The following is a 122,966-nucleotide window of genomic DNA, read 5'->3' on the forward strand; positions in this document are numbered from 1 at the left end:
CCCGTATCATATCAGAGCCCATGTATCTAGATACATATCGAATCATCTTGAAAGGGAAAGAAGCACATCCCTATTGTATTTATGTATATGTGGTGAAGTTGTGCTGTTGAGTTTGTGATGTAAGACAAATTTCCTGAAAGGGACATACAATAAAGAATTAAGAAATAATTTGAAGATGTATGATGCTGATCAAGCCTACATTGTCCCTGAATACTGATCTAAGGTCAGTTTAGTATTTTTACCTTTAAATGGTTAATGGGACAGGTTTATGGGTAATTGATTCTAGATCTGCACTTGGTGGTTATTCTACTGCCTCTCAGTCTATGTAATGGAACAGAACAGTGCATCCAAACATCAGGAAATAAATCTATTCATAAATACAGATGTAACATGCACATACCTTTGAGTGACATTCATTGGTCCATGCCCGCTTTCTCAAAATGCTATTCACCCTCGCTTTAAGAGTAACATCCTTATTGGATTTTTTTTTTAACATTTCCTTGTCCTTCGTCTTCTGTTTACGGATGGCCTTTGATTCAGGCCCAAACGTTTCCATAGCAAGAGCATCTTTTTTTGCCAGCAATCTGTTCCTCTATGATCTCCAGCTCCATCCTCTTACAAAGGAACTCCAGGTCCTCCCCACTGAGCTCCACAGGATCTCCATCAACGTCCCCGTCTGTGTCTGTGGAGAAGGGAGCACTGCTACCCCTCAATGAGCCTTTGATCCCGTCTCTGGATGATGGGTCCATGATGTAGCTCATAGCAGAGGATGCACCATACTCCTCCCCAACTTCTCTAGTCCTCCTCATGCTACAGTATTCACTGGAGGGCTCTCGGGGCATAGCCTGGCCATTGTCTCTCTTAAGGCCATTGTCCCATTGCCCTGAGCTCGGTTCTCCATACTCCCTCCTCTGACTGCATGTCTCTGGTTCTCCATACTCCATCCGCTGACTGCATCTCTCTGGTTCTCCATACTCCCTCTGGTGACTGCATGTCTCTGGTTCTCTATACTCCCTCTGGTGACTGCATGTCTCTGGTTCTCCATACTCCATCCGCTGACTGCATCTCTCTGGTTCTCCATACTCCCTCTGGTGACTGCATGTCTCTGGTTCTCTATACTCCCTCCGCTGACTGCATCTCTCTGGTACTCCATACTCCCTCTGCTGACTGCATCTCTCTGGTTCTCTATACTCCCTCTGCTGACTGCATCTCTCTGGTTCTCTATACTCCCTCCGCTGACTGCATCTCTCTGGTACTCCATACTCCCTCTGCTGACTGCATGTCTCTGGTTCTCTATACTATACCCTCTGGTGACTGTGCTTCTCTGGATCCATTGGGTACATTCTGCCAAGGTGCCTGAGCTGGGCTGATACTCCAGGTTCACTGCAGAGAATAAAGAGGTGCTAAACTGTACTGTGTGTCTGGGTGACAACTATAACATTAACGTTAAGTATGTGATGAATATAAACATGTCTGTCGTTGATGATATATTTGATGTTCTTTGCCCAGATATGCATGTTCAAGGCAAGACATAAGGACTCAAACTAATTAACAGGCTTCTAACAAACGAGTTCCAATATATAGGTAGTTGCATTTGCCTTATATAATGCTAACCCGCTTGTAAGATATTGTTCTGAATGTCAGCTGAAATGTGTTGGTTAGTTATGTAATTTTCAGTGCAGGCCCGCATATAGCTTGCTAGCTAAATAGTGTAAATGTAAGCATGCCATGTAGGAGAATATCGACAAATGTATAAAATAGCCCAATCGAAATAGTCACGTTGCCACTTAAAAGGTGCAAGCATTGCTTGTAATGATTGTTTACCTCTAGTCTGCCCCTTCTCCTGCGCTAATGCTACCCTCGCGCAGGCCTGTGTGTGTTCGCTGTCTCATTCTGGATCTGTTCAAACAACTTGCATGCACACAATCAGTCTGAAAAATCTGAGTGCTTTGACTTGAAATAAAACAAACTCGTTTCCAGGACCCTACTTCTAGTTAAATTATTTCAGTTTCATAAGATCAAAAATCCAATACTGCCATCAATAGGGCAGAATGCGAAAGTGCATGGAATTTTCTAATACAAAACCAATGGAAGTTGTCCCTGAAAAGGAATGTGAAGCTCAATGGGTTGAAGTTAATTTGAAATATTATACACTACACACTTACAATAGACAGAATATTTTATTCAAATCCTTATTTACAAAGTGAAAGATGATCTATAGAAATAGGAGGACTGACTGCACTGGGGAATGAAACAAGGGCAGTTCTTACTTTTAGCTATCAGGCATGATAACTTACAAACATAATGCCATCAATAGTCTTTTCATCGCATTGATACACATGCACTATGCCTAGGGCCAGGAATTTTTCCTGACCACATGACCAGACCAAGTAAACTCCACGCGCTTATTTGGTTTAGAACAGGCAAATTGTCTCTGGCAGCCAAATACTCCATCTAAATTGCAGTACGGTTCTATAAACATAAAGCCATCTACTTTCATATGCAAAATATACACTTACTCTACTGTTATTTAAGCAATAAGGCCCGAGGAGTTGTGGTATATGGCCAATATACCACGCCTAAGGACTGTTCTTAAGCACAACGCAACACGGAGTGCCTGGACACAGCCCTTAGCCGTGGCATAATGGCCATACATCAAACCCCAGAGGAGACTTATTGCTATTATAAACTGGTTACCAATGTAATTAGAGCAGTAAAACTAAATGTTTAGTCATACCCACGGAATATGGTCTGATATACCATGGCTTTCAGCCAATCAGAATTCAAGCCTCAAACCACCCAGTTTATAAAACTGTTTTTTACAGTTGCAGCCGACAGTATTTTTCAGTGACAACGAGTTTGTGGCGTCCATCTTTCGTTTACACACAGGGTTTTGGAGATGCAGATCGGTAATTAGCACAGGTAGTCGACTCCGTCTTCTGTCCGTTTCCCGTAAACAAGCACTGTAACATGGAAATATGGCCGTGTGGGAACCCTAACCCAATAAATGTGCATTTTTGTCCTGCTGATATGAAAGATAGTTCCTTATGTTCCAAAATCGGACCGCAAGCGATGCGTGTTAACGTTTAGTGCAAGGGTCGGGGCTCTTAATTAAACTCCCCCGGCCAGAAGATATTATCATCAATAGGCGCTAAAGGAACTTAGCATATATGAATGTGCTAGACCCTACCCATACCCCACCCACAATACCAATAAATTACACTGAAAATAACTTCAATGCGAAGCATTTAAGGATAAGGCTAAACTTGAACAAATCCTTTGTTAGCGTCATTACAAATCTATAAATGGTTGATAGGTAAGAATGTAAGCCAACTGATGTCCATAGGGTCTGGATGGGTCAGCAGCAGGTTCTATTCTAGTGGGAGATGAGCTCATGATACCAAGTGAAGATCTGCAGAATAGAGAAATAGTTGAGATGAATGACTTGCTATAGAATACAATCATGTTCTCTTGAAACAGATGTATTTCTGGTGCTTTTACTTACAACAGCTAGCCATCCTTTGAGGCTATGTTAGGCGTGGCCATCTTCAGGTTGAACTCTTCAAGCTGAGGAACATTTAAGAAATTCAATGTCATTAAAAGGCTTTTTGCCGTAACAAGGACAAAATGTGGTTGAATGGTGAACACTAAGTTATAGGTAGACAAAAGGTCAACATACCCAGGTTTTCACTAAGATGAGGTTAATTCAGATAACCAAGGGAGAACTTCACTTCCATACCAAAGACATTACAATGCAATACAAATGTAAAAAAAAAAAAAAAACACCAACCTTATTGTTCCTCCATCAATTCTCATGCCACTTGTTGTTTCTCCCCTTGTCTCCTTCTCAGCCTCTGGTTCAGAGAGGAAGCCAGGGCCCGTTATAGCCGCTTTCTCCACAGGGTCTGCTAGCAGTTTCTCGCCATCTATAATTGCGTCGTCCTCTCCTTCTCGGTCTTTCTCAGCCTTTGTTTCCAAAAGGACCTGAGGGCCCTTTACAGACACTTTCGCCACATGATCTGAAAGCAGTTTCTCCTCTTCTAACATAGAACCAGAAAGAGATGAAGAAACTTTGTTGGGCCCTGGTTGAGAGGGAAGCCCAGAGTCATTTGTAGCCACTTGAGGAACCCCTTTCTCTGTTGTGTCTGCAAGCAATTCCTCCCCTTCTGTCATTCCTCCCTCCCCTTCAATCTTGGGTGCTGGTTCAGAAATGGCCTCAGTGCCTTCAGCAGCTGCTTTTGCCTTTGACAGTTTCCCCCTTGTCAAATAGGTTCTGTGTACTCTTATGAATATCCCTGGGTAGTATATACCTCCTTTTTCCTCTAGTGTTTTCTTTTTTTTCTTTTTCTTGGGCCATGGTTCAGAGGGGTTCCCAGAGTCCTTTGCAGCCTCTAGAAGAGGCACTTCCTCCTTAGTGTCTACCAATGGTCTCTTCCCTTTGTACTGGAAAGCCTTTTTCCTCCTCTTTGCAAAATGCTTCTTCTTCCCTTTTATCTTGTACTGATGCCTCTTTAGACGTCTCATTAGAATCCTCATGAAGATACCTGGATACAACTTTTTTTTCTTGGGGCCGATTTCAGAGGGGGCCGCAGAGTCCATTGCAGTCACCTGAGGAGCCACTTTCTCTGCAGCATCAGCATGTAGTTTCTCGCCTTCTGGTTCTTTCTTAGGCCCTGTTTCAGATGGTGCCTCCAAATTATTTGCAGCTTCCTGAGGGACCACTTCTTCAGCAGTGTCAGCATGTAGTTTCTCGCCTTCTGGTTCTTTCTTAGACCCTGTTTCAGATTGTGCCTCCAAATTATTTGCAGCTTCCTGAGGGACCACTTCTTCAGAGGGGGCCGCAGAGTCCATTGCAGTCACCTGAGGAGCCACTTTCTCTGCAGCATCAGCATGTAGTTTCTCGCCTTCTGGTTCTTTCTTAGGCCCAGTTTCAGATGCTGCCTCCAAATTCTTTGCAGCTTCCTGAGGGATCACTTCTCCAGCAGTGTCAGCATGTAGTTTCTCCCCATCTATCATTGCTTCTCCTTCTTGGTCTTTCTTGAGCTCCGGTTCAAAGGGGAAGTGAGGGGCCACTTTCCCTGCTGCTTCTGCAAGCAATCGCTTTCTTTTGCGCTGGTGAGCCTTATTCCTCCTCTTCGCAAGCCGTTTCATATTATACTGAAACTTCTTTAGATGACTGTGATAACTCTTCATGAATATACCTGTGAAGAATATATTGTTTCTCCCCTTTGCTTTAATCTTGGACCCTGGTTCAGAAGGGGACTTCTTTGTCGCCATCTGAGTGGTCAATACCGCGGGGGACTTCTTTGTCACCATCTGACAGGACACTTTCACTAGGGCTCTTTCATGCTTCTGTGTCTTTTTCTTGCGGTTGCTAGCGGGTTGGATGTATCTGCATCTCTTACGGAAGACTGCTTGAGTGCTGGCAGGCTGGGTGTATGCGTATGTCTGGTTAAAGGCTGTGGTGCCATTAGAGTAATATGGGGGGAAGTTGGTGTACGGTGAATACCCAGGGGGGTTACGTTGGAGGGGCTTGTTACTAGGCAGCATGGCACCAGCAGGCATGATTCCAGGAAGCATGGTACCAGGAGGCATGGTACCAGGGGGATAACCCCACCCTGGAGGGAAGGCAATGGGGTAGGGGCTGCTGTGGTATGCCATATACTGAGAGAATTGGTTGGTGGAGTAGGTAGCCATCATAGATGTATGAGGATGAGAACCAGGGAATATAGGGTCCTTTGAGTATGAGTAGAGCCCAATGGAGCTTTCCCTGGGCTCATCCCCATACCTATCCCTCTCAGATCTTTCTCTGTCACAGTCTCTAGTACTAGAGTGGCTGTTCCAGTCACTCTCGCTGTCCCAGTCTCTGGCCCTAGAACGTTTGTCTCCGTCTCTGGTCCTTTGCAGCCACCTGCCTATATCCTTGTCTAGATCTCGGTTTCTGTCTCTCGATCTGTATCTGTCCTGGTCTCTCACTCCGTCCCGGTCTTTCTCTCGGCCTCCGTCCCTGCCTTTCTCTGGGTCTCTGTCCCTGTCTCTCTCAGATCTGTATCTGCCCCCGTCTCTCCTAGATCTGTCCCGGTCTCTCTCTCGGCCTCCGTCCCAGTCCTTCTCTGGGTCTCCGTCCCCGTCTTTATCTCTGTTCCTTTCTGATCTGTTCGTTTCTCTGACTACCGGTATGTCCTTGTCTCGCTCTCTGGTACTAGAGTGTCTGTGCCCGTCTCCCTTTCGGTTTCTCTCAGATCTGTCCCTTTCTCTGACTCTGTCATTGTCTCTGGTACTAGAGCATCTTTGCCTGTATCTCCCTCTCGTAGGACTGTCCCCTTCTCTGGCTCTGTCCCTTTTCAAGTCTCCCATCTTCCCATACAGCCTATCATTGGTCCTGTCTGTCAGCCGACCCAACTCCTCAACCCCCAAGTCCAGCCCAACGATCTCCAGCAGGGTCTGCATCCGCTCGTACCGCTGCTCATCCTCAAGCCTCACCACCTTCTCCTCAACTGGAGAAGACTTGGATCTACTGCTGGAGTCAACATGACCCTCGAGCAGAGTCGGCCAAACTTGTGGTAGCTCCTCGCCCACAATGAGTAGCTCATTTTCGTCGTTGACGATCTTTGAGAGCTTGTTGATGTCCACACCTTCATTGAGGACATTGAGGAAGCGCTGGAAGCCTGTGGCTGCTATGTCTTTCTCCTGTGTCCTGAGTGAGTGAACTGGCCTCTGAATGGCTGGATTATGTTGTTTATCATTAGGGAATACCTAACAGGAAACATATGAGGAAATATCAATGAATATCTATCCACTTCAGCTATAAACAAACTAATGCTGGGTGATTAACCAAAATTTTGCGTATGTTCAATTATTTGAATACCATTTCGTTCAGTTTTTTTCTGTGAGCTCAATGCGGACATCGCACAGTTTCTCTCAAGATAAATCAGATCCAGACTGAACTGTGCGATGTAGTAGGGAATTGTAGTTTCCAACAGGCCAATATTATACATGATTAAAATGCATAAAATGATTAAAACGCATAAAATGTGATAATTAACTACAATGACCATAATCCATTGCACATCTACTTGTCCGGTCTGTTTCTTTTATGCCTGCTACTGAAGAGAGAAGAATACACAATTGCAAGGTGATATAGAGAGCAGCTGTTGCTCTGTGAGGCATCTCTGCTGAATACCAACTAGATCATGTATTTTCAGGTAGTCATAAAAGTATGCCTTATTTACTTTGAAGAACTACAAAATAGCGATTTTCTAAGACAGCATAGGCAGCAGCTCTATAGAGACGAGATGATGACTTGGAATGAAATAAAGTCACCAAATAAAACAAATTTAATATACACAAATATTTTATTAAATTAAAGTAATGTGAATAAATGATGGTTAATAAGTGATAAGCAGTAATTGGCAGTCACTACCATCATGGTACTTTTATTAATTGTTTTACTCTGTTAGAGCATTCAACCCACAATGCATTTAATGTTTAAAAAAATTAATAATTAAAGCACTAATCGCTCAGCACTAAAACAAACAAAATGTGTTTGATCCGCTTGCATTAACACTGCCCCATCAAACTTAGCTTCATTTACGTATCGCTTACAGTGGGGGAAAAAAGTATTTGATTTTGTACGTTTGCCCACTGATAAAGAAAGGATCAGCCTATAATTTTAGTGGTAGGTTTATTTGAACAGTGAGAGACAGAAAAACAACAAAAATATCCAGAAAAACGCATGTCAAAAATGTTATAAATTGATTTGCATTTTAATGAGGGAAATAAGTATTTGACCCCCTCTCAATCAGAAAGATTTCTGGCTCCCAGGTGTCTTTTATACAGGTAAAGAGCTGAGATTAGGAGCACACTCTTAAAGGGAGTGCTCCTAACCGCAGCTTGTTACCTGTAAAAAAGACCTGTCCACAGAAGCAATCAATCAATCAGACTCCAAACTCTCCACCATGGCCAAGACCAAAGAGCTCTCCAAGGATGTCAGGGACAAGATAGTTGACCTACACAAGGCTGGAATGGGCTACAAGACCATCGCCAAGCAGCTTGGTGAGGTGACAACATTTGGTGCGATTATTCGCAAATGGAAGAAACACAAAAGAACTGTCAATATCCCTCGGCCTGGTGCTCCATGAAAGATCTCACCTCGTGGGGTTGCAACGATCATGAGAACGGTGAGGAATCAGCCCAGAACTACACGGGGGGATCTTGTCAATGATCTCAAGGCAGCTGGGACCATAGTCACCAAGAAAACAATTGGTAACACACTACGCCGTGAAGGACTGAAATCCTGCAGTGCCCGCAAGGTCCGTGCCCGTCTGAAGTTTGCCAATGAACATCTGAATGATTCAGAGCACAACTGGTGAAAGTGTTGTGGTCAGATGAGACCAAAATGGAGCTCTTTGGCATCAACTCAACTCGCCGTGTTTGGAGGAAGAGGAATGCTGCCTATGACCCCAAGAACACCATCTCCACCGTCAAATATGGAGGTGGAAACATTATGCTTTGGGGGTGTTTTTTTGCTAAGGGGACAGGACAACTTCACCGCATTAAAGGGACGATGGACGGGGCCATGTACCGTCAAATCTTGGGTGAGAACATCCTTCCCTCAGCCAGGGCATTGAAAATGGGTCGTGGATGGGTATTCCATCATGACAATGACCCAAAACACACGGCCAAGGCAACAAAGGAGTGGCTCAAAAAGAAGCACATTAAGGTCCTGGAGTGGCCTAGCCAGTCTCCAGACCTTAATCCCATAGAAAATCTGTGGAGGGAGTTGAAGGTTCGAGTTGCCAAATGTCAGCCTCGAAACCTTAATGACTTGGAGAAGTTCTGCAAAGAGGAGTGGGACAAAATCCCTCCCGAGATGTGTGCAAACCTGGTGGCCAACTACAAGTAACGTCTGAACTCTGATTGCCAACAAGGGTTTTGCCACCAAGTACTAAGTCATGTTTTGCAGAGGGGTCAAATACTTATTTCCCCCATTAAAATGCAAATAATTTAATAACATTTTTGAAATGCGTTTTTCTGGATTTTTTTGTTGTTATTCTGTCTCTCACTATTCAAATAAACCTACCATTAAAATTATTGACTGATCATTTCTTTGTAAGTGGGCAAACGTACAAAATCAGCAGGGGATCAAATACTTTTCCCCCCCACTGTATGTGTGCATTTCACACTACCTTTGTGTTATCATGGGCTTGCTATGTTCATCTGATTGTCACAATGAATGTATTTGGTTGCATTTTGTCAACTGCATTTTACTCAGAATGACTCATTCAGCAATGATTGGCTTTTAGCTGGCTAGCTATGCTACATGTCCATCTCAATGACTGTTCGCATGCTAGGTAGCAATTGATGCATCAGGTGGCTGACAGGGATAACACTAATATAGCCGTGCCATTTTAGAAAAAACTATAGGCTTATAAAAACACAAATATTATGAAGCGTACAAGTAAGTAGGCACTTCATATCCTGCGTATTTGGAAAGGGAGTCAATGGGAGAAATCGATTGCATTAATCGGGGGACCATGGTTTTCTTGACTTCCTTATGATACTTTTGCCGACCTCTATATTTTGTGATGGCTACATACCTCATTGTTGGGATAGCGTCTTTGGTTCATTAAAACCTTCACTCTCAGTCTCAGAGGATGGGCCTCTTCATTTTCTAGGGGAGCTCTAATCATCAGCTCCAATGCTCGCATCTTGTTTTGTTTCTTCAGCTTGGCAGGGGTATCCTGGAGGAAAATAGAGACAATATTTTAATATGTGTAATGCAGTTGTCTCTAAATAGTGATCTAAGGTCAGTTTTATTTACCTCTTAGACTCTTAATGTATGTTTTTCTATCATTACATTTAATAACACGTAAAGTGAATGATTCATAATTAGAGACAACCTATATAACTAACTTTGAATATCTGCAGACCACTGTAATTATAACTTGTTTTAGGAGGATGAGTTTTAAAAAAATGAAGTGTTTGAAGAACATGTTCAGCCCAGGGGTCTAGCAGTATAGCCCTTACTAGAGGTCAACCGATTAATCGGAATGGCCAATTAATTAGGGCCGATTTCAAGTTTTCATAACAATCGGTAATCGGTATTTTTGGCATCCGATTTGCCTTTTTTTTTTTACACCTTTATTTAACTAGGCAAGTCAGATTAAGAACACATTCTTATTTTCAATGATGGCCTAGGAACGGGGGTTAACTGCCTTGTTCAGGGGGGATTCGTTTTTGCAACCTTCCGGTTACTAGTCCAACGCTCTAACCACCTGCCTTACATTGCACTCCACGAGAAGCCTGCATGGCAGGCTGACTACCTGTTACGTGAGGGCAGCAAGAAGCCAAGGTAAGTTGCTAGCTAGCATTAAACCTATCTTAACATAATCACTAGTTAAACTAGTATTATCATCAACCATGTGTAGTTATCATGTGTCCTGCATTGCATATAATCGATGCGGTGCCTGTTAATTTCTCATCGAATCACAGCCTACTTCGACAAACGAGTGATGATTTAACAAGTGCATTTGCGAAAAAAGCACTGTCGTTGCACCAATGTACCTAACCATAAACACCAATGCCTTTTAAAAAAAAATCAATACACAAGTATATATTTTTAAACCTGCATATTTAGTTAATATTGCCTGCTAACATGAAATTGTGTCACTGCTCTTGCGTTCATTGCACGCAGAGTCAGGGTATATGCAACAGTTTGGGCCGCCTAGCTCGTTGCGAACTAATTTGCCAGAATTTTCCGTAATTATGACATACCATTGAAGGTTGTGCAATATAACAGGAATATTTAGACTTAGGGATGCCACCCGTTAGATAAAATACGGACCGGTTCCGTATTTCAATGAAAGAAAAAACGTTTTGTTTTCGAGATGATAGTTTCCGGATTCGACCATATTAATGACCTAAGGCTCGTATTTCTGTGTGTTCATTATATTATAATTAAGTCTATGATTTGATAGAGCAGTCTGACTGAGCGATGGTAGGCACCAGCAGGCTCGTAAGCATTCATTCAAACAGCACTTTCGTGCATTTTGCCAGCAGCTCTTCGCAATGCATTGCGCTGTTTATGACTTCAAGCCTTTCAACTCCCAAGATTAGGCTGTTGTAACCGATGTGAAATGGCTAGCTAGTTAGCGGGTGCGCGCTAATAGCATTTCAAACGTCACTCGCTCTGAGACTTGGAGTAGTTGTTCCCCTTACTCTACATGGGTAACGCTGCTTTGTGGGTGGCTGTTGTCGGCTGTAATCGTATAGAGAGAAATAGTCCTATAATTCCTATAATAACTACAACCTAAAACTTCTTACCTGGGAATATTGAAGACTCATGTTAAAAGGAACCACCAGCTTTCATATGTTCCCATGTTCTGAGCAAGGCCCTTAAACGTTAGCTTTCTTACATGTCACATATTGCACTTTTACTTTCTTCTCCAACACTTTGTTTTTGCATTATTTAAACCAAATTGAACATGTTTCATTATTTATTTAAGGCTAAATTGATTTTATTGATGCATTATATTAAAGTAAAAATAGGTGTTCATTCAGTATTGTTGTAATTGTCATTATTACAAATAAAAATAAATTTAAAAAACGGCCGATTAATCGGTATCGGCTTTTTTTGGCCCTCCAATAATCGGTATTGGTGGTGAAAAAAAAAAAATCATAATCGGTCAACCTCTAGCCCTTACCCACCTTGCATCTTATTTCCCGACCCTAGATTGTGCCTGTTTGGTGACACTTTTCCCACGTCAGAGGGACTTTCCGTGGTTGGTAGACGGTTGATTCGCCGAGCAGTGCCCAGGAAATAATTCAATACAATTGATGGATGCTACCCCCCTCCCCTCCAAATCAAACATGGATTCCAATTTCTGTTATTGCTTTGCGCGCACACCTGTGTGTTTCCCACCTGTTTGGCCTAACTAATCAGCCTCTCAATACGGGCGACATGCTGCAACAGACAGGAAGTAGAAATGGAGTGTGTGCGAGCAAACATTTGAGCAAACATTGAAATCCATATTTGATTAATAGTAATTTCAGCGTGACTTAACTTGAACGCTACTCCAATGTCATGCCCCAAGACGGAACGTTAAATAAATGTACTTACACGTTATTAACTTTATACATGACGGCGAGCTTGTAGGGCTACAACGTCAACATGAACATAATGATTTATAGAATAAATTAAGGATAATTCGGCCAAAATCTAGATTTTTGCATGAACTAACTCTTTAATTCAAATTTAATTCTGCTTCCTGTGGGGTGTGACCAATTAAAATCCAATACTTTTATGGGAATTAAAGACCAATTACCAATTCAGAATTGAACCCTACCCTGATTAATAAATATTGAACTAATAGGTACATACCTTACGAGGTAGGTCCCGCACCGGTGTTCTTCTGAGCTTACTCAGAATGTCCAGCACCCTCCGTTTAAGAGGTAGGCATATGCGTGACGACTGGTCTGTGACATTACTGTATCTTTGGAATGTTGTATTGTTCACCTTCCTCTGTTTAGACATGCCCTTCGCTGTTGCGGATGCAGTCTGTGTTTCAGGCATGTCCTTAGCTCCGCGTTTAACTTTTTGCATAGCAAGAACAGCTTTCTTGCGAGCTATCTTTTCCTCTATGACCTTCAGCTCCTTCTTCTTACGAGCAAGCTCCAGGTCCTCTACACTGAGGTCCACAGTATCTCCATCTGTGTCTGGGGAGAAGGGAGCACTGCTACCCCTCAATGAGCCTTTGCCCCAGTCTCTGGATGATGGGTCCATGATGTAGCTCATAGCAGAGGAAGCGCCATACTCCTTCCCACCTTCTCTAGTCCTCCTCATGCTGGAGTAGTCACTGTAGGGCTTTCGGGGCATAGCCTGGCCATTGCCTCTCTTCTCAAGGCTATCGTCCCATTGTCCTGAGCTCGGTCCTCCGTACTCCCTCCGCCGACTGTACCTCTCCGGTTCTCCATACTCCCTCCGCTGACTGCATTTCTCTGGTTCTCCATACTCCCTCTGGTGACTGTGCTTCTCTGGATCCATTGGGTACATTCTGCCAAGGTGCCTGAGCTGGGCTGATACTCCAGGTTCACTGCAGAGAATAAAAGAGGTGATGAACTGTACTGTGTGTCTGGGTGACAACTATATAAACACTAACGTTAAGTATGTTATGAATATAAACATGTTTGCTGTTGATTATGGATGTATTGGATGTTATTTGCCCATATATGCATGTTCAAGGCAAGACATCACTAAAAAGACTTAAACTAATTAACAGGCTTCCAAACAAACAAGTTGAGTTCCAATATATACAGTTGAAGTCAGAAATGTACATACACTTAGGTTGGAGTCATTAAAACTTGTTTTTCAACCACTCCACAAATTTGTTGTTAAGAAACTATAGTTTTGGCAAGTCGGTTAGGACATCTACTTTGTGCATGACAAGTAATTTTTCCAACAATTGTTTACAGATTATTTAACTTATAATTCACTGTATCACAATTCTATTTGGTCAAAAGTTTACATACACTAAATTGACTGTGCATTTAAACAGCTTGGAAAATTCCAGAAAATTATGTCATGGCTTTATAAGCTTCTGACCAATGGATGTATTTCAAGGCCTACCTTCAAACTCAGTGCCTCTTTGCTTGACATCATGGGAAAATCAAAAGAAATCAGCCAAGACCTCAGAAAAAAATTGTAGACCTCAAGTCTGGTTCATCCTTGGGAGCAATTTCCAAACGCCTGAAGGCACCACATTCATCTATACAAACAATAGTACGCAAGTATAAACACCATGGGACCACGCAGCCGTCATACCGCTCAGGAAGGAGACGCGTTCTGTCTCCTAGAGATGAACGTACTTTGGTGCGAAAAGTGCAAATCAATCCCAGAACAACAGCAAAGGACCTTGTGAAGATGCTTGAGGAAACCAGTACAAAAGTATCTATATCCACAGTAAAACGAGTCCTATATCGACATAACCTGAAAGGCCGCTCAGCAAGGAAGAAGCCACTGCTCCAAAATCGCCAGACTACGGTTTGCAACTGCACATTGGGACAAAGTACTTTTTGGAGAAATGTCCTCTGGTCCGATGAAACAAAAATAGAACTGTTTGGCATAATCACCATCGTTATGTTTGGAGGAAAAAGGGGTATGCTTGCAAGCCGAAGAACACCATCCCAACTGTGAAGCACGGGTGTGGCAGCATCATGTTGTGGGGGTGCTTTGCTGCAGGAGGGACTGGTGCACTTCACAAAATAGATGGCATCATGAGAAAGGAAAATTATGTGGATATATTGAAGCACCATCTCAAGACAGTCAGGAAGTTAAAGCTTGGTCGCAAATGGGTCTTCCAAATGGACAATGACCCCAAGCATACTTCCAAAGTTGTGGCATAATGGCTTAAGGACAACAAAGTCAAGGTATTGGAGTGGCCATCACAAAGCTCTGACCTCAATCCTATAGAACATTTGTGGGCAGAACTGAAAAAGCGTGTACGAGCAAGGAGGCCTACAAACCTGACTCAGTTACACCAGCTGTGTCAGGAGGATGGGCTAAAATTCACCCAACTTATTGTAGGAAGCTTGTGGAAGGCTACCCGAAACGTTTGACCCAAGATAAACAATTTAAAAGCAATGCTACCAAATACTAATTGAGTGTATGTAAACTTCGGACCCACTGGGAATGTGATTAAAGAAATAAAAGCTGAAATAAATCAGTCGCTACTATTATTCTGACATTTCACATTCTTAAAATAGTGGTGATCCTAACTGACCTAAGACCGGGATTTTTTTACGAGGATTAAATGTCAGGAATTGTGAAAAACCCAGTTTAAATGTATTTGGCTAAGGCGTACGTAAAACTTCCGACCTCAACAGTAGGTAGTTGCATTTGTCTTCTATAATGTTAACTTAGCTTGCTTGTACGTTATTGTTCTGAATGTCAGCTGAAATGTGCAAGCGTTAGCCAGCTAACGTTAACTATAGCTAACTACCTAGCTAGTTTGTAATGTAATTTTCAGAGCAGGCTGGCATATACCTTGCTAGCTAACGTCTGTAAATGCAAGCATGCCAGATAGAATATCGACAAATACATTCAATTGCCACATTGAAATAGTTACATTGCACATTTTCCATAATAAGTGGTGGAAAACATTGACTATAGCTAGTGATTGTTTACCTCGAGTCTGCCCCCTTCTCCTGCGCTGATTCTACCCTCGCGCAGGTCTTGGTGTTCGCGGTCTCATTCTGGATATTGTGGTGTCAAACAATTAGCATACCAGTCTCTCTTAAAAATCTGAATGCTTTGACTTTCATATAAATTATATAGATTAGGTTACATTTGTTACAACGGCAACTGGTCAACCAACATAAACTCGTTTCCTGTCTATTGGTCTATGATTTCAGTTTCATAGGATCGACATTCCTATACTGCCACCAATAGAACGGAGTGCGAAGAGCATGGCATTTTCTAATACCGAACCAATGAATGTTATGCCTGAAAAGAAATGTGAAGCTTAATGCCTTGGTTAAATTACTTTCACATACTCCACACTTACAATATTAGACAGAATCTTTTATTCAATTAAATATATACAAAGTAAAAGTTGATCTATAGACTGAAGTGGGGAATGAAACATGGCCAGTTTTCTTGCTTTCAGCTATCAGGCATGAGAACTTACAAACATGTCATCAGTGGTCTTTTCATTGCATTGACACACATGTACTAGGCCCAGGGGTTTTTCCTGACCACACGACCAGACCAAGTAAACTCCACGCCCTTATTATTTGGTTTATAACGGGAGAGAAAATGCGTTTGCTGAGCAGATATAATAGTAAAGAAAAACCACTGGCCCTACCCATACCACATACAATACAAAACATTACACCGAAAATAGCTTCAACATGAAGCATTTAAGGATGAGGTTAAACTATAACAAATCTTTTGCTAGTGTCATTACACATCTAGCTTCTTAGGGACCACTTCTTCTACAGTGTCAGCATGTAGATTCTCCCCATCTATCATTGCTTCTCCTTCTGGATCTTGGGCTCCTCTCCAAAGGAAATCCTTTACAGCCACCTGAGGAGCCACATCTAAAATACATTTTGGATTGTTTTTATTCTCCTCAATCTGGTTGGAAAAGTAGGCTAATCGAGCAGCATTGAGGGCTTTTCGATATTGCCTTTTACTGTCTTTCCAAGCTAGTTGGAAGACTTCCAAATTGGTGGAGCGCCATTTCCGTTCCATTTGTCTGCAAATTTGCTTCAGGGCATGGTTCTTTTCTTTATACCAGGGAGCTAGTTTCTTGTGACAAATGGGGGGGTTACGTAGGACAGGCAAGACTGCTGCAGTGCTGGCAGGCTGGGTAGATGAGAGATGGAGGTTGCTAGTAGCAGGCTGGGTAGATGTGAGCTGGAGGTTGCTAGCAGGTTGGGTAGATGAGAGCTGGAGGTTGCTAGCAGGTTGGGTAGATGAGAGCTGGAGGTTGCTAGCAGGTTGGGTAGATGAGAGATGGAGGTTGCTAGTAGCAGGCTGGGTATATGAGAGATGGAGGTTGCTAGTAGCAGGCTGGGTATATGAGAGCTGGAGGTTGCTAGTAGGTTGGGTATATGAGAGCTGGAGGTTGCTAGCAGGCTGGGTAGATGAGAGATGGAGGTTGCTAGCAGGCTGGGTAGATGAGAGCTGGAGGTTGCTAGCAGACTGGGTAGATGAGAGCTGGAGGTTGCTAGCAGGCTGGGTGTATGCGTATGTCTGGTTTAAGGCTGCAGTGCCATAAGAGTAATATGGGGGGGCGCTGGGGTAGGGTGGATCCCCAGGGGGGTTAGGTAGGAGGGGCTTGTTACTAGGCAGCATGGCACCAGCTGGCATGATTCCAGGTGGCATGGTAACAGGGGGATAACCCCACCCTGGAGGGAAGGCGATGGTGTAGGGACTGCTGTGGTATGTCATATACTGAGAGTACCAGGTGGGGGAGTAGTTTGCCATCATAAATGGATGAGGATGAGAAACAGGGAATATAGGGTCCATGGAGTATGAGTAGAACTCAATGGAGCTTTCCCTGGACTCATCCCCATACCAATCCCTCTCAGATCTCGCTCTGTCCCAGTCTCTAGTACTAGAGTGGCTGTTCCAGTCACTCTCGCTGTCCCAGTCTCTGGCCCTAGAGCTTTTGTCTCTGGTCCTTTGCAGCCACCTTTCTATATCCTTGTCTATCTCTCGGTTTCTTTCTCTCTCAGATCTGTATCTGTCCCGGTCTCTCACTCTGTCCCGGGCTTTCTCTCGGCCTCCGTCCCTGCCTTTCTCTGGGTCTCTGTCAAATCTGTATCTGCCCCTGTCTCTCCCAGATCTGTCCCGGTCTCTCTCTCGGCCTCCGTCACAGTCCTTCTCTGGGTCTCTGTCCCTGTCTTTATCTCTGTTCCTTTCTGATCTGTTTGTTTCTCTGACTACCGGTATGTCCTTGTCTCGCTCTCTGGTACTAGAGTGTCTGTGCCCGTCTCCCTTTCTGTTTCTCTCAGATCTGTCCCTTTCTCTGACTCTGTCCTTGTCTCTGGTACTAGAGCATCTTTGCCTGTATCTCTCTCTCGTAGGACTGTCCCCTTCTCTGGCGCTGTCCTCTCTTTCCCGATCTCTGTGCCCATCTCTCTCTCCATCTCTTTCAGATCTCTCCATTTCTCTGACTATATCCTCCTCCCTCTCTCTGTCCTCATCTCTGGTACCAGAGTGTCGGTGCCAGTCCCTCTCAGATTTGTCCCTGTGTCTCTCTATGTCCCATACCCTGTTACTAGAGCTGCTGTATTCAACGGTTATGTTTGAGTGCTGGTTTAGAAGGGGGCTAGGGCTGGCGCTGTCTGATGGTAATGTGGAAGTGCTGAGATGTTTTAATGAGGGCTCGCTCTCCTTTTTCTCTTTTCCCTTCTCATTCTCCTTCCCTTTCAAGTCTCCCATCTTCCCATACAGCCTATCATTGGTCCTGTCTGTCAGCCGACCCAACTCCTCAACCCCCAAGTCCAGCCCAACGATCTCCAGCAGGGTCTGCATCTGCTCGTACCGCTGCTCATCCTCAAGCCTCACCACCTTCTCCTCAACTGGAGAAGACTTGGATCTACTGCTGGAGTCAACATGACCCTCGAGCAGAGTCGGCCAAACTTGTGGTAGCTCCTCGCCTACAACGAGTAGCTCATTTTCGTCGTTGACGATCTTTGAGAGCTTGTTGATGTCCACACCTTCATTGAGGACATTGAGGAAGCGCTGGAAGCCTGTGGCTGCTATGTCTTTCTCCTGTGTCCTGAGTGAGTGAACTGGCCTCTGAATGGTTGGATTATGCTGTTTATCATCAGGAACCACCTAACAGGAGACATGAGGAAATATCAATGAATATCTATCCACTTCAGCTATAAACAAACAAAAAGTGTATGATCTGCTTGCATCATCAAGACGGCCCATCAAACTTCATTTACGTATCGTTTATGTGTGCACTTCACCCTACCTTTGTGTTATCATGGGCTTGCTATTATTTTGTGCCCAATAGAAATGAATGGTAAATAATGTATTGTGTCATTTTGGAGTCACTTTTATTGTAAATAAGAATAGAAAATGTTTCTAAATACTTCTGCATTAATGTGGCTCCGACCGTGATTACAGATAATCCTGAATAAATCGTGAATAATGATGAGTGAGAAAGTTAGACGCACAAATATATCATACCCCCAAGACATGCTATCCTCTCACCATTACAATAACGGGAGGTTAGTCTTGTGGGTATGATAGTCTTGTGGGTATGATATTTGTGTATCTAACTTTTTCACTCAGAATTATTCCGGATTAATTCAGGATTATCCGTAATCACGGTAGGATCCACATGAATCTAGAAGTGTTCAGAAACATTTTCTATTCTTATTTACAATAAAAGTGACTCCAAAATGACTTTACATTATTTACCATTCATTTCTATTGGGCACAAATTAATCTGAAACACAACCAAAACAAACAGCAAATGCATCCAACAAAGTTTGATGTCGTCATTGTGTGCTATGAATATGGGACCAAATACTTCACTTTTTACTACTTTAATACACATAAGTGAATTTGTCCCAATTCTTTTAGTCCCCTAAAATGGAGACTATGATCAGAAAGTGCTGTAACTTCTAAACGGTTTACTCGATATGGATAAAAATACCCTCAAATTAAAGCGGACAGTCTGCACTTTAATCCCACAGTCATTGTTTGTTTCTAAATCCAAACCTGTGGAATAGACACAAAATAAGATAAAATGCTTCACTGTCCCAATAATTACGGAGTGCACGGTATTGGTTGCATTCTGTCAACTGCATTTTACTCATAATTACTCATTCAGCAATGATTGGCTGTTATCTGACTAGCTATGCTACAAGTCCATCTCAATGACTGTTAGCATGATAGGTAGCAATTGATGCATCTGAAAGGATAACAACATTTTCATGCAGGTGGTTGACGGAGACAACACTAATATAGCCATGACATTCTAGACAACACTGTAGGCCTATAAGAACACAAAAAAAGATTATGATGCGTACAAGTAGGTAGACACTTAATATCTAGCGTATGTGGGATGGGTGACAATCGCAGAAATCGGGGGACCATGGTTTTCTTGACTTCCTTATGATACTTTTGCCGACCTCTATGTTTTGTGATGGCTACATACCTCATTGTTGGGAGAGCGTCTTTGGTTCATTAAAACCTTCACTCTCAGTCTCAGAGGATGGGCCTCTTCATTTTCTAGGGGAGCTCTAATCTTCAGCTCCAATGCTCGCATCTTGTTTTGTTTCTTCAGCTTGGCAGGGGTATCCCGGAGGAAAAGAGACAATATTTTAATATAATATATGCCATTTAGCGGACGTTTAATCCAAAGCGATTTACAGTCATGCGTGCCTACATTTTACATATGCGTTGTCCCAGGAATCGAACCTAGTACCCTGGCGTTACAAGCGCCACGCTCTACCTACTGATCTACAAAGGACCACATACTAAAAGGACCATTTTAGTATGTGTAAGGAAGTTGCCCCTGGATAGTGATCCAAGGTCAGTTTTTATTTACCTCTTAGACTCTTAGCAGTAGAAATACCTGGTTCTTACATTAACTATTAAGTCCATGTAGTAGAAACATCAGAATCCAAAACACCAAGAAAGATCTGGTGGTCACCCTGATTGTGCGGTTTTTTAAATTCTTGCTACGCATAAGCCGTAAACAATAAAGGCGTTTTACTTTTTTCCACTACACGCCTTGATTAATTCTGGAAGTTTTTTGCACAAATGCTTTTTTGTAGTTATTTACTATTAAGCATCAACTTCTTTTTGATCTATCAGGAAATATCTATTCATGACAGGGTTGACGTCAATTCGGGATAAAAATTATATTCAAGACATTCATTGAAATTTGAATTGGTCACACCCCACAGGAAGCAGAATTTGAAATAAAGGAAGAAGAATTTAATTCAAATCAAAGAAATTCAACTGAGACATGAATATGAGTCTCAATCCATTGACAAATACTTTGCCAAAATAATTTGCCACCTCTAGCTAAAGAATACAGACACCATTTTAAAATGCTAGTTTGATTATAACTCAATGATGTCAAACAGTATTTTGTTTGTATTTTTGTCATGGAGTGTTTGATCTAATGCATTCTGAGAAATGTATGTTGTTCTATCATTACATTTAATAACACGTAAAGTGAATTGTGAATTATACTGAACAAAAATATAAACAACATGCAACAATTTCAAAGATTTCACAGAGTAACAGTTCATAAGGAAATCAGTCAATTGAAATAAATTCATTATACACTTATCTATGAATTTCACATGACTGGGAATACAGATATGCATCTGTTGGTCACAGATGCCTTTAAAAAAAGGTAGAGGCATAAATCAGATAACCAGACAGTATCTGGTATGACCACCATTTGCCTCATGCAGCGCAACACATGTCCTTTGCATAGAGTTGATAAGGGTGTTGATTGTGGCCTGTGAAATGTTGTCCCACTTGTCAACAATGGCTGTGCGAAGTTCCTGGATATTGGCGGGAAATGGAACACACTGTCTTACACGTTGATCCAGAGCATCCCAAACATGTTCAATGGGTGACATGTCTGGTGAGTATGCAGGCCATGGAAAATCTAGGACATTTTCAGCTTCCAGGAATTGTGTACAGATCCTTGCGACATGGGGCCGTGCATTTTTATGCTGAAGCAAGAGGTGATGGTGGCGGATGAATGGCACGACAATGGACCTCTGGATCTCGTCACGGTATCTCTGTGCATTCAAATTGTCATCAATAAAATGCAATTGAGTTCATTGTCCGTAGCTTATGCCTGCCCATACCATAACCCCACCGCCACCATGGAGCACTCTGTTCACAACGTTGACATCAGCAAAACGCTAGCCCACACAACATCTGTGGTTGTGAGGCCAGTTGGACATACTGCCAAATTCTCTCAAATTTGGTAGAGAAATTAAAATAAAATGATCTGGCAACAGCTCTAGTGGACATTCCTGCATTCCGAATGCCAATTGCACACTCCCTCAAAACATGAGACATCTGTGGCATTGCATTGTGTGACAAAACTCCACATTTTAGAGTGGCCTTTTATTGCGCCCAGTACAAGGTGCATCTGTGTAATGATCATGCTGTTTCATCAGCTTCTTGATATGCCACACCTGTCAGGTAGATGGATTGCCATTGGAACACAGGAGTGATGGTTGCTGATAATGGGCCTCTATACGCCTATGTAGCTATTCCATTAAAAATCAGCCGTTTCCAGCTACAATAATCATTTACAACATTAACAATGTCTACACTGTATTTCTGATCAATTTGATGTTATTTTAAATGGACAAAAAAAAATTGCTTTTCTTTCAAAAACAAGGACATTTCTAAGTGACCCCAAACTTTTGAACGGTAGTGTACACGTTTGATTTTAATACTATCTTGTGCACAGGTAATGTGAGGGATGCCGATTTAATAAGAACGGTCTTCCGGCTATGAATATATCTTCAACGTCAGACACGTGCTGCTAAAACAGGTAGTCATTTCAGTGTGACTTAACTTGAACGCCCGAAGACTGAACGTTAAATAAATTTACTTACACGTTATTAACTGTATACATGACGGCGAGCTTGTAGGGCTACAACATGTCAAACAGTATTGGTCACCATACATGATGTCAACATGAACATAATGTATGGAATAAATTATCTATTTGAATTCAATTCTACAGACAACTCAAAGTAAGGGGAATTTGACCAAAACTATCCCTTTAATTCAAATTAAATTCTGCTTCCTGTGGTGTGTGGCCAATTCAATTAAAATCCCAACATTTTATGGAAATGAAAGACCAATTAGCAACTAAATTCAGAATTGACCCCAACCCAGATTAATAAATACAGAACTAATAGGTACATACCTTACGCAGCAGGTACCGAACTGGTGTTCTTCTGAACTTACTCAGAATGTCCAGCACCCTCCGTTTAAGAGGTAGGCGTGACGACTTGTCGGTGACATGGTTGTATGTTTTGAATATTGTATTGTTTATCTTGGTCTGTTTAGAGATGCCCTTCACTGTTGTGGATACAGTCTGTTCTTTAGGCATGTCCTTAGCTCCGTGTTTAAGCTGTCGTGTAGCAAGAACAGCTTTCTTGCGAGCTATCTTTTCCTCTATGACCTCCAGCTCCTTCTTCTTACGAGCGAGTTCCAGGTCCACACTGGGCTGCACAGGGTCTCCATCAACGTCCCCATCTGTGTCTGGGGAGAAGGGAGCACTGCTACCCCTCAATGAGCCTTTGATCCCGTCTCTGGACGATGGATCCATAATGTGGCTCATAGCAGAGGAAGCACCAGACCTCTCTGGTTCCATTTGGTAAGTTATCTTCCAGCGTGCCTGAGCTGGGATGACTCTTCAGGTTCACTGCAGCATAAAATAAAAATGTAAGAAGACATTGGTGAGCTTAATGTAAGCTACATGTTGTTGTGTACTGTTGTGCTAGGTTGCCTGGCTACCCAAACTCCTTGCTCCGGCCAAACGCTATGCCCAAGGATGTTAATGCATTTATCTGCAATGGATTGGTTGCCACTAGTTACCACAGCCACAAAGTCAAAATGGGCTATATGGTAAAGATTCAAGAAAACAAAAACAAGCTGTTTGGTCTTAATTTAAGGTTAGGCATGAGATTATCAGTGTGGTTAGGGTTTGGTTTAAAGACATTTCAGAAATAGGCAGGGTTTATGACTTTGTGGTTGTGATAACTAGTGACAACCGTCTGGATCTGAGTATCTCCCCGACAATTTCTAGAACGCAATCACATTCTAACCGTTCCGATTGGTCCCAGAAGCCGATCATTTAAAATTCGTTATTGGCTTTGATACTCTGGTTAGAAATGATCCAATCGCTAATGACTGTTTTGTACAACCCTAATTTTGACATCACCACAAACAACTTCAATAATGGCAGTCACTAGCTTGGTTTCCATCCATTTGGAGACAGATTTATGCGAATATTCTAGAATATGGATAAAGAAAATATGTGCATTTTCCAACCAGTGGTGTGACAGAAATCAGTGTGTGATGATATACTGCACACAAAAAGTACCCTTTCGCTAAGTTTTCATGAACTGAATTCTATCGCATTTTCAACTCTACCGATACTTTTGGCACAAAAACTGTTGTGTAAAATAGCAAATGTGCTTACACTAGTATTGGCACATGTGCTCTAGCCCACAGCTCGCAGATAGGTTGTGCTGGTAGGCTAGTCTACATGATGAGATTATTATGGAGAAGAACGAGAATATTTTTTATTTGTCAAATTAGTCAAGCATCGATCATCATGTCACTTGTTCAACCTCTCGTATCGTTTGAGATTGCTGCGGTCATCCCCCTCTTCAAAGGGGGTGACACTCTAGACCCAAAATGCTACAGACCTATATCTATCCTACCCTGCCTTTCTAAGGTCTTCGAAAGCCAAGTTAACAAACAGATCACCGACCATTTCGAATCCCACCGTACCTTCTCCGCTGTGCAATCTGGTTTCCGAGCCGGTCACGGGTGCAACTCAGCCACGCTCAAGGTCCTAAACGATATCATAACCGCCATCGATAAGAGACAATACTGTGCAGCCGTATTCATCGACCTGGCCAAGACTTTGGACTCTGTCAATCACCACATTCTTATCGGCAGACTCAACAGCCTTGGTTTCTCAAATGACTGCCTCGCCTAGTTCACCAACTACTTCTCTGACAGAGTTCAGTGTGTCAAATCGGAGGGCCTGTTGTCCGGACCTCTGGCAGTCTCTATGGGGGTGCCACAGGATTCAATTCTCGGGCCGGCTATCTTCTCTGTATACATCAATGATGTCGCGCTTGCTGCCTGTGATTCTCTGATCCACCATTACGCAGACGACACAATTCTGTATACTTCTGGCCCTTCTTTGGACACTGTGTTAACTAACCTCCAGACGAGCTTCATTGCCATACAACTCTCCTTCCACGGCCTCCAACTGCTCTTAAATGCAAGTAAAACTAAATGCATGCTCTACAACTGATCGCTGCCCGCACCTGCCCGCCCGTCCAGCATCACTACTCTGGACGGTTCTGAGAATATGTGGACAACTACAAATACCTAGGTGTCTGGTTAGACTGTAAACTATCCTTCCAGACTCACATTAAGCATCTCCAATCCAAAATTTCGCAACAAAGCATCCTTCACTCATGCTGCCAAACATACCCTCGTAAAACTGACCATCCTACCGTTCCTCGACTTCGGCGTTATCATTTACAAAATAGCCTCCAACACTCTACTCAACAAATTGGATGCAGTCTATCACAGTGCCATCCGTTTTGTCACCAAAGCCCCATATACTACCCACCACTGCGACTTGTACGCTCTCGTTGGCTGGCCCTTGTCTTGTTTTGTACGCTTTGTACAAATAATAAAACGCAGAAGTACAGGATGTTTCTTAACATAACTCTTTATTAACTAGCTACAACTGCATGTTCGCCTATCTCCAACCACGATCAACTGGTCATGACCTAACTGTCTGGGTGGTCTTAACCAATCACCGCACAGTAGGATACGGCGGTAAAAATGCATCCAATTATAATTCGGTATGTATTCACATATGAATATTACAGCCCTCACTTCATACTCGTCGCCAAACCCATTGGCTCCAGGTCATCTACAAGTCTGTGCTAGGTAAAGCCCCGCCTCATCTCAGCTCACTGATCACCATAGCAGCACCCATCTGTAGCACGCGCTCCTGCAGGTATATTTCACTGGTCACCCCCAAAGCCAATTCCTCCTTTGGCCGCCTTTCCTTCCAGCTGCCAATGACTGGAACAAACTGCAAAAATCACTGAAGCTGGAGACTCATATCTCCCTCCCTAACTTTAAGCACCAGCTGTCAGAGCAGCTCACAGATCACTGCACCTGTACATAGCCCATCTGTAAACAGCCCATCCAACCACCTCATCACCATACTGTATTTATTATAATCTTGCTCCTTTGCACCCCAGTATCTCTACTTGCACATTCATCTTCTGCACATCTATCACTCCAGTGTTTAATTGCTACATTGTAATTACTTCGCCACCATGGCCTATTTATTGCCTTAACTCCCTTATCTTACCTCATTTGCACACAATGTATATAGACTTTTTTCTACTGTATGTTTGTTTATTCCATGTGTAACTCTTTGTTGTATGTGTCAAACTGCTTTGCTTTATCTTGGCGTGGTTGTAGTTGTAAATGAGAACTTGTTATCAACTAGCCTACCTGGTTACATAAAAGTGAAATATATATATTTTTTCATTAATAAGACCTTCAATATTTATTGGAAAGGAGCATCAAGATCACCATGCACTAGTGCTGAGCAATTAAATGTCATTTTTTTCCTGTTTTTAAACTACAATATTTTGTTTTTCAAACAACAACTAATTGACCAATGTCGGTTCAATTATTTGAATTCCATTTTGTTCTGTGAGCTCAATGAACACATAGCAGTTTCTCTAGAGATAAATCAGATCCAGTCTGAACTGTGCGATGTGGTAGGGAATTGTACTTTCCAACAGGGCCAATATTCATCATAGTTTATAGCATAAAACATGTCAATTAACTACAATGACCACAATTCATTGTGCATCTACTTGTCCGGTCTGTGTTTCTTTTACAGAAGAGGCAGAAGAATGCACCATCGCAAGGGGATATAGAGCGGCTATTGCTTTGCACCGTATCTCTAACTGAAAATACATGATCTAAATGATTGATAGTTGGTATTCACCAGTCATGCCTTATTTACTTTGAACTACAAAATAGTGATTTTGTCAGACGGCAAAGGCAGCAGCTCTATAGAGATGATGACTTGGAATGAAATAATATTAATCAAATAAAACAATGTAATATACACAACTGAAATATTTTATTAAAGTAATATGAATAAATGTTGGTTAATAACTGATAAGCAGTAATTGGCAGTCACTACGATTATTTAATTATTCTATTCAATGTTAGAGCATTCAACCCACATAATGCATAGTGAATTTAATTTAAAAATCCTCAAAACCTAAATCGAAAACCGTTATTTTTTTAATAATCAAACCGAAACCTACCTCAAAAAGCACTAATTGCTCAGCACTACCATTCACCTTCATCACACCGTGAAGTTCTTCATAACTCAGCTGTAGTCTAATAAACTGCATGGTTTCCCAAGTCATAGTGACAGGACCACACACAGTGTCATCGTGTGACTCCAACTTTAATATGATGGTCATTAGATCAATATTTGCGCATAAAGGCGTTTCCACCGCCATTTCTTGCGAAATACATTTACTGACACAAAAAGATCCCACCATGTCGAACGACCAAATTATCTTTTGGCATTTATAAAATTCTAACATCATAGCTTTATACGTACAGTGCATTTGGAAAGTATTCAGACCCCTTGACTTTTTCCACATTTTGTTACGTTACAGCCTTATTCTAAAATTGATTAAATAAAAAAATCCTCATCAATCTACACACAATATTCCATAATGACAAAGTGAAAACAGGGTTTTAGATTTTTTTGCAAATATATAAAATAATATATATATAAATAATCGACATTGAGCTCAGGTGCATCATCCTTCCATTGATCACCTCCCTGACCAAGGCGCTTCTCCCCCTATTGCTCAGTTTGGCCGGGTGGCCAGCTCTAGGAAGAGTCTTGGTGCTTCCAAACTTCTTCCATTTGAGAATGATGGAGCCTACTGTGTTCTATTCCTTCTACCTCATGGCTTGGTTTTTGCTCTGACTGTCAACTGTGGGACCTTACAAAGACAGGTGTGTGCCTTTCCAAATCATGTCCAATCAATTGAATTTACCACAAGTGGACTCCAATCAAGTTGCAGAAACATGTGAAGGATGATCATTGGAAAAGGGATGCACCTGAACTCAATTGCGAGTCCCATAGCAAAGGGTATTTGTTTTTATTTTATTTATTTTTTGTAAAAATGTATAAAAAACAGTTTTTGCTTTGTCATTATTGGGTATTGTGTGTAGATTGATGAGGACATTTTATTTAATCAATTTTAGAATAACATGCTGACCAAACCGGACACACGCGTGCACCTGCATGCGCCATCGCACGCAGGTTGATTTTGTACCCCCACACCAGACACGATCAGGACACACAGGTTGATTTTGTACCCCCACACCAGACACGATCAGGACACACAGGTTGATTTTGTACCCCCACACCAGACACGATCAGGACACACAGGTTGATTTTGTACCCCCACACCAGACACGACCAGGACACACAGGTTGATTTTGTACCCCCACACTAGACACGACCAGGACACGCAGGTTGATTTTGTACCCCCACACCAGACACGATCAGGACACGCAGGTTGATTTTGTACCCCCACACCAGACACGATCAGGACACACAGGTTGAAATATCAAAACAAACTCTGAACCAATTATATTCATTTGGGGACAAGTCAAAAAGCATTAAACATTTATGGCAGTTTAGCTAGCTAGCTTGCTGTTGCTAGCTAATTTGTCCTGGGATATAAACAGTGGGTTGTTATTTTACCTGAAATGCACAAGGTGCTCTACTCCGACAATTAATCCACAGATAAAACGGTAAACTGAATTCCTTTCTCGTCATCTCTCCTCATTCCTCATTCCTCAAGCTTCTTTTTTACTTCTTTGGACTTTATATGGTGGTTGGCAACCAAATTTACAGTGCATTACTACAACCGACTGTAGTGTGGACATCAGTTCATCTTTCAATCACTCACGTGGGTATATCCTCCTAAAAACCAATGAGGAGATGCCACGTGGGTATATCCTCCTAAAAACCAATGAGGTGATGCCACGTGGGTATATCCTCCTAAAAACCAATGAGGAGATGCCACGTGGGTATATCCTCCTAAAAACCAATGAGGAGATGCCACGTGGGTATATCCTCCTAAAAACCAATGAGGTGATGCCACGTGGGTATATCCTCCTAAAAACCAATGAGGTGATGCCACGTGGGTATATCCTCCTAAAAACCAATGAGGAGATGCCACGTGGGTATATGCTCCTAAAAACCAATGAGGAGATGCCACGTGGGTATATGCTCCTAAAAACCAATGAGGAGATGGGAGAGGCCGGACTTTGCAACACATTGAGCATCACAAATACAACCCATTTCTATTTTAGCACCTGGCCACCCAGACGCTCGCTGAGGCGCGCAAGCATTGTGGGTGCAATGATTGAATAACATGTATGTGTACATTTATTTTGCAAAGCTCGCACACGTGAGCGGTGTGGTCTGCATGTAAGGCTGTAATGTAACAAAATGTGGAAAAAGTCAAGGGGTCTGAATACTTTCCGAATGCCCGCGGCTAAGGGCTGTTATATGCACGATGCAATGCGGAGTGGCTGGATACAGCCCTTAGACGTGGTATATTGTCCATATAAAACAAACCCCAGAGGTGCCTGCCTTACTGCTATTCTAAACTGTTAAACAATGTAATTAGAAGAGTAAAAATAAATGTTTTGTCATACCCGTAGTACATGTAAGGGATAAACGCCGATGTTCTGTAAATTACCTTGGAAATAATGGACGATGCAGCGGGACGAGGTGGAGCAGAGTCCCTTTTTCCAAGGTAATGTACAGAACGGAGGCGTTTATCCAGCTTATACCACAGTTGCCAAAGAAAACAATATGAAAGCACACATTTACCGGTAAAAATACATATCTTTCGCTGATATTTTCATAAGCAAATTCATACTTTCTCATCTTTTGGTTTGCTAGAGACGCGACCCAGTCGTTCGTTCGATTAGTTTGATATTTACAGACGCGACCCACTTGTTCGTTCTTAATATTCCGTTCTTATCCCATGCTTGCTGCTAGCTAGCCAGCCAACTTGCTACTGCTACACGGTCATTACCTCTGCAGCTAGAATAACAGCAGTTTGTCCAGCTTATACCACAGTTGCCAAAGAAACAATACTAAGCACACATTTACAGGTAGAAAAAAAAAGGTTGATATTTTCATTTATATAAACAAATTCATACTTTATCATCTTTTGGACACGACCCAGTCGTTTGTTCTTTATGTTCTGTTGCCATGCTCTCTGGCAACATTCCTATCCCTTACTTGCGGCTAACACAGTCACTACCTCTGCAGGCAGAATAACAGCAAAGTAGCTGTTTTCTATTGACATTCATTTGGATACATCCATAACAATGAGCTGATAATACCCGGGAATAGATAGAAAACATCTTTCCACTAGATGTTGGAACATTGCTGCGGGGACTTGCTTCCATTCAGCCACAAGAGCATTAGTGAGGTCGGGCACTGATGTTGGGTGATTAGGCCTGGTTCGTAGTCGACGTTCCAATTCATCCCAAAGGTGTTCGATGGGGTTCAGGTCAGGGCTCTGTGCAGGCCAGTCAAGTTCTTCCACACCAATCTCAACAAACCATTTCTGTATGGACCTCACTTTGTGCACGGGGGCATTGTCACGCTGAAACAGGAAAGAGCCTTCCCTAAACTGTTACCACTAAGTTGGAAGCACAGAATCGTCTAGAATGTAACTGAACTGTATATACAGTGTAGATGTCCTGGATGGCAGGGAGCTCGGCCTCAGTGATGTACTGGACTGTCCGCACCACCCTCTTTGGCGCCATGCGATCGAGGGCAGTGCTATTTCCAAACCAGGCAAGATCTGAACACAATCAGACCACATAGCGACTTTTGTGCGTCTAGACCAGTCTTTTCAATGTGATTTCCGTATTCTGATACCGTAGCAGAAGTTGCAAGTACAATGGGGGAAAAAAGTATTTGATCCCCTGCTGATTTTGTACGTTCGCCAACTGGTAAAGAAAGGATCAGTCTATAATTTTAATGGTATGTTTATTTGAACAGTGAGATACAGAATAACAACAAAAATATCCCGAAAAACACATGTAAAAAATGTTATAAATTGATTTGCATTTTAATGAGGGAAATAAGTATTTGACCCCTTCTCAATCAGAAAGATTTCTGGCTCCCAGGTGTCTTTTACATAGGTAAAGAGCTGAGATTAGGAGCACACTCTTAAAGGGAGTGCTCCTAACCACAGCTTGTTACCTGTATAAAAGACACCTGTCCATAGAAGCAATCAATCAATCAGATTCCAAATTCTCCACCATGGCCAAGACCAAAGAGCTCTCCAAGGATGTCAGCGACAAGATTGTAGACCTACACAAGGCTGGAATGGGCTACAACATCACCAAGCAGCTTGGTGAGAAGGTGACAACATTTGGTGTGATTATTCGCAAATGGAAGAAACACAAAAGAACTGTCAATATCCCTCGGCCTGGGGCTCCATGCAAGATCTCACCTCGTGGGGTTGCAATGATCATGAGAACGGTGAGGAATCAGCCCAGAACTACACGGGAGGATCTTGTCAATGATCTCAAGGCAGCTTGAGAATACATATACATGCCTGTCTGAAGTTTGCCAATGAACATCTGAATGATTCAGAGCACAACTGGTGAAAGTGTTGTGGTCAGATGAGACCAAAATGGAGCTCTTTGGCATCAACTCAACTCGTCGTGTTCGGAGGAGGAGGAATGCTGCCTATGACCCCAAGAACACCATCTCCACCGTCAAACATGGAGGTGGAAACATTATGCTTTGGGGGTGTTTTTCTGCTAAGGGGACAGGACAACTTCACCGCATCAAAGGGACGATGGACGGGGCCATGTACCGTCAAATCTTGGGTGAGAACATCCTTCCCTCAGCCAGGGCATTGAAAATGGGTCGTGGATGGGTATTCCAGCATGACAATGACCCAAAACACACAGCCAACGCAACAAAGGAGTGGCTCAAGAAGAAGCACATTAAGGTCCTGGAGTGACCTAGCCAGTCTCCAGACCTTAATCCCATAGAAAATCTGTGGAGGAAGCTGAAGGTTCGAGTTGCCAAACGTCAGCCTCGAAACCTTAATGACTTGGAGAAGATCTGCAAAGAGGAGTGGGACAAAATCCCTCCTGAGATGTGTGCAAACCTGGTGGCCAACTACAAGAAACGTCTGACCTCTGTGATTGCCAACAAGGGTTTTGCCACCAAGTACTAAGTCATGTTTTGCAGAGGGGTCAAATACTTATTTCCCTCATTAAAATGCAAATCATTTTATAATATTTTTGACATGCGTTTTTCTGGATTTTTTTGTTGTTATTCTGTCTCTCACTGTTCAAATAAACCTACCATTAAAATTATAGACTGATCATTTCTTTGTAAGTGGGCAAACGTACAAAATAAGCAGGGGATCAAATACTTTTTTCCCCCACTGTGAGTATTAAGTGTAGACACCAGGTCGTGTCTACACTTGACACTTACATGCGACTTATGGTATCAGCAGGGGTGCAACTTCCACTGACATTCTGAAATTGCATTTTTGTCATTGCTCCCCCCAATTTTGTCATTGCTGGGATAAAAAACACAGTATCAGTGTGCTTTAGGACCATGCAGACGCCTTAGAGAGGTCAGGTAGGCTCTTTGGTGGTATCAGCCAGCTGGATTTAGGACCACGCCGACACCACAGAGCGTGCGGACAGGCTGTGTGAAGGAAAAGCTTCTGAAAAGCTGGCTTATAGGACCGTCACTGGAGAGATGAAGAGGCAGGTGCTGTGTGTTGAGCTTTTTCTTTGAGTTGTAAAAGCAAGCAGAGCAGAAACTGGCTACCCTTTATTTGACTGATGCAAGGTAACTGCTGTTTGACTTAACGGGAAAAAATAATTTATTCCCAGTGCTGAGCTAGTAGTGTAGCTAACTGACATGTAACATTAGCTAATGTTTCATCCCCTCTCGACTGAAGTTCTGTCTAAAGTGAATTAACTAGCTACAGTGGCTAGCTAGGAGTTACCACAACCAGTTCAGCTATAGCTATCTCAGCATCTGTCAGGTAGCAGTATTTAACAGCTGTTGTGTGAATGGAAATATTTTGTTTTGTCCTGTTTCAACAGAAGTAAATGAACTTGGCTAGTTTTTGCCAGTTGATGTACCATTAGAGCTAGCCAAAGGTTGTCTGATGCTAGCTAGCTCACTAACTTCAGCTATTATTTTTGCCTCAATCACACTAGATGAAGCCAGTGGCCAAACGATTGAAGACTAACATTCAGAAAAAAAAATTGACAGTGCAATGTGAGTTTATTAGAGTCAGTATAGCAATGTAACGTTATTGATCTGGCGTAACTACATGACAGCAGTTTAAATGGTCATTTCAATTATTGAACCATTGGTTCTATCCTTGGATAATAATGTATAAATGTACACAAAGGTAATTATTTGTAATGCCTCACTTTAACAGGATCAGATGGTGACCGGTGTCTCAGCAGGATCAAGAAACCAAGGAAGACCAGTCTGTGGTGCGGTAAGGTGAACTTCTATGTTATGCTCTTGTGAAGGCTGGCTGAATTCTGGCAAAGAGTGTCATTTTATCTCAGCATATCTACAGATTCTTCTTTCTCCCTGTTTTTCTTTGCTTGGAAATGTTGATACTGGAGACTGATATCAGAAGAAACTATGTAACCTAGCATTTATAGCGGCTAAGAAATGCATTGCTATTAATTGGAAGGCTGGTTATCCTCCGACAATGTCACAAAGGATGGCAGAAATGTAAAGATTAAGGGTATACTGTGCAACTTTCATAAGGTCTGGATGCCTTATATGGAATACTGTACGCATGAAAACATGCCCACGTCAGGGGAGATACCTATTTAGGCAATCCCTAGCTGCTGGGCTGCTCAGTCCTGGCCCAGGGGTCAGCCGTACTGTTGGTTGTCATTCTGACCTTGGCCTAACACACCTGAAACCAATAATAAATGTTTCACTAAGATCCTAAAGCTGAGTGGGGTGTGATGGGTTGGGGCACTGCAGGGCGTTGGACCCCTAGGGACAAGACGGGGCGATCCAGCTATATTGTGTGCAAGTAAAAAGAGCTCTACAGTACTATTAGGCCTATGATATGAATTACAGTGCCCTCAGTAATTATTGGAACAATTAAGCATTTTTTCTTATTTTGGCTCTATCCTCCAAAAGTTTGGATTTTAAATCAAACAATGACTATGAAGTTAAAGTGCAGACTGTCAGCATTAATTTGAGGTTATTTTCATCCATATCGGGTGGAATGTTTAGAAATGACAGCACTTTTTGTACATAGTCCCCCATTTTAGGGGACCGAAAGTATTGGGACAAATTCACTTGTATGTGTATTAAAGTAGTAAAAAGTGAAGTATTTGGTCCCCAAATTCAATGACAACATCAAGCTTGTGAGTCTACAATTTTGTTGGATGCATTTGCTGTTGCGTTTCAGATTATTTTGTGCCCAATAGAAATTAATGGTAAATTATGTATTATGTCTATTTGGAGTCACTTTTATTGTAAATAAGAATATCATTTGTTTCTAAAAGCTTCTACATTAATGTGGATGCTACCATGATTACGGATAATTCTAAATGAATCATGAATAATTATGAGAGAGAAAGTTAGACGCACAAATATCATACCCCCAAGACATGCTAACCTCTCACCATTACATTAACATGGGAGGTTAGATTTTTTTTGGGGGGGGGGGGGTATGATGTCTATAACTTTCTCACTCATCATTATTCACAATTCATTCAGGTTTATCCATAACCATGGTAGCATCCACACTCATGTAGAAGCGTTTGGAAACATTTATTATTATTTACAGTAAGTGACCACAAAATTATGCCAAAAGGGTCATATTAGATTGTGTAGAAATGCAGGAAATTTGTTTGATGTCCCAAAAAATTGAGGCCCCCTCCAGGTTATGTCCGCCCCTCACTTCTAAAACCAAAGTTGCGCCCCTGGCTATCAGAATATGAAGATATCACAGAGAAGACTGGTCTAGACGCACAGAAGTGGCTTTGTGCTGATTGTGTTCAGATCTTGCTGACCACGGAATGCAATGCGGACTTCTCAGTATGGGATGCAATCAGGCTAACGAAAGCGCATACAGTGGGCGACGTCATAAGCAGTACTCCCACAAGTCTCCATAAAACTTGTGTTTTGGGACCGACTGGCACTTTTTCATTATAACTTGAGGAAATTCGTTCCTAGCGTGATGAACGCGATTGCTGGCTTCAAATGTTAGCTTTTATGGCTAACTATGATCAGAATACTAAAACCGCATGAATCTGAAACGGAACCTCTTCTACTAAGCTAGGTAGCTAAAGTTAGCTTGCAGCTATGCCATTTTCAGAACATGCTGTGAGCGTGACAGAAGCATATAGCCCAATAAATGTTTATATCATAACCAAACACATTACCTTATTCTTAAAAATAATGTGCAAGCAGTAGCTATAAAACTATTGTTTACCTCCAATCTGCAACCTCACCCGCGTTCGTCTTAGGCCTTAAAGAGGGTACCATCTCATTATGTTCGCCGTGTCATTTTAGATTTTGAGACGTCAAACAAGTTCCACGCAATTGCATAAAAATGCATATATTAGCTAGTGCAAAAGCAACGATCTAGCTAGCCAAAGACAAGAAGTATTTTATTTTTCTGCTGTACCTGCGTTTGTAGATTTTTTTCACCTTCTTATGATTCAAATTCCAATACTGCCACCAACAGGACGGAGTGTGGAGCATCGTTTAGAGCATAAGCATGACTTCCATATTGAAGTTACTTTTTGAGAAAAAGAAAGAAATAAAATAACTCTTTATTTGTATATATACACAGTGAAAGAGGATCCACAGAAATGGGTTAAGAGTTTTTCCTGACCAAATGATTAGCCTAGGAAAACTCCAGGCCCTAATTAAAGCTAAAAGCCTATATAGGGAATCATTTTTGCTAGTCAGATCACGTTTTCAAGAAAAGCCCCTGACCGTACCCATGCTACTACATATAAATCCAATCTGAACATACACTGAAAAAAAATCTTCAATATGTAGCCTTAAAGGATGTGGCTCAAAGATAACAAATCCTTTGTTAGCGTCATTACAAATCTATAAATGGTTGATAGGTAAGAATGTAAGCCAACTGATGTCCATAGGGTCTGGATGGGTCAGCAGCAGGTTCTATTCTAGTGGGAGATGAGCTCATGATGCCAAGTGAAGATCTGCAGAAAAGAGGAAGAGTTGAGATGAATGACTCGCTATTATAGAAAAACAGTCATGCTTTCTTGATTTGCTAAGAGAATCACTGCATAACTGACCCAAATCAAATATTCCAGGGTCATTAACTTAAGAAACAACTCAACTTTACAAATTTCACCAAAGTGGAGTAAACACGCCAGAATACGGATTCTTTGATTAAATAAATGGAGTATTTCTACTGTTTTTACTTACAACAAACTGCCTTTGACTTTATGTTGGTGTCTGTTGAGTCGATTTCCGCTTCATCTTCAGGTTGAACTCTTCAAGCTGAGAAAGGGTATACACTCGCATGTCAATAAAAATATGACTGAATGGTGAATAATATCGTTAGTAAAAAGACACAAGCAATAATGACAAAATGAGAACAGCATAGAAGTAAGCCAAGGTCTATCATACCAATGATAATACTGTACTTCCAGAAGTAATTACACAAACCTTCTTCTTTAGTTTCCCCTTAATCACTTCTTCAGGCATTGGTTTTTTCTCCCCTTCAACATCGCTCTCTGCCTCCACTTCAGAGAGGGCCCTGGGATACTTTGCAGCCAACTGAGCGGCCACTTTTGCTGCTGCTCTTGCAATCAGTCCATCTCTCTTCCCTTGGAGATCTCGATATATTCTCCTCTTTCTCAGAACCTCTTTCCTGTATTTATTACACCTTTCTTCAAACGCCTGCCTGTTTCTCGTGACTCTTGACCGTCTCATGCGGCGTTTGCTGCCCTTGGGCACCACCGTCTTAACGTAATGCAGACAGCGGGGGGGTGACAGCTCCTTCAGTTGTTGGGCCTTGCTCAAGGAGGGGGTCAACACTTTCAGTGCTGGCGTCAGTACAGCCGTGCTTGTGAACTTGAGTTCGCTATCGGGCTGGGTAGATGTGACCTGGGGATTGCTAGCAGGCTGGATGTATGTAAGCTGGCGGGTGCTAGCGGGCTTGGTAGATGTGACCTGGGGGTTGCTAGTGGGCTGAATGTATGCAAGCTGCCGGGTCCCACCAGGCTGGATAGATTTGACCTGGGGGTTGCTAGCTGGCTGAATGTATGTAAGCTGGCGGGTGCTAGCGGGCTTGCTGTTTGGGAGTTGGAGGTTCATGAGCTGGAGCAGGTTGCCAGTGGACTTGGTGTTTAGCTGCTGGAGGGTGCCAGTGGGCTGGTTGTATGGGAGTGGGATATATGCTAACTGGTGGTTACTGGCAGGCTGAGTAGATGAGAGCTGGAGGTTTCTAGCAGCCTGTGTGTATGCGTATGTCTGGCTTAAGGCTGCTGTGCTATTAGAGTAATGTGGTGGAGCGCTGGGGTAGGGTGGATACCCAGGGGGGGGGTATGGGAAGGGAGGCATGGTACCAGGGGGCATGGTAAAAGGGGGCATAATACCAGGGGGCCTAATACCAGGGGGCCTAATACCAGGGGGCATGGTAAAAGGGGGCATAATACCAGGGGGCCTAATACCAGGGGGCATGGTACCAGGGGGCATGGTACCAGGGGGCCTAATGCCAGGGGGCCTAAAGCTAGGGGGCATAAAGCCAGGGGGCCTAAAGCTAGGGGGCATAAGGCCAGGGGGATAACCCCAACCTGGAGGGAAGGCATTGGCGTAGGGTTTGCTGGTATACAGAGAGAACTGGGTGGTGGAGAAGGTTGCCATCATAGATTCATTAGGAGGATGAGAAAAAGGATATATAGGGTCCTTGGAGTATGTGTTGAGCTCAGCAGAACTTTCCTTGGACTTGTTCCTATACCAATCCATGTCACTTTCTTCGTCCCAGTCGCCATCTCTGTCACAGTCCCTTGTACTACAGCGCCTGTCCCTGTCTCTATCCCTGTTACTAGAGCGCCTGTCCCTGTCTCTATCCCTGCTACTAGAGCGCCTGTCCCTGTCTCTATCCCTGTTACTAGAGCGCCTGTCCCTGTCTCTATCCCTGCTACTAGAGCGCCTGTCCCTGTCTCTGTCGCTGCTACTAGAGCGCCTGTCCCTGTCTCTGTCGCTGCTACTAGAGTGCCTGTTCCTGGTATTAGAGCGCCTGTCCCTGGCACTAGAGCGCCTGTCCCCGTCTCTGTCCCTGGCACTAGAGCGCCTGTCCCCGTCTCTGTCCCTGGCACTAGAGCGCCTGTCCCCGTCTCTGTCCCTGGCACTAGAGCGCCTGTCCACGTCTCTGTCCCTGGCACTAGAGCGCCTGTCGTCGTCTCTGTCCCTGGCACTAGAGCGCCTGTCGTCGTCTCTGTCCCTGGCACTAGAGCGCCTGTCCCTGTTGCTGTCCCTGGTACCAGAGTGCCTGTCCCTCTCGCTGTCCCTGGTATCAGAGTGCCTATCTCTCTCGCTGTCCCTGGTACTAGAGCGCCTGTCCCTGTTGCTGTCCCTGGTACCAGAGTGTCTGTCCCTGGTAGTGTCTTTGGTACCAGAGTGTCTGTCCCTGGTACTAGGGTGCCTGTCCCTGGGACCAGAGTGTCTGTCTCTGTCTCTGGTATTAGAACGCCTGTCCCTATCTCTCTCAGATTTGTCCCTGTCTCTCTCTCGGTCTCGCTCAGAACTGGCCCAGTCTCTCTCTCGGTCTCTTTCTCCGTTTCTCTTAGATCCGTCCCTCTCTGTGTCCTCGTCTCGTTCTCTGTCCCAGTCTCTAGTTCTAGAGTGCCTGTCTGACATCAAGGGACTCCTCTCCTGGGCTCTCTTCATCCCGTAGAGCCTCTCCTTGGTCCGGTCTGACAGTCGGCCCAACTCCTCCACCCCCAGGTCTAGCCCGATGGACTCCAGCAGGCTCTGGAGCTGGCCGTGTGGGAGATCCGGCCTCCTTTCTCCACGAATGTGTGAGTGACTGTGGTCCTGTGGCAGAGCTCTACTGTGGGGCCCCAAGCAATCCTGAGAGCTCTGAGCTGGGCCCCCCTTATACTCACTCCTGTAGGTAGTCTTGGGATGGCCCTCCTGCATAGGGGGTAACTCATTCACGTTGTTGACAATCTTTGAGAGCTTGTTGATGTCCACCCCTTTGTTGAGGACATTGAGGAAGCGCTGGAAGCCTGTGGCTCCTGTGTCCTGCTCCTGTGTCCTGAATGAGTAAATGGTGGATTCGTGTTGTTTATCCTCAGGGTCCTAACAGGAGACATGAGAGAATATCAATGGATAACCATCCACTAAGACAGCTGCTTGCTTTATACCTTAAAAAATGATGAAGGTTGACAAGATTCATACCAGTTATATGGTCAAGTGCTGCAAAGACAGACATAGGCAAAGTACAGTTGGCCCAGAACAGAGTAGCATGTCTGGCCCTTAAATGTACACGGATGTCAGTATGTCAGTCTATCCTGGCTCAAAGTAGACCATCTATTTTCTCTAGTTTAATCATCACTTTGACAGTAACACTCAAAAAAGTAATTAATATTAACGTTTTTAATTTCCATATGTAAGCTAAGTGTTTGTTTCTTGAGCTTCAGGAATGTGAACGAAAAAGTGCCTCAGGCCTTGAAGAACATTAAAAAAAAATCACTGATTGAGGGGATATCAGTGAACAAATGCCGAGGTCAAGGCTACGACAGCGCCAGTGTAATGAGTGGAGTTTACTCGTGTGTTCAAATGCGCATATCAGACCGAGAACCTAATGCTTCGAAGTTAGTTCTTTATGAATTTTAGTTTAGAAAACGATCTCTCCGCAGAAGCGACTGTTACAGGATTGTAAAAACAGCTTGATTGCCATAGCAGCATCCGGGAAACTGGTCAGAAGTGAGTTGTGCTTCAAATACAGCAGTTCTGCAACATCTTTAATTGTGCCTCTCATTCTCCTTAACTGCCGGCTTCAACACGTTACGGAAAGAAATTAACGTATAGGAAGCTCTATGGACAGGTCGTCTGGATAAATGGACAGACAATACATTTGCAGATGCAAACACAGATTATCATATTTAGCGGACAACCGTTCTTGAGGCTTGAACAAAAAAAGCGGTTTGCGATTTCGTTCATACTGGTGAACCGGTGTTTGAGTTGTGTGGTTGCAAATATGAACATTCCCTTATCTCAGGTATATCTTGGCATGTATTATTCAAGAATACGTTTACATTTTGTGCAGCGCAATGGACATAGGCCTATAATGCACCATGTCTCAGGAAAGACTGTCTGGGTTGGCAATGAAATGAAACAATCCCTAATGAAACAATCCCTAGTAAACTAGTGTTTTGAGGGTGGACTGACTATTACTTGGCATTAATAGACTGGTTTTACGCACAACTTTCTATCCAAGCTAGGAGAGAGCACGAGGACGGCTCATGTCATGCAGGTTCAGGTAGCCTAAACAGGACAGTTGTATATTATAAACAATCCATTGGTAGCTGATTAGTATGCTGTTGCGTAAAAACATTATTTTACCATCTGCAATGTTTGAATTAACAACTTTAATTACTGAACAAGTAATTACATTATTGGCACCAGTCAGCAGTCTAAAAATGGCACCATTGCGACAACATGTATAGCTTCGTGAAATGTTAGGCTTAACATGAGAAAATGACTACCAAATAGGCCTACCAATAAACATGTATCCATTAGCCAAAGCAAAGCTAGAGATGCCCTCGCAATTTCAGCACCATGGACAGCCATCAGTTTATTTTACACCGGTAGTATGACGTTTTATTTCTGCGTTCCCCAGGAAGAGTAGCTGCTGCCTTGACAACAGCTAACTGGGCGCCTAATAAAATAAAAATACTAAACGGGGGTTTGAAGCTATAGAATGTACACTGAATAATGAAACAATCCCTAGTAAACTAGTGTTTTGAGGGTGGACTGACTGTATTATTTGGCATTAACAGACTGGTATTACAACAACTTTCTATCCAAGCTAGGAGAGAGCACGAGGACGGCTCATGTCATGCAGGTTCAGGTAGCCTAAACAGGACAGTTGTATATTATTTTTAAAAATCCATTGGTAGCTGATTAGTATGCTGTTGCATAAAAACATTATTTTACAATCTGTAATGTTTGAATTTCCAACTTGAATTACATTATTGCCACCAGTCAGCAGTCTAAAAATGGCAGCATTGCGACAACATGTATAGCTTCGTGAAATGTTAGGCTTAATATGAGAAAATGACTACCAAGTAGGCCTACCAATAAACATTTATCCATTAGCCAAAGCAAAGCTATAGATGCCCTCGCAATTTCAGCACCATGGACAGCCATCAGTTTATTTTAGGGGGGGGGTCAAAACCGGTGGTATTGAAAGTACCAAACTATCTGTTCAATAAGTTAACACACAGCTCAGACACCCATACATACCCCACAAGACATGCTAGTATGCTACCAGGGTTCTCTTCACAGTCCCCAGGTCCAGAACAGAGGCTAGGAAACACAGTACTATATATAGCCATGACTACATGGAACTCTTTCCCAAAATGTAATGTAGTAGTGGAGCAATGTCAATTTGTATGTACAATTGTGGTGTAGTGGTGCGAATGTGGATTTGTATGATGCACAATGTTTTGCATGACGTGATGTTTTATTTCTGCGTTCCCCAGGAAGAGTAACTGCTGCCTTGACAACAGCTAACAGGGCGCCTAATACTAACCTTGGGTTTGTAGTAGTAGATGTAGTAAATAGTAATTGAGACAGTTAGCTATGCGTGAGTTTTGTGTGTCGGAAATACATGGAGGAAACGCATACCTACACTGTTCTCTGTTCTGTATTTCGACTGCCAGCGCATGGAACAGAAGAATCCACTTGGCAAACCACACTATTTTCCTAACTTGCAAAATGTACAATATATGCATCTTCAAAATAAAACCTGAAGTTTGGTAATTGAGCGAATTGGTAAGGAATGCTTGGATGTGGATGTGCATGCATGTGGTAGGTCAGACACAGTGTAGTTGGTTGTCATACCCGTTACATTGAATTAAACTTGTAAAAACATATTTAAAAAAATCCAGTCCACATATTTTAGAAGCAGATCAGTTTCCTAGCAACTAGCTATCTTACGTTAGATTAGCTAACGTTAGCTAATGTCATTTTCAGAGCAGGCTGGCTATGTAAACATAAGTATGCCAATGAGGAAGGTACCGGCAAATAAATTAAATCACCAAATGTAAATAGTCACATTGCCAATACTTCTGGAAATGCATGTGCAAGAACGGACAAAAATGATTATTTACTTTCTCGCTTTTCCTCCTGGTAGCATCTCGCAGGTCTTCATCATATGTTGTGTGTCGTCTCATTCTGGATTTTGAGGGTTCAAAAATGTTGATCGCCCTACCTCTGAGCTCTTTGACTTGAAAACAACATTGAAGTATTATAGTAGAAATAAAAAGGTTTATAAACTGTGGTTTCCCAGCTAGTTAGCTTTCCCAGTCATACCTCTCCAGCGGGGTTGGGAGAAAGCGGATGTTTCCGGTTTTCACGGATACAGTATTTTCAGCCTAACTTCCGTTTCCACTGAAAAACAGATGTGGGGACTACGTAAGGTCAGAGAGCAAGAGGCAAGATTTTAGGTTTTACTCCGCCCAAAATCTGGCAATGACAATAATAAGCCCAGGAAGTGAGGAAATTTTGTATTCAGGTCAATGAGAGCGTGTCGAATTTGGTCAACAAAAAATGTTATCCTTATTTGCGATGTCAGGCCTATTTGATCGAATAGAAGTACCGTAATGGCTAGGTTTATGCGAATGCACCAATATAAGTGGATGCGCGTGGCATTTCGGCAATTTAAAACAGAAATATTTTATATCAGAGTTGTGCCATAGAGATAGAGGACACATCATGGATGTAACCTGTTTTAGCATGGACATTGAAATGAGGGCTTCCACTATTTTAAAGTAGTCAACTGGGTGGGCATTCCAATGAGTTGGAAGAACTCAGACAACGAAAATTACAATTTACCGATACAAAAATAGCACAGATAGAGATGTCTTCTATCAATCTCTATGGGTGTTGTTCAAACGCGTATCTGCCCTCTCATTGGCTGAATGGTCCCACCTGATCTCGCCGCCTCAAACCTGTCTTCAATTTTTGAATTTCCATTTCCATTGTTAGAGCGGTCACTTAAAGATCTTGTCAATATAATAGACAATCTTTGGTTAGGTGACTTCTGAAGCTGTGAGCTAGGATATTTTATAGGATTGGAAGTGCAAAACTGCCACCAACATGACGGAGTTAGAATTTCCCAAACTTTAACAAAACTGTACATTTGTTGAATTCTTTACTTAACTGTACTAAATACGTCAGTACATACTGAATCACTGAATTGAATACAGCAGTGTTTGTTTTAAACTAGTGTTAATAAATACAGGACACATCAGCAGAGAGCTAATATTTTATCGGGGCAGTCAGTCAACTATTCCCCATTCACTTGTAACAATGAATAGCACATTTTACAAATGGTGTACTTACAGTAGGTGTTTTAATGTGAAACAGATCTACACATAGTCACATACATACACTACCAGTAAAGTTTGGAACACCTACTCATTCAAGGGTTTTTCTTTATTTTCCACATTGTAGAATAATAGTGAAGACATCAAAACTATGAAATAACACATTTGGAATCGTGTAGTTACCAAAAAAAGTGTTAAACAAATCAAAATATATTTTATATTTGAGATTCTTCAAAGTAGCCACCCTTTGCCTTGATGACAGCTTTGCACACTCTTGGCATTCTCTCAACCAGCTTCATGAGGTAGTCACCTGGAATGCATTTCAATTAACAGGTGTGCCTTGTTAAATGTTAATTTATAGAATTTCTTTCCTTCTTAATGCATTTAAGCCAATCAGTTGTGATGTAACAAAGTAGGGGTGGTATACAGAAGATAGCCCTATTTGGTAAAAGACCAAGTCCATATTATGGCAAGAACAGCTCAAATAAGCAAAGAGAAAATGACAGTCCATCATTACTGGTCAGTCCACCCGGAACATTTCAAGAACTTTGAAAGTTTCTTCAAGTGCAGTCGCAAAAACCATCAAGCGCTATGATGCAACTGCTCTCATGAGGACCGCCACAGGAAAGGAAGACCCACAGTTACCTCTGCTGTAGAGGATAAGTTCATTAGAGTTAATTGCACCTCAGATTGCAGCCCAAATAAATGCTTCAGAGTTCAAGTAAGACACATCTCAACATCACCTGTTCAGAGGAGACTGCGTGAATCAGGCCTTCATGGTCAAATTGCTGCAAAGAAACCGGTGGAAATCTGAGAGTCCAAATGTGAGATTTTTGGTTCCACCCACTGTGTCTTTGTGAGACACAGAGTAGGTGAACGGATGATCTCCGCATGCGTGGTTCCCACTGTGTAGCATGGAGGAGGAGGTGTGATGGTGTGGGGTGCTTTGCTAGTGACACTGTCAGTGATTTATTTAGAATTGAAGGCACACTTAACCAGCATGGCTACCACAGCACTCTGCAGCGATACGCCATCTCATCTTGTTTGCGCTTAGTAGGACTCATTTGTTTTTCAAGAACAATGACCCAACACACCTCCAGGCTGTGTAAGGGCTATTTTACCAAGAAGGAGAGTGATGGAGTGCTGCATTAGATGACCTGGCTCCACAATCACCCGACCTCAACTCAATTGAGATGGTTTGGGATGAGTTGGACCGCTGAGTGAAGGAAAAGCAGCCAACAAGGGCTCAGCATATGTGGGAACTCCTTCAAGACTGTTGGAAAAGCATTCCAGGTGAAGCTGCTTGAGAGAATGCCAGGAGTGTGCAAAGCTGTCATCAAGGCAAAGGCTGGCTACTTTGAAGAATATCAAATATATTTTGATTTGTTTAACACTTTTTTGGTTACTACATGATAACATGTGTGTTATTTCATAGTTTTGACGTCTTCACTACTATTCTACAATGTAGAAAATAGTAAAATAATAAAAACCCTTGAATGAGTAGGTGTGTCCAAACTTTTGACTGTTAATGTACACTCCTGTAGTGGTCTATCACATACTCACTAATGTGGGGCGAGCATTGCTCCCTAAAGTGATACAAATGATAATGACGCTCCAATCCCATGGAACGTTAAGACATTTATATTCTGTGTTAATGATGGATGGAATGGCATCAGGGGGTTCGTATGCGTGAGACGGGAGGGAGCCAATCTAACAGGAGCACAAGATGTAACAGTCCCAGGGCCATCTCATGCCGATCTGCAAGCACTAGCAATCTCCACATGAGGGCGCTGTAACAGAGAGAAATTGGAGGCAGCATTGGCGTAATGAGGTCACTGTACTTCTGACACACACACACACACACACACACACACACACACACACACACACACACACACACACACACACACACACACACACACACACACACACACACACACAGTTCTTACCTCCTCACTGGTAGAACTTCAGCTCCGTGTCCACACAGTCAAAGAACAGGTCCCCCAGTTCCTCATCTGCTGGTATTTCTCCACTGAGCAGGGCTGATATGTCCGTCAGACACTGGCCCTCCAACATCCTCAATGTCTCCGTCAGAGCATTCCCTGCGTCCTGAGGGACAGAAACACACACACACGCAAAAATACACACATGAATGCCCCCCCACACACAAGCACAAAAGACCTGACAAACAGCAATTTGTGAAGTTTATAGGGAATTATAAAAGTTCAAAGTCGGTGATGTACGTAACACAATATCCATCAGTCCATACCCACACTCATCAATGTAAAAAAAAAATATATATATATTTTTAAAACTACTCTATGAAAGTGTAGCCTATTACATTTGGCCGTGGCATATTCGACCCATATTTCATTCTAACCCCTTCTACACGTACCGGGTTGGTCTCCATAGTCTGCAGGGCCCCCTCATGGGCCTTGTACAGGTCGTGCCTGCGGTCCACTTGGCTCTGGAAGCGCGGCTGCTTCCTGACCGGGTCGTCTGGGCCGTACTGTGGGGAGATCACCCTCGACACTGGGGTCACAGACTCAGAGAAGATAAAAGGCTTGAAAACAGACCTGGCAGGACGGAGGACAGCCCCGTAGGAGGAGGAGGAGAGGTGGTAAGGACCAAATGAAACACACAGACACAGAGAAACTCCTATCAAGACGCAGTTTTGCCAAAGGGGGAAATGATGAAGATGAAAAAGAGCGATACAGAGATAAATGGCAAAGAGCGTATCTGAGTCTGAATCTTAAGAAGCACTTCCAGATAGCCTGAGGGGTTCCTGGGCCTGGTTCCAAACCAATCCCTTGCCACTTCTCCTACACCCTTGTTGAGTCCCTCTTGCCAATCTGAAAGAACTGGAAAGGTATCAGCAAAATAGCAACATTACCACATAGCTCTCTGGTAAGCTAAACATTTCTCACACACTTATCCAGCTCATTTAGATTAAACACAAGGAGTAGACAACAAGGGGGTTAGGGTCAGAGTGATTAGTTCGGGACCAGGCCGGTGAGGTGACGCACCTGGAGGGGTCGGGGGTGGCAGTGAGGAAGTGGATGCACGGCAGGCTGGGGTCGCGGGGCAGGATGGACACCATGCTGCCGGTTGTGCGGAACCCCCCAGAGTCCATGCAGATTCCACTGGGCTTGTCCCTCAGGATGGACATCATCACCTCGGCCGTCACAGAACCTAGGGAACCCAGAAAATGTATCGTCTAAGTAGGTTATTAGTCGTCTATTTTTATGGGAAAACTGACCGGAGAGGAAATGGCAGGAGACAGGAAATGGCAGGAGACAGGAAATTACATAGCTAGTTACATGTGACGTACTTTCTATGGTAAGAGGGGATACCAGGCCTTTATTACATGTAATAAAAATAGCTGTATAAGCAATACAGCAACCAAACCAACCATGTATAGTGTTGTTAATAGAGCCTGCTTTAACATCATTTTGGGAGTTTTTACAGTTATAAGGAGTTGAATAAGTTGAATGAGATTAGAATAGAAAGAATAGTCTCCCTCACCATCATGCTGTTGGAGGAGCTGTGTGCCCCCACTGTAGCGCTTCTTGGCCAGTTCCATCCTGGCAGGGGGGTTTTCAGACTTGAACACCTCGTTGAAGCAGAACTCTCCCTCGCCGCTCCACCAACCCTGGGCCTGGGCCACACTCCGTAGCTCTGGGTGCTCAGCCGAGATATCCGTCCCGATGGTCAGCGCATTGGAGATGTTCTTCACCCCCTCTGTGGGAAGCAAAGACAGGTGGGGGGTGCATGGTTGTATGCTGCTGGTAGAAGTTGCTCAGATATGCACAGATATACACAGCTTACCCTCCCACTATCCTAACCATCGGGGTAAAACCACAAAAATAATCTCCTGTGGGCAGATGTTGCTTGTAGACTGAAGAATCTGCAGAGACTGAATGGGATGTATGAGATAAGGAGCAGCATTAGTTCTGGTTTTGGGGGTTTCGTCACTGGTTATTTGCATGTATCATGATTGGGTGAAGGTGGTGCTAAAATTTCTTTGGTTGGTGGGGGGGGGGGGGGGGGGCTTTGGCTGAGAGATTTCTTTATGCGAGGGTGGGGACTTCATATTTCCCACTCTCAATTTCTAACACGGACTGTATGAACAAAGAAATGAATAACTCAGCTGACCAAGTTACGTGAGATTTTACTTCTTAACAGAGATTACAGCCCCAGTGATGTTAGAGCAATTTTCTCACCATGTAACTTCCTGTGCCACCCTCAGTCCCCCCCCCCCCAAAGTCCATTCACACTACAGCTCCCACGGTGTTACAACAGTTTCCTCACCTGTGACTTTCTGTGCCACCCAGAGCTTGCCGGAAGTCTCCAGGACCCAGGCCTCGTTGCGGTCCACCAGGAGGAAGGAGTTGTGGTAGCTGAAGGGCGCCGGGTCCTCCCTGCATGGCCCCCCCTGGCCGTGCTGCTCCAGCAGACCAGTGATCACACTCACCGCCCCCCAGGCACTGTCCGCACGCTCAAGCCCCAAGCTGTCAAGCAATAGAATAGAGTAGAGTAGAGTAGAGTAGAGCAGTAGAAAGGAGTAGAGTAGAATAGAGTAGAGTAGAGTAGAGTAGAGCAGTAGAAAGGAGTAGAGTAGAATAGAGTAGAGTAGAATAGAGTAGAGTAGAATAGAGTAGAGTAGAATAGAGTAGAGTAGAATAGAGTAGAGTAGAGTAGAATAGAGTAGAGCAGAGTAGAGTAGAATAGAGTAGAGTAGAATAGAGTAGAGTAGAATAGAGTAGAGCAGAGTAGAGTAGAGCAGAGTAGAATACCGGTAGAATAGAACAGTGTTTCCCAGCCCTGGTCCTCGAGTGCCCCCAACAGTACACATTTTTTTGTGGTAGCTCTTGACAAACACACCTCATTCAGCTCATTGAGGGCTTGATGATTAGTTGACAAGTTGAATCAGGTGTGCTTGTCCAGGGTTACAATAAAAATGTGTACTGTTGGTGGTACTCGAGGACCAGGGTTGGGAAACTGGAATAGAATAGATCATGAGTAGAATAGAATCAAATAGAATAGAACATTCTGTCTTATATTATTCCACGGACACCACACATACACACAGCTGCGAGGCTGGTAGCAGCATAGGGTCAGCCACAGAGCAGCATAGGGTCAGCCACAGAGCAGAAACCCCTGGAGTAGGTTAATCCTGCTGCTGCTATATCACTGCAGTCAGTGGTACAACAGGACCAACCTGCGGCTGCCATTGCTAACTGTTACAATGATTTGTTCAGCGTTACACTTCAATACGCTCCATGGTGCGTGAGCGTTCTAAAATCCTTTAAATGTTATGCTTATGACAATGTAAAGACAGCTTTATGACATAAGTGAAAACACACTTGGGCCAGATTCAATCAAAACTCCTATAGAAATGTTTCGGCAGTAGGCCTATCTTTGTTTACACGACTAGTCCCTACGCACACATGTAAGTATTAACCTGTGATGAAGGAAGTCTACCTAGTACATTTACTGTAGCCATCTGCTACTGCATAGCCCTATATTGCTTTTCTGACTACGGGCTGACTAAGTATATCTACTTTTCAACAAATTTCCCAATTACATCAATGCATTGATTATTCACACCAAACTTTGAGTGATGTGATTCTGAAGTTAGTAAATTGATTCTCAAAGGTTAGTGCTACCCTATCGTTCCTGGTCCTGGGATCCAACGTTGTCTGAAATAGCCCGGCAAGTCATTCAATCAGACCGCTCGGTCAGGAACCTGGAACCTGACCAAACAGCCAGCCAGCCCAGCCAGCTCGTCTCTCTATCTTTCGGATCGGGAGGTGATTCTGAAGTTAGGATTCCCTTGGCCCCCAAAACAACACTACTGTTTGGTATGCTGGCCTACGGTTAGCTGTGCTTACCGAACCAGGTCCATTCCTAGCAGGGCTTCCCCTGGATCGATAGCTTCGCGGGTCCACACAGCCTCGTTTCCGATGCAGACCCCCTTGTCGTTGGCCCCCATCTCAGCCCCCCACAGCCAGGAAGGCCGGCTGAGGACCACAGCATGGGTGTGTTCTGCTTGGGGGATCTGAATGTACGTGCACTGCAGGAGGTGAGATGGAGACGTACATTGTTGTTCAATTCTCTTTTGTTTTTGATTGTAACATCAAATCTACTGGCAAACCATACCAACACATACTCAGCCAATACCTTAAGCCTGTCGTATAAACCATTGATAACATAAAGGCGTGAAAATACATATATATGATAGTCTATCATTCAAACTTTAAACTTTGAGAATAGTAAATTAGAAAATGTTGATTGTGTATACCAAGGTGGGGTATTTTAGAGGTTTGATAACCCTTCTCCGTTATATTGCCCAGACTGACTGCTCACCAGTGAAAACAACTCTAATCCAATTAGTGATGTTGGTCACAGAGCAAAACACCTGTTGTGACCATTTTTAACATAACTCTGACTACAGGCCTACATACAATGTTCAGAGGGCAGATGGATTTGAGTTCTTTAACCATGCTTCATCCAGGTTTAATCTCATTGAGATCAAATCTCTTTTTCAAGAGAGCCCCGATCCAAGATGGTAGCAGGCTTGTAATTTGCAGCAGGGTCAATCTATGGGGAGAAGTGAAGCTAGGCCTAGCTTACCTCCAGCATGGTCCCAGATGGGTGACTGGTTGCAGGGTAGTAAAGAACCTCCTGGACCTCATCTCTAGGACGGTCTGAGTTCTTCCCAAAAATCACGTGATCATCTTGCGAGCCGGGGGGCAAGGACACAAAGCAGTCACACGAGAGGGGTGGCTCATGCTCTGCCATCCTGCATGAACAAGAGGTCAAACAAACACCATAAATATATTACCAGGAAATACACTGCTATCATATCGGAGGCCAGGAGTTTTTCCTGGTCAGGTCAAATGATCAGGAAAAAGTCCTAGCCTTAGTCATACATCGGTAAATTCAGGAAGACTCATAGTTATGTTGGTCAATAAATTGTAGAAGCGTTTAAGCAAACTCAATAATATACACATACTGTGTATCACTGTCACTATTCACTATCAATTAGTCATGTTTTTACAGTTTTCCCGTTTCATTTCCCACTCTGACTATTGTATATAGCCTAAGAAGCCTATAGAATGGGCACACGTGACATAAGGCATCCATAACTGTAAAGATACAGTATCTTTAGGGAAGTCTCAGGTATAATATGTTCTTCCTGTCAACTTGTGCATTGCCCATCCCCTCTCAAACAGAGCGATAAGGAGGCAGTCTTGAGCACTGCACTTCTCCGTAATCTTTACAAATCCGAATGGTCCTTGTCGTCTCCTTCTTCTTATCAACATGGCTATTTAGTAACGCTATCCTATTATAAAATTCGGAAACATTTGAACCAAAGTGATCGAAGTCTTGTGGAGACATTATATCCTAAAATGGGCTTTAGTCAAACGTTTATTTAAAATAGGGCCTATATAAACCGGTAACGTTAGCGATGTGCCCTTGTCCCTTCCCGGTTTCAGGAGATATCACGCTAAAATGCAGAAATAAACGACTGTCATTTCACTTCAATCCAAGGGTTGGCTGTCATTATAATCTGTTGAGCAATAGGGCTACTGTAGCTACTGATATGTTGCAAATTCCTACAGGAAAATTGTTACCTTTTTAATCGCAAGACCAGACGCGGTAGCAAAGAGAAGGCAGGTTGTAGTGGAGCTACTGTACCACGTGATCGTATCCAAAGGTTGTATTTAAAGGTCTAGGCTCGTTGATTACTTGCTGCAAATACAAAACAGAAAAACAAGTGTATAGCCCTTTTCAACAATTAGCCAACAAATGTTGGTGTAACAAGCACACAAATAAATTGTTCCAAATAAAGTCATTGGAAACATTTCCACATGATTCAAGAATACATCATCACAACTTTTTAGATTTGAGTCCTCTATATTCTATTATCAAATAGACAATTGAATTGCTCAAAAAGAGCATATCCATCCCATCCATGGAATGTAGGCTACACTATAATGATTAATAACCAGTATGTTTTTATTCTCAGCGCGCTAATAGCCTGGTCCCAGATCTGTTTGTGCTAACATGTAAAATCATTGGATGTGCTTGCTGAAAGCCAGAACAACTTCGACAATCCGACATACTTATTATTCTCCTTCTGTTTCCACCTGTAGCCCAAAACTGTAAAAGCAACCAACACCAAAACAACTTTAAAACGTGCAGGCTTGCTGTCTTCAGGTTGTAAGAACAATACTTTTTTATACTATACTATAAAGCTTACCTTTCACACTACAAACACTTTAGCATAAACCCCAATAACTTTTAATGGCCATAGGTTTAAATGGAGAGGACAGGTAAAAAATGGAGCCGCTACTCCTCTAGAACCGTTAAAGCTAGAATCTCCATTCAATCTTTAAGACGTGCAGATGGTCTGGAATTGTGTGCTTGTATACAGCTTTTTGATACTATGTATACTTTTTGAACATAACTGTTTGAAATTTGCATAAAAGCTCCATAGATTTAAAGCAAAATGTGGATTTGCCCCTGCTTTTGAACTGTTTCAGCTACAAACACCAACCCAAAGTTGACATGTGCAGACTGACTCAACTTAGATTGCTTTTCAGAAGATTGTTTATACCACATGTACTTTTTGAACTATAATAATTTAAAACACCAACCCAATGTGGACATGTGCGGACTGAATCAACACAGTTGGTTGCGACCATTCATACTTCATAAACTATAAAGCTTGTTATATCCCATTTCATTTTAAAGGCAGAACGCAGTGTTCAACATTCTAAACTGAAATCACTACCACAAAACTTTCAGAATGTTCAAAATAAAGACCTTTGAGAGCTTAAAAACACATAATATGGCTAATGATGCTATAGTACTCACTCTATCTTACTATACTAGCCCACTATAACCCACTATAATAACTCCAAACCAACAAACCACCCCAAAATAGGTAACTATAACTAACCCATAGCCTATGAAAATCCAATTACTACCAATACTATTCCTACCATTACTATGGCTGTTGCTACCACTACCACTATACTACTATTTCACAACCATAAATACTTCAAGACTTTCAAGTACACAAATTTACTTCAGGAAACGTCCTTTTCTAGTCAATAAAAGTTATCTTTCAAGTACGATTTGAAAACTTATGTATGAAGAACTTTCAAATTTGAGAGTAATTTGAGAGTAAACTCTCAAAAGGCTTTATGTTACTTTGTAAGATAAACAACCAATTGAAAAGCTGCCTTTCTGGATAGGTGGACGTAACCTCAGTGGCCTCAATAGGCCTCCATAGCATGTTGCTGGGTCAGGGGTTTGAACAATGAAACTTAAAGATTCTTTGGGTTTGGTCTGGTATAAAATAAAGGGTTAAACCAGGTAGGAAGTCATTTCAGGAGCAGCGACCAGCAGCACAGTTAGCAAACATGTCCACCACCAACATGAACAGGGGCAAGGTAAGCACTGGGAAAGTTTTGAAAATACATACCAACATTTTTCTAGATTGGTATACAAAAGGGCTCTAGTGCTCTAGCACCACAAACTAAAACATTCATGTTTGACTCATCCCAATATCCTGGTTGCCATTGTGACTGAATAGTAGACTATCTCACATTTCTCTCAAAATGTTTCTTTCATACAATTATTGAATTCATAATTATTCCATTTTATTTTCAGATCGTCTTCTACGAGGACAGGAAGTTCCAGGGTCGTTCCTATGAGTGCAGCAGTGACTGCAGTGACATGAGCTCTTACCTGAGCAGGTGCTACTCCTGCAGGGTTGAGAGTGGCTGTTGGATGCTGTACAACCGCAACAACTACATGGGAAACCAGTACTTCATGAGGAGGGGCGAGTACCCTGACTACATGCAGCACTTTGGAATGAGTGACTGCATCAAGTCCTGCCGCATGATCGCCATGGTAGGTCGAAAATATCTCAGCTTAAAATAGTCACATCTTGTCATTGAAGGTAAAACATATTTTAATGGTCACACTCTCATATTAAACAATGTTCTAAATAAGGATCTCGTCAATGAAAGCTGTACTTTTATCCTAACAGCACAGAGGAAACTACAGGATGAGGATCTACGAGCGAGAGAACTTCGGAGGTCTGATGCACGAGATGATGGACGACTGTGACAACATCATGGATCATTACCGCATGTCCAAATGCCAGTCCTGCAACGTGATGGATGGCCACTGGCTGATGTACGAGCAGCCCCACTTCAGAGGCAGGATGATGTACATGAGGCCTGGAGAGTACAGCAACTTCAGCATGGGCATGGGAATGGGAGCCATGGGCGGCATGAGTGGTATGAGGTTCATTAGCATGAGGCGTATCATGGACTCCTGGTACTAAATACCCGTAGCCAGTAAAGCCATTGAATAAAATAATTCACAAACCTATTAAATCTTTCCCTTTTTTTATGTGACAAAAAATGTGCCTGCTGATTTGTTGTTCACCCACCTGCATCCCTTGTCATATACACTCTCCTACATATGTATTTGGACAGTGAAGCTAAGAATGACAATTTTGAGTATTTTGGATTTGAGATTAAATGTTTCATATGATGCGACAGTACATAATGCCATCTTTTATTTGATGGTATTTTCATTTAGAGCAGGAAGATTCGCAGCAACAACAGAGTGATCAAATGAAGATATTGACGTATGTATGTATCTAGTTGTCACTCATTGTCGTGCAAAACATGCACTAGGCCTTCTATGCAAATTGTTTCAGTGCTAAAACTCTCAATGTTACATCACAGTTGGTGGTCTTGTAGCTGGACTAGACTGTCAGCCTCAGGACACTGACCCTGTCTGTGAGTTTATTTGTTTTGACAATGATACTCGATGGAAGTAGCTTGGCAATACAAAAGGCAACGATATAAACCAGCCAAACAGCATTTCTGAAATTGCTGTCAAAATGAAGTTTAGGACATTGTTATTACATTCTGTAACTAATATGTTTGGCACCAGTAAAGGGGTTGAGTCCATTCCAAGTCTACAAGTCTACAAGTCTCTTCACGCTTTGATCAATAGCTAATGGATTTCCCGTTGTTGCCTAAGCCTAATGTCGTCCACACATATGAAATGATACCTGTGAAAGTGAAGTATAAACACAAACACCTTTAACCTTGAGGTTTTTGGCTTGTGATTCCACTTGTCGTTGAACACTTGGCCATATCAGTGCTCAGCTATGCCCAGCTTTGTTTGGGTGTTGAGTGTCTAGGAAAAAGGATGTCAAAGCACTAAGGTGGTGAGAGGTGTTTCCTTGTGGCACTGTGCAGCACACTTGGAATGTATGTAGAGATGGAGGCAGCAGGCTTGGATTCTTTCAGGTAGACAGCCTGCTATCTAACTGGCTCGACTACCCCCCCCCCCCCCCCCACGTTCTTTCATCTCATGAACCATGCTGACAACCTCTGCACATCCTGTCTGTGCTAAGACACAAACACTAAACTAAAAGCCCTGAAAAGTAAACACCCACCTCTGGCACAGACAGCCACACCCAGTTAACACCGCTCAGACTGACACACACACACACACACACACACACACACACACACACACACACACACACACACACACACACACACACACACACACACACACACACACACACACACACACACACACACACACACACACACACACACACAGAAACACACATGCACACACAGTCAGACACACACTTACGCACTCACGTATACCACACACAGACTAAACAAAACAGACACACTTTATAACAAACAAACACACAGTGGGCGTACAGCCCCCCCCCAAGTCACTCTCAAAACAAACACCGGTTGATGACGTACACAGCATATTTACGTAAGTTAACATTACATCTCTATATTTAGTTGCATTATGATGAACAAAATGGTATTGTAATCTAAAATGTTGCATTTTCTGATTTAGTCCAAATGAATAAAGTGAAAGGCTTTCATTTAATTTTATTTCATCAACAAAAGGTGGGGGCCCTCCAAAATGTTTAGCTATGTAGCACAAGGCTCTTCCCTTAAAGCTGTCTATACAGGTAATTAATTTTTATATAACCTCAATTATGACCAAATTCTTATTTACAAGGGTGCTCTGGCATGTGGCGATGTCAACACACTGACACTCCTGCTAATGGGCGTGAGGGCGGCTATTTTCTCACAGACACGCAGGCACTGCGACAATGCGGCCCTATGGCCCAACCCCAGAGACTGACTACCATCCACCACCTGAACCAAGAGGCCAGCGGCCCGGGAAGATGAGGGGTGTTCTGGCACGGAAACAGCTGGTGGAGAACGGAGAGGACATTAATCTGGAGGGGAAGACAGGATGGCAGGGATGAGAGGTTGGATAATAAAGCCTGGTATTAAGAGCGAGGGGAAGAGGGCCGTGTGTGTGTGTGTGTGTGTGTGTGTGTGTGTGTGTGTGTGTGTGTGTGTGTGTGTGTGTGTGTGTGTGTGTGTGTGTGTCTGTGTGTGTGTGTGTGTGTGTGTGTGTGTGTGTGTGTCTTGTCTGTTCACACTCTTTCTGCACTGTTTATACAACCTAAGACAGGGCAAACAACTCTGACAGCATTTTCTACTAAAGTTACCTCTGATTCTCACTTTCCTCACATTCAGGAGAATAGTCATGATCTAGCTGATTTACAGCTAGAATGTTATGGCTCTGCTTCCTGGCATGATGATTATTTTATGATTCTTTCTGATTTACGCAGCTGTCACACACAGGAATATGAGATTCAAAGTCTTTATCTACAACTGAGATACTTTGGAATGGTGGAATTTGGTTAAAATAAAATGGAGCTCGCCGTACTCCGAGACCAATTCAAGTTCTGGTTTAAAAGGAACTTAAGTGGAGGAGGAGGAGGGGAAGCAGGGCGGCATCAGTCTCTCAGACAGTAATGGCGGCGCCACTGCTGTTTAACAATCAAAGATGGGAGGCGGGGGCTACTGAGGAAGTCTCTCCCCAAAAATACAGGTGTTTGGTACAATCAAAGTAGCAGCTTGCAGAAATGACTGGGTTTGAAGTTGAAAGGGGAGGCAGAGAGCGAGGGAGAGGGGGCTGCTGTGGTGAGTGAGTGTCTAGGTGTGTTTGCATGAAGAAGGGAAGAAAAAAAAACGTGACTCAGTCAGACTCAGAACCCCCGGCAGCCGGTACCTCCTCTTATGGGATTTTGAATAGTAAACAAGGATATAGGAAGTCTACTACTGTACACTTACTGTGTACTCTAGTTGACTTTTTTTTCCCTCAGAGGGGAAATGAGGCTTTACCTGGCCAATCCCTCTGGAGGCTCCAACGGTGATATTAGGCTTTAGCTGAGACACCATTGTAGTTCCCGTGGGACTCACGTAAAACATGCTTCATGGTTGGTTAGTCAATGTTAGGCTACTTACAACAGGTTAGATTTAAATTCGATTTTTTTTATCTCTATGAGACAAATCTGTACAAATAAAAGTTAAATAAGCTATAGACATAAACGAAAATAAACTAGTACACCATAGACATGAACACATCAACTATGAGTACGATTATGATAATAATTGTCTTCTTTTATCATTTGCATTTCTTTTTATTTTTTGTATCCATCTAGACGCCTCTTAATGATACCGGAGGATGAAGGCAACGGTGTAACAGAAAACTACAAAAGATAAGTTCCTTGAATTGTTTATCTCTGGATACTTCAATGAAACAGCTTTAATCCAAGGAGAATGGCCAACAATGTGACAACGACGTGATAGATGATTCATTTCATAGGGATTTGTGGGATTCTTCTGCCGCATTCGACTAGAGAGATTCAGCTATACAGAATGTGCCTCAGGAATAGAGAGCTATATAATCCTCCGAGAGTGTGAATGGATTTACATGAGTTGACACATAGGGTGGATGAGGTCTATAGTGGGTTCTTGGCACCCGGGTTATAGCTGAAGGATTTAAGGTACAAAATTATGGTGTGTCCTGTCCTGAAATGGAGTCTGTGAGACAGTGTACTGTCAGTATATACGATATACTATATATTTACAGTATATGACTAAGCATCTCCAACCAACTGCTAGAGGTTCAAATCCAGCTGTGAACAGTGTATAGGCCTACTAGTAGCTCTACGCCTGGAAGAGGGCGGACCGAATTTTAGGTAAACCACCTTTGACATCTGAACAGACTACAGTTTAAGTACAAGCCCTATCAAATGGTCTTTGATGTCAGTTTGAGGGGTTGAAGGTCAAATCCACGAACATACTCAGACAATTTAGAAACACACACAACCTTATGAAAGACGCTTAAAAGAATGCAACTACTGACAGAAAAGAGGCCAACGTGCCATCTAAACAGATTTAAAACCTTAAGAGAATTTGTAAGCCCCTTGTAATTGATCTTAAATGCACTGTAATTAAATGTTATTAAACAGTCTCTTTTGGAGTTGGAAGAATTTTATTCACAAGGAAATATGCCTGACTATTGAAAGACATTGGTAAACATCATTTAGGCATTGTGTGTGGTCCCCAATTCAGCAACTTGATCCCTCTCTGTGTACATGCGTATCCAGATTAATTTCACTAGTGAGAACGCACACAAGATCAATCCCCTATTGAAAGGAATTCTTTCTGTGTGAACTTTTCAATACAGGTTGGAAAAGATAGTAAGAAATAGAAGAAAAGCCTACATCCCTTATCACTTAGCACGTTTATAGCACGGTGCATGTAGGCTCCAGTTTTCTGTTGTAATACACAGTCAGTCTGTTTTATTGAAACACGCTACGCACATACAGTGCCTTCAGAAAGTATTCACACCCATTGACTCTCCACATTTTGTTGTGTTACAGCCTGAATTTAAAATGGATTAAATTGAGATTTTGTGTCTCACTCTGTGTGCAATAATAGTGTTTAACATGATATTTGAATGACTACCTCATCTCTGTACCCCACACATACAATTATCTGTAAGGTCCCTCAGTCGAGCAGTGAATTTCAAACACAGATTCAACCGTAAAGACCAGGGAGGTTTTCCATTGCCTCACAAAGAAGGGCACCTATTGGTAGAAAATAAAATAAATCAGACATTGAATATCCCTTTGAACATGGTGAAGTTATTCATTACACTTTTGATGGGTATTAATACACCTGGTCACTACAAAGATACAGGCATCCTTCCTAACTCAGTTGCCGGAGAGGAAGGAAACCCTCAGGGATTTCACCATGAGGCAAATGGTGAACTTTAAAAGAGTTACAGAGTTTAATGACTGTGATAGGAGAAAATTGAGGATGGATCCACAACATTGTAGTTACTCCACAATACTAACCTAATTGACAGAGTGAAAAGAAGGAAGCCTGTACAGAATAAAACTATTCCAAAACATGCATCCTGTCTGCAACAAGGCACTAAAGTAATACTGCAAAAGATGTGACAAAGTAACTTACTTTTTGTCCTTACTACAAAGTATTATGTTTGGGGAAAATCCAATGCAAGACATTACTGAGTACCACTCTCCATATTTTCAAGCATAGTGGTGGCTGCATCATGTTATGTGTATGCTTGTAATCGTTAAGGACTGGGGTGTTTTTCAGGATAAAAAAATAAATAGAATGAAGCTAAGCACAGGCAAAATCCTAGAGGAAAACCTGGTTCAATCTGCTTTCCACCAGACACTGGGAAATTAATTCACCTTTCAGCAGGACAATAACCTAAAACACAAGGCAAATCTACACTGATTACCAAGAAGATGGTAAATGTTCCTGAGTGACCGAGTTACAGTTTTGACTTAAATGTGCTACAAACTCTACGGCAAGACTTGAAAATGGCTGTACATGTTTTTCAAAGATTTTGAAAAGCATGTTTTCACTGTCATTATGGGGTATTGTGTGTAGATGGGTATGAAAAAAAACATACATTTAATGCATTTTGAATTCAGGTTGTAACACAATAAAATGTGGAATAAGTTTAGGGCTATGAATACTTTCTGAAGGCCCTGTATCATTCATGGTTATGATCAGGACTTTTTTGTTTTTACTGAAAATGTGAATCAGAGTCAATATTTCATAATTTGATACAAAACAAAATACATCTGTATCCTATTATGTTGCAGTCCAAACCGTAGACACAATGTACAGGCATCATTGATACAAACTCAGAGTTTTAAAAACTGCTGCTTCAGAGAAAGAGAAGAAGATGGCAGTAAGTAAACCACTTCCCGCCGTTCTGTCTGTGGTCTCTGTTTGTCAGTTGATTTGAAGTCACTCCACCAACATGCTGTGACAGGAAAGGAATTAACTGAGAGAGGGAAAAAATAAAAACTTTAGAAGAAGAGGCTAATAAAACAGTGAAGAGCAGTGATGTTGGATTGGATTTATTCCGTATTTTCATTGGTATGACAACAGTTAACAAGTGTTTCCTCTCATTTGGCAAAAGTAAGAGGACCAGCTATGTATTTGGGCACCACTGAGCTTTGATAAGGCACCTACACTGCCTGTAACATGCAGAAGATGAAAGGATATGATACTGTTTTGTAAATTGTGCTCTCTTGACGATTGAGAATTAAACTGCTACTGAAGGTTATATAAACAGGTTACAGTAGATTAAGTATGCATAACAATTAAGAGATACAATCTGTGCTATAGAGACCTGTTGCCAGTAGTTTACATAGAATGACATAGGAGCCTACATGGTGACCAGACCAGTGACAATAATGACCATTGCAATGGTACCAGATGCCACTGTGTCACCATGGGGTCAAGAAGATGGGTGACATGTATTGGTGAACTCAGCTTTGATGTTTTTTAATGATTCCTAGTTTATTCAGTTATAAATGATTTATTCTTTTTAACACACAATCTAATAAACAAGTAGGCTACTGTATTGTAAGTGACTAGCTACTAGTAATGCATTAGTGCATTGCGACATAATTCATTATGGAATTGCTTTGAATAAAGTTTTTCTGAGAGTAAGTTGCAGTGGGCAAACATTAGAGCCATTTGAAATACAAGTATCATACACTGAGACAACCCCAAATGATGTAACAAGAGTGTTCAAAGAGTTGTCAACTTTCTAATGGGTCCGAATGTTGTAACGTAAGAGATCCATGCCCATGTACCATCTTCCAAGGAAAGACACACACCGAAAGAGGGCGGAGCCTGCGAAGAGAAAAAGATACATAGCCTATTATAAACTTTGCCACCATTGAGTATGCTTACCTGTACGTGGAAGCGTTGTCTTGTCTCACCTGAACTGCTCGAGATGGAGGGGACTTTATGATATACGAGGATATCTATTTCTTTATTCGAGTTTTTTTATTTTTATCAAAGGCTTTTACTTGACTTCTGCCAAGGTGAATTATTTATTTTCATACCAGTCAATATAATAGGCTACAAAAAGCTATTCCTACATCGCGTCGGGAATAGAACTACGGGCACCATTGGATAAACAGGTAGCTATATATGTTTCAATATAAACGTTTTTGTTTCATAAGCGTTGCATTGTTTACCAACGAGGTAACCGTGCGCATTTTATTTATTGTGTAGTGGAACAATATCAAAGTGACGGGTATTGCATTGCATTGCATGAACAATGAAACAGAGGACTGTACCTGGAATAACTAGAACCACTTGAAATAAAGAAATATGGGAAATATTTAAGTATTTGTTTTTAAGAAAAAGTATGAAAAAAATATTGGAAATATCTTAGTATAAGTATTTATTATCTTCAATTTATATTTTAATTTAGATTTGGAAAGACCTATTTAAATTCATAATTTGTAATGAAAGTCATGAAGTCATGAATATATATATATATATATATTTATATATATTATTGTAGGCCTAGTTCAAATTCCTTCCCCACTTATGGAAAGGATTGGGTTTGAGTGACAGGTTGTGCATTTGAGACCATATTTGAAAATAGTATAATTTGTACAATTTGCATCAAAATAAAGTAGAATAAAGTAGAAATTTGAATAAATCTCCTTTCCAGTTTGAGTTAATATTTAGGGGAATGTTTCCTGGTCACAGATGAATCATAAAGCAGGAGGTAAAGAGGCCCTAAAAGGTTGTTGAATGTCTCATGTTTTTATGTGTTTTCACCATCCCAAAGACCTTGATTTAGAAATTGGTTATCGCACACAGGGGTATTCATTATGATTGAGGGAAACAATTAGCACCAGTAATCTGTATGTCTTCCAATGTTGAAAAGCACACTGAGAATAATGGTGAACCATCATCACCATCAAAACCAACAATCAAAATAAACAAAAAAGCATTTTAGGTACTTTTTTTATAATCATTTATTATTTTACAATGAATGGTATTCCAGTCATTAGAATATATTATAGTGAATCTTTTACCAATTTGTATAGGGGAGTAGCCTATCTTGCACTCTCTCATACAATATATTCCAATGCTGTAGTAGACTACAAAACTACAGTATGAATGTTATGGTGACTGAAATGCATAACGAGGTGACTTTTAGTTGACGAAAATAAAACAACATTACATCATGCCTCATATAGACCTGCGTAGGCCTGATTCTCTTCAACCCAGATTGATCCAAGACATTCAGGACCTTGATAATGTATGTGTAATCAACAGGGGCAGGGAACAACCCATTCAGTGAAAGGGAATGATATAATCATAGGTGATTTTAAGTACAAAAACAAGAAACAAGAAATCACAAATGTCAGAACTAATCCAGTTGACAACCCAAATAACACTGTATTAGAAATCCAAATGCAATCTATGCGTATATACACCAAAAACAATATGTACAGTGGTAGATCGAGAATCCAGTACATGTAACAGAATGCAATGTACAGTAGTAGATACAGTGCCTTCAGAAAGTATTCACACCCCTTGACTTTTTCCACATTATTGTTATGTTACAGCCTACATTTAAAATGTATTCAATTTAGATTTTGTGTCACTGACCTATACACAATACCCCATAATGTCAAAGTGGAAAAATGAAAAGCTGAAATATCTTGAGTCAATAAGTATATTATGGCAAGCCTAAATAAGTTCAGGGGTAAAAATGTGCTTAACAAGTCACATAATAACTTGCATGGACTCACTCTGTGTGCAATAATAGTGTTTAACATGATTTTTGAATGACTACCTCGTCTCTGTACCCCACATACAATTATCTTTAAGGTCCCTCAGTCGAGCAGTGAATTTCTAACACAGATTCAACCACAAAGACCAGGGAGGTTTTCCAACGCCTCGCAAAGAAGGGCACCTATTGGTAGATGGGTAAAAATAAAAACGCAGATACTGAATATCTCTTTGAGCATGGTGAAGTTATTACTTACACTTTGGATGGTGTGTCAATATACCCAGTCACTACAAAGATACTGTCGTCCTTTGCAGTTGCTGGAGAGGAAGGAAACCGCTCAGGGATTTCACCAGTCCAATGGTGACTTTAAAACAGTTACAGAGTTTAATGGCTGTGATAGGAAAAACATTTGGATGTATCAACAACATTGTAGTTACTCCACAATACTAACCTAAATTACAGAATAAAAATATTCCAAAACATGCATCCTGTTTGCAATAAAGCACTAAAGTAAAACTGCAAGAAATGTGGCCAAAAAACTTTACGTCCTGATTATAAAGCGTTATGTTTGGGGCAAATCCAACACAACACATCACTGAGTACCACTCTTCATATTTTCAAGCAAGGTGGTGGCTGCATCATGTTATGGGTATGCTTGTCATTGGCAAGGACTAGAGAGTTTTTAGGATAAAAATAAACAGACTAGAGCTAAGCACAGACAAAATCCTTGAGGAAAACCTGGTTTAGTGTGCTTTCCACCAGACACTGGGAGACAAATTCACCTTTCAGCAAGACAATAACCTAAAACACATGGCCAAATATACTTACCAAGATGACATTGAATGTTCCTGAGTAGGCTAGTTACAGTTTTGACTTAAATTGGCTTGAAAATCTATGGCAAGACTTGAAAATGTCTGTCTAGCAATGATTAACAACCAACTTGACAGAGCTTGAAGAATTTCAAAAATAATAATGTGCCAATATCGTACAATCCAGGTGTGCAAAGCTCTTAGATACTTACCCAGAAATATTCACAGCTGTAATCGCTGCCAAAGGTGACTCTAACATGTATTGACTCAGGGGTGTGAATATTTACACTACCGTTCAAAAGTTTGGAGTCACTTAGAAATGTCCTTGTTTTTGAAAGAAAAGCATATTTTTGTCCATTAAAATAACATGAAATTGATCAGAAATAGAGTGTAGACATTGATAATGTTGTAAATGACTATTGTAGCTGGAAACGGTTGATTTTTAATGAAATATCTACATAGGCGTACAGAGGCCCATTATCAGCAACCATCACTCCTGTGTTCCAATGGCACGTTGTGTTAGCTAATCTAAGTTTATCATTTATGTTAGCACAGCTGAAAACTGTTGTCCTGATTAAAGAAGCAATAAAACTGGCCTTCTTTAGACTAGCTGAGTATCTGGAGCATCAGTAGTTGTGGGTTCGATTACAGGCTCAAAATGGCCTGTAATCTTCTGAAACTCGTCAGTCTATTCTTGTTCTGAGAAATGAAGGCTATTCCAAGCGAGAAATTGCCAAGAAGCTGAAGATCTCATACAACACTGTGTACTACTCCCTTCACAGAACAGCGCAAACTGGCTCTAACAAGAATATAAAGAGAAGTGGGAGGCCCCGGTGCACAGCTGAGCAAGAGGACAAGTATATTAGAGTGTCTAGTTTGAGAAACAGAAGCCTCACAAGTCCTCAACTGGCAGCTTTATTAAGTAGTACCCGCAAAACACCAGTCTCAACATCAACAGTGAAGAGGCGACTCCGGGATGCTGGCCTTCTAGGCAGAGTTGCTAAAAAAAGCCATATCTCAGACTGGCCAATGAAAAGAAAAGATTAAGATGAGCAAAAGAACACAGACACTGGACAGAGGAACTCTGCCTAGAAGACCAGCATCCCGGAGTCGCCTCTTCACTGTTGACGTTGAGACTGGTGTTTTGTGGGAACTATTTAATGAAGCTGCCAGTTTCCAGCTACAATAGTCAATTACAACATTAACAATGTCTACACTGTATTTCTGATCAATTTGATGTTATTTTAATCCACAAAAAAATTGCTTTTCTTTCAAAAACAGGGAAATTTCTAAGTGACCCCAAACTTTTGAACAGTAGAGTATGTAAATGAGATAGTTATGTATTTCATTTTCAATACATTTTCAATAGATTCTGTATTGTATGTAGATGGGTGAGAAAAAACATATATTTAATCAATTTTGAAGGCTGTAACAAAATGTGAAATAAGTAAAGGGGTGTGAAAACTTTCTGAAGGCACTGTATATTACAATGAGCTATATGAAGAATACAGTATATGAATACACAGAGTAAACAAAAGTATAAAATAAACGGTCCAGTGTTTAATGTCTCTATATACATGGGACAGCAGCGTTGGCTGTGTGTGTGTGTGAGTGTGTGTTTGTACTATGTGCATGTGTTTGTGAGTCTATTTGTGAGACAGGAGTCTGTGTGTGTATGAGGTGTGTGTGTGCGTGTAAGCTCGTGTGTGTGTGTTTTGTGTGAGTGAGTCTATCTTTGTCTCTTACTACAGAAGATGTCTCGATGGCTGCTGAACAGTCTGATGGCCTGGAGATAGAAGCTGTTTTTCACTCTTTCTGTCCCAGCTTTGATGCACCTGTACTGTCTCTGTCTGCTGGTTGCAGAGTGAACAGACCGTGACTCGTGTGCCCCGGTGATGTGTTGTGCTGACCGCACCACCGTCTAGAGAGCGATTTGGTTGAGGGCGGTGCAGTTGCCGTACTAAGCGGTGATGCAGCCTGACAGAATGCTCTCAATGGTGCATCTGTAAAAGTTTGTGAGGGTCTTAGGGGCCATGTTGATTTTTTTCAGCCGTCTGAGGTTGTCTAGACGCTGTTGCGCCTTCTTCACCACGGTGTCGGTGTGGTGGGACCATTTCAGGTCCTCAGTGATGTGCAAGCCAAGGAATTTGAAGGTTTTGACTGGGAGAGGGTCACGATCAACTCCTTTGTTTTTTTTACATTGAAGGAGAGGCTTTTTTCCTGGCACCACTCTGCCAGGCTCTTACCTTCTCCCTGTAGACTGTCTAGGCAGGTTTCCATTGACCCAGGTTTATTTGACAAAAGGAATGTTGAATAAATCATTGCGACATGTGTAATGGAAACGGCAGTAATAAGCACATTTTTCTAATGATCGACAACATTTTTATCCATTCGACGGGTCGATATTTATTTTGTCTAACTTTCTTTATTGTGACAAATGATGATGGAAACTATGTTTTTCAAATAAATGATGATTGACAAACAACTGTTTATTATCATCACTTAACATAAAGCTCTTCAACCACTTCCTGTTATTCGAAGTAGGGGTGCTGAGGGTGCTGCAGCACCCCTTTGATAAATAGAAATTGAATACAAATAAAACATTTTATAAGTCACAAAATGGTATTACTCCTGTGTGAACTAGAGCTTTACTACTCCTGTATGAGCGAACAAAATAAATACTCCTCAGTACAAGGTACATAGCTACTTGTGAGTTTGAGTAGACTACTGATCAATCAGTGTATGGTAGGCCTACACAATAATCGCTATACTAGCCTTACTTGTGTAAGCTCAACCTTGAAGATCAATTTAGGGCTTATTGTCAAACAGCTAAATACTTACCTCAAACATAGGTGTTTAAGAAGGATACCCTAATTTGTTATTAAGTGTAAAAGGAATTTGGGGGCCAAACCTACCAGAGCACTTGACTTTCTAAATGACATTTAAATGTCAAAGTTGACAGGCCTCAGAGGACCCTAAGTCTCACGGTTTTCACAATGGCTATGGAGTTTTCCCATTCAATCATAGAAATGTGAAGGTGTATTACAAGTTTATTTCGTAGTCTAATACAATGAGACAGGAGGTGTCATATCACTTATGTACTCTATGTCCAACTGTCAACACATGGGTTGTGCTCCTCTGTGTAGACCTGTCTCGATATGAGTCATGATGATTTATTGACACGCCAGTTGAGACACTTCCTCTACTCCATCTTCACATTTTGATTGAGTATTTGAATTGGAATTTCATGTCTGTGCAAGAGTGTTTACAAATATGCTCAAATTTGGACACATAATGCGTAACATTTACAACATTTGATGTAAAACCACAGGAACATACAACAAATCAAGGTTGTTGCATTTGTCCGTGATACTAGTGGACAAACGACTGTCAGACGGTCACTATCCTACAGGGATCTTAGTCTTCTATAACGTCTTGGACCCGGTGACGTTATATCACATATCAGACTAAACTACAAGAGTTTCTCAACTCAAACACCATTCAAACACAAACATAGATATTTAGAAGTAGGCGTACAGATACTTCATACTGTACTGACAATTCTAAATGGCTGTGTTTGATAGAAATACATTTAGGATGGTAAAAAGAAAAGTATGGAGAATCCACAAGCTCCGGTCCAGTATCAGTTTTTATTCATTGGTGTGACAGCTAAGACTGGGAATCTTATTCTGCTATTAAACTGTATCTGTACTTTTCCCTTTACTGTCTGAATCAGAACGATAACCAACATGGAATAACCCCAAAGTCAGTTCGTCATCTACCGTGATGCGTTCCTCCCCTGGAGCATCTTCTCCTCTCTGGCAGACTAGTAAACCAGGGGAGGGTGGGTGGGGGGCTGTGCTGGGTCTTGGTAGGGCAGAGCCTCCTCTGTCTCTGGCAGACTAGTAAACCGGGGACTTTGTTAGGTCTTGGTCGGGCAGGTTTTACGATGCACCCCTGTCGTCCTGCACCTCCCTCCTCCCCGGCTCCCCACCCCCAGGGGCCCCATGCCAGCTGTTACTCTCAGGATACTCTTGAGTGTTCCAGCCAGCCACTTTTGTGAATGGAGGAGGATCGGCCACTTTCTTACTTGTTTACAGGGCTATTATATCAGAGAGCGAACGAGAGGAGGGGGAAGAGAGAGAGAAAGAGGGGGACGCTTCACGCCACGGTGCATCTGACTCGCATTCCCCCAAAATTACAGAGCATCGGCGGAGCTCTGGCTCCGGGGCGACATGAAATAAATCAGCTTGACCTTTAACACCAGACCTCTAATTCTGGAATTCCAAACTAATCGCTTTACGATTTCATTCCAACTCAAGAGCATCTCCTCTCTAGTGTCTGAAGAGGGCCATGGGAAGACCAGTTCTAAGCATAGCTCGTAATCCTGTTGGTCTTCAAGGTCTTGTTTGTTGTCTCAGCAAATTGAAAATCAATTGAAGGGATCAGCGGTTGAGTTGGGCCCGTGCTCATGGGTAGGGAGTACCCACACCCCAAATGTTCTATTGCTTGAGTACCAGTACCTAACTTGTACTGATACCTTTTCCATTCCCTTTCAAGCACTGGAAGGGATAAGAGTGAATCTGAATCTCGCAAGTTGTATGCTATATTTTCAAAGTTTCTGTAAGTTGTGGAAGTAGCTTGGCTTTAATGGTTTTGTGGACAAGGGACAGGATGCAGGTCTACCATTGAACCTTGACCCTTCTATTGAAGCTTGATTGTCTGGGTGGCCAATGCTGTATGGTCCCTCTCTCCCAGATATGGTATCACGACCTAGGATCTTCAGACGAACAAGGTAGTAACCTCTTCAGAGCCAGACTGCTTTACTGTTTCCTGCAGTCAAAATAATGGCATATATTTGGGGGGTGGACGCCAACTCGTAATTTTGGCCCAGAATATTTTTGGAATCATTTTCGTGTTTTGAACCAAGGTAGCGTCTCCTGTAGATTGGGTTACAGCTTTTTGACAAAAATGTCTCTCGACTCCTATAATTTGAACAGGTGCATTCCGTCACCTCTCAAAATTCTAAGGTAACCTCATTTGTGGGGTATGTATTATAGCATTTGTATGGTCTATTGGAGTTTACGCACTGCAATGCAATGGGGACAAGATGCTGACTGTCTTAGAGCATGCTGCCATAATTATATGGATAAAGTCATTGTTCTTGTGTTATTGTTGGACTTGTATTCGCAGGCTCCTGAAAGCCATCAGTCAGCAACTGTTGATGCATGCTGCCGCCAGTGTATAGGAGGCGGGTTTTTCCTCGCAACGTCTCTTTTTTTTGTTAGTCGCCTCGAAGGGATGTTGTTGTAAATCATGTGTGATTCATAAAAAACAGGTTCTTCTGTCTGCTAGGCTTCATCTCCGAAAATCTCAGAGACGTACAAACACTGTAGATCTTGGCCCGCAGCCATTACCTCCCTGGATCTTCTTCCTTTTTACCTCCGTCTCTGCACGGGGCTGTTCCTGTCAACACTCCTCTCTCTCTTTCTCGCTCTCCTCCTCCTTCCTCCACCACCTTTCGTATTTATCTCCACTCTGCCTCTTCATAGGGCTGCTGAAGTTGTTTTCTTTGTTTTCTCTTTGACTGTCCTCCACCATGGGAAGTACCTGGCATCGGATGCATTTGGCAGGTTTCTGTCCGGACACGTTTCCCCTCGTCTCCTTCCCCTCATTCTGTCTGCTCTCTCCTCGGCCACGCAGCGTGAGAACTGGGGTGGGGTGTCCATAAAGACGGGGGCGTGTCTGTTGGGTTTGGGGGGGTTACATGTGGTTGGAGGAGTATTTGCATGTTTTGTGTTTGTTACATTGTAGCCCAACAGTATTTCAAGTCATTTGGCTAGAAGCAGTAATCTTACAAGAATTTACTACACCATTTTACAATTTGACATTACATTTTTTTGCCCACAGGTCTGTAATCGTGATCAGGACCCTCAAGCTCTCCAGCCAGCCATGTGGTAGTCTACACATCTTTACCCAGTTATCAGTCAGCCCACCACACCCCGGACCCACCCGGCCACCGCTCACTCCTCACCAGACTCAGCCTTCAACAACAGTATCCCACAGACAGCAGCTGGTCTCATGGCCCACCCCTATGAACCCTGGTTACGGACAGCACCCCCTGGTGGCAGCTCAGACGAGATGAACGTTCCCTCATGGTGGGACCTCCACACCGGGCCAGGGAGCTGGATGGACCTGCAGGCGGGCCAGGGTGTGGGCTTACAGGCAGTTGGTCAGAGCTCCATGGGGCTGCAGTCCTCCCTGGGGCCTTACGGCTCCGAGCCCCAGCTGTGTACTTCTGCTCAGCTAGCCCAGCTGGCCCCAGCCTCACACTCAGCTCACTCTCACCTCTACCCCCAGGATGGCTTCAAGATGGAGCCGCTGGGAGGACCTGAGCTCCTGCAGCCGGAGTCATACTCCCTGGAGGAGCCACAGGAGGGTGCCACCTCGGTCCGGCCCAAGCCCCAGCGCCGCTCTGCCTCCAGGGGCTCGGGCCAGTCTGTGTGCCGGTGCCCCAACTGTGTCCACGCCGAGCAGATGGGCCAGAGCACTGATGACGACCGGAGGAAACACATGCACAACTGCCACATCCCGGGCTGCGGCAAGGCCTACGCCAAGACCTCCCACCTGAAGGCCCACCTGCGCTGGCACAGCGGGGACCGGCCCTTCGTCTGCAACTGGCTCTTCTGCGGCAAGCGCTTCACGCGCTCTGACGAACTTCAGCGACACCTGCAGACACACACCGGTGCCAAGAAGTTCAGCTGCACCATGTGCCCCCGCGTGTTCATGCGCAACGACCACCTGGCCAAGCACATGCGCACGCACGAGTCTCCATCCGGGCCAGGGGAGGAGAGGATGTATGGAGAGGGGGGCAGGATGGGGAAGAGCTTTGACACGCCTTCTCCTCAGCCCTCCCACGCCACTGCATCTGACACAGAGGCATCCCTTAAGCAGCCGAAATGTGAGAAAGACCCCTCTGGGACAGGACAGTCCAGCTAACTGTATCCCGTCCACATCTGGAATGCTATAAAGATAATGTACAGTCAGTAGGCTACTATCAGCCCCTTTCTATCAGACAGAGAATCCATAGTTTATAATACATGTAGTCCAGTGGAGGTAGAATCATAGGGGGTTTTATATTATAAATTGATAGTTTATTTCTACCAGATGCATTGAACAACATAAGGCAACTAAGGCCCCTCTGATATTAAGAATGCATCATATCACATACAACAGCACCATACAGCATAGACAGACATAAAACCAAAGAGCATATGTTACATCACCAACAGAGGACAAGCTGTCAAGTGCTTTACTGGAAGGATATCCATCTAAGGAATCAAGGAAAATTATTTTTCAGATGTTGTCTTCCATTTAAGGATAGCTTTGGTGGCAACCAAACCAGAGCCAAAGCTTGCTAGCTGCTAGGACTTCCATTGCTGCTACTACTATTATACCATCCATCCACAGAGACTTTGAGAACGAGTTAAACGGAAGATGGTGCTTGATGTGTTTACAGTAAAACTACGAGCTACTTGGAGAGATATTTATTTCCAGGAAGCCATCAATCTCTCCAGTCTTCACTGCACACATCTAACTGAATTTAAGGCAATGGAAGTAGAAGGTTACAATATGTTGGTATGTTGTGTTGGCTTCATTTTCCCACCCTTTAACCCCCTTGACTTGCTGTGTATAATATACTGTATGTGAGTGTATGAACATGTCACTGGAAAATTCCACACTGTATTTTTGGTTTTGACCACGCACAATGTTGGCATCAACCTTTTGCCAAAGAACACCACAGTAAGCACCACTAAAATTCATTTTGGTGCGGTATGTGGGCGGTGCAAATAAAAATGACTGCATTTGCTCTGTAGATGGCAAATTAATTAAAAGTATGGCACTTGAAGTGCAGAGATGTCCCACTACAGCACATTATGGCATGGTATTCATACTCCATGTTTTAGGTCAAAAATATATTTTCTGTTTAATGTACAGTAAGAAGACATTAATTGTGTTATCAATGTATTTCACTTAAATGCACCGTATGTATCATCATGTTTAAATATCCCTCAACTGTGACTGAAAAGCACCGTTGCTCATCTTTTGACACTCCTTATCTCGGCTATGCAGGTGTGAATGTTACACGATGACAGCAGATCTCATTCACAGGAAATGGGTAATTCCATGGTCTTGTCCCTGATAGTGTATGATCCACACAATACCAAGTTCACACTTCACAGAACCTACTGTAGTAACAGGTTGATAAGGATTTCCTCGGACAAAAGACAGGCTGGATGCATCACTACCCATGAAATGTACGCTAGACTGAAATGTAAGGCGAACTGAAATCCCTAATTGAGAGGAAGTTATGTAAACCATATTTTGTCACAACAACAACTTCCAGGATAAGCAACAATTCCTCCTCCAAGGTTGTTCAAGCATAAAGCCAAAAACAGATAGAGTGGAATTGTTTAGAACCCATTTTGATATTAATAGTCATAAATAATAATTTATATCTTGATAGAAGATGCACTTCGATAAAGTTTTAGGAATCCAGTATAGACCTTTCTAAATAGGCTTAGGCCTGTGTGTCGTCGTTTAGGCTTCTTAGCTTATAGTGCTCACTGTAAAACAAATTAGCCTTGTTAGGAAAACATTGTTGCATTTTGAGTAGTGACTTAGTCAAAATGTGCTTTAAAGGGTCTAAGCTGAGGTTTAGCTATGTAGAGATCTCTTACTGAGGTGTTTATTGTAGCCCCCATTAGAAACATCCCTAAATAAATAAATAAATATCATGTTTTTTGATGGTTTACTTGCATTTTGTGTATCAAATGTGATGAAAGGACATCACCTTGAGACTCATCTATTGCAAATCACTTGGGGCCCGATTCAGACTTAGGAAATGTACGCCTTTGCTACACATGTCTTTCCTACGCACTTCACAGTAGTTGGTATTCAGTCTTACCTTATGCAGGTGCGGTTCCCTTGCGCGTGTTGATACATTTAATTAAACCGCTGAAAACCCTCCCACTTGCTGGCCAATAGATTTTGTTGTGGAGTTTTCTTTCCATAGGGTTTCCAGTACATTTATCTAAAGCGATCCCTTTAAATTTGGTGTACCTTTAATAGAATTGTCTCGACAGACTCATTAGAATATATGGATAGAACAGTTCAGAATATTAGGGATCAACGAAAGAAAGCCATGTAGGCCTAAATACACGCATATTCATCTCCTTTTCAGCACCAATTGGTAGATCTTGTATATTATTTAGGAAAGTATTTATGAATAATCAGTGGTGGAAAAAGTACCCTGTGTCATACTTGAGTAAAAGTAAAGATACCTTAATAGAAAATGACTCAAGTAAAAGTGAAAGTCACCCAGTAAAATACTTCTTGGGTAAAATTCTAAAAGTATTAGGTTTGAAATATACTTAAGAATCAAAAGTAAATGTAATTAGTAAAATATACTTAAGTATCAAAAGTTAAAGTATAAATAATTAGAAATTCCTTATATTAAGTAAACCAGACGGCACAATGATCATGTTTTTTTTTCCATTTAAAGATAGCTAGGGGCACACATCATTTTTATACGAAGAATTTGAGTCCGCCAGGTCAGAGGCAGTAGAGATGACCAGGGATATTCTCTTGATAAGTGGACCATTTCCCTTTCCTTTCATTCAAAATGTAATGAGTACTTTTGGGTGTCAGGAAAAATGTATGGACTAAAAAGTACAATATTTAATTTAGAAATGTAGTGAAGTAAAAGTTGTCAAAAATATAAATAGTAAAGTAAAGAAGTAAAGTATTTTTAATTAAGTACTTTATACCACTGTGAATAATAATTTAAAAAAACAGGTTTGGAGAGCCTTTACTCGATAAATATATTGGTGAATCAAAAATACAGTGGTTTGATTTATCCTGAAAGTTGCCAAATTCCATTGTTCAATTCTGAAATATTGGGAGGTGAGAAAAGTGTACAATAGGGGTTGAACAGTAGTCCTATAAATCTACCCTAATAATCCTCACTAATCATGTAACTTTGATGATAACGTTCCATTCGTCGCAAACTGTGCACCAGGCTCCAGATTTAAACTGCTACATATGGTCTGCTTCCATAACGTTTCAAATAGGTTACATGTCCCAAATTATTGCCCAACTTGTAATACGTTAGCCTAATATGATCCACTATTGCTAGCTATCCTCAGGAACAATCACACGAATGTGACAGAGGAAAAAAAGGTAAACTAACGATGCAATGGAATAATGCAAAATGCACAGTATGTGGGTATAACTGACAGTGTCTACAGAGAGTGGCTAATAATAAAACAAATTGTAAAAAATACAGTGAAAAGTCCAGGTATATAATTAAAACATTCTAGAAATCACAATTCATCCTTCCAAATTACAGTGTAAGGCCAGCATTTCATAAACTTCACTGTGGAAAAGGTGATAGATTAGGTTGATACTCTTCAGTTTGCTGCCATATGACTGGTTTCACATTTGTCTCCAGCTATCACAAGATAAAATAGATCTAAAACAATTGTCATTTATATTTACAATCCCCTTATCCAAATGGCTTACTCATTTACCTAGCTCTTATCAATGTGTAAATGACAGTGCGTGGAGAATGGTGTTACTTCTTTCAGAAACAATTACGTAGAAGTTGTTCCACTTGGAACCAACAGGAAGCTCGACCTTATTCATCATTTCATCGGGTAAAGGTGGTGGAATTATGAGGGAATTAAGCCAAGACAAGGTTCAAATATGGCGTATCTGAGGGCCTCCTAAGTGGCACAGCGGTCTAAGGCACTGCATTGCAATGCTAGAGGCGTCACTACAGACCCCAGGTTCGATCCTGGGCTGTATCACAACCCTCCGTGATCGGAAGTCCCATAGGGCGCCGCACAATTGGCCCAGCGTCCTCCGGGTTAAGGGAGGGTTTGGCCGGTGGGGCTTTACTTGGCTCATCGTGCTCTTGCGACTCCTTGTGGCGGGCCGGGCACCTGCAGGCTGACCTTGGTTGTCAGGGTTTGGCGGGTCATGTTTTGGAGGACGCATGACTCGACCTTTGCTTTCCAAGCCCGTTGGGGAGTTGCAACGATGAGACAAGATCAAAATTGGGGAGAAAAATACTAAAATAAAAAGAATATGGCGTATCTGTAGACACACCTTCACCACACCTTCATTTTTTTTATGTCTACCCCCAAACAAATAGCAAGTGAATAGCATGCTATTCTCATGCTTAAGTTCAAGGTCAGAATACCTGTAGAGAGAAAAGTGCATAAAAAGGGAATTCCATTCCCTTCTACACACGCTTAACTCGGGTCGGAATTCCCCCGTTGTAGCTTTGCATTTCCAATAGGCCTACCTAGGAACACTTGATACATGTATTAAATAGGCCTATTGGCTATCTCTATTATTATTATCATAAATGCTATTATTGAGTTGTATGTGTTAGATAGGAGCAGATTGAAGATTATTAAAATATTATTTAAAACTTACCTTATTTTAAGGATTACTGTAGTATGTTGTCGCAGTAGATATGAATTTACACAATATTTTGTAATAATTTAAGTACTGCTGTACTATTGCTTGGTTTTAAGACTTGCTTGTAATTTTAATCGAGAAATGTCCTTTATGGAAATAAAAATAGAAATATCACTAAGTAGTATGTTGTCTATTTATTCAGTACTTCATCATGATTTATTATAAGACACACTGCTGGAACCAGCTCGTGTGTATATGTGTGTGTGTGTGTGTGTGTGTGTGTGTGTGTGTGTGTGTGTGTGTGTGTGCGCACAATGCTGCGCTGTGCATTGTCCTTGAACGCACCCGGTACTGGTTTTTGAAGTGGCTCTTGTCTTGAACGCATTCTGTGAGTAAGAGTAGACAAAGGGAAAGTTAAAGGAGCATGGAGATGTCTTAAAGAGAAAAGGGGAGTCAGGAGAAGCAATGGATGCAGAGTTTTCTATGTTTGAGATGACAAGGGTGTTGGAGGGCTGTGGAGAAGATAAAGTGTGTTATGTGATGTTTAAGCATGCACCGGACAGTGTGTTGGAAACAGTGTTAGGGTTGTATAATAAGGGGTAGATGACTGGGGTGATCCCTGTTGGGTGGAAAACGTGCAGTGATATTGCTGTTTGTAAAGCCAGGTAAAGATCCCACTAGGGCGGGCAGTTATAGGCCTATCGCACTGACAACCAACATGTGTAAGTTGATGGAAAAGAAGATAGTGAGTAGGATTATGTATTTCTTGGGAGTTAGGGGTTAGATGAGCTTAGCACAGAGAGGGTTCAGGACAGTGGAGACTGGTTGGGGGAGATATAGGAGGACAGGTTCATTGTAATGGATGGAATTGGATAAATGTAAGGGAGTCAAACGTGGTTACCATATGTTTGATACCGTTCCATTTATTCCATACCAGCTATTACAATGAGACTGTCCTCCTATAGCTCCTCCCACCAGCCTCCTCTCGCTCAGGAGAGGGAGGTCTGCCATGGTTGCCCTGGTGACAGTTAGTACAGAGATAACCAGCGCCCTGACAATAAAAGAGGTGATGAGTGTTGTGTATTTTGACATTGAGAAATCTTACGATATCGTGTGGAGAGAAGGGTTGTTGATCCAGTTGAGTTCATTGAGAATTGGGGGACGTCTGTATAACTGGATCATGAATTTCCTGTTCGATCGAGTCATACGGGTGACGGTGGAGTTAGAATTGTCAATGCGGTTTGAAGTGGACAATGGTACTCCTCAGGGAAGTGTGGTTAGTCCGATGTTGTTCACCCTGATCATAGATGACAGATTTAAGAAGGTGGGACAGGGAGACTAAAGACGGGAGGAAGGAAGACGGGCAGGTCGGATAGGGGAGACTTGGTGCTGTTAATGAGACTCGAAAGGATGGGAGTGGTGGCAAGCTTTTGTTGGGTTCCTGCCCATGTGGGTGTGGAGGGTAATGAGAAGGCCGATGTGGTGACTAAGAGTGCTGTGAGGAGAGAGGGGGTAGATATTCAGGTCCCACTGGGCCGCAGGGAAGTTAAGTCCTTAATCTGAGCAAAAGGGCTAAATTTTTGGCAAAGGGAGTGGGATGCTAGTAGTAAGGGGAGGCCATTTTATTGCATGCATCGGTCAGTAAAGTAAGAGGTGGGGAGTATGGGATGTAGGACAGAGGAAGTTGTGTGTAGTAGACTACGATTTGGGCACACAGGTTTGAATGCCATGTTGTGGATAATAGGGAGACGTGAAACAGGTCTGTATGATGAATGTTTAATGGAGGAAAAGGTGGAGCCTGTGTTGATATTTTGTGAATTGTATGATGTAGACAGGGAGAGATTGTGTGAAAGGGTCAGAGAGGCTGGACGGGGTTGGGGTTTGGGTGGTGTAGTGGGGGAGGAAAGGGGAGGGAAGTGGTGTCTACGGCTCTATTTCACTTTCTTAGAGGAACAGGACTAATGAAGGGAATTTAATATACACTGCTCAAAAAAATAAAGGGAACACTTAAACAACACAATGTAACTCCAAGTCAAACACACTTCTGTGAAATCAAACTGTCCACTTAGGAAGCAACACTGATTGACAAAAAATTTCACATGCTGTTGTGCAAATGGAATAGACAACAGGTGGAAATTATAGGCAATTAGCAAGACACCCCCAATAAAGGAGTGGTTCTGCAGGTGGGGACCACAGACCACTTCTCAGTTCCAATGCTTCCTGGCTGATGTTTTGGTCACTTTTGAATGCTGGCGGTGTTTTCACTCTAGTGGTAGCATGAGACGGAGTCTACAACCCACACAAGTGGCTCAGGTAGTGCAGCTCATCCAGGATGGCACATCAATGCGAGCTGTGGCAAGAAGGTTTGCTGTGTCTGTCAGCGTAGTGTCCAGAGCATGGAGGCGCTACCAGGAGACAGGCCAGTACATCAGGAGACGTGGAGGAGGCCGTAGGAAGGCAACAACCCAGCAGCAGGACCGCTACCTCCGCCTTTGTGCAAGGAGGAGCAGGAGAAGCACTGCCAGAGCCCTGCAAAATGACCTCCAGCAGGCCACAAATGTGCATGTGTCTGCTCAAACGGTCAGAAACAGACTCCATGAGGGTGGTATGAGGGCCCGACGTCCACAGGTGGGGGTTGTGCTTACAGCCCAACACCGTGCAGGACGTTTGGCATTTGCCAGAGAACACCAAGATTGGAAAATTCGCCACTGGCGCCCTATGCTCTTCACAGATGAAAGCAGGTTCACACTGAGCACGTGACAGACGTGACAGAGTCTGGAGACGCCGTGGAGAACGTTCTGCTGCCTGCAACATCCTCCAGCATGACCGGTTTGGCGGTGGGTCAGTCATGGTGTGGGGTGACATTTCTTTGGGGGGCCGCACAGCCCTCCATGTGCTCGCCAGAGGTAGCCTGACTGCCATTAGGTACCGAGATGAGATCCTCAGACCCCTTGTGAGACCATATGCTGGTGCGGTTGGCCCTGGGTTCCTCCTAATGCAAGACAATGCTAGACCTCATGTGGCTGGAGTGTGTCAGCAGTTCCTGCAAGAGGAAGGCATTGATGCTATGGACTGGCCCACCCGTTCCCCAGACCTGAATTCAATTGAGCACATCTGGGACATCATGTCTCGCTCCATCCACCAACGCCACGTTGCACCACAGACTGTCCAGGAGTTGGCGGATGCTTTAGTCCAGGTCTGGGAGGAGATCCCTCAGGAGACCATCCACCACCTCATCAGGAGCATGCCCAGGCGTTGTAGGGAGGTCATACAGGCACGTGGAGGCCACACACACTACTGAGCCTCATTTTGACTTGTTTTAAGGACATTACATCAAAGTTGGATCAGCCTGTAGTGTGGTTTTCCACTTTAATTTTGAGTGTGACTCCAAATCCAGACCTCCATGGGTTGATAAATTGGATTTCCACTGATTATTTTTGTGTGATTTTGTTGTCAGCACATTCAACTATGTAAAGAAAAAAGTATTTAATAAGAGTATTTCTTTCATTCAGATCTAGGATGTGTTGTTAAAGTGTTACACCGTGACTGGCCTCACACTCCAGTACAGTAGGTGGCGGTGTATGCACCTTCAAAGTTTGATGCTATCCGCCAACCCAATCCCCACGAAGAAGAAGCCAAATAATAATAATAATAAGAAGAAGAAGAAGAAGAAGAACGCACTCTTAAACAACCGGAAAAAATAATCAGAAAGTCCGGAAGTACAATGAAAAACACAACACGCTAACCTAGCATGCAAATGTCGATGTTATATAGATAATAACATACAATTGTTTTGTCAGGTACAATAACCACATAGGTAGAGGACACGCTTATTCATATCTTATTTCTCAATTGGACGATCTAAGTCAAGATGGGAGGAGGTGACCTCGTAAGTATGATCAAATATAAGCTTACAAAGCTAACTAACTTGCTTGTTTTGTTTGTGTCTAGCAAGCTAACTAATCACAAAACCACCTAAATGTTCGATACAATTCAATTACTGCCAACTTATGAACTTGCGTTTAGTGAAGAGAAACGCTATCACTGCCACGACAACTAGTTGGCGTAGCTAGTTAACTATGTTGACCCCCTAACTAAATTACATTTTGAAGGTGTTTATTTTATATTTTCCCAGTTATGTTGTTACACAACTACCTAGATGGTTAACGTTACTCAGAAGTAGTAATTCCTTACCTTCCCTGAAGAACAATTGGAATTCAGAAATGATGGTTGTCTTTCCCTGTTTGTCTAATTATATAGAATATCACTTTCCCTTCTCTCTTTCAGAACCTGAAGAAGAGCTGGCATCCCCAGACTATGAAAAACATAGAGCGGGTATGGAAGGCTGAACAGAAGCACGAGGCTGAGGTGAAAAAGATTGAGGAGCTTCAGAAGGAGCTGAGAGAGGAACGAGCTCGAGAAGATATAACCAGATTCGCTCAGCAGACTGGGGCTTTAAAGTAATGCTCACCTCACTGACCCTTATGATGATGAGGAGGAAGTAATAGGTCTCACCTTGATAGAGAAACCACTGTTCTGTCTAGGTTTAAAAGTCAAATGAGTTAGCTTTATTTGATACTTTTCCAATTTTCATGTGTGCCCTCACCACAGACAAATGGACAGAGATACTCCCCTTGGATGTTGTCACTAACACTCAACTGCTTTTTTTTGTTTTACTCCAGGAAAAAAGATGACCGGTTGGACTGGATGTACCAGGGGCCAGGTGGTCAGGTGTCCCGTGATGAGTACTTGCTGGGCCGCCCCGTCGACAAGCAGATCACCCAGCAGTTTGAGGAGCCAGAGAGCGGTCCATCCGAACAAACCGGCCTCCTGCCTGGCTCAATCTTCAACCCCTCCACCCCTGCATCCAACCTCGACATGGCCGCCAAGATCAGAGAGGACCCGCTGTTTGATATCAAGTCAGTCACTCTTGTCTCTTTCTTTTCCATTTAGTGTGTCCAGCTAGCAACTGTTATACCATACATTGATGTTCTGCTGTTAGCCAAGAGCTGATGATAATGACACGTCGTATTTTTCAAGGAAACGGGAGGAGGAGAAGAAAAGGGAGGTCTTGACAAACCCAGTGAAAATGAAGAAGATCAAAGAAATGGTAAGTTCTCCATTCAAACTGGGATGAAATCAGTTTCAGCCTGTTGTAGTTTCAGATGAACTGGGTTCTAAAGCAGCAATAGTTTTTCACTTTTTATTTTCTTTCAGCTGCGTCAGAATCTTGAAAAGAAAGACAAGAAAAAGAAGAGGAAGAAGGACAAGAAGGAAAAAAGGGAGGAGAAAGAGAGGAGAAAGGAGAAGAAGCATAAGAGAAGGAGCTTGAGCTCAAGCTCTGTGGACGAAGACAAAAAACACAGGTGCACTTGAAACCTAACTTCAGTAGAGGTTTCTCAGGATCAGTAAACAGATGCCAATATGACCAGATGTTCAGTTTAACTGTTTTGATCTTGAAAGCATTTTGTGATAGTTTACAAAATCTAGCTTGCAGCTTCTATTTTTGACAGCAACTTCTGGATGGGGTAGATTGTTATTTTTTTGAATTTTATTTAACCTTTATTTAACTAGGCAAGTCAGTTAAGAACAAATTCTTATTTACAATGATGGCCTAGGAACAGTGGGTTAACTGCCTTGTTCAGGGGAAGAACGACAGATTTTTACCCCTTGTCAGCTTGGGGATTCGATCTAGCAACCTTTCGGTTACTGGCCCAACGCTCTTAACCACTAGGCTACCTGCCGCCCCAATCCTATCAGTCCTTAGACCCCAGCAAAATGCTGCATGTCTAGCCCTTATATTTAGCCTGTCAGTGAAGTGTTTTACTCTTTTCTTTTCAGGACAACCAGGGCTACAAGTAGAACACAAAACAATTCGACTTAAGTAGTTGCGTTAATTGACAAATGTCCATAAAGAAAAAAGGTCCGCCAAAGCAAAAACCTGATAAAAATGAATATATATTAATGCTGTAATTACAGAAATTGTTTGCTCACCGGGAAATGGATATCCAACTAGTCAGTGACAACATTTACATTTACGTCATTTAGCAGACGCTCTTATCCAGAGCGACTTACAAATTGGTGCATTCACCTTATGATATCCAGTGGAACAACCACTTTACAATAGTACATCTATATCTTTTGGGGGGGGGGGGGGGTAGAAGGATTACTTAATCCTATCCCAGGTATTCCTTAAAGAAGTGGGGTTTCAGGTGTCTCCGGAAGGTGGTGATTGACTCCGCTGTCCTGGCATCGTGAGGGACAACTGAGCTTATTTCAGTATTATAGACACTGTCTTTGGATTTCCTATGATATTCTATGTAGAAGAACCTCTTACCTTCTAATGACTCCTTTGTAGCTTGTGAGCGTCATAGAGCAAAACATGTTACGTGTGTGTTCTTGAGCTTTTCACAGATGGGTAGCTGAAACCATTTGGACTCTACAGACATTCGCCCTTGTCTCACAAACACCGCTCTAGCTCAGCCGCTGTTAATAATCACACAGACTAATGGTTAGTACCTACGGATGCAGAATAAGTAGATTAATCCAATGGTACAACCCATAAGTATGTAGCTCAAACACAATGTTTAAAAAGGGTTAGAAGTCCAAAACATTCCAGCGTTGTGGTGGGACTCGTTGGGTTAACTGAGTGATGTATCTTTACTTAGGCACCATTCTAAAGAGGAATTGAAAGAAACAACCCACTCACATTCCCACCATCGCAGTGTCCCCGCTGGCTATGGACTACAGGTCAGTATGGCTCAATCTCAATCTATATATTGACAGTGAACATTGTTAGATCTTAGTCCAATCAATTCAAAGTTACTTAAATCCTCCTGAGAGAGATGTGTACCGCTCATCGCCTAATTTCTCTCCTCAGTTTCCAGCTGTGAGGCTTCATCAGTCCTCAAAGCCCCCCAACCACTTAAGGCACCGTTCTCAGGAGAGGAGCCGCTCTCGATCGCCTCAAAGGACAGATGGGAACGGCCATCATTCCTCTCACAGGACAGACAACCACTCCTCTCACAAATCAGAGAACCACTCATCCCACAGGACAGACCAGTTCAAAGTTCCACAGTTCCAGCGCCCCAAAGCCCCCCCCAGCCCACAGAAAGATCGCTACCAAAGGCGTCAGAGCAGTACCACCAAGTAAGAGTCCACAGCACCTGTTTATGCAATTATCACACTTGGGTTCAATCATCAGTGAACTAATGGTAATCACACCACCCCATCCTAAAGTGTTTTCTTATCCCTATATTTATCTGTCTGATATTCTCTTAGATGTCTCTCTGCTGAAGAGCTGGAGAAGAAGAGGAGGGAGATGATGGACTTCGCCAAACAGAGAGACGAAGAGCGTGAAAGCAATATTAGAAGTTACAAACGACAGGATGAACAGGAGAAGGAGCGGGAGAAAGAAAAAGGCTGCAAGCATGACCGCAACGCTGGCTTTATCCAGTAAGTCTCTCACTGACTGACACGCACGTATTGCATGCTTACTCTGGCTGTTGTCTGGTCCTCTAAAACTGTTGCATCCATCCCTGCAGTAACATGAAGCTGGAGAGTGCCTCCACCTCTTCCTTGGAGGATCGAGTCAAGAGAAACATCCACTCCATACAGAGGACCCCCGCATCCCTGGAGAAGAATTTCATGAGGAGATGAGAACTAGAAGAAGCAGGAATGGGTTGATGGAGGAGAGAGTAAAAATATGCACCAGCTACCACACTGAAATATGTGCACCGGTTTGCCAGGACTGCCAACTAATTTATAATTTAATAAACAAAACAGACACTGCAGAGGCACCATGCATTTGCACTCGGGCCCTGTGAAACCGCCCCTTAGCCATTGCCCTGACTAAAGCAATGCAAAGGATCTGACTTCCTCTGTAATGGAAAAACTCACCCGTGCCATTCACCAGCAACAGCAAGCCATACTCACCTTTATAGAATGAGCAAAGTTGGATTTATTTTAAGTGGAAATTGTATATTGTGTTCTCTGTAATGGTTAGAATTATTGAAACTTTTATCACACACAACCTTTTGTAAATGATGTTCCTTGGAAATCTTTAGTGTATTGCTGTAATGGAGAAGAATTGTGTATCTTAATTAAAAATTGTTCCTAAAGTTCTTGAGTTGGGGACTAACAAACTAAATACTGTCTGAGTTGACATGTGTTGTAAGTGAAGCTGATTACTGCTTTGATACACCTTCAGAAAACTATGATAATTGAAAACGTCCTATGAAGACGAAATAAAGAAAAATTCTCAGGCACACTGTCACCAGCATCTTCATAAAGTAGACATACATTGTTGAATGACTATCATGAAAGCTTTTTGTTTTATAGGATAATAATGCCGGATTTAAGAGGTGCCCATCTCCAGTGGTTTGGTGTTTTAGTCACAGGCTCATAGCTTACTGTACATTTTTTCAATGTATGGTCCCGGAACTTGTCTTTATTTTCATTATTGTTTCACTTTAGCACGCTTCAAACAAACTAGGAACGTTTTCAAACAAACTAGGAACGTTTGCACAGTCCCCTAACAACCGTCAACGATAACACCAATGGCCACCCGGAACCTTTTACAAACCCAATCATCGTGTAGTACCGAATGACGTTTCAAACAGCAAGGTTGGCTGATTTCCGACTGTTCCAAATCCTGTAGTCACTGTGGGATTGTTATCTGCAGTTATTAAAAATAGTGAACATTTACAAGATATTTCAACGGCTAAGGAAGATACCTCAACGTATTCACAATGGTAAGATGTCAAATAATGTATGCATGTAGCTAGTACTTGTGGTCCGTAGATTGGTTTGTAAAACTAGCTCAGCTAACGTTAGCAACCGGCTGCCTAATCAGTATGGTAGCTAGCATTTAGCTTGCTAACCTTAGCTAGCTAGTTACCATTGCAGGTGACTTTTGGCATGGCAAACAAGTTCAACGAAAAAGTAACTAGTGTTAATCATTTTCCAAACGTAACTACAACAGTAACTCGCCACGTAGTTGGCTATAAACTGGATTATTGTCACTAACGCTAGTCTATGAATGAGCTGACTAGCTAATGTTAGCACTTGCTATCTGAAGAGGGATGCAACATCATGCAACTTGAGTCTGATGGAAGTTTATAATCTTGACGTGCCTAGTTAATAGTTATACCAATATTTCTATTGATTCACCAATGTTTGAAGTAATCAAGGTCACCCGTCAAAGTTAGTAACTAACTCAATAGTTAGTGATGGAATCAATGTTGTTTGGGTTTTGAAATTGTCCCAGTCATGATTGCTACTCATAACTTCTCTCCCTCGTTTCCTTCCTTGTGTTTCATCTCCAGTCTATTATGTCCTATAATGGTGGTGCCGTCATGGCGATGAAGGGTAAGCAATGTGTAGCCATTGCAGCAGATCGAAGATTCGGTGTACAGGCGCAGATGGTGACCACAGACTTCCAGAAGATCTTTCCCATGGGAGACAGACTCTACATTGGCCTGGCTGGCCTGGCTACTGACGTACAGACAGTGTAAGTGTCCATCAGTGCACCTCTTCTCTCCCAAGTTCCAGAGTATTTTGATGGTTAGTGCAACAGATTGACCTTGCAGGTGATATTAATTATCCACTTTATTTTTCCAACAGTTCCCAGAGGCTCAAGTTCAGATTGAACCTCTATGAGCTGAAGGAGGGGCGTCAGATCAAACCCAAGACATTCATGAGCATGGTCTCCAACCTGCTGTATGAGAGGAGGTGAGTTTACTGATGTGAAGAAGCACAGTATTTCATATACAAGTCTACACTTCCACCTTGGTGGCAAGTCTGTGACTGATCTAATGTGAATCCCCTGTCTCAGATTTGGGCCATACTACATTGAGCCTGTGATCGCTGGGCTGGACCCCAAGACCTTTGAGCCATTTATCTGCTCGCTGGACCTGATTGGCTGCCCCATGGTGACAGAGGACTTTGTTGTGAGCGGCACTTGCTCAGAGCAGATGTACGGCATGTGTGAATCTCTCTGGGAGCCAGACATGGTAGGTTGTGAACTGTATTGTAAGATAATACATTGAGTGTGATAGTTGATTATCTCTGTCTTTATTTACAATGGTTATTTTTGACACCTGCAGGAACCAGAGGACCTGTTTGAGACCATCTCCCAAGCCATGCTGAATGCAGTGGACAGGGATGCCGTTTCAGGCATGGGTGTCATTGTGCAAGTCATGTAAGTACAGTCATACTTTTCCTCTTCCACTGCCTACATTTTGGATTAAATACCTGCTAAATGTGTAATTAATCAGAGGATTCATACAAATGACATTTAGATGGTGATATTAGTAATGTTCTGGTCAGTGTTGTTGTAGTGACAATATCTTGATTGACTTATTTTGACAGTGAGAAGGACAAGATCACCACACGTACCCTGAAGGCCAGAATGGATTAAAGCTCCTCCCTCATCTCTACCAACTCCCACTATTTTGTATGAAAGTGATCAACACTGCGTGTACTGTTTTTCTTAAGATAGTGTTCAATAAAATGAATGACTATTAGTGTTACAATGTCTCTGGTTTGCCTGGTATGTTATTTGTGAGCAAGTAATGAAAGATGAGGGCTTAACTTTGTTAAATGACAGATTTATCAGATTGATAATTGTGTGGATTATCTCTGCTGTGGTGACTTAATAAAACAGGGAAAGACAGCCAGGAGCCTAATTCAGTAACCTTGTGAGAAGAACAGTCTCCAGGGACTAATTTGAATGAATTGAGCGGCTAAACGGCTATCTGACACTCGTCTCTCGACACAGAATAAGTCATAATAACCTAATTTAAAACCACTGCTACAAGGCACAAAGGAATGATCTTTGTTAGTCAAAGGTGAGAAAATGAATTAAATTAGATTCAGGAAAAAAACAATAACTCCCTTTAATATGTAATGAATCCTTTTCAAGTAACTTTTCTGATCTAATGTCTGTTACAAAACAATACTGTATACAAACACAAATGCTACATTAATGTAAACAAGATATAAAAATGATTCTTATGGTAATAAAACAAGCATTTACTTTAGTATTCCCCTTTTTTATGTGGATTTTCCTTTACCAACCAAGTTCACGGTAAAAATGTCAAAAGTTTTCAGAACAATATGGCAACGTAACATTCAGACACTTATGTTTTTTTCTTTTTTAGTCATAATGCTAAATTCAGTGGTTTGACGTTTCAACTAACTGGCGGAGTCATGTACATTTCAGCCATGCATTTTGATATTGCATTTATTTACGTAAAACCCTTATATTAATCTCCTGCATTTCCAATTTTGATACTGTCGGCTGCGGATCTCCTGACAAGTCAAGGAGGCAGAGTTCGGTCAAAAGATTCATGCGATCTGACCGCTTCTGTGTCTGTGAGAGGTTTGTGTGTGTACTTGTGTGTGTCTGAAAATAATAACGAACGGAAACGAACAGACGGTACTAAACAGACTCCTACTGCTGAAGCTAACACTCTTTCAAGGCATTAGTGAGACAGTTCCCGGGCTGGCGTGAGGACTAGTATAAGGTGGTGGGGAAGGCAGAAAGGGGGAGGGTCTCAAATATCCTATTGAACTCTGTTTCACAAGCCTTCCTTGTCGAGCGCTCAGACTGAGGAGGCAGGGAAGGCTGGGCAGGGAGAGTGGGACATGGGGGGGGAGAAGAGACGCGTAGCTTTTTTTTTGAAGAAGAAAAAGTCCTGCGCCCCCTCTCTGTGGGTCAATGTAACAGGCTCGTCGTCTGTGCATCCTTTCAGTCTGTCATCCCCAGAGTGGAAGGGTAAGGGGTGGGGCTAAGTCAGGTGGGAGGGGCAGGAGGAGCGAGAGAGGGGTGGGTGTGGCTGATGACAGGATGTGATTGGCTGGGGTAGGAGAGCTGATTCTATGACAGGATATTGGACATGAACTCAAAGAATCTTTTGGAGTACTGCTCTGGGTTTACGGTGGAGATCTCTGCCCCGGCCTGAAGGAGGGACAACATAGTTCAGTGTAAACATATTCACATTAGGAACATACAACTACAATTTATATCTAATAACTCATCTTCTCTTTGAAACTACTATATGATCTAGCATCTTTGCAGCCTAAACACTTGGCTTCATGTTTGGTCAAAGCTAGTCCATTACTCACCCCATGTTTCACAGTTTTGGCAGCATGTGCAGCTTTTTTCTTAGCATCGTAGTGTGTGAGGATGTCGATGATAGCCATGAAGTACACTTCTTTCTTCACAGCACCTACCACAAGGAGCAAGACAGTGCATAGGAGTATAAATAGCAAGTATTACTTTTCACTGTGCAGTCCCATGATGTCTGTTCTAAAATTAGTTTAATGCTCAATGTTAATTAAAGATGCACTATACAGAAATTGCTCCAGCATTTCCTGGTTGCTTACCCATCTACACACAATACACCATAATGACAAAGTGAAAACATGTTTTTTGCAAATGTATTGAAAATGAAATACAGAAATGTCTAATTTACATAAGTATTCACACCACTGAGTCAATACTTTGTAGAAGCACCATTGGCAGCGATTACAGCTATGAGTCTTTAAGGGTAAGTCTCTAAAAGCTTTTCACAACTAGATTGCGCAACATTTGCCCATTGTTATTTTAAAAAAATCTTAAAGCTCTGTCAAATTGGTTGTTAATCACTGCAAGACAACCATTTCCAGGTCCTTTTTTGCAGTATTATTTAAGTGACTTATTGCAAACAGGATCCATGTTTTGGAATATGTTTTATTCTGTACAGGCTTCCTTTTCACTCTGTCAATTAGGTTAGTATTGTGGAGTAACTTCAATGTTGTTGATCCATCCTCAGTTTTCTCTTATCACAGACATTAAACTCTGTAACTGTTTTAAAGTCACCATTGGCCTCATGGTGAAATCCCTGAGTGGTTTCCTTCCTCTCCAGTTGGGAAGAACGCCTGTATCTTTGTAGTGACTGGGTGTATTGATACACCACCCAAAGTGGAATTAATAACTTTACCATTCCTCAAAGGCATATTCAATGTCTGTATTTTTTGCATAACTATCAATAGGTGCCCTTCTTTGCGAGGCATTTCAGCTTTCAATTTTTTTTAAATATGTAAACATTTCGAAAAATATAAGTCCACTTCGACATCATGGGGTATTTATTGTGTGCAGGCCAGTGACAAAATCTCAAGTTTAATCCATTTTAAATTCAGGCTGTAACACAACAAAATGTGGAAAAAGTCAAGGTGTCAATACTTTCTGAAGGCACTGTAGATAGAGAGTAGCACACATATAGCACAATTGCATAAAAAAAAAATCACTTGACAAAAGTCAAGAAAGAGAGTCTCTTACTATCGTTGCTCTTGATTGCGTAGACGTCCACGGAGGGGTCGAACTCGCCAGGGCCAAAGAACCCACCAAAGTTGAGGGGGTTCCCAGGGCTGTCTGGAGGGGTGCCGAAGGAGCCGGTGAGTGCTCCTCCCATCCCATCGTTCTCATACTCCTCCTCCTCTCCTCCTGCCTCCACCTCCATCTCCTCCTGCTCTGCCCGGTCCACATCATGGATCCCCACCAGCAGACTGTAGTCCATGATCTTTAGAGTGGCCAGGAACTGATGTACACAAACAGGGGAGAGATGTCAGATATTGTAACAAATGTTCTTTTGGGAAATTTGGAGGACATTAAACTCACTATTCTTCTTCTATTTGTCAACCTAAAGTCATGTCTTTGTTCACAGGTACTTAGGTGAAACTGGTTGAAAGGACTAGAAACAAAACACAATGTGCAGAAGTCCATTTACCCGGATATTTTAACAATGACTGTAATGATAATAAAAACAACATCAAATCAAGCAGCCATGAGATGTCTCCTACCTCTACGTCGCGCTTTAGTTTCTCCAAGAAGTACTTCTTGTTGTCATCTCCTATCTGCAGCTTCTGGCCCTCGTTCAGAAAGTCGTTGTCCTTAAAGGTGGGGAGTTCCTTGGCCTGAGCAGAGTGATAGAAATTAGAATCAAAATATTCTGAGATTGGCACAAATGACAGAGGTCTTGATTTAGTTTCCACTCATTATCCTTGGATTGACTTTTTAGGAAGAACAACCATTTCAGGTGTTTCCTCTTGGTGTAATGGTTAAGACGTTGGGTTTCTCGATCGCGAGGTCCGCAGTACGACCAGTGACAATGGCTCCACCAGGTTCTGTCCGTCCCTAACGGGCATGAACCAGCAACCTTCTGTTCCCAACAACAACTCAGCACTCACAAAGCAGTATTTACGCACCGCTCTACAAAAGACGTAGCCAGGAAGGGAAATAACTACTTCTAGGTTTCAGAGCGGGTAATGTAACTCGCATGGTGGATACTACTAGAGCACACACAGCTAACTATTCCACATGGACTACACTCACCCCCTTTTGACTTCCCCCTCTGCGCAGCATAGACAGCAGTCGGACATGGCCCAACTGTGGATGTGTTATTTCATTTGTGCTTCATTATCATTAGATGGAAAAATCATTATTTCTGTACTTTTCTAAAAGTATTTTGGCCTGTAAATGAGTTTTGTTTTTAGCTGGTTAGTTTGATGCTTTTTTTAGCACGATCCACACAGTTATTTTTGGGGTGCTGTCATTGTGCCCCAACACTCCTCTCATCATCGTACATATGTAAAAGAACGCACCTTCTCTTTGTCACTGGCTTCCCTTGAGACCGTGGAACCCTGAATGAGAGAAAAAAAAAGATCATTCACATAGATGTAACAGAATGCAGAGTTAGAAACAGACATTCTTTGCATATTTGTTCCCCCTTTGTTTCTCCTGGACTTGACAGTATGGTTATAACATTGTCATACTTCAGAAAGCAGAACTGTTTCCCCCTGAGAATGCCTGGCAGCGACAGAGTTATTTGTTGTACGGGAAATGGTGTTCTGAGAGCCAATAGGCATGCACGCCGTCACACCTCTGTTCTCAGTGTTGTTGCCCGTGCACAAAGAGACAGATTTGCTGAGCTTTTCCACAACAGCAGCATTCTTAACCATTTCCCCTTCTAGATAATGCTCCAGAGTGATGCAGCGGTCTAAGGCACTGCATCTCGTCACTACAGTCTCTGGCTCGATTCCAGGCTGTATCACATCCGGCCGTGATTGGGAGTCCCATAGGGGGAGCACAATTGGCCCAGCGTTGCCCGGGTTTGGCCGGGGTAGGCCATCATTGTAAATAAGAATTTGTTTTAACCGACTTGCCTAGTTAAATAAAGGTTAAATAAAAAATGTAATAAAAAAATAATACATCACAACCATTGGAGCAGAAAATAGTCTGGAGGCTCAAGTTCTACTGGGAACCGGAATACTCTGCAAGCACCCTATGCATTGAGCTTGTTTCAAATGCCCTTAGCACAATGAGCGCTAACAGTGTTACAGCTGTAAGTGTGCTCCTAGTGCCCTACTGGAGTTAGTGTACTACCGGTAAGTGTTCTCTCAGTTGGTTCCCTCCAAGCTAGTGTGCATATCGACACCTACCTTCAGGTCGTACTTGCGGTGCACGGTGAGACGGTGGCTGAATACATTACGGGTCACCACCATGTACGTCTCAACCCCGTCCACTGTTAGCCGATACATGCCTAGGAACTGAGGGAGCAGAGTGCTGCCATGACACTCCACTATGAACTGGAGACACCCAATGGAGGAAAGGAGAGAGAGAGGGGAAAGAGGAAGGGGAATGAGTAATGCAAAGGAAACAGGGAGAGAGCTCCTGTAATGAAGTCGGCATAAATTGTTAGCTATTACAAAAGGATAGTCCCACCAAATTGAACAATTCACCGATATTTCTTCAGCACCACATTGAAAGGTCCTCAATATTTGAAGCCAACATGCTCCCTTCAACATGTATTAAGAGGCTGTATGTTTGTACAGAAAATATCTTTAAAAAATTTAAACGTGTTATATTTGTGTATGTGGTAACTCTCCCACCTGGTGGTACTTCTTGAGGATGTTGTGCATCTCGGCGATGTCTTCGCTGGACACCGTCTTGATGACGAAGCGGTGGTCGTAGCTGGACAGGAAGCGGTTGCCAAAGCGCCCCTGGGAGTCGCTGTTCAGCGGGGCGCTCCTCGTCAGAGAGTTCTGATGATGATCCACCACAGGAGGGAGCCCGGGGGAGAGAGACATACAGAGCAGAAAATTGAGGCTTTGACATGAATGAAAAGCCTATAAAGAATGTTTCAGAATTATTTCACGAGTTAGTAATGGATCAATGGATTTCATTTACATAGAGCTATTCCAAGCTAAACAAAAAACACTTCACATAGCGATCCATTCAGCAAGGCTACAAAGTTAGTCGAACTTAATGTAATAAACTATGCTTGGTATCGCTAAACACTAAAAACACCCACTGTTTACGTGTGAGAACTCAGTAAAAAGGGGACAGTGTTTTAGTTCTATATCAACAAATGCTGAGAAAGCCTTACTACATTGGGCTGAGGGATGAAATGCTGAGAAAGCCTTACTACATTGGGCTGAGGGATGAAATGCTGAGAAAGCCTTACTACATTGGGCTGAGGGATGAAATGCTGAGAAAGCCTTACTACATTGGGCTGAGGGATGAAATGCTGAGAAAACCTTACTACATTGGGCTGAGGGATGAAATGCTGATAAAGCCTTACTACATTGGGTTGAGGGATGAAATTCTGAGAAAGCCTTAGTACATTGGGCTGAGGGATGAAATGCTGATAAAGCCTTACTACATTGGGTTGAGGGATGAAATTCTGAGAAAGCCTTAGTACATTGGGCTGAGGGATGAAATGCTGATAAAGCCTTACTACATTGGGTTGAGGGATGAAATTCTGAGAAAGCCTTAGTACATTGGGCTGAGGGAAGAATTGGAATCTGCAATGAGTCAAACTGGGCAGGGAACAACAGGGAGTTCCCTCTGGTACTCTGATCTGCTCTCTCCTTAATTGTCCTGTACCCTTTTGACATTACTGAGCCGTGCCAAGCAAACGTCTATCCTCATTCTGTCTTTCAGTTCACTACTGTTAACCCATCCTCAATGGTCTTTCTCTTCAGTTAACCCATCCTATATTCTTCCCCTTAAATCGCCACACAGGAGACCATATTTTACCTGGTAATCCTGGTCATCGATGCAGAACCTCTCCCTCAGGTTGCGGAACACCATAGGGCAGTACTCTTTGAATTTAAAGCGGCTGGGCAGGTTTTCTCTGAGAGGTACAAGAGTGTTGAAGAGTGTTAATATAGAAGAGTGTGTTATGCCATTAGCATTCTGAGTGTTGATGTAATCTGAGGAATCATTGGAATAGATAACGGAAATGTGAGAAGCTCTTGACCAGCATACTAGAGGTGCTTCACTACAAGGATGATTTGCAATGCAAAGATGCACAGTTAAGTGTTCAATTCATGTTTTGACTACAACTCCAGTATAGTGTAGCGTAATAGAGATCGCCAGAGGCATAATCTTGATTTTACTTATGCAGGAAAATCAAAGTAAGGAATGTGATATATCAGAAGATGTGTAATATAATTATTACCAAGCTAAAATAGTCATATAATCATACAGTTAATCCGGGATTTAAACCAATTTTCTGTAAAAATAGCTTCTAAAATATACGTAAACACACCATTATTGTCTCAATTTGTGTTGTTTTCTTGGAGTGCTATTACATGACACAATATCAGTACTTGTTACATTACAACTTGTCTAAGTCCTATCATCAACTGATTTCAGCCAGTTTATGGCTGTGGATTGATTGCATTGTTTGAATGGAATGTTGGCACATTGGCAGTTCGTTTGAATAATGTATGGCATCATTCCTCTAAAACGGTCTGGCTAGCTAAATTCTTCAAATGCATTACTTTACACTATCTTATCACAGCACTGGCAAATCATGGTTGACCAACTCCCTGACCCAAATGGCTGACTGTTATCCCATCATATGAAGGTTCATGTCCATTCTATTATTCTAATTCTATAGTTAGTCCATTAGCAGAGTCAGAGTGTTGATGTAATCTGAGGAAGCCACTGGACTAGATAAAGCTGCTCAGTTAAGTGTTCAACTAATGTTTTGACTAGAACTCCAGTGTAGTGGGGATCGCTAGACCCACGGTGAGTTATATTACAGGTGATAGAGGAGCTTGATCTTGCTAGTGATTTAAAAGCACACCACATCATAAACCATTGGGCCAACCAAGCCAAAACCTTTTCTCTCCTAATCAGTAGCATAACATAGTGTTAACAGATTTCAGGTAGTACCGTACTGTATATTTTAGACAATGCAGCTAAATCGGCCTCTTGTTTGAGTTTATATGGGCAGTAATATGGTGTGCAGTAATATGGTATGGCAGGTTGCAAAGTTAGAACTCAGGATACCTACTTGTTAAATAGGTGGTTGTCCACTTTGATCTTACTGTAGGCTTTAAAATCATCAGGCATCAGCATTACTGGTACAGGCACGTTACTTAACTCGTTGATCTGAAACAGAGGGGAGATAGAAAGAGCAGGAGATCAGAATAGAATGGTAGAGCAGGGAAGAGGAGGTCAACACACTAATCCCCACACCAGACCAAATTGCAGTGAACCACTGTCTATTTACTGACAATCATTCACTTTGGACCAAAGTGAACTGACAGCAGTGCTCTCTGGCTGAGTCCCTTGTCACACTGTTGATCTTATCTACCGAGACAGATTCACTGTAAGGAACAGACTGATTCCCCGAGTGATCCTTCTTCATAGATTTATAAACTCCAGACAGTAAGAGGAGTGGCCGGGAGGGAACGTGAATAAACGCTTCAAAGAAAAAGGAGACACAGACATTACTAAAATAGGGGAGACATTTCAAAAGTTGTGGTGGAAGGTGGAAAGGTTATGCTCTGGTAGAGACTGTGTCCTTCAAAAGTATCATATTTATTTGTCATCAGAGGCATAGCTTAATGCCTTCAGCAGGCAGACAATCGATATCCTGACTATATGTTGGATTATGTCTAATCAACCTACACAAAGTTTGATGAAGGTGGTCCTTTGTCGCTCAGTTGGTAGAGCACGGCGCTTGTAAAGGCAGGGTTGTGGGTTCGATTCCTGGGACCACCCATCCGTAAAATGTATGCACGCATGACTGTAAGTCGCCAAAGATAAATGTGTCTGCTAAATGGCAGATTTTATTATAAGTATGAGGAAGGCTCATATCAGATTTGAAGATGTAGGCTATTCCCGGTGTTGGAAAGCCTGTAAGGCTGGCATTACCTACCATCAAGACTGAATCTGTTTTTGAAGGGAGTTTCAATTAAATCTGTATTTGGCTATATGCTCTGACTGACAAAGGTCTTCTCTGAGCAAAAGCTTAGCTTAGAACTGAATTCATCCAGCTTTGTGACTAGCAGAACAATGTTACGACTGACTACCAAGATGAAATATATTCTGGTTATGAGAGCTTTGAGGAGAAGGCTCTTTGACGTCTTTCTTGTAAATCGCCTAAATTAGCCTGCCGCCTACACCTTCAATCTACACCCAGCATCCAACACAAACTGAACTTGTCCACGATGATTATTGCAGAATGCGTCACAGGATGATTATTACAGCTTCACTAAATATGCTAATTGGTTAATTAAATGCCATTGTCTTCTCCATACAATAACTGTGTGTTTGACTATAGTCTATATTTATCCTTATCTTTCTTATATAAGGTATTGAAATATACATAAAAATAGGCTCACTAAAAACACAGCAAATAGAGGGGGAAATCAAGAATAATTACAGACAATAGTATATGCAAGATGTAATGTACATGTTAGTGTAGGCAACATATTGAAATGCATGCAAACATTGGAAGTGAAATTATGCATCAGCACTGTTATTCAAATGGTGAGTGAAGTGAATCAAAAACGGCAAGCCTGGGGCATCATATTCATGCCAGAGATATTGATCTGGAGGTGTCAGTCAAGCAGGGAAGGGGGTGTGTTCGCCTACTACCGCTGGCCACAAAAATGGAGCCTTGAAGCTCTCTGCAATCCATTTGGTGATCGCTGCATTCATATGAGTGAGAAACTTGATGCATTTGGTGAAAAACAGTATCAATAAAGTGTCTTTTAGGATGTGTTGAAGACACTGTCCATCCTTCTCCCACTCAAATTAGACTGTCAACCTATTCTTTTTATGGTTGAGTGTTCGAATGTGTACTTCAGACTAAACCACATTAAAATCAGGAATATTGGCTAGAATATCCAAATGTTAGATTTGCCGCGTTCTCATTCATTGATGCCTGTAAAATAATAGGCAGGCAGGCTGCGGTTGGGGCTCAATACAACCTGCTGCTCTCCAACAGTCACACCCCTCTCTGGCCTGCGCTAGACAGAATGCATGCTTAGGTTGGAGCAGTGATCACGACCTCCTCTCCTAACCAACTAACTTCAGACCACCAAACATCCCACAGAACAGAAGACGTTATGCAGCGTGTGCCAAATAATGCCTGCAAAGTGCGCGGGTAATGTCAAATGTTTATGTTCAACGTCGCAGCTATCTGCTGCACATTTTTAAAGCGCACGCGACTGGCACACCAAATAGCTAGATTGTTGCTACATTTATATTCCTGACCAGGGAGAATGGTGAATGAAGGGTTAACAGCTTTCACCTGAGCATAAGACTAAGTACCTGGCTAACACCCATACACTACAGACGATGGATGACTTCTAAAATTGGCTTTTGTCAATCAAGCAGCTGGCTATCGCGTTACCGTTAGCTAGTCAAAACACCACATAGACAAACAAGCTAGCTTGGGAACATGAACAAAAATACATTTACCGTATGGTTGACACCCCACATTAAAACGCTGAGAATAGGCTCACTTGCACGGAATAATTTCACTTTCTGTCCTATAAAATGTTTCTTTTTCGTCTTCGTTTTGCTAGCGCTCACCGGCGCAACGCTGGTACAGTTGGATGACATGTCTCCTGTTGGGAATAATTTAGGCAACGCAAGACAGCACTGTAATCAAACAGGCTAGCTGGGTCTTATCACTCCAGACAACGATTTTTTCAGTAAGAGCGTGATATCTATAAGTGCATTGTCGTATCCGCTATCCGATTTGCAGGGTCTTTGAATCAAATTAGATTATGTGGTAAATTAACGGGATTGCATGTTGCGCGGTCACCACCCTTCCTCCAGAGCAGGCCGCACGGTTTCAGTCCGGAGCGGCACACAGACCAGTTTCTGGCATAGATTGCTAGCCGGCCATCTAGCTACAGGCAAGGTTGCCTTTAGCTAAGCCGCGGTCTTCTTTGATAAGTAATACACTCTTGGTGGACGACTCCTCTCCTTTCTGGTGTCGTCTGCTACCCACAACGATTTGAGGTGATTTTTATTTAGAGGTTAGTAATCCCATTATGATGCGCCTGAGATTGTTGTCACCAGTTTTGGGGTCTCCTCAAGATGGCGTCTGGACTGAACATCGCAACGAAGTGCGCCCCCAAGAGGCAGAGAGTAGAAGCTCGTGCTGTAGTTTGGTACCTTGAAAGTGCGAGGCAGCGACATTTTGGTGAGTAAATCTCTGTGTTTGTAAAAGCTGCTGATGGCAAAATGAATACTATGAGTCAGATATCAGGATTTATAAGAGTAAATGTCTCATTCTAATTGAATGGCGATGAAGCAGAAAATGCATACATTTCATGTGTAGGCCTATGGCTGTGAAGCTTGCACTTTTTACAGTCAAATTGACCCGCAGAATTCTACAATAAATCCAATAATATAGTAATCAATGGTCTGTAGTAAAAACTTCAGGATTCTCTCTAGGGGAGCATTGTCTAGGGGGGCGTGGTATTCCGTCTAGGGATGGTTGTCAAAAATAAAATGTATGCAATGACTCCTTCATGAACAAATGTGGTTCATGTATAGAGAGGGGGTGATTTAGCGACTTATCAGCGACAGTTGTATTTTTTTTAAAAATGTAGCAAATACATTGTATATGGCAGGCGGCAGGGACTGAAAATAATATCACGTGACCACAATGGGCGGTCCTCTGACTATGTGGGGGGAAAAAAAGCCATTTTCTGGCGCTGCTGCAAAATCTAACGTTAACCGACTCAAAATAATTTACCTGTATCCACGTCGGGCGGTACGGGTGTTTTTTCATGTCAAATCAGGTAGGAAGCAAAGAAAAGCATCAATTGTTTTTATTCGCATAACGCGATGCACAGGTACATCAACTCACAAACTGAGGTACTCGGTGTTATGTTTGGATTCTCTCTTGTTCGTTTCTCATCCAGTCCTGTCACTGAATTTAAGATGGCTGCTTTGTTTCCCACTATCCATCTAAGCTTATTTTTCGTCTATCTTTACATAGTTTTTATTACATTTTTCTATAATGCATAAGAACCCACTGGTACAGGAGGGGCTCAATTGTGGGTCTTCTCGGGGTTTGGGGTACGTGCCTCACCGTGCACAGGAGGCCCCACTGGGGTAGTCGGGTCTAGACTACAGCAGTTCCAAACGTATTTTGTTACATTGGTGGATGGGTAATGTCTAAAAAACAACCAGGCTGTAAATAATTACTAAATAAATGGTCATATACTAGTAGCCATTCTGTGTAGTAGCTAAGACACTGGTCCATTACAAGAAGCATAACTGCTTCTAACAAAAACAAGTGATCCATAATATTATAGACAATATCCGTGGACCACATCAATATGTCAGTACACATTTTGTATGTGTAGGCTTTGTGTTTGAAAACAATTCAACAACAGCAGAAAAAGGTCACTAAATGTGTCATGTACTTTTAGTGGTTCAAATCTTGCTACTCAATAAATAATCAAAGTAATTCTTTGGCTGATGGTTGTTCTTTTTGCAGATCCTTCCAGATGGATAAAATGCAACCCAGTCGGCTAAAAATCACAGAGCTGAATCCTAACCTGATATGCCCACTGTGTGTGGGCTACTTCATCGATGCCACAACCATCGTGGAGTGTTTGCACTCATGTAAGATTCCTAAGGCCACTGCATTATTCTAAATGCATATGGGCTAGACTATATGGCCTATAAACTGATGTAGAAAAGGAATGTAGATTTACAATGCATTTTCTTTTCGTAAAAAGTCCTATAGTAAGTCACCTGCATTAAGTCTGTCTTCTTACTCCAGTCTGCAAGACGTGCATTGTTGCCTTCCTGGAAACCAACAAGTTCTGCCCCAGATGTGATGTGCAAGTACACAAGACGTGTCCACAGCTCAGCATCAGGTTAGTTACATTGCATGTGTGTGTGCGCGCACACGTCTCTCTCAGAGTACTTATGTTATTATGCATCTATAAGTGCAACCAACATGGTCTTATCTTTAGTATTTGGCTTTATCATTTACATATCCTTTCTCAGGTCAGACAAGACTCTACAGGACATTGTATACAAGCTGGTGCCTGGATTATTCAAAGGTAAGCCCATATCTCTTGAGTAAGGGGTTTTCTATACAAATACTGAACAAAAAATATAAACGCAACTATTTCAAAGATTTTACTGAGTTACAGTTCATAGAAGGAAATCAGTCAATATAAATAAATTCATTAGGCCCTAATCTATGGATTTCACATGACTGGGCAGGGGCACAGCGATGGGTGGGCCTGGGAGGGCACAGGCAAATCCGGGGGGGGGGGGGGGGGGGGTTTGGCGGAAAACTCATTCGGATTGGCTCGGCCTGGCTCCCCAGTGCCCCTGCCCAGTCATGTGAAATCCATAGATTAGGGCCTAATGAATTTATTTAAATTGACTATATATTTATGGTTTTGGAAATTATGCAGACAATTATTTATATATAGATATATATATATATAGATATATATATATATATAGCTGTCCTCAAGGCAAAAGGTGGCCACTTTGAGGAATCTCAAATATAAAAGATATTTTGATTTGTTTAACACTTTTTTTTGGTTACTACATGATTCCATGTGTGTTATTTCATAGTTTTTATGTCTTCACTATTATTCTATATTGTAATGAGTAGGTGTGTCCAAACCTTTGACTGGTACTCGTTTTTTTTAACCACAAATTTCTTGTTAACAAACTATAGTTTTGGCAAGTCGGTTAGGACATCTACTTTGTGCATGAGACAAGTAATTTTTCCAACAATTTCTTAGTGAATTATAAGTGAAATAATCTGTCTATCACAATTCCAGTGGGTCAGAAGTTTACATACACTAAGTTGACTGTGCCTTTAAACAGCTTGGAAAATTATGTCATGGCTTTAGAAGCTTCTGATTGGCTAATTTACATAATTTGAGTCAATTGGAGGTGTACCTGTGGATGTATTTCAAGGCCTACCTTCAAACTCAGTGCCTCTTTGCTTGATATCATGGAAAAATCAAAAGAAATCAGCAAAGACCTCAGAAAAAAAATTGTAGACCTTCACAAGTCTGGTTCATCCTTTAGGAGCAATTTCCAAACACCTGAATGTACCACGTTCATCTGTACTAGAGGTCAACCGATTATTTTTCAACGCCGATACTGATTATTGGAGGACCAAAAAAAATTTGCGGTACCGATTAATCGGCCATTAAAAAACAAATTAACAAACATTTTTTATTTTTTTTTATTTGTAATAATGACAATTACAACAATACTGAATGAACACTTATTTTAACTTAATATAATACATAAATACTATCAATTTAGCCTCAAATAAATAATGAAACATGTTCAATTTGGTTTAAATAATGCAAAAACAAAGTATTGGAGAAGAAAGTAAAAGTGCAATATGTGCCATGTAAAAAAGCTAACGTTTAAGTTCCTTGCTCAGAACATAACATATGAAAGCTGGTGGTTCCTTTTAACATGAGTCTTCAATATTCCTAGGTAAGAAGTTTTAAGTTGTAGTTATTATAGGAATTATAGTTATTATAGGAAATATAGGACTATTTCTCTCTATACGATTTGTATTTCATATACCTTTGACTATTGGATGTTCTTATAGGCACTTTAGTATTGCCAGTGTAACAGTATAGCTTCCATCCCTCTCCTCGCTCCTACCTGGGCTCGAACCAGGAACACATCGACAACAGCCACCCTCGAAGCAGCGTTACCCATGTAGAGCAAGGGGAACAACTACTCCAAGTCTCAGAGCGAGTGACGTTTGAAACGCTATTAGCGCGCACCCGCTAACTAGCTAGCCATTTCACATCGGTTACACCAGCCTAATCTTGGGAGTTGATAGGCTTGAAGTCATAAACAGCGCAATGCTTGAAGAATTGCGAAGAGCTGCTGGCAAAACGCACGAAGGTGCTGTTTGAATGAATGCTTACGAGCCTGCTGCTGCCTACCATCGCTCAGTCAGACTGCTCTATCAAATATCAAATCAGACTTAATTATAACATAACACACAGAAATACGAGCCTTTGGTCATTAATATGGTCGAATCCGGACACTATCATTTAGAAAACGAAACGTTTATTATTTCAGTGAAATATGGAACCGTTCCGTATTTTATCTAACGGGTGGCATCCCTAAGTCTAAATATTCCTGTTACATTGCACAACCTTCAATGTTATGTCATAATTATGTACAATTCTGGCAAATTAATTACGGCCTTTGTTAGGAATAAATGGACTTCACACAGTCCGCAATGAGCCAGACGGCCCAAACTGCTGTATATACCCTGACTGCTTGCACGGAACACTAGAGAAGTGACACAAATTCATGTTAGCAGGCAATATTAACTAAATATGCAGGTTTAAAAATATATACTTGAAAGATTAGTGGAATCTGTGTGGGTAGCTGGACAGGTAGGATGACTGACAGTGAGGGTGAACAGGTGGTCACGGGTCAGGTGACAGAGAAATGGATGAGACTGAGGCAGGAATTCCTTTAACCATAAAGTGGTATATTTACTGAGTAGTCTGTGCTGCATAACAAAGGAAACAGAATAACGTGTATCCAATCAAATCCATCATCACAAAGATCTAATCATAACAATCATTCATTGTTAACATCATTTAGGGAATTCAACAATCCAGTTAATTAATAAGTCAATAGGAATCATCGGTGAGTAATTTAGGCTCGTAACTATCTATCATAAATCATGAAAGAATAATAAACAGTGATCGGTTATTCAATCTATAAACACCATTAGTTGGATAACAGAGCCGATCAGTTCAACAAACAATTACTTTCTTATTTCACCCTTTCAAGTGTCTTCATGTGTACACGGAATTTCATTACATATTAACCATACCAATTACATAATTGGCCTATCATTGACCATTCACATTACACAAAATGTTTGAAGCGTGCGCTCCAAGCCACGCTCCACAATAATAACTCCAACAACAACTGATGGCCCACACTCCCGATCGCAACAGATAGTTCAGATGAAAGGTTAACAGAGTCGGTGGACTTACGTGGATTCATGGACGCACAGAACTTCTGGATTTGACAGAGTGAAGGAAGAGAAAGCAGCGCAATCAGGCGATGGTGATTTCCTCCTTTTATGGAGTGGAGATCTGTCGGACATTTCCACCTGACCTAATTAAAGCGCCCCTGGCCCAGCTGAGTAAGTGGCAATGAATTAAAGGATTATTCCACCAACTCCATGGGCTTTTTCTACAGCCACCCCGGAAATTGGTTAATTTCCACACTCCTCAAAAAAGGCTCATTGCTCCCCGTCCTCTGTCATCTCAGGGAGAGGAATTAGTCGGGCAACTGGCCGGATATATGTCCGGTTCTTTACCTGGATCTCCACCGATCTAACACGACCATCGGTCCCAGGCATGATCTTAGTGATACGGCCCACAGGCCAGGAGGCTCGAGGCAGCTGAGGGTCCACCATCATTACGACTTGGCCAGTTTCCAGGCTGGCCATTTCTCTCCGCCATTTCCCTCTGTGCTGTAGACTTGGTAGGTAATCCCGAATGAATCGGGCCCAGAAATGGTCAGCCAAGATCTGGCTGTGTCGCCACCGGCGCCTGCCAACGAGGTTGGTATCAGCATACATGGCTTGAGGAAGTGATGCATCTCGGCGTCCCATCAAGAGCATATTCGGTGTAACCGGATCGGGGTCAGCGACGTCTGCAGAGAGATATCCCAAGGGTTTGGAGTTCAGTATCCCTTCCACCTCTATCAGGACAGTCCGCAAGACAGTTTCCGTGACAGTTTGGTCCCCCAGTACGACTCGTAAGGCCGTCTTTACAGATTTGATCTCTCGCTCCCATGTTCCTCCAAAATGAGGAGCTCCTGGAGGGTTAAATTTGAATGAGATTTGTTGCTCCATCAGCTGATCCTGGAGGCTGGGTTCCATGGCTTGGAAGGCTTCCTCCAACCTGGCTTCTCCTGCCTTGAAGTTTGTACCTCTGTCAGCCAGGATCTCGTAGGGTTTCCCCCGTCGGGAGATAAACCGCCGTAGGGCCATAAGGAACGCTTCAGTATCCAAACTCTCCAGTAGGTCCAGGTGGACACATCTAGTGGTCAAACACTTGAATAGAATGCCCCAGCGCTTTTCCACTCGACGACCTAACTTGATCGTCAAGGGGCCAAAGCAATCCACTCCTGTTGACCAGAAGGGTGGTTTGAGGAGGCGCAAGCGAGCAGGAGGTAAATCTGCCATTTTGGGCACCGTGGCTCTGGCCCGCCATCTCTGACATTCCACACAGGCGTATTGGTGCTTACGAATGGCTCCTCGTCCTCCAAGTATCCAGTACTTCCGCCTCATCTCCCCATAGACTCTCTCTGGCCCTGGGTGGAGAAGCCTCTCATCATAACTCTTGATGAGGAGCCTGGTACTAGGGTGTCTGGAGTCAAGGATAATTGGGTGGATAGCGTCGGGATCCAAAACTTCTGCTTGGCGCAGCCTCCCTCCGACTCTGATCACTCCAAGGATTCGATCATATTCTGGGGCCAGAGAGAGAAGACGGCTGTCCTTAGCCACCTCCCTACCGGCTTTCAGAGCTTTTAGCTCCTCAGGGAAGCTAACTGCTTGTGCCTGCTGGAGGAGTAGTGTCTCTGCCGCGAGGGAGGTAGGTATGGAAGCCACCCCATCTGAGGTCTGGTTTGTGGTGGTGATCAGATCCGGCAGGGTTTGGGATTGTGTCATGTCATGGAGAGCTGTTGTTGGTTCCATAGAGATGCTGTAGCATTGGGTGGACTTCCTTAACTCATGAGCTTCAGTTGGTTGCGGAGGGGCTGCACGCCTGGGGGCTGTCGGCCACTCGTTCTCTGGTTGGGACAAGAATGGTGGCCCCAAACTCCAGCGATGGGGTTGAGCCAGGTCCTTAAGTGTTTTACCACGAGTAACGTCATCAGCAGGATTGTTTACGCTGTCAACATACCTCCAGTCTTGGACTTCTGTTAGGTCTTGGATTTCCGCAATGCGAGTTCCGACGAACACCTTATACCTGCAGGACTCCGACTTGAGCCAGGTCAATACAGTAGTTGAATCACTCCAGTAGATGACCCTTTGGATTGGCAAGGTGAGCTCGGCTCGCAAGGTTGATGCCAACTGGGCTCCGGAAAGGGCAGCACTGAGTTCCAGCCTAGGCATTGACAACTGCTTCTTGGGTGCGACCCTGGACCTGGCCATGATGAAGGATACATGGATGTGGCCTGCCTTATCCTCCACTCTTAGATAGGAAACCGCCCCATAAGCTCGCTCTGAAGCGTCACAGAACACATGCAGTTCCAGGCATGATCCCAGTTGGTCAGCACAGGGTGGTACATAACATCTTGGCATTTGGACTTCAGAGAGCCCCGATAACTCTGTTTCCCAACAGATCCATCGTTCCACTCGGTCAGCCGGGTGGATCGGTTCATCCCAGTCCCTCTTGGTCTGCCACAGGTCCTGGACTAAGACTTTGGCCCGGGTTGTGTATGGCAGAATATACCCAAGGGGATCGTATTGACTGGCCAGGGTCCGATAGATGGTGCGCAGAGTGGGGGTTTCGGTACTCAGGGCGGAGCGGTGCTTGTACCCCAGGGTATCCGGTATGCAGCTCCATCTCAATCCTAGAGTGGGCTCTTGTGGGTGAGCGCCAGACTGCGATAGCCATAGTTCACTGTTACTAGACCTGGCTTGTGGCGGGAGGTGCTGGATAACCTCCGCTCTGTTACTCGCCCACTGTCGGACCTCAAATCCCCCTTTGGACAGGAGATTCCGTACTTTGTCAAGGAGTGCTTTCGCTTCAGCCGTGGATGGGACGCTCTGTAAGCAGTTATCCACATAGAAGGCATTTTCCACTGAATCCCATACTTCTGGGTCACTGTCTGGGTGCTCCCGTGCGTGTCTCTGCAGAGCGTATATGGCACAGCAAGGACTGCAGGTGGTGCCAAATGGGAGTACTTGCCATTCATAGATTGTGGGCTCTGCGTCTCGTTCCATATCTCGCCATATGAACCGGAGCAGTGTAGTGTCGGAAGGCAGCAGACGAATCTGATGAAACATGGCTTTGATGTCTCCACTGATGGCTGTAGAGTGCTGCCGGAACCGGAGAAGGACACCGAGCAAGGAAGGACCTAAAATTGGTCCGGGGAGTAGACAGTCATTCAGGCTTTGACCAGCAGCTTGGAATGAACAGTTGAAGACAAGTCTGTACTTCCCACCGTGTTGCTGGATAACATGATGAGGGAGATACCAGGATTCGCCGAGTGCGTTTCCCTCTTCTTGAGTTGTCACTTTGGTGACATAGCCTGCCTTTACAAGGTTATGAATCTCTCGGTTATGAACTTCAGCAAGCTCAGGATTCTTCACCAGGCGTCGCTCCGTTCCACGCAATAGTGGGAGTACAGCCCGCGTCGTGGTTGCCAGAGGAGGATGGTTGGGCACCCGTAGCAGTGGGGTTGCGTACCTCCGAACGCCATCCATTTCAGTGGTGGTGGTGCGCTTCTCCAGGAGGTCTAATGCATAGGAGTCTTGTTTAGAGCGAGTGACATCCTGTAGCTTCCGGTTGGAGAAGGTGTCCATCTTCCATAGCATCTCAACATTCCGAAGGAGGTCAGTAGCTGGACAGGGGGATGGAGCTGGATTGCTTCTGGTGAAGAGGACTTGCTGTGACTGTACAGCTTGGGTGGAGAGAAGTAAATGGGCTGGACCTTGCACAGCCCAACCCAAGGATGTATGGACAGCAACGGGCCCGCCTTCTGGTCCAGCTCGTATAGGCTCAGTCGGGGTGACAAGATGTGGGTGGTCTGACCCAATCAGGATAAGTGGAGCTACTCTGGCCAGGCTAGGAAGAGGCAATCCTCGGAGATGAGGATATTGTTTCTGTAGAACACTTACCGGGCAGGAGTGCTCTGCAAGATTCAGGCCATCCGCCGTGAAGGCATTGGTGATAGTATAGGTCACGTCCCTGTTTCCTGAAGGGGAAATGCTGAAGGTCACAGCAGAGCCTTTCATTTGGATAACATCATGTCGCACCGTTCTGAGATTAAGGGTCTCGGGGATCCCCTCCAGGTTAAGCTGTCGGGTGGCCGCCGGGAGAATGATTGTTCGTTCAGACCCATCATCTAGAACGGCGAATGTATCAATGCTTCTCCCTCCACTCCACAGAGTGACCTTGACCACCTTCAACATGACCCTTGGAGACCGGTTCTGCTGGTCGAGGTAGAGCTCCTTTACAGCTCCTACCATGAGCATACTCTGCTCTTTCTGTGCTTGGGGAATTACATTATGCAACACTGTGAGATGGATTTCCGTACAGCGATTGCAGGGTTTCCTCAATGTGCAGGTCTCCGCCTTATGGCTACGGGCACACTTGTAGCATCGCTCGCCTGAAGTGATCCAAGCCTTCAATTGAGGTTGAGTGAGCTTTTTTACCCTGGGGCATGAGCCAAGGAAGTGCCCCTTAATATTGCAATATGGACAGTAAGGCTGAAATTTGATGTTCTTGCTCTTGAGAGGGGTCTTCTTCCCGGGTTCCTCCCCAGCTTCACTATTTAAGTACATAGTAGTGGGAGTTGGCCTTTTCTGTCCCTCCTGGCGTTCAAACTCCTTCCTTCCCCCGTAGACTATGGCTGAGATTGTGGCCTGGTGAGCGATGCTCTTCGCCCTCGCTTTCACCTGCAACCATGTGGCTAGGTCTCTGAGAGCATAGGTGCTTCTCAAGCCCTCTTTCAGGATGCCTTTGTTCAAACAATGTTCAACGAAACTGTCTCTGAGGGACGCTGGAAGCTTGCTAAGAAGCCTGTCCACGTGGGAGCCACATTTCAGCTCGTTCCCGTCTTCTCCTTCAACGGATTGGAGCATCGAGGTCAGGGATTGGACAGCCAGGGAGAACTCTTGGAAGGCAGCATGGTCTCCCATTTTAATTGGAGACATGTTCAGGATGTTGTTTAGTTCATTCTGGACTAGCTGGCGTGGCTCACCATATCTCGCTTTCAGGGCCTGGAGAGAGGCAGTGTATGGTATTGCGGAGTGCATAAAGGATTGGGCCAGCTTATATGCACTGGGAAACCGCAAGTGATCCATTAGTACTTGGTACTTGTAGCGTTCTGACAGATGACTGTGAATACCCAGTAGGCTCTCCAATGCCATTTCCAAAAGGACAAATTCACTCTCCTTTCCGCTCTCAAAGTATGGCAGTTTGGGTCTGGGAATTCCATAGGCTGAGGCTACTAGCAGTTTCATAATGTTGGCTCCATCTTCTGGTTGCGTGAAGGATAAACCCGGGACTTCTGATGAGCCCACTGTGGCCTCATTGGGCCTGTCCCCTACTGTCCCAGACCCTCCATGGGTGGCAGCCGGAATTGGGTGAGAGCCCTCCCACTTGCCGTCTGAGGACTGGCCTGGTCCAGGCCCTGGATGAGAGGAATGATTTGCCGTGGTTGGTAATTGGCGGAAAGGCGAAGGAGTGATGCTTTGTCCAGATGGAGGAAAGCTAACTTCTGTCACTGGCATAGAGGGCGTTTGCGGAGTGGTCTGTCCCCCGTGCTCCGTGTTGGCTGTTGACCTTGGAGCCTCCGGGGACTGTGTGCCATGCTGTACCAGAGGGGCAGATTGGGAAAGAAAGGCAGACAGATCAGGTCCATCTGGAAGGGTGGTCAGGTCAGCTCCCTGTTCGTTCCTCTCCAGGAAGGATGAGACCATCCGTGCCTCCTCCAATTCCCTTCTTGCTTGACGGTGCCGTCGCTGCTGTGCCAGGTCCTTGGCAATGAATTCCCTTTCCTGTAGAGCTCTACGGGCTTGCACATCCAATAGGTGACATCGTTCGTCAGCCTGTCGTTCCTCCTCAATCTGACGCTCAATTTCCTCCAACGCTAATAGTTTCATCCTCTCTTGTAGGACAGCGGTCTGTGATTCGCTGAGGGCTAGTGAATGGCGGCTGCCATGTCCACATCCAAAGGGGTATCCACTGGTCGAACTCTCACTCCGTCTAGAGTGCCTCGACGATTTCCTTTCAGTTAAGGGGTGAGCGGAGCCGGTCTCAGGAAGTTGGTCGACCTGTGCGGTGGGAGTTACCTCCTCCATAGGTTCTTCCTGTAGACCACTTTCCCGTCCCAAAGCAGTTTCTGGTCCTTGGTCCAGAGGGGATGGTTGATGGCTGAAACATACAGCTGATCCATCACCAATTTGAGCTCTGGTGGGCTTGCCCTTTGATGTGGGAAACTCAACCACATAATCCTTAAGATAACCAGGTGCTTGCCTGGTTCTCCTGGTACTACTGGTGGTTGAGGATGAAGCCTTTGTTACTTTAGGCTTAGCTCCTGGACCTTTTCGTTGTTCCAGGACCTTTCCCTCCGCTGCTCTCTCTTCCTTTATCCCTCCTTCCAGTGAAGACAATTCCTCCTTCTCCCCCTTCATTTCCTTTCCACCTGTCTTTGGTTCCGTCAACATCCGGCTCAAAGGACCATTGAAAGATTAGTGGAATCTGTGTGGGTAGCTGGACAGGTAGGATGACTGACAGTGAGGGTGAACAGGTGGTCACGGGTCAGGTGACAGAGAAATGGATGAGACTGAGGCAGGAATTCCTTTAACCATAAAGTGGTATATTTACTGAGTAGTCTGTGCTGCATAACAAAGGAAACAGAATAACGTGTATCCAATCAAATCCATCATCACAAAGATCTAATCATAACAATCATTCATTGTTAACATCATTTAGGGAATTCAACAATCCAGTTAATTAATAAGTCAATAGGAATCATCGGTGAGTAATTTAGGCTCGTAACTATCTATCATAAATCATGAAAGAATAATACAAACAGTGATCGGTTATTCAATCTATAAACACCATTAGTTGGATAACAGAGCCGATCAGTTCAACAAACAATTACTTTCTTATTTCACCCTTTCAAGTGTCTTCATGTGTACACGGAATTTCATTACATATTAACCATACCAATTACATAATTGGCCTATCATTGACCATTCACATTACACAAAATGTTTGAAGCGTGCGCTCCAAGCCACGCTCCACAATAATAACTCCAACAACAACTGATGGCCCACACTCCCGATCGCAACAGATAGTTCAGATGAAAGGTTAACAGAGTCGGTGGACTTACGTGGATTCATGGACGCACAGAACTTCTGGATTTGACAGAGTGAAGGAAGAGAAAGCAGCGCAATCAGGCGATGGTGATTTCCTCCTTTTATGGAGTGGAGATCTGTCGGACATTTCCACCTGACCTAATTAAAGCGCCCCTGGCCCAGCTGAGTAAGTGGCAATGAATTAAAGGATTATTCCACCAACTCCATGGGCTTTTTCTACAATACTTGTGTATTGATTTTAAAGAAAGGCATTGGTGTTTATGGTTAGGTACATTGGTGCAACGACAGTGCTTTTTTCGCAAATGCACTTGTTAAATCATCACCCGTTTGTCGAAGTAGGCTGTGATTCGATGAGAAGTTAACAGGCACCGCATCGATTATATGCAACGCAGGACACGTTAGATAAACTAGTAATATCATCAACCATGTGTAGTTAACTAGTGATTATGTTAAGATTGATCGTTTTTTTTATAAGATAAGTTTAATGCTAGCTAGCAACTTACCTTGGCTTCTTGCTGCCCTCGCATAACAGGTAGTCAGCCTGCCATGCAGGCTCTTCGTGGAGTGCAATGTAAGGCAGGTGGTTAGAGCGTTGGACTAGTAACCGGAAGGTTGCAAAAACGAATCCCCCCTGAACAAGGCAGTTAAACCCCGTTCCTAGGCCGTCATTGAAAATAAGAATGTGTTTTTTAATCTGACTTGCCTGGTTAAATAAAGGTGTAAAAAAAAAAACTGGCAAATCGGTGGCCAAAAATACCGATTTACTGATTGTTATGAAAACTTGAAATCGGCCCTAATTAATCGGCCATTCCGAATAATCGGTCGACCTCTAATCTGTACAAAAAATAGTACGCAAGTATAAACACAATGGGACCACGCAGCCGTCATACCGCTCAGGAAGGAGACGCATTCTGTCTCCTAGAGATGAACGTACTTTGGTGCGAAAAGTGCAAATCAATCCCAGAACAACAGCAAAGGAAATTGTGAAGATGCTGGAGGAAATGGGTACAAAAGTATCTATATCCACAGTAAAACGAGTCCTATACCGACATAACCTGAAAGGCCGCTCAGCAAGGAAGAAGCCACTGCTCCAAAACCGCCATAAAAAAGCCAGACTACGGTTTGAAACTGCACATGAGGACAAAGATCATATTTTTTGGAGAAATGTCCTCTGGTCTGATGAAACAAAAATACAACTGTTTGGCCATAATGACCATCATTATGTTTGGAGGAAAAAGGGGGAGGCTTGCAAGCCAAAGAACACCATCCCAACTGTGAAGCACGGGGGTGGCAGCGTCATGTTGTGGGGGTGCTTTGCTGCAGGAGGGACTGGTGCACTTCACAAAATAGATGGCATCATGAGGGAGGGAAATGATGTGGATATATTGAAGCAACATCAAGACATCAGTCAGGAAGGTAAAGCTTGGTCGCAAATGGGTCTTCCAAATGGACAATGACCCCAAGCATACTTCCAAAGTTGTGGCAAAATGGCTTAAGGACAACAAAGTCAAGGTATTGGAGTGGCCATCACAAAGCCCTGACCTCAATCCTATGGAAAATTTGTGGGCAGAACTGAAAAAGCATGTGCGAGCAAGGAGGCCCACAAACCTGACTCAGTTACACCAGCTCTGTCAGGGGGTATGGGCCAAAATTCACCCAACTTGTGGGAAGCTTGTGGATGGCTACCCGAAACGTTTGACCCAAGTTAAACAATTTAAAGGCAATGCTACCAAATACTCATTGAGTGTATATAAACTTCTGACCCACTGGGAATGTGATGAAAGAAATAACAGCTGAAATAAATCATTATCTACTATTATTCTGACATTTAACATTTTTTAAATAAAGTGGTGATCCTAACTGAACTAAACAGGGAATTCTTACTAGGATTAAATGTCAGGAAGGGTGAAAAACTGAGTTTAAATGTATTTGTCTAAGGTGTATGTAAACCTCCTACTTCAACTGTATGTGTATATATATTACATCTCATACTATTGGTTGCTAGAATTGTGTATAATAATTGTAATTTAACTTTCGGCGTCATTTTGTGTATCTGTTCGTAAACCATGTGCAATGGAATCAGTACATCCCTAATCTCTTCCCAACTATTTTGCAATCTGTATGGCACAGCTGTCAATTGCCTGGTCCTTAAATTAAACTGGTATACTTTTATCACAATTTTCTTTAACCAATTATGGTCTTTAATGCAGGGCCGACACACAGGTTTTTTTCCCCCTTCCTCTTGCCTCTTCCATTTTTTTTGCGGTAATGCTGCAATTAGTTGATTGTAATTTTGGATAGAGCAGACATTTCCATATATTTTTGTTAGATGCTAGTGTGACTCCACCAGTCCTATTTATGATGTCATTTACAAAGATTATACTGTTTTAATTTTTTTCTCTCAATTTTTATTTGATCAGTTAGTATATTTGAGTTTAACCATAATATTTGTTCAGTCTTTTCTGGTGGATTAAACTGAAATTGCAACCAACTTTAAGACTTAGGCCACAACACAATACCACAAATGTCTCAAGTTTTGATGGAGTGTGCAATTGGCATGCTGACTGCAGAAATGTCCAACAGAGCTATTGTCCCCAGCACAAGGTGCACCTGTGTAATGATCATGGTGTTTAATCTGCTTCTTGATATGCCACACCTGTCAGGTATCTTGACAGATGAGAAATGCTCACTAACAGGGATGTAAACAAATGTGGGCGCACAATTTGAGAGAAATTCATTTTTTGTGCGTATGGGACATTTTTTATATTTTATTTCAACTCATGAAAAATGGGACCGACCCTTTACATGTTGCATTTATATTTGTGTTCAGTGCATATTACAGTATTTTACAAGGGGCATATTTAGTGCTAATTACAGTATAATAAGCCTGTTTGAGACTTCGCCCATGAACAGTTGCCCCCTTTTAATAATTAAAAGCGGACATGTGCCAACTTCTTTTTCACTCGGACTTTTTGTTTACATCAGATGAGATGAAACGAAGGCGGGACTTCTACACAAACCAGGAAAACCAACACCTGGAGCCAGGAGAAGTGGTGGAGGAGCCAACTATTATTGCAGAAGATGAAATCATCAGTCTCTCCATTCAGTTCCATGAGAAGAACAAGTAAGTTCTAGAATGTGTGATCTCTTAATCTTTTTCATGCAACCAATTAGATCGGCTGTTTCTGTTGCATATAGAACAGACCAAATGTGTTACAATAGGGCTGTATCTCTACGTGCTAATAAGTTTGTTAACAGAAAGCTGGGTAAAAAAGCATTTCAAAACAAAGCTATGCTCATCTTAACCCATGCTATTTTTCCATTTGCTTATAGAAGTGACACACAACCTGTGGATACAGAAGGAGACAATGTGAGTGATTCAACCATAAAATGCTAACCCGATAAATGCCAACGCTAATGTCAATTTGTCGTCCACACTATCTAAATGACAATACATTTCATTTAGCATACGCTTTTAAAAGCGACTGTCATGCGTGCATACATTGCAAGCGCCATGCTCTACCAACTGAGCCATACAGGACCACATTTTTATAACCTTTCATATTATGTCCTGCCCTTACCCTCTAGTTATACATCTGTTCTAACCACACGTACTGTTCTCTTCATTTTCAGACCAACAGCAAACGCTTCCTGCAATGCCCGGCAGCCATGACAGTCCTGCACTTAGCCAAGTTCCTGCGTAGCAAGATGGACATTCCAAACACCTTACGGGTAATTCCTACAGGCTGCACAGAATCGCCTCACAACTCCATAGAAAGCCACAGTATACACCAACAACGGCTTTGTCGCAATACTGTATTTTAGTGACAAGCTGCATTCCTATACAGTAGATCATGCATGCTTTCGCTTAGGTAGACTAGCCCTACTATTCCCATACTTCACACCCTTCTCTTGGACTTGTGTGCTATTAATGTGTAATAGCGCTCTCTACCTTGACAGATTGAAGTGCTGTACGCTGATGAGCCCTTAAAGGACTACTACACGTTGATGGATATTGCCTACATGTATTCTTGGCGACGTGTAAGTGCCAACTGACACACTGGCTATAACAACAACACTGACCAAGCTTCAGTTGTCACTTCCAACCCTAATCCCAACTTCACTAAACATCTACGTTGCTAGGTCCTAGGATCTGAGTGATCTTTCACGTGGCTGGAGAGTTCTCATCTTCTCTCTGTGACTCTTTGCAGAATGGCCCCCTCCCCCTGCAGTACTGGGTCAAGCCCACCCGGAAGCGTCGAAGGCTGTCCCAAGGTGCCGCCCAGGCCCACTCCGACGGTGTCAACACAAGCCCCACCTCTGAGAGCGACTCCCACAGCGACAAGGCCCTGAGCCCGGCTGGTCAGGCCCCCAGAGCCTCCACCCTGCCCAGCCCTGCCCTCCGAGGCCAACCCTCTACCCTTCAGAGCCCCAGCGGTACCACAGGACCCAACGGTACTCAACGGCTCCCTCTAGCCTCCAAGTCAGGAGGCAACGCCCGCAAGGTGAATGTCAACGGCAAAAGCAATGGAGCGGCGACTGAGACTAGGGGAGGGGACAAAGGGGCTGTACCACCCCCAACCTAAATCTGATAAATCCCAGAAACATGGAGAGTGGAACGGAATTGCCCCAAAATGTCGGAGTAGCCCCTCAATGGACCAATGGACAGACAAGGAGAAAATCTGCCAAGAGAGTACTGAGGGCGATTGTGATCAGCAAAAAGACTGTCAAGTGCAGCCAAATAGACATTTAATTTCAATGTGTGTGTGACTGTGTGTTAGAGTAAAACATACATACAAAATGTACAATATGCATCCAATGTGAGCATTCGTGCATACCTGGTCATGTATATAGAGTATCTTTTATACAGGATATTGTAATTGTTTTGTAACTGTATAATATGCAGTCGGTTCAATGATTCCTCCCCCCAATTCTTCAGAATTAATTTGGCTTTAAAATATCAATTTTGACAAAATGCTGAATGGCATTGCAATGCCAATTTCCATATATATATAAATAAAAAAGCAAGATCTGTCTTCTTGCCGTCAGTCATACTGTATATAACTCTGGTGTATGTAGATAGATGCAGTACTTTCTACTGGTAATGGACCCAATCACCAAGGACAATAGATATGTACGAAACGTTTGATGCACTTTCTTTGAAATGCAGATCACAGTATACGAGTACTGAACTTCCCTGTGCTTTGACATTAGAAAAGCCATTATTTATCAAGCCCCAAGCAGCACTACAATTGTCTGAAAAACGTAGCTTACCGTACATGTTTTTCAACATTACATACAGGTACCGGTTCTACTTTCAGAGAAATTAGCTCAAAGGGAATTGTATATCTGACCATGTTGTATTTTCATACACTTTTGACATTCCCTCAATGTATATTTTGACCATTCAATGATATTATTCTAAAATATCAGCCATATGTGCATGTTTAGGTCATTAAAAAGTTTACTTACTTGGTTTTGAGTTCAGTGTCCCATTCTGATTCGTTTTTGGGTTATGTTCTTGAGTAGTTCAAATATCAGAACTCGCCAGTGCTCTTGTGATAAGTCTCCATTTGGACCTTTAATACATAGAAATCTGTTAACTTGCTATCAACAACAATTCATGAGTAGCAGAGCTTTAAAGCATGTATTATCATTATGCTGCTATTTAGGAATGTTTAACTTGGGATCCATGGCCACTATGTGCTGTGGATTTTCATGACTTCAAAGGATGTTTTCGGTTGAAACGTTGCATTTCTTCACAAGTGACGTACAAAACCGGTTATAGCATAGCAAAATGTGAGTAAGTAAGAGAAAGTAAAAAATGTATTTGATCGTTTTAATTTCAACACAGACAGAATACAACATGGAGGGAATAATACTTTTTTTAGATCTATAAAAACATCTTAAACAATTCAACTTACAGCAAGCCTAAGATGTAGTGTTCTATTACAATACTTGTGCGTATCATTAGCAGAGCATTAACATTTTAAATATGTTTCATCACAATTTCAAACATTTACAGAAGCACCAGTGCATACCACACACAGGGCAATTCCACGGTAGCAGAACGATGCCGTGACTCAGATTTTTCACTTTAAAATGTATGCCAAACATAAACCAATGATTGCAAAGAATGATGAAACAAACTGATTATTTTGCTAAACTTTGCATCTGCACTCTTCAAGTAAATGTGTTTTGTGGAAATTGTTAAAACTAGTCCTTATGCATAAAGTTGAATGGTTTGATTAACTTTAATCATTGGTTTTTACATTCTGAAGAAGTGAAATATCTGAATCTCAGCATCATTCTGTTATCGTGGAATTGCCCCATAACAAGTATCACTTTGCAGATTGCCTATCATAGGATGAATCCTTAATTGAGTTGTTCACAGAGCTCTTATGTCATGCAAATCTTGTATGGATGACAATGGGAGATTTGTTCAAAGCTAGTGCTAAGCCCAGTTTCCCAAGGCTGCGTTTAGACAGGTAGCCCAATTCTGATATTTTTTCCACTAATCAGTCTTTCGACCAATCACATCAGCTCTTTTCACATCCGATCTAAGCATGTCACAGTATGTAAGATATGTATATAAGTAATCTGTTTGCCATCAATCACCCAAGTGCAGAGCTACTTTATGAACCAGTGATTCTGGTCCTACATCTCCAGGACCAGAACTCAGAGGACCCACACCTCAGTGAATAGGACAAAAAAATATTCAGTGCCTATCCATTCAGGAGTCTGTGTTCTCTGGGAGCAGGGCAGACTGGATGAATTCCTGCTTGTGAGTGCCGTCGCAGTATGGTGGGTTAGCGGTGTACTTGCAGCCACACAGCCAAGCTTTGGAGTCCTTCTCAGGAACGAAGCGCAGAGGCATCAGGCCCTGGGCTTTAGTCTTGTGGGTTCCATCACAGAAAGGCTAAGACAGAAAGATGGGAGAAACAAGCCAGCAACTGAGGACCTCTAATGCTAAATTAGTTACTGCTGCTAGATTCTGTGGTCATTACTGAATAATCTTCTGGGTTGGTATGCTAAAGCAAATCTGATCCAATACCACATTGGGATCATAACAGAGTTCAATGAACCCGTTTCAGTGAAAGAGCAATGGGCGCATGGTGGCATGATTGTAGTGCCCTCACCTGTTTCTTGCTGTGTCCACAAGTGCACCATGAGTGACGCTTTCCCCCTACAAGCTCCACCTTGAAAGGCTTTTTGGAAGCGATGACAGGCTCACTGGATAGACTGGAGAGCTGGATCTGTAACGATAAGTTTCAGATTTAGGGTAGCAAAACTGATTTCCTTTATGCAAATTCAGTGAATGCATCCTACAAATGCCTGTGTGGTCAGCAAACAAGAACATGGAAAATTCTATTACTGCAGATAAAAATAAGTAACTTCCTCCCAATGCTATAGAGTAGGAGTAAATCCTCACCTCACAACATTGTAACCCAACATTTGACTTGCAACATTGTAACCAATGACAACTTGTTTACATGCACAAGAGAGGTTGTGTTTTGTTGTGTCGACCATGTCAAACTTCTTCCTTGAGACTTTCATCGTTTGCTTACCTTTGGGGCGGTAATAATCGGCCATGTCCAAGGTTGTATCAAGGTTGCAGAAACTAATTTGCGCACTCTGTCTGATATGATCGTGTTCATGTTTGGTTGTGGGTGCGTGCTATTAATTAAGTAGCCTGCGGCTGCTACTCTGTGGTCTGTATATTGTTATTTACAACCAATTAAAGCCTTCAAATTCAACGTATTCATATTAGTGACAGACAATTAGCAACAAAATGAAAATGGCATCAACAGCAAACAACCAACGTTAGCTGAACTTGAGATAAGGACGAGCGGAGACTTTGTGTAGCTAACCGCTGGTCATGTAGAGGTGGCTTCCGGGAATTAGTCACGTGAGCCGCTGCATGCGCTTCTCTCCAACCAAGATGCGCGGCATTGAGGGGATTCGATTATCTGTCCCGAGTTACCCCGTTGGAAGAGTTTCACCGAGTGAAAAGTGAATTAGTTTGGAACTGGGCTGCTTCCTGAGCTTGCAACCTGGACTCCGGGGTATATGTAACATAGTAAACGTAATCCGGGATACTCAATTAGTATACATGACATTTCGTATTGTATGTATTCAAATCAAATCAAATCAAATCAAATCAAATCAAATCAAATTTATTTATATAGCCCTTCGTACATCAGCTGAAATCTCAAAGTGCTGTACAGAAACCCAGCCTAAAACCCCAAACAGCAAGCAATGCATGTGAAAGAAGCACGGTGGCTGGGAAAAACTCCCTAGGAAAAACTCCTGAGAAAGGCCAAAAACCTAGGAAGAAACCTAGAGAGGAACCAGGCTATGAGGGGTGGCCAGTCCTCTTCTGGCTGTGCCGGGTGGATATTATAACAGAACATGGTCAAGATGTTAAAATGTTCGTAAATGACCAGCATGGTCAAATAATAATAATCATAGTAATTGTCGAGGGTGCAACAAGCACGTCCGGTGAACAGGTCAGGGTTCCGTAGCCGCAGGCAGAACAGTTGAAACTGGAGCAGCAGCATGGCCAGGTGGACTGGGGACAGCAAGGAGTCATCATGCCAGGTAGTCCTAGGGCTCAGGTCCTCCGAGAGAAAGAGAGAAAGAAAGAGAGAATTAGAGAGAGCATATTTACATTCACACAGGACACTGGATAAGACAAGAGAATACTCCAGATGTAACAGACTGACCCTAGCCCCCCGACACATAAACTACTGCAGCATAAATACTGGAGGCTGAGACAGGAGGGATCAGAAGACACTGTGGCCCCATCCGATGATACCCCCGGACAGGGCCAAACAGGCAGGATATAACCCCACCCACTTTGCCAAAGCACAGCCCCCACACCACTAGAGGGATATCTACAACAACCAACTTACCGTCCGAAGACAAGGCCGAGTATAGCCCACAAAGATGTCTGCCACGGCACAACCCAAGGGGGGGGGCGCCAACCCAGACAGGAAGACCACGTCAGTGGCTCAACCTACTCAAGTGACGCACCCCTCCCATGGACGGCATGGAAGAACACCAGTAAGTCAGTGACTCAGCCCCTGTAAAAGGGTTAGAGGCAGAGAATCCCAGTGGGAAGAGGGGAACCGACAAGGCAGAGACAGCAAGGGCGGTTCGTTGCTCCAGCCTTTCCGTTCACCTTCACACTCCTGGGCCAGACTATACTTAATCATAGGACCTACTGAAGAGATAAGTCTTCAGTAAAGACTTAAAGGTTGAGACTGAGTCTGCGTCTCTCACATGGGTAGGCAGACCATTCCATAAAAATGGAGCTCTATAGGAGAAAGCCCTACCTCCAGCCGTTTGCTTAGAAATTCTAGGGACAATTAGGAGGCCTGCGTCTTGTGACCGTAGCGTACGTGTAGGTATGTACGGCAGGACCAAATCGGAAAGATAGGAAGGAGCAAGCCCATGTAATGCTTTGTAGGTTAGCAGTAAAACCTTGAAATCAGCCCTTGCCTTAACAGGAAGCCAGTGTAGGGAAGCTAGCACTGGAGTAATATGATCAAATTTTTTGGTTCTAGTCAGGATTCTAGCAGCCGTATTTAGCACTAACTGAAGTTTGTTTAGTGCTTTATCCGGGTAGCCGGAAAGTAGAGCATTGCAGTAGTCGAGCCTAGAAGTAACAAAAGCATGGATTAATTTTTCTGCGTCATTTTTGGACAGAAAGTTTCTGATTTTTGCAATGTTACGTAGATGGAAAAAAGCTGTCCTTGAAGCAGTCTTGATATGTTCTTCAAAAGAGAGATCAGGGTCCAGAGTAACGCCGAGGTCCTTCACAGTTTTATTTGAGACGACTGTACAACCATCCAGATTAATTGTCAGATTCAACAGAAGATCTCTTTGTTTCTTGGGACCTAGGACAAGCATCTCTGTTTTGTCCGAGTTTAAAAGTAGAAAATTTGCAGCCATCCACTTCCTTATGTCTGAAACACAGGCTTCTAGCGAGGGCAATTTTGGGGCTTCACCATGTTTCATTGAAATGTACAGCTGTGTGTCGTCCGCATAGCAGTGAAATTTAACATTATGTTTTCGAATGACATCCCCAAGAGGTAAAATATATAGCGAAAACAATAGTGGTCCTAGAACGGAACCTTGAGGAACACCGAAATTTACAATTGATTTGTCAGAGGACGAACCATTCACAGAGACAAACTGATATCTTTCCGACAGATAAGATCTAAACCAGGCCAGAACTTGTCCATGTAGACCAATTCGTACAATATGTTACAAATTTGCAAAACGTTTGATATGTTACGAATTCCAATTTGTTGTAGCTAATGTTAGCTAGGTGGCAACCAAGCTAGGCTTGGGGTTAGGGTCAAGGTTAGGAGTTAGGTTAAAGGGTTAAGGTTAGGGGAAGGGTGAGCTAACATGCTAAGTAGTTGCAAAGTTGTCCATGATGAGATTCAAACATTTTTCTGCCTTCTCAATGAAAACTAGTTTGAAAAAACAAACATATATTTTATGGAAAAGATGTATATGTTTCTGGACGATGCACTGTGCTGCCTTCTTAAGGACAACATGACCGAGCAGGTAGCCTGGCGGTTAGAGAGGTGAGCCAGTGGCCGGAGGGTTGCAAGTTCGAATCTCAGGTCCGACTGGGAAAATCTGGTGGGAAGTGAGCTGGCAACCATTGGTTGCTGGTATTGAATTCCTAGATGCCATTTGTCTGCTGTTGTGCCCAGTGTGGCAGCCCCCCCGCACCTCTCCAAAACCTGTGTGTTTTTCAGAGGGGTTGGGTTAAAAGCGGAAGTCAAATTTTGGATATTTTTTTTTACACATTAATTAACTTAGTTTAAGAACGATCATCATATATCAGCTATATGAACTTGCCAGCATGTTAGACAAATATGAATACAACATCTTTTTTTGATTTGTTGCAGTAGGCCTATTTCACTATCCTTGCATCATGTCTTGCCTCCAGTTTGAGCTCAGGCTCCTTGATGATTTCCTTTGAACATGAACATGAGCTTTGGTCTATGTAGGCCAAAAGTCACTCTCTTCTTTTAATATCTACATTGCCTGACTGTTTCTCAAAATAATGCATGGTTTAAGGAAAAAACATAAGAATGACAAAATGTGTATTGAAATAGTAGGCTATTGTTTATTAACTTATGGACAGTGACAAAACATAAATGCCTTTATCCATTTATCATAAATAAAATGTTTGTCAACAAGTGATTTATGAACAATGAATATAGACAGTACAGTATAAGGAAGTTAGCTGCTTCATGCCATTTAATTTTTTTTAAATTCATTTTAAACACTTTTTTCACTGAGCTGACTAGATGCTGGAAGATGACCTTGAAATGTGTGCCATGGCAGCAAGGCACATTTTTGGTTTGCTTACAAGCACACAGCATAAGGGTGCTGTCCTTCTCGGGAGTGAAGTGTCGTGGAGAGATGCTGGGTGCTTGAGTCCTGTGAGCACCGTCACAGAAGGGCTGACAGAGAAAGGGCGAGAGAGAGAGAGAGGGATAGCGATAAATCAGAGCTATTCTTTCACTGATTTAATTTGTAAATTATAGCACAGATTACAATCTGAAACATTATTCTCATGTAGAAGACCTAAAAATAGCATATAGGCATAAATCACTGTTGCTGGAATAGGAAAGGGTTTTAATATTGCGTACATTTTGGCTCATCAATCCTAACCCTTCTTTTTTTTTTTACATTCAATGCTTTGAACTAGAACTCTGCTACACGACCCGAGCCCGACAGGCCCCGACATTATACATTGGGTTGGGGGGGGGGGGGCCCCTGCCATGGTGGACAATCTTTTTGTTCCAACCCAGCACTACAAAAACGTACTAAAATAATATAACTTGGAATTTAATAGCCTCTTCTGTGGACCCGCCAAATGACTGTGTTGAACTTTGCTTTAGCTCAATTATTTCATTAAGGATTGAGATGTAATAGCACAATGCTGCTTCACTGCCATATGAATAGCATTTCTGTGCCATGGCTGAATAAGGTGTGTTCTCTAATGACTATGCAGGTTTTCTTTGACCAGTTGCCCTTCCTTTATCTACTGTGAACAACATACATGTTGTTATTTCATACAGTGCTTTATAATTAGTCTTTAAACGCTAGAATCTAGATTTACATATATTTTTATTCAAATGCACATGTCAACAGTGATACTTTAATACTCATATCGTCTATTTTAGTGAGGCTTTACAGGGAACCTGGAATCCAGATCGCCACAGAAAGCTGGCAAAAAGCGTTATTCTATAACTATTGCACTTGCAGTCAAATCTCACAAGCGACCTACTTACAAAAATGGATTTGCCTTGAGTTTATACTTACGCTTGAGCTGGTAACAGCAGCAAATAGCCGAGGTTGCCTCAAAGTTGCCATGGTGCCATTACGCATTGTTCCTATGATCACGTTTATTCTTCCTGAAGCTGATCGCGAGCGACTTTGTAGACGTCCTGGTTTTTAGTAATGCTGCCTCCTAAGAAAAGTCAGAGAAAACAATCTCCAGTAGCTTTCATTTCACCCTTTTCACAAAAAAATAAAAATGAAAAAGACAAGTTAGACCGCCCACAACAAGTATCAACTTCCAAATGAGCTTATATCGCCAATGACAATGATTGGAGCGATATTTTGTAACACAGACAGGTAAGCTATTGGCCTATAAATGTAAAAAGACCACTTCCATACAAATCAAATAACATTTTATTAGTCACATACACATGGTTAGCAGATGTTATTGCGAGTGTAGCGAAATGCTTGTGCTTCTAGTTCCGACAATGCAGCAATATCTAACATGTAATCTAACAATTGCACAACAACAACCTAATGCACACACATCTAAGTAAGGAATTGAATAAGAATATATACATATAACACCGATCCCGAAGAAGTTAGCAGCCTGATAGCCTTGAGATAGAAGCTGTTTTTCAGTCTCTCGGTCCCACCTTTGATGCACCTGTACTGACCTCGCCTTCTGGATGGTAGCAGGGTAAACAGGCAGTGGCTCTCGGGTGGTTGTTGTCCTTGATTATCTTTTTGGCCTTCCTGTGACATCGGGTGCTGTAAGTGTCTTGGAGGGTAGGTAGTTTGCCCCCGGTGATGCGTTGTGCAGACCGCACCACCCTCTGGAGAGCTTTGCTGTTGTGGGCGGTGTAGTTGCCGTACCAGGCGGTGATACAGCCCGACAGCATGCTCTCAATTGTGCATCTAAAATTTTGTGAGGGTTTTAGGTGACGAGCCACATTTCTTCAGCCATCACCAATCATAGAGAAAGATAGAGGCCTCTAGTGGCCAAAAGGCTGTTTTAGCATGGGCTGTGCCATTGAGGGTTTCAAATCAAATCAAACTTTATTTGTCACATGCCCTGAATACAACAAGTGTACACCTTACCGTGAAATGCTTACTTACAAGCCCTTAATCAACAGTGCAGTTCAAGAATAGTTAAGAAAATATTTACCAAATAAAAAAATTATAAAAAGTAACACAATAAAATAACAATAACAAGGCTATATACAGGGGGTACCAGTACTGAGTCAGTGTGAGGGGGTACAGGTAAGTTGAGGTAATTTGTACATGTAGGTAGGGGTGAAGTGACTATGCATAGATAATAAACAGCGAGTAGCAGCGTACAAAACAAATGGAGTGGGGGGCCATTTTATTAATTGTTCAGCAGTCTTATGGCTTGGGGGTAAAGTCAAGGAGACTTTTGGTCCTACACTTGGCGCTCCGGTACCTCTTGCCGTGCGGTAGCAGAGAAAACAGTCAATGACTTGGGTGACTGGAGTCTCTGACAATTTTATGGGCTATTTTCTGACACCGCCTATTATATAGGTCCTGGATGGCAGGAAGATTGGCCCCAGTGATGTACTGGGCCGTATGCACTACCCTCTGTAGCGTCTTATGGTCAGATGCCGAGCAGTTGCCATACCAGGCAGTGATGCAACCGGTCAGGATGCTCTCGATGGTGCTATCACATTTTAAGGTAAGACCCAGATGCAGACTGTGTCGAAGTAACAATGTTTATTACAACAACAGGGGCAAAGGTACAGGATGGCAGGCAGGCTCAGGGTCAGGTCAGCCAGAGGTCGGTAATCCAGATTAGTGGGGCAAAGGTACAGGAAGGCAAGCGGGTTTAGGACAGGTAGCAGGGTCAAAGCCGGGAAAAAATAGAAAACAGGAACTAAGACAAGAGCAAGGGGAAACATGTTGGTAGGTTCTACGAACAAAACTAACTGGCAACAGACAAACAGAGAACACGGGTATAAATACACAGGGGATAATGGGGAACATGGGGAACACCTGGAGGAGAATGGAGACAAGCACAAAGACAGGTGAAACAGATTAGGGCGTGACAGCACACCTCCTCTTGTCCTACCTGGGCGCCTACCTGGGCTGTAAGAGATGGTTTTAATTCTAGACACAGGAAACGTAGGAAGTATACGGAGGGTACGGGGCAACAGAGGGCGAACAGCAGAGGGGCTAATGATCTTGGAGCGGGGGGGAAAGGTCTTGGCTTCTGGGGGTGTAGCCACTGGGCTATCGCTGCGTTGACCTTCTTGGATCCCAGTCAGTGCTGCGGAAGTGAAGTAGACCGGTCCTTACTGAACTCTCTGGGACGTAGACGCCGGGGACATCTGGAGCTCATCAGATGCAAGGTTGGATCCTTGAGTGAGCGATTGGGACCGCAATCAGACCTCTTCTCCCTCCTACGTTCCCGTAGCCGACCATCGATCCAGATGGTTAAAGCGATGAGTGAGTCGAGATCTGTCGGTAGTTCCCGGGCTGCAAGCTCGTCCTTTAGCATCTGTGCCTTGAGTAGCTGTGTCATCTAACCACATCACATTTTGGATCGTAGGCTATACCACCCATTTTCAAGTCCATTCACTAATTTCTGCTCATGTTTTACCGATATGGCCTTCCCCAACTATTTATTTTGCCGGGAACATACCGCCTTACTTTCACCTCTATCTATCTCTATGTTACAAATCCTACATGTCTTCTTGTAGAGGTGCTCCTGCTTCTACAGTGTTTTGACTGCTTCATGACACTGTTATTGTTACAGATTCCCCCGGCTTTGAGTTTTTTAACTTCATGCAGCTCACTCCACCCATCCCCTGACGGTGCCAGAGAGACTAGTCCAGGGACATGTGGGTACCCAAGAGCAACTGCAGCCCC

At 42.8% G+C, this 122,966-nt stretch overlaps 11 protein-coding genes and 1 long non-coding RNA gene across 18 annotated transcripts; 6 read left to right on the plus strand and 6 right to left on the minus strand.

Moving 5' to 3' along the window:
• Positions 1-2,161: 2,161 nt before the first annotated feature.
• LOC115208665 (uncharacterized) lies at positions 2,162-15,402 on the minus strand. Its single transcript, XM_029776900.1, has 6 exons — positions 15,185-15,402; positions 12,383-13,094; positions 9,600-9,743; positions 3,791-6,756; positions 3,506-3,567; positions 2,162-3,412 (listed from the first exon to the last, which is right to left on the minus strand). Exons 2-5 carry the CDS (start codon positions 13,052-13,054, stop codon positions 3,549-3,551), a joined length of 3,801 nt encoding a protein of 1,266 aa, XP_029632760.1. The 5' UTR covers positions 13,055-13,094; positions 15,185-15,402; the 3' UTR covers positions 2,162-3,412; positions 3,506-3,548.
• A 157-nt stretch (positions 15,403-15,559) lies between these two features.
• LOC115208666 (uncharacterized) lies at positions 15,560-37,088 on the minus strand. Of its 3 annotated transcripts, none has more exons than XM_029776902.1 (6): positions 36,111-37,088; positions 35,868-35,942; positions 35,092-35,638; positions 22,446-22,946; positions 19,686-19,814; positions 15,560-18,349 (listed from the first exon to the last, which is right to left on the minus strand). In XM_029776902.1, the coding sequence occupies exons 4-6, from the start codon at positions 22,893-22,895 to the stop codon at positions 15,962-15,964; spliced, it is 2,967 nt and encodes a 988-aa protein (XP_029632762.1). In that variant the 5' UTR covers positions 22,896-22,946; positions 35,092-35,638; positions 35,868-35,942; positions 36,111-37,088; the 3' UTR covers positions 15,560-15,961. The 3 variants fall into 3 exon arrangements, with proteins under 3 accessions (XP_029632762.1, XP_029632761.1, XP_029632763.1); XM_029776901.1 differs by having other exon boundaries at positions 34,897-35,638; XM_029776903.1 differs by lacking the exons at positions 35,092-35,638; positions 35,868-35,942; positions 36,111-37,088 and adding an exon at positions 32,855-33,214.
• Positions 35,886-42,020, minus strand: LOC115147846 (YLP motif-containing protein 1). Its single transcript, XM_029690117.1, has 3 exons — positions 41,789-42,020; positions 36,111-38,750; positions 35,886-35,942 (listed from the first exon to the last, which is right to left on the minus strand). The coding sequence occupies exons 1-3, from the start codon at positions 41,849-41,851 to the stop codon at positions 35,886-35,888; spliced, it is 2,760 nt and encodes a 919-aa protein (XP_029545977.1). The 5' UTR covers positions 41,852-42,020.
• A 2,611-nt stretch (positions 42,021-44,631) lies between these two features.
• On the minus strand, positions 44,632-50,747 carry LOC115208667 (secernin-2). 3 transcript variants are annotated; one of them, XR_003881217.1, is made up of 9 exons: positions 50,647-50,747; positions 49,643-49,811; positions 48,901-49,082; positions 47,318-47,517; positions 46,532-46,747; positions 46,033-46,198; positions 45,402-45,515; positions 44,956-45,115; positions 44,632-44,796 (listed from the first exon to the last, which is right to left on the minus strand). XR_003881217.1 is itself a non-coding variant. In XM_029776904.1 (9 exons), exons 2-8 carry the CDS (start codon positions 49,808-49,810, stop codon positions 44,960-44,962), a joined length of 1,269 nt encoding a protein of 422 aa, XP_029632764.1. In that variant the 5' UTR covers position 49,811; positions 50,647-50,747; the 3' UTR covers positions 44,632-44,796; positions 44,956-44,959. The 3 variants fall into 3 exon arrangements, 2 of the variants coding, with proteins under 2 accessions (XP_029632764.1, XP_029632766.1); XM_029776904.1 differs by having other exon boundaries at positions 45,402-45,582; XM_029776906.1 differs by lacking the exons at positions 44,632-44,796; positions 44,956-45,115 and having other exon boundaries at positions 45,452-45,867.
• Positions 50,748-52,443: 1,696 nt separating this feature from the next.
• LOC115147847 (gamma-crystallin M2-like) lies at positions 52,444-53,422 on the plus strand. Its single transcript, XM_029690118.1, has 3 exons — positions 52,444-52,468; positions 52,617-52,936; positions 53,076-53,422. The coding sequence occupies exons 1-3, from the start codon at positions 52,444-52,446 to the stop codon at positions 53,373-53,375; spliced, it is 645 nt and encodes a 214-aa protein (XP_029545978.1). The 3' UTR covers positions 53,376-53,422.
• Positions 53,423-55,204: 1,782 nt separating this feature from the next.
• LOC115207130 (uncharacterized) lies at positions 55,205-56,654 on the plus strand. The gene is made up of 2 exons (XR_003880926.1): positions 55,205-55,361; positions 56,607-56,654. It is a non-coding gene; the product is annotated as an uncharacterized LOC115207130 (long non-coding RNA).
• Positions 56,655-59,793: 3,139 nt separating this feature from the next.
• Positions 59,794-71,661, plus strand: LOC115208671 (transcription factor Sp6). The gene is made up of 2 exons (XM_029776913.1): positions 59,794-60,431; positions 68,767-71,661. The coding sequence occupies exon 2, from the start codon at positions 68,938-68,940 to the stop codon at positions 69,853-69,855; it is 918 nt and encodes a 305-aa protein (XP_029632773.1). The 5' UTR covers positions 59,794-60,431; positions 68,767-68,937; the 3' UTR covers positions 69,856-71,661.
• A 6,330-nt stretch (positions 71,662-77,991) lies between these two features.
• Positions 77,992-82,497, plus strand: LOC115208668 (pre-mRNA-splicing factor CWC25 homolog). The gene is made up of 9 exons (XM_029776907.1): positions 77,992-78,235; positions 78,634-78,806; positions 79,029-79,265; positions 79,387-79,456; positions 79,564-79,712; positions 81,015-81,096; positions 81,227-81,495; positions 81,628-81,801; positions 81,891-82,497. The coding sequence occupies exons 1-9, from the start codon at positions 78,218-78,220 to the stop codon at positions 82,003-82,005; spliced, it is 1,287 nt and encodes a 428-aa protein (XP_029632767.1). The 5' UTR covers positions 77,992-78,217; the 3' UTR covers positions 82,006-82,497.
• A 446-nt stretch (positions 82,498-82,943) lies between these two features.
• LOC115208672 (proteasome subunit beta type-3) lies at positions 82,944-84,884 on the plus strand. The gene is made up of 6 exons (XM_029776914.1): positions 82,944-83,099; positions 83,673-83,857; positions 83,971-84,078; positions 84,182-84,359; positions 84,453-84,547; positions 84,718-84,884. The coding sequence occupies exons 1-6, from the start codon at positions 83,097-83,099 to the stop codon at positions 84,764-84,766; spliced, it is 618 nt and encodes a 205-aa protein (XP_029632774.1). The 5' UTR covers positions 82,944-83,096; the 3' UTR covers positions 84,767-84,884.
• Positions 84,885-85,219: 335 nt separating this feature from the next.
• On the minus strand, positions 85,220-95,752 carry LOC115208669 (phosphatidylinositol 5-phosphate 4-kinase type-2 beta). 2 transcript variants are annotated; one of them, XM_029776909.1, is made up of 10 exons: positions 95,117-95,752; positions 92,697-92,794; positions 91,430-91,526; positions 90,280-90,432; positions 89,830-89,976; positions 88,993-89,031; positions 88,192-88,305; positions 87,671-87,929; positions 86,476-86,579; positions 85,220-86,308 (listed from the first exon to the last, which is right to left on the minus strand). In XM_029776909.1, exons 1-10 carry the CDS (start codon positions 95,258-95,260, stop codon positions 86,228-86,230), a joined length of 1,236 nt encoding a protein of 411 aa, XP_029632769.1. In that variant the 5' UTR covers positions 95,261-95,752; the 3' UTR covers positions 85,220-86,227. The 2 variants fall into 2 exon arrangements, with proteins under 2 accessions (XP_029632769.1, XP_029632768.1); XM_029776908.1 differs by having other exon boundaries at positions 86,476-86,582.
• Positions 95,722-113,247, plus strand: LOC115208670 (polycomb complex protein BMI-1). 2 transcript variants are annotated; one of them, XM_029776912.1, is made up of 9 exons: positions 95,722-95,849; positions 97,158-97,285; positions 97,446-97,542; positions 97,676-97,731; positions 110,751-110,889; positions 111,099-111,135; positions 111,399-111,497; positions 111,726-111,806; positions 111,977-113,247. In XM_029776912.1, exons 2-9 carry the CDS (start codon positions 97,168-97,170, stop codon positions 112,349-112,351), a joined length of 1,002 nt encoding a protein of 333 aa, XP_029632772.1. In that variant the 5' UTR covers positions 95,722-95,849; positions 97,158-97,167; the 3' UTR covers positions 112,352-113,247. The 2 variants fall into 2 exon arrangements, with proteins under 2 accessions (XP_029632772.1, XP_029632771.1); XM_029776911.1 differs by lacking the exon at positions 95,722-95,849 and adding an exon at positions 96,319-96,453.
• Positions 113,248-113,590: 343 nt separating this feature from the next.
• LOC115208673 (CDGSH iron-sulfur domain-containing protein 3, mitochondrial) lies at positions 113,591-115,680 on the minus strand. Its single transcript, XM_029776916.1, has 3 exons — positions 115,334-115,680; positions 114,905-115,021; positions 113,591-114,684 (listed from the first exon to the last, which is right to left on the minus strand). Exons 1-3 carry the CDS (start codon positions 115,421-115,423, stop codon positions 114,499-114,501), a joined length of 393 nt encoding a protein of 130 aa, XP_029632776.1. The 5' UTR covers positions 115,424-115,680; the 3' UTR covers positions 113,591-114,498.
• Between the last annotated feature and the right edge of the window lie 7,286 nt (positions 115,681-122,966).

This window comes from Salmo trutta, chromosome 14 (assembly GCF_901001165.1).
Source record: "Salmo trutta chromosome 14, fSalTru1.1, whole genome shotgun sequence".
Taxonomy (NCBI): domain Eukaryota; kingdom Metazoa; phylum Chordata; class Actinopteri; order Salmoniformes; family Salmonidae; genus Salmo; species Salmo trutta.

Bases quoted from the DNA above. Each gene is read 5' to 3' on its own strand.
- LOC115208665 (XM_029776900.1), bottom strand. From the start codon at position 13,054: ATGTACCCAATGGATCCAGAGAAGCACAGTCACCAGAGGGAGTATGGA. The intron at 9,744-12,382 runs GTATGTACCTAT...ATTTTCCTCCAG, and splicing joins TGCGGGACCTACCTCGTAAG to GATACCCCTGCCAAGCTGAA. The intron at 6,757-9,599 runs GTATGTAGCCAT...GTTTCCTGTTAG, and splicing joins GACGCTATCCCAACAATGAG to GTATTCCCTAATGATAAACA.
- LOC115208666 (XM_029776902.1), bottom strand. From the start codon at position 22,895: ATGGAACCAGAGAGGTCTGGTGCTTCCTCTGCTATGAGCCACATTATG. The intron at 19,815-22,445 runs GTATGTACCTAT...ACCCCTGCCAAG, and splicing joins TTCGGTACCTGCTGCGTAAG to CTGAAGAAACAAAACAAGAT. The intron at 18,350-19,685 runs GTATGTAGCCAT...GTCTCCTGTTAG, and splicing joins GACGCTCTCCCAACAATGAG to GTGGTTCCTGATGATAAACA.
- LOC115147846 (XM_029690117.1), bottom strand. From the start codon at position 41,851: ATGAGACGACACACAACATATGATGAAGACCTGCGAGATGCTACCAGG. The intron at 38,751-41,788 runs GTAAATAATCAT...GTCTCCTGTTAG, and splicing joins CCAGGAGGAAAAGCGAGAAA to GACCCTGAGGATAAACAACA. The intron at 35,943-36,110 runs GTTTGTGTAATT...ACCCTTTCTCAG, and splicing joins AGGGGAAACTAAAGAAGAAG to CTTGAAGAGTTCAACCTGAA.
- LOC115208667 (XM_029776904.1), bottom strand. From the start codon at position 49,810: ATGGCAGAGCATGAGCCACCCCTCTCGTGTGACTGCTTTGTGTCCTTG. The intron at 49,083-49,642 runs GTAAGCTAGGCC...CACCTCCTGCAG, and splicing joins CATCTGGGACCATGCTGGAG to TGCACGTACATTCAGATCCC. The intron at 46,199-46,531 runs GTGAGGGAGACT...TGGGTTCCCTAG, and splicing joins GCTCCTCCAACAGCATGATG to GTTCTGTGACGGCCGAGGTG.
- LOC115147847 (XM_029690118.1), top strand. From the start codon at position 52,444: ATGTCCACCACCAACATGAACAGGG. The intron at 52,469-52,616 runs GCAAGGTAAGCA...GTGACTGAATAG, and splicing joins CACCACCAACATGAACAGGG to TAGACTATCTCACATTTCTC. The intron at 52,937-53,075 runs GTAGGTCGAAAA...TTATCCTAACAG, and splicing joins CCTGCCGCATGATCGCCATG to CACAGAGGAAACTACAGGAT.
- LOC115208671 (XM_029776913.1), top strand. From the start codon at position 68,938: ATGGCCCACCCCTATGAACCCTGGTTACGGACAGCACCCCCTGGTGGC.
- LOC115208668 (XM_029776907.1), top strand. The intron at 78,807-79,028 runs GTAATGCTCACC...GTTTTACTCCAG, and splicing joins CAGCAGACTGGGGCTTTAAA to GAAAAAAGATGACCGGTTGG. The intron at 81,496-81,627 runs GTAAGAGTCCAC...ATATTCTCTTAG, and splicing joins CGTCAGAGCAGTACCACCAA to ATGTCTCTCTGCTGAAGAGC.
- LOC115208672 (XM_029776914.1), top strand. The intron at 84,079-84,181 runs GTGAGTTTACTG...CCCCTGTCTCAG, and splicing joins AACCTGCTGTATGAGAGGAG to ATTTGGGCCATACTACATTG. The intron at 84,548-84,717 runs GTAAGTACAGTC...TTATTTTGACAG, and splicing joins GGTGTCATTGTGCAAGTCAT to TGAGAAGGACAAGATCACCA.
- LOC115208669 (XM_029776908.1), bottom strand. From the start codon at position 95,260: ATGTCATCCAACTGTACCAGCGTTGCGCCGGTGAGCGCTAGCAAAACG. The intron at 92,795-95,116 runs GTAAATGTATTT...CCTCTGTTTCAG, and splicing joins TGTGGGGTGTCAACCATACG to ATCAACGAGTTAAGTAACGT. The intron at 88,306-88,992 runs GTGCGTTCTTTT...CACTCTGCTCAG, and splicing joins AAGCCAGTGACAAAGAGAAG to GCCAAGGAACTCCCCACCTT.
- LOC115208670 (XM_029776912.1), top strand. From the start codon at position 97,168: ATGGATAAAATGCAACCCAGTCGGCTAAAAATCACAGAGCTGAATCCT. The intron at 97,732-110,750 runs GTAAGCCCATAT...TGTTTACATCAG, and splicing joins GGTGCCTGGATTATTCAAAG to ATGAGATGAAACGAAGGCGG. The intron at 111,807-111,976 runs GTAAGTGCCAAC...GACTCTTTGCAG, and splicing joins ACATGTATTCTTGGCGACGT to AATGGCCCCCTCCCCCTGCA.
- LOC115208673 (XM_029776916.1), bottom strand. From the start codon at position 115,423: ATGAACACGATCATATCAGACAGAGTGCGCAAATTAGTTTCTGCAACC. The intron at 115,022-115,333 runs GTAAGCAAACGA...TTATCGTTACAG, and splicing joins CGATTATTACCGCCCCAAAG to ATCCAGCTCTCCAGTCTATC. The intron at 114,685-114,904 runs GTGAGGGCACTA...TTTCTGTCTTAG, and splicing joins GTGGACACAGCAAGAAACAG to CCTTTCTGTGATGGAACCCA.